This window comes from Medicago truncatula, chromosome 1, assembly GCF_003473485.1.
Source record: "Medicago truncatula cultivar Jemalong A17 chromosome 1, MtrunA17r5.0-ANR, whole genome shotgun sequence".
Taxonomy (NCBI): domain Eukaryota; kingdom Viridiplantae; phylum Streptophyta; class Magnoliopsida; order Fabales; family Fabaceae; genus Medicago; species Medicago truncatula.
In genome coordinates this window covers 13,971,751-14,115,929 of record NC_053042.1, presented here as the reverse complement: position 1 = coordinate 14,115,929, position 144,179 = coordinate 13,971,751, and the positions used below count along the sequence as shown (strand labels likewise).

Sequence of the window (144,179 nt, the reverse complement as noted above, 5' to 3'; positions counted from 1 at the left end):
CAAATGGATGAGCTACAATTATCCTGATCATGCAAACAAGATGTACTGGATGATTTCTTCACACCAGATGAACAATCAGTTTGAACATCATCCCCCATACTCATTGGCACAGGAACCAACCCACTTGATTCAGAATCAATTGGCAATGGAGTTCGGCTAGCTGCTTTCTGTCTCAAAGCTAAACCCTTTCCTGTTCTTGAAGGAAGACCACCACTGCTGCTATTATCCTCCCTCAGAATCAACTCTGGTATTCTGCTAAAGTCGGCTACAGATTTCTGACGCCTCTGGACAAGTTTGTCATTCCGTTTAACAGAGCTAAGTTCCCAGGGTTGTGCACCTGGTGCAGTATCATCCTTTTCCATAATCTCTTCCAAAATAACATTGACCAAACTTTTGGATTTTCGGTGACGACTCAAGGGACGGTAAGAATTAGGCGAGTTCTTGGATGATGAACCATTTTCTGATGGATTAGAGGGAAGTCCATAATAACCCTGTAGTGAGATCATGGCTGGAGAGACCTTCCGATCAGAAGACTTCAATTTTGTGGACTGAAATGATTCAAGCAGTTCACGGTGCGCATTGTCAGGTGGACTGTGAGTAGAGTTACCATTTCTGATGGAATGATGGTCATGGTCATCAGTGATTTAAAATGCTAATGGTAAATAAACACACATCAATGGTGTTATTAAAAAGATATTATGTGTTGTAACAAACATAAACAGGGAATACTATGAATCTATTTTCTTGTATTATATTTCTTCTGAAATTTCCATGTATAGCTATTTATATTATATGTATGATATTTAAGACAAATTACAGATTGCAACATATTTACAAAAAAAAAAAACTAAGGATGCCTATTGCAGCATAGTTACTTCAGTAGGATTTGTTAAGTGTGATTTTGAATGAAAGCAACATTTAAAAGCATCATTCAAGAAACAGAGGAAAATAACCAAGACAACTAGAAGATTGTTGTCCAAAAAACGGTGTCTACTGTTCCCTAAAACCACCTAACTATGATACAATCTAGAAACAGAGCACGGAATTGATGGATATAAGCTGTTTTTTCAAGAAAAAATTGCACCAATAATCACAGAAGAAAGTAGCAAGTTATGACGGAATTAGTTGATATGACTCGAGAACAAGCATAAAGGAAAAACTGTAACATATATACATGTATATGGAAAGTTAAAGAGTTTGGCCTAATGATATAACAAAAGTAAGGCTTCAGTTTGATCTAATGACAGATTATTAAAACATTTTACACTATTAGTGAACAACATATGTCGTCAGCTACTTAAAAAACTGTCAAAAAGCCTTCATTACAAGCCAAAAAAAATCCCGATCATGGTTGAACCTTAGACTTGGATGTATATAATTTAAAAACCTTAGACTTAAATATATTTATTTGGAAAAATTGTAGCCTAGAATTTCATTCTAGTTCTAGATACATTCTCGGTTTCGGCCTTCAACTTTACAATTTTGTCGGTAACGTCTACAAGCATGACCAATACAAACACTTAACTAGTTAACTAAAGCAACACTTACCTAGTTAACTAAAGCACAATACAGAACTTATCTAGTTATTGTAGCATGAATCATCCTCAAGACTCACAAAAAGTATCAAAATATCTACGAAAAACGAAATTTCCTAACCCCCTCCCCTCAACCCTTTTATTTCGTCCAATATACATTTACCAAAATAAAAAGGATAAGATCTAGCTTTCAAATTCAGTGTTATTCATTAATAGCTTAAACAAATAGAGATAAACATACCCTGGAGTAATGGAACCATTTGATAAACAAGGAGACGGAGGGTGTCTTCCAGGTAATGGAATTTGAACAGTTTTAAGTGCAAACATCTGATGATCAGTAACAAGGCTATTCATCCTTTTGATGTCTGTAACCTACAATTTCCCAAAACATAAAGAGTTGAAGAAATCATACTTCGAGATACAACTCAATTTGAAAAATAAGCATTAGAACAATGATAAGTAGCACTAACACTACTGATGGATGGAAGGCGTGTCCGGTGTCTGACACCGACACATGTGATTACGTTCAATAAATTCATTTTTCAATTTTTTACAGGCGTCGATGTGTCCAGTGTCTGTGCTTCATAGGTACAATGTCTTCCTCATTTCAGAAGGGTGGAGGATACATGTAACCAACCAACCAACCAACAAACAAACAATAATATCGTATACGTGTAAACACTTCAACAAAACCCAGAAACAAAACAAAAACCACAACTTAGGAATAAAAATTAATATAACAAAACCATTCCACAAAAAAACAAGATTTAACTCTTGACAGCGAGTTTGACAAAATACACAATTAGCTGACATGATTTAGGCAAAAACTACACTTTGAAGCTTCAACAAAATCACGACGTCACCTAATTTTGCCAAACTCATCGTCAATCCAAATATACACTTAAGACCTGTATGGATTGGCTTATTTGTGCTTATCTACTGACGTAAGTTTTGTGAGACTCTTTTAGAGAACTTATGAATACAGTTTATGACAATTTTCAAAAGTTTTTCTTAGCTTATTTTCACAAGTTCTCTAATATAGTTTATAAAAACAATATATAGCATATACAAAAACAATTTAACTTTATTTTATCTTTTGCTAAAGAAATAACTTATGTATGTTTATCCAATAGCACTTGTGCCATAAGCTACAAATAAGCTGTTTACCCAAATAGGTCATATATTCCCCTTAGTTTTTCCCTTTATTTCCTTTCAATTATCTTTGTCTCTACATGCATGAATCATAATAATTGCAACAACAAAATATCAAAAACCCATCATCATTTCAGAAAAAGCCTGCACCCACATGCACCCTCAGCACCACAATAACAAAAATTGCAAGAAATTGACTCATAAACCATCATCTAATACTTTCATCATCAAATTCCCAAAAAATAAAAATAAAAAGGGTTAACCAAAAACTAAAAATAAAATTAAAAACCCATAACAAAAATTATAACATAAAAACCAAAAAACAAAATATGTTGAAAGCAACCAAAAAACAAATATGTTCTAAGCAACCAAAAAATAATCAAACTTTATATATATAACATAAGAAAACCAAAAAAACAAAATTTGTTGAAAAGTACCTCAACACCATATTTGATTGCAATACCAACCAATGTATCAAATTTAGATACATGATGTTCAATGTAACCAAGTCTGGGTGGAGATGAAGATGAAGACATCGTAACTGATTCTCGATCATAATCACACAAAACTTGATTTTCAAAATACCCATTTGAATTATTCTCATTCCATTTTTCCCTTTCCATCTCAATTTCTTCCAAATCAACACAAACCCATTTCAATTCACATATTTTGGGGGTAATTCCAATTGGTCAATGATGATAATTTCGTTAACTGGGATTAAAGAATTGGAATTGATGCGAATTTTGGATCTGATTGAGTTGATTTTTGGTTTGTGATTTTTCAATTTTGATCAGCGTTTGGTTCTAGTTTCTCGGGAAAATTGAGAAGGAAAATGAAAATAGAGAACTTTTTCTTCATTCTGTTTCTCTTTTCTTGATTCTTCTGTTTTTTTATAGTAAAGTAATTCGTAGTCAAAAATGAAAGTGAAAAAGTGCATGGCCTTTTCGAAATTTTAATTACCATTATTATAAATAAAAGTAATTAATTAGATAGTGCAATTGAAAAAAAAAGTAATAATTAATATTAAATTGAAAAGTGAAATAGGTCAATAATTTTAAAACAATTGTTTATGTAAATGAATCACTCATTGTGGGACGAAATAGTAATAAATTAAGAAAAGTTCAATGGATATGGTCGAATTACGCAAACTCAATTTTATATTGACATCCAATAAAATTGCATCCTTTGTCCATGTCATTGTGAAGGTGTTAGAAAATACAAATGAATTCGAATCTCTCAGTTGAGTTGTTGACGGAAAATCGGAAGTTGGCTCAAAGAGTTTGAAGCCTTTGTTGAAAAACCTTTTGGCAATGTTGTGGAGGAGGTGGAACACTTTTATCCCTCCTTCAAGATTCGACTGAGAAAAGGAAAACCCGTCCCAATTGAGAAGGATTCTGATGAACGGGTCTATGTATAATTGGTTACAGTAAAAATAAAATTTCCTAATAAATGGTAACAGTTGATTATGGAATACGTGAGCACTACTTTTGTTTGAGGTAATTTAATTTGGAGATGTTGGAAAAATGATGTTGGAGGTTGCATGTTTATCAGGGTGAGTTGTGGTTTAAAATGTTAGCTACTAAGTATGGGTTGAAGAGGGTCGTATTAGGAGAGGGGAAGAAAGGCCTCAATGTGGTGGAAAGATATTTGTGTCATTGTTTAAGGATAACGTGGCTGAAAAATGGGTTTTGTCTCCTAATCCTGCTAATGGTTATTCGGAAAAAGATGCTTATCAGATTCTTACTCAAATAGAGCACCAGAGCAACTATATTCATTCTTACGTAATCTGGAAGAAAGAAATCCCTCTGAATCATGATTTTCTTGGAGACTTTTTAATAAGGATCCCATCAAAGGATAATTTAGTTCATCAGGGTGTAATGACTTATGTTTCATTGCTTTTCTCAAAAGGATAATTTATTTCATGGTTTTGATTGTTTATGCAGTGTTTGGAATCTTATTTTAAGTGGTTGGTGATGATGAAACATCATACGATATTTTAGGCTATGTTTTTAGATATTTCATTTACATTTGAAGACAAATAAGAGGTCATGTAAATGAGATATCGCTGGTTTGATGAACATTTTGTATTGTTTTCATTCAAGTCGTTGTAATTCACGTTCATCCCTAATCATGCAACTTCATAGTTGTTTTGAGTCTTTTAGTTGTTAAGTGATGTAATTCAGCAAAGCAAGACACACATGAAGGATCAAGGTATTTGAAGAATGAAGATTAGTGGTTCTTAGAAGTGATTTGAAGAATGAAGATTGATGCTTCTTAGAAGATTTTTGAAGAAAATACAAGTTGGGAAAAATCATCCTAAGTTTCAAGGCATTTTAAGACAAGAGAACGCTCGAAAAAGGACGAAAAACTGCGGAGTTCGCCCTTGTGGGGTTTTGTAATGCGTTATGAGATTTTGTTGCGCACCCTTGCGCTTTGGGGCTGTGTAATGTGCCCCTGCATATATATAGAGACCCTTGCACACACTTTTATTCATAAAAAAGTTGGCAGTACAAGGCATGGGTTAGGCATCCAGAGCTTTGAGGAAGGGCTTTCTCATCCTCTTGTTGTCTAGGGTATGTTCTCTTCTTTTGTAATGATGTTGATTACTATGTGTAACTAAACATCTCTTGATTAGAGTTTCATGATGAACCTGTACTTATTTATTGGATTCAATTAATAAAGTTTCTATTTAGTTTATGATTCAATTCCCATGATTTAATTTGTATATGATATGTTCTTAATGCTTTTCAACCAACGGTTGACCTGATCTATAGGTTAAGGTATATGACTGACTATTCCGCCTTCATCCGAACAAGAACAGTAGTAAATTTCTTATTTTCTAATAAATTCTTGTAATTAATTACAAGTATGATTGTTAGCTTTATGATCCAACTTTAGGGAAAGTCAAAAGTATAGCCCTTGTCTAGGCACACATATTATAACTTCCCACCGTTAACACATGGTCATATCAAAACTTTTGTTTATAAAGGCTAAGCCATAACTAATAGTAAACCTAGTTCATTCCAACAAAGAAGGTAAACGGAATTCAAGGAAACCTTAATCGCCGTTAATCATATTAATCAAACAAACCTAATTTCACATTGTGCAAGACAATTCAGAACTTGCAACCCATAAACTCTTTTAATTTCTTTTATAATCAAATCAATTCTATTAATTACTAAATTGAATGACAATCCTCAAATTTTAAATCTTGGCCATTGAATATTTTTTTTCGTGACGTGTCACACATCCATAGATCTAAATATTATAAATGGATCAGACCTTAAGTGGAGCATATCCAAACTCCCCAATCTACCACCACTGCCGATTAGATGGCGTTCATGGAACACCTCGTTATTGAACTCTGCGATTCTGATCTCAGAGAAGATACTCTTCTTGTGCACTCCAAGGTTTTACTAATCTATCCTTTATTCTTTTGTCAATTTTTAATGTCTTCCATTTGATTCACAATTAATCAAAATATTTTTTTGTTTATGAAGCCAAGCAATTAATCAAAATCTTAAGGGAGTTGTGATATCTTTTACCATGATTTAAATGGTTTGTGTGCTCCTCTGTCAACATAGATTCATATACCTACACAATGATTGTCATACCCTAAATTTTGACCAAGGATCCCACGGACGTGCGTCGTCTGACTCTGGTCGATCTCGTGATTCAGTGAAATTTTCGGCAGGGAAGTATTTTAAAATACCTCATTTTTGTTCCGATTGTAGACACTTTTCTCTCCTTTTATTTCATTATCTAACTTCCGTCTTTTAATTTTAATTTTAATTTTAAAGTTAGTTGCTTTTTAATATTTAATAAATGTTTATTTTCCGTTTTTTTGTCTAATGAAGTCAATAAGTCCGAAAAGTTCAGCAAGGGTCCTTTTTTTTCTTTTTTTTCATTTCTTCTTCGTACGCCTCTTTTTTAGGCGAATTCATAGGGTCAAACGTTGGTTGCCAAATCCAGTAACGCGGTAGATATTTCCTTATTACTTTCAACCCTAATGATATAAAAGCAAGCCTGCAAAAAAAATAGGGAGGAGAAGAAAAAACCCTAGCCGCAAAAGAAAGAAAAAGATCGGAGACTGACAGTCGTTCAATCACAATCACCGAACCCTAAAACCTGTTCTTTCTCTCGTTTCTAATTTCAGATCAAATCACAAAAAACTCCGCAAGAAATTCATGAATATCTCATGAATATTCACCTTTTTCCGGTAACGCCAGAATCATCATAAACCTCGTACGACACCACTTTCTTTCCTTCCATTCAGTTTCAAATCACCAGAATCTAAATCGTAACAAATCCGGCACTAACAAAGCTGGAATTGTGACAACTCAACTCGGACTCACCATCATCAACAACAGAAACAGTGACGGATCTCAGCAGGGGTTTAGATCGGTTCAATTCGTGACAGATCAAAGAAGATTCTCGGATTCGTGAAGGACTTGAAGTTTTCCGAAGAACACTACCTCCAGATCTTAACAGATCCAACAGAGGTAATGATTTCACGGATTTTTCTTTCTTTCTCTCACGTTTAAAAGCTGCATGTGTTGTTATATGATTTTCGAAAATGTTTGAAAAAAGGCTTGAATCCGAATCTTAAAAGTGTAGATCTAGGGAGTTTTACTTCGATTTTAAAAAATATAAGTTCGGATTCGTGTTTAAAACAAAAAAAAGGATATCTGAAAATGTAAACAGACTTGAAAACGGAGAAGTTTCGCTTTTCCGGTGCGACGGTGCCGCCCTGTTGGGCCGGCAAACCACCGCGCCGGAGCGGCGAAGCTCGCCGGAGAAGATGAAGATCATCTTCTGTTTTCCAGGAACTTTTTAAAGAAGAAAAGAGAGAGAACGGAGAGGAAAAGAGTGAAAAGAGTGAAGAGAGAGAAGTGATTGGAGAAAATGGAAGAAAATAGGTCTTACACCCTATTTATATCAACTCGAACCGGGCGGATCTAATCGGCCCGCCCACGACCCGTTTTTTGCTTAAGCCCAGTTGTTCCTTTTAATTTCACTACAGTTTTGTTAATTACACCTCTGTTTTTACTTTCTGCACCCCTTTGCTAAAAGAAAATTATCTAAAAAAACTTACAAAAATATTGTGTTTGTTTTAATTTTTATTTACTGTTTTTATCTTATTAGTGCCATTTTTTTATTTAGAATCATCTCATGCATATTTTAACTTCTTGTCATTTTATTGTCATTTTTTTTTAGTGTGTATAATTAGGAAATTGATGTAATTTATTTTGCGCATTTTTTTTATTTCTCGTTATTATATTTCTCTTGAGACCATAGAATGTATCTAGGAATTGATGTAATAATGTAGGTAACACAAGCACCGACACTTGCACCGACACTTCACGTTTATTTCTTGTGACGTTGCGCCGTTATGTTAGTTTTTACCGTTAGTTTAGAAAAATCATTTTCCTAAAAAATCAAATATGCAAAACTTCAAAAAATATTTTCTTAATAAACCTTGGTTTGTAACCCAAGGGTTTTTCCTTTTATTTTCTTAATCAAATGCTTAATTGAATTAATATTCATAATAGACTTGATTTTCTTGTAATTAAAATTTGACCAACCTCATCTTATTTTATCTCATGCCTTGAGGCCTCTTTCCCTTCTTAAAACCATTTTCTAAAACCTAAAATCAACCAACCCACCAAAAAGAAACTTTTTAGGTGAACTACATTGGTTTTGATCCCTTTTCTTTAAGGGTATGTAAGCATAGGATTTTTATCCTTCCAAATCAAATAAAAATAACAAAAAACATATTTCTTCTCCCCCCATTCTTTCACTTAGATTTTTAGGTAGTAATTTTCAAATAAGCAAATCAATTTAGCACAAGATAATTTAGGTAAGAGGTTCCTACGGAATACCGTAGATGCTTAGGGTGCTAGCACCTTCCCTTCGCATAACCAACCCCCGGATCCAAAGTCTCGATGAGGGTTTTTTTACTCATTTTTTCCCTTCCCACGAATAAAAATCGAGAGTTCAAAGATTGACGATTCAAATCAATTAATGGTTTGATATCCGAAAATCACGAGCACAATGATACTAACCCTTTTGCTGGATTTCATAGCTATTTATGTTTTATTTTTCGACAAAGTAGAAATTGTTTCTTTATTTTTCTTCTATTAAACAAATGCTGATTTTCAAATTTTAAATATTGGTCGTTGATTTTTTTTTTTTTACGTGTTGCACATCCATGCACCTAAATGGGATAAATGGAGCACAATTTAAGTGGAGCATAACCATTAACCAAACTCTAGGTTGGGTAGATGAACCGAGAGAATGTACAAATGATGAATCGTTCTTTTATGAGAAAGAGATTGAGGAGGAAAGTTTGTCATCTATCAGGCAAGGTGGTATGGTTGGATACACACTCAATTTTATCACTTTAGTTTGGGTTTTATCTATCTATCTATCTGATGTGCGGTGTGTATATCCTCACATAGATAGGAGAAACCCCAATTAAAATGATAAGATTCATTATGTATTTTATAATACCACCTTACCCGATAGATGATAAATTTTTCTCCACTATCTCTCTAAAAAAAAGAATGTTGCGACGTTTGTAGATTCTCTCGTTTCATCTACCCAATCTAGCACCACTACTCTCAGATGGCGTACACTGAACGCCTTGTTATTGAACTCAGTGATCCTGGTCTTAGAGAAGATGTTCTTCATGTGCTCTCCAGGGTTTTACCTATCTATCTTATACTCTTTTGTCCAATTTTAATGTCTCTCATTGGATTCATAAATAATCAAAATTTTAAGGAAGTTATGATATCTTTTACGATGGTTTAAATTGTTTGTGTGCTCCTCTGTCAACATAGATTCATGTAACTACACAATGATACTAGCCCTTTTGCTGGATTTCATAGCTTTTTATGTTTTATTTTTCGACAAAGTAGAAATTGTTTCTCTATTTATATTATTAAACAAATGCTGATTTTCAAATTTTAAATCTTGGCCGTTGAATTTTTTTTTGTGACGTGTCGCACATCCATGCAGCTAAATGGGATAAATGGAGCACACCTTAAATGAAGCATAACAAAACTCTAGGTTGGGTAGATGAACTAAGAGAATGTACAAATGACGGATCGTTCTTTTTTGAGAGAGATCGGGGAGGAAAGTTTGTCATCTATTAGGTAAGGTGGTATTGTTGGATAAACACACAATTTTATCACTTTAGTTTGGGTTTTATCTATCTATCTGATGTTCGGTGTGTATATCATTACATAGATAGAAGAAACCCAAACTAAAATGATAAGATTCATTATGTATCTTATAACACCACCTTACCCGATAGATGACAAATTTTTCTCCTCTATCTCTCTAAAAAGAAGAACGTTGCGACGTCTGTAGATTCTCTCAGTTCATCTACCCAATCTAGCACCACTACCCTTCAGATGGCGTACACGGAACGCCTCATTATTGAACTCAGCGATCCTGGTCTTAGAAAAGATGCTCTTCATGTGCTCTCCAAGGTTTTACCTATCTATCTTATATTCTTTTTTCCATTTTTAATGTCTTTCATTGGATTCACAATTAATCAAAATTTTAAGGAAGTTCTGATATCTTTTACGATGGTTTGAATTGTTTGTGTGCTCCTCTGTCAACATAGATTCATATAACTTCACTATGATACTAGCCCTTTTGCTGGATATCATAGTTTTTTTTTTTTTATTATACAAATGCTGATTTTCAAATTTTAAATCTTGGCCATTGATTTTTTTTGTGACGTGTCAGACATCCATGCACCTAAATGGGATTAATGGAGCACACCTTAAGTGGAGCATATCCAAAGCCCCCAATCTACCACCACTGTCGATTAGATGGAGTACACGGAACACCTCGTTATTGAACTCAGCGATCCTGATCTCAGAAAAGATGCTCTTCTTGTGCTCTTCAAGGTTTTACTAATCTATCCTTTATTCTTTTTTCAATTTTTAATGTCTTCCATTGAATTCACAATTAATCAAAATCTTAAGGGAGTTGTGATATCTTTTACCATGATTTAAATGGTTAGTGTTCTCCTCTGTCAACATAGATTCATATAACTACACAATGATACCAGCCCTTTTGCTGGATTTCATAGCTTTTTATGTTCTATATTTCGACAAAGTAGAAATTGTATATCTATTTTTCTTTTATAAAATAAATTCTGATTTTTATATTTTAAATCTTGGCCGTTGATTTTTTTTTGTGACGTGTCGCACATCCATGCATTTAAATGGGATAAATGAAGCACACCTTAAATGGAGCATAACCAAACTAGTAGAAACATGCAACATTTTCCATGTGTTGCATAATTATTGTTACTAAAGCTCCTATGTGTAGTAGTGACTAGTGACACAAGAGTGTGCTATAAATATGAAAGTGGCATCCCACTTACCAGCCTCTACTGTAACTATCTTAAACTATGACATTCCCTTGTGTAATGAGGATACCCTTGCTTATCATACCTGCCCCTTATTCCATCAACAACACTCATTTAATGTATAGACATTGAAGTTCATGTATTAGCTTTGGATTCTTTGGATATATATTTGGCATGTTACATTAACTCTTTGCAAAGAGTGATATGCATATGAATACTTCTTGAAGATTATAGCCATTGAGAGATGAGATAAGATTTGTACAAAGAATTGTTGAAAGGATTGTATGATTCTGCTTCTGCAGACACTTGCATGCACAGTTGTGCAAATGGAGAAGTGTCTTGAATTCAAATTTCTAATATAAAACCAATGGACAAGTTCATTTTTCTTCGTACAATAGCCTCCCAAAGAATATTTGATGAAGACTACTATAAGAGGATAAGTTATTTGGATAAGTTCTTTGATTAGAAGGTTATCTTTTAGATAATCATATGCTTTTAATCAATGATATCTTTGACGATATTGAAGTATCCTATTAGAAGCAGAGGTTGATGGATAGCTGACTCATGTTTCTTTGACAAAAGGATGAGCTTGATAGCAAGGGTAAAACATTTCTATTTTATTTTAAATTATAATGGGTAAAATTGGATTTTAGATTAAATAGTAAGAGTAAAAATGGAAGAAAAAATGATAATTTATAAACAATAAATTCAAGCGCTGTTTGAAATAGCATCTGAAAAATATACTGTAAACTCATGAAATACACTATAAACTCGTGACAAGATAACACTTTTTTAGAAAAACTAACTTATAAATTATAAACTATAGTTATAGGCTCCGTCTAAGGTGCATGATGTGAATAGGTCATGTACCCGTGAGAGATGTAATGTTAGTTTTTTTTTTGTTTGAAACATCTAATGCTAGTTGTTGGATATATTATAAAGTAATGAACGGTTATGATTGAATTTAAGAGTTACCTGTTAAAGTGGTATTGATGAGTTATTCTCCTTGTTTATTTATATACATATGTACCTTAATTTCTAATAATATTATAAACGGTGTTTCTGGAAATGATTAAAAATTTATGAAGAACCCTTGTGCAATTGGATGGAATATCCCAGAAAATAATTCAGCGTATTAAATTTCACCTCAATTATTTGATTTACTGGTTGATAGAAAATAGCCATGCATTCTTATACTTAAAATGTTACTAAATTAGGGGTAATATATTTTTTGTTCAAGTAACTGCAATAGTAATATGATAATACAAAAAATCTTTTTATAAAGCACATATTGTGTATTATTAGGTGGTATTAAGAAGTAAGAGGAATTGATAAATTGATATTCTTAAGTGAGATGATAGTAGACCAAGGGTTTATATGTAGGGAATCACTGTGATTGTGAGTAAGAGGAATTGAGTAGGAAATTTCATATCTAGCACTAGGAGAGTCGTAGGTAGAAATTACACCGTTAGTGATTAAGTGAGAAGATAGTAGACTAAGGGTTTCTATGTATGCTTTGAATTGATACTACTATAGTGAATTTCCTTCCTGACTTGTGATGAGTCAATAATTAGTGTTTTAAATATATTATTCGAGTCTATTTTATTTAAATTTTATTTGTTTTTATTTTCTTTCTAGAACTATTTTACTTCAACTGCAAGTTATTTAATTTCAGGAACAAATATTATAAAGATTGAGTCTTGGAGCAAAAGAAAGGGATTTGGAGCTGATTCGGGTTGAAAATACAAAGATTCAATACAAAAATATGACTCCCCCAAGTCAGAAGCTTGGCACGGCCCGTGCCACCAGCCACACGGTCGTGCCAACTCTCAGGATGCCTTTTGCTGCTTTCTGCTTCATGGACAAGCTACCTATTAGTTTATTCCTGACCTAAAAGCCCATGGTTTCTTGTGGAACATTCTAGTGATATATTTCTTAGGTCTTAAGTCATTGTAAACTATAAATAGAGTAGCTAGCAGTCACAACAAATCATCTTTTGTTCTCTGAAATAATAAGTGACAATTGTTTATTTGAATAAAAGTTCATCTTTATTTCTTTATTTTATTTTATGTTCTTCTTCTTCTTCTTCTTCTTCTTCTCTATGTCTACAATGAACGTTAGTGAGTAGACTTCTTTGTCTTGGGATTGTTGGATGAGTCTAATGACCTAATCCTGATCAAACCAAGCCTCGAACCCTAATTTTATGTAAATCTAATTTCTAATCTAATTTCACCGTTTTTATAATGAATTAAGAAGTATCAAACTCATAAAGCGACAACGGAGGGTTAATACTTGTTGATTCATCATCACAAATATCAAAGCGAAGCATCGAAAGAAGAAGTTTTGATATTGAACAAGTGAAATTAGACAAGGTCTACAAAACATGAGAATAGTCTATCAAACCTTGAGACAATAAATAAGTTTCGTTCTTAAAGGATTCTAATAGCAATCAACCATGAGAATAGGTGTGGTTGCTAGAGGAACACACTCACTGAAACCGAAAGGAGATGTGATAGGCTTAAGAGAAACTTGTCTTTAGAAAGTAGGTCCAACATAAAGTTCTAGGTTTAGGATTTGGTTTGTGAAGGGTTTGTCACCAGATGAACCAATAAATCCCAATGCGCTTTTATTATTATTATTATTATTATTATTATTATTATTATTATTATTATTATTATTATTATCATTCAATTAAAAATCCAAAATTTTTAATCTCAAACTCTCAATCTAATCATTATTTAAAGTTAATTGAATTCATAACTCACTGTCGAAACGATACTCTTTTTACTATTTCGGTAAACCGTGCACTTGCGGATTTACTACATCAGCTTGGTAGCCCCAAGATGTAGGTGATGTTGCACTGAACTGGGTTAACAAACAACTGGTGCCATATTACTTTATGCATCATTTACTTTCATTTGTTGATTGTTATTTGTGTTATCACGATGTCTTGACATCTTTCTTGACATCACACTTGTCTTGACATCGTGTATAACATCTCTACTACGTACGTGCCAAAATTTCAAAGTTAATCTTAGTAAGATTATCATAGATAAGAATCTTAGTTCTTTGGAAGATTATCATATAACATAAGTTATAGGCGTGGCAACAAAATCCATATATGCGGGCATCCGTCTGAACCAAACCCAATTTAACGGGTTTTCCCCGGTATGACTGGGTTTGGGTATGAGTTTGGGTTTTTCCCGATTTCAAAACACGGGTATGAGATGGGTAACGAGGATATATTTATCCACCCCAAATTCATACCTAAACCCATCCTAAATGTAGAAAATCAATTTATTACCCCTTTTATATAAGAGTTGTGTAGCCATGAACAACTATTTCTATGAGTAAGGTAAAAGGTAAGTATATGAGAGTAGGGCATGGAGACGGTGAAGGTAAAACTCGTCCCTGCTCAACCCCATTGCCGCACTTATTAAGTTAGTCTTAGTAAGATTCTCATAAATAAGAATCTTAGTTCTTATGAAATTCGTGTAGAACGAAATTTAGTCTAAGTAAGTAGCGTAGTTGTGTTTGGATAAAATTCAATAAATAAGGGTATATAAATACAAAAAAAAAAAAAAATGATACATTGATATTCTTAAGTGACAATTATTTCATTTGATGTTGATATTCGTAAGTGTCAATTATTTTGAGACAAAAAAAATTCTTAAAGTGACAATTAAAAAGAGACGAAATAAATAATAAAAATTAAATTAATATATTAAAGATAATTTTGTTGATAAAAGGATAAATGTAGAATAAAATGAAATATTAGTATGATGAAACAATTTTTTATCAAGAACGAAACAATTTGTTTGTTTATTTCTTAATATCACCTAATAATACATAATCTGTGCTTTATAATTTTTTTTTGTATTATCATATTATTATCACCTTAGTAACAAGATGAATTACCAAACAATACCACTTTAACAGGTAATTCTTAAATTCAATCATAACCGTTCATTACTTTATAATATATCCAACTGCTACCGTTAGATGCTTAAAACAAAAAAAAATTAGCATTACATCTCTCACGGGTGCATGACCTATTCACATCATGCACCGTAGACGGAGCCGTCGGTAGAACCCTTTCTCCACTTGTTAAAACAAAAATGTTTTTGATATGTGGACAAAGAAATCAGAACAGTCAAAATTATTGTACTTTTTTTGAAGGAAAAATTATTGTACTTTTATTTTTAGTTTAATCACCCGAGTTTCACACATGAGTTAGAAAATGAATAAAATATATACTATTACTATGATACGTTAGACCCCATCCATTATTGGATACAGGCACGGATCTATTTACTTATTGGGGCAGCTGCTACCCCTAAGGATGATAATGGGTATCTAATCGGTAGGGTATTACAGTGCTCATCCCCATACCCACATCTTTAGTTATGAAAAGGGAATAAAAACATCACAATTGAAATAAAATTATGGTCCAATTTTTTTAAAATTAACTCATAAAATAGTATGAATTGTAGTATTTAGTCAAATAAAAAACATCCAAAATATCCCTAAAAAATTGTACGCCGGCAAGATGGAGTTGTTATTGTATTAAATAGTTTTTTTATTTAGGTTTGGGTTTAGGCTTAAATAGCTAAATTAATTAATTAATTATACACCAAAAATAAATAATTATTTAAAATATTATATAAATATGTATATGCGGGGTTGCGGGGCTTTGTAGTATAGTACCTTACCCGTGCCCATACCCATAACAGTTTGTGGGTATTACCCGGACCCGTGTCCAAACTCCTGAAAGCGGGGTTTACCCTACCCATTATAGGTATTTTTTTGCGGTTATCCATTAGGTCTGGGTTCAATTGTCATCCATAGCTGCCCCGCTATTTATTTGAAGATTTTAAGTAATTTTATTTTTGTTTCCACTAAAACATAAGTAATGCCTTCAAAAGAAAAAGAAATACTCTTATTTATCAATAATTAAAGATACAATAATACGAAAGATTCTCTCTTAAAAAAAAATGAAAGATGAATTGTTATAAGATTATTTGATCACATAAAAAAAATGAAAGATGAATTGTTTCACGATAGGTTCACGACATGCATATAACTACTTTGACACCAAACTAATACCCTCTTTTTAATCGCATGATGCAACAAAATGGTCTAACTACTTTATCACAATGGGATAAACGTCTGGTACAGTAAAAATTGGTTTTAAATATCAAGAATTGTGTTCGTCCAAGTCAGGGTAGGTGGAGGAAAGCTTTGGGATAGGTAACCACGTGTGCTGGAACAATGGATCAAGAACAAAAATGGATACATCTCATAGTGTGTGGTAGACTTACTTTAATTCATTTGGCAATTGATTTTAGTAGTTTTTTTAGAATTGAAAGTTGTAGCATATTGATTTGTGATTTGTTCGTGACAAATTCTGTTGCGACAAATAGCACTGCTGTTTAAAATATGGTAAGACGTAGATAAATTAAATCTTTTTTCTTTAGGGAATCTAGAGATGTTTAAGTGTCTTTAATTTTTAGTTGTAAGTAAGTAAATTTTTTACACAATCTTTAATTTTTTGCTCAACAATAACTACGAAATTATTTTATCACAAATGCATTGGCATATTTTTTATATAAAAATATTATAGCTTAAATGAATTACATGCTAAAATGAGCTGAAAGTTATCAAAAGTGTTAAAAGATCTTATGACTATGAAATGGGCAAGTTTTGCACAATTTTAGGAACACTTTAGAAGCTTGAGTTGTTGGAATTTCATGCCATAGTGGACCTGAATCGTGGCACGTCTGTAGGAGCATCAAAATTAGAGTTTTGCAATTTTGTGACCGTCATGGCACATTGGACCTGTATCGTGCCACGATGGGAGTTTGTTTGCCTTCCACGTAGGATTAATGAGGTAATCGTGCCACGATGACCCCGAAACGTGGCACGATCAGGTTGTTAAAGAAATTTGTCTATAAAAGCGATATGTGAATTTAGAATAAGGGTTTGATTTTTAGAAGACTTGAGAGCATAGGAGGCATCCAGAGATTTAGAAACACGCAGTAGATCTCACACCAACTCATAGTTGGTTTTGATATATGTATGTTTCATTATTCCTTTGTTATTGATTGTCTTAGTTGTGAGTAACTAAGATTTTTGTTGATTAAGCCATGCAATGAATCTATTGTAAGATGTAATCATGTAATTTGTTATGCCTTTTATATGATTATGCACGACCACTAGCCCTAGCTTCTTAATTATATGAATCGATTTTAGAATTTAATTGACTACTAACCATATCTGTTAAATATGACCTAATAAATATGTTTAACTTAACATATTAAGCTAGAAAATTGTTGAGTTATGACATAAGAATTAACAGCCTAGTAATACTTCCGATAGTTATGAATCAACATAAGAGATTAAGGGAATATAATTTAGGAATTGGTTTTGACTCAAGAGATTGATCAAAACTATTGTTAGAGATATTAAAAAAAATTCGAGCTATATAACTTCCTAAGGTAAACTGTCAAACCAAAAGTGTGCAGAAGAATTCTTCAAGAAGCGGTCAGTTAACCTTAACATCAAACATTCAAACGAAAGAAAAGACTTACAAGAGAAGTTAAAAGACGCATGACATTCATACATAAATAGTATAATAAAACTTCATGCAAAAGTGTTCATTTCTTCTTCTTTTTTAACTTGCCTACTAGAAAAACTTTGGGGGTTAGATATTGATTTTAAAGGAATACGTTTTAAGTTGATGCCTTTTGATGAAGAATTTGTCTTAGTTTACCATTGGTTTTAAGGGTGTTGTTTTTTTATGTTGGCTTTGTTTATTAATTGTTTTGATTGAGAACTTTTTTGGTGGAATCAAACCTAAAGATATGAATATGGATGATAAATTTGAACTTACTTTGGAGAATGCTCAACCTGTTCTAGTTGTTCCAATTAAAGTAACAAATCATCGTGAGCTTAGCTCAGTTGATAAGGATAATGCATAATATATGCAAGGTCTAGGATTTAAATCCCAGTCACCACAAAAAAAGTAAGCAATCGTTGAATATATAAATATTGTATTTAGTTTTGTTTATCATCTCTTGAAATGTGTGTTAGTTTGTCAATGTGATGTGCTCAAGATGTCAAATGTCTATGCCATCATGTGCAGGGCAATCTGAAATTTGTCGGTTTATTTAATTTATATTTAAATATGGAGTTTTATTAACATGTGTCTACGGGTTACTCTCTTTAAGGATTTTAAATAAAAAATTATTTTATAAGAAAAATAAATAGTTTAATTTTTAATGTATTTATTATACAAATTTTTATAAAGATTATCATTTAAAGATTATAAAAAATGTTTCAAAGAGACTCGTTAACATCTCATCAAATACAAATATTATTATAGATTTAAGCCACATTAACCATCAAAATTGTTGTCAAAATTTATTGCCAAATTTTGTCTCAAATTCTCATCTCTTTATAAGAAAATGAAATATCAAAATTAAACATTTTTCTGGTTGTTAATAAAAAATGTTTTTCTCTTAAAAAAAAAAAATTTGATGTACGGTCGGAAGAACTTTTTTTTTTTTTGAGAGACGGTCGAAAGAACTTAGCATCCCACCATAATTATTTGAGTCCAGTCTCTCGTGCTTCTCATGAGTTAGAATATGAATTATTTGAAGTCCACTTTAATTTTTTAATTAACATTATCTTAGTATATGCTTAATCAACGGAGACAAGCAAAAGCATAAAACAACCAAAGTTTTGTTTCCTCTCAAAAAAAAGAAAAACCGAAGTTTAGTTTGTAAAATGGACAATAAAGTGGTTAAAGAACTTGAAGAAAATGTTTCTGAGCTGGGTTTTTTAAGAGAAAACAATTAAAAATAGGTTTAATTGCATCCATTAACTGTGATTAAATTATTATATTATCATTTATAATTAGTCTTCTAAATACAAATTTAGTCTTCTAAAGTTTTCTTCTCCAAAACCCTCTAAAACTCAACTAACAAACAAAATCTAAAGATTAACCGTTATAAATAACTCAAATTCAAATCATATCTATAATAATAACTTTTAATCAAATTTTATTTCTTCTCACGTTTATCTTGAGATTGCTAACTCACGAATCAGAGAGATAGTAAAAAAAAAAAATAGCAACACTAAATAAAATAACACTATAAAATCTTAAAGAACATGTGCCCTTAGCAACAAAGAAAAACCTCCAATCTCTTCTTCTCCTTCTTCAACTTTCTCTGCCACAACAACAACAACAAATGGACACACTCAACACTACACTCCTCATTCTCTTCATCTTCATCTTCCTCCAAATCCTCTATTCCTTTCTCATAAAACACAAACCTCGACTTCCACCGGGTCCACGTGGCCTCCCCATCATAGGCAATCTCCATCAACTGGGTCAAAAGCCCCACCAAACCCTCGCAAAACTCTCCAAAATCCACGGCCCAATAATGTCCTTAAAATTGGGCCGAATAACTACCATAGTTATGTCCTCCACAGAAACTGTCAAATCAGTCCTTCAAATCAACGACCATTCTCTCTCTAATAGAACAATCCCCGATGCAATGAAAGGTGCTAACCACCATAATTACAGTTTACCATTTATACCTATCTCTCAACGCTGGAAAGACCTTAGAAAAATATGTAACAACCTTTTATTCTCGACCAAAAACCTTGACATGAATCACACGCTAAGAAAGAAGAAGATTCTCGAACTTTCAAACGATATAAACAATAGCGCGGAGAAGTTTGAAGTAGTTAATATTGGAAGACTTGCTTTTAAAACAACGATTAATATGTTGTCGAATACGGTTTATTCAGTTGATTTGGTTCGTTCGAGCGATATAGCTGGAGAGTTTAAGGAATTAGTTACAAATATTATGAAGGAAGTTGGAAGAGCTAATATTGCAGATTGTTTTCCTGTTTTGAAAGTTTTGGATCCAATTGGTATTAGAAGAAGGACTGGTGAATATTTTGGGAAGTTGTTAGGTATTTTTCAAGGGTTGGTTGATCAACGGTTGAAGATGAGGGAGTTGAATGGTTATTGTGGTAAAAGTGATATGTTGGATGCTATGCTTGATGATGAGAAGAATGCTGGGGAGATGTATAAAGATAAAATTGAACGTTTATCTGTGGTATGTGAATTTTATGAATTTACTTTCCTTTTTCATTCAATTCGTACAGCACCTACACATAGTTTCATTTTCTACATGTCCACGTCAGGTGTTATGTGTTTGCAAATCAATGTTTGATAGTAGCACTTTTCTTTTTAAAGAAATAATACTAGAGTAATTTTTAAATAATTAAATGATATAAATTTTAATGTTTGCCCAAATTTCAAAATTTTGTGTCTGCTCAAGTTTTTTTTCTTTTAAATTTAAAGGGTCTTGCTAACGAGTGTCCTTAAGACACTCTTTAAGGTTTTTTAATTAAAAAATTATTTTTTTAAAAAGTTTAACACTTCAATTATTGATGCATTTAATGCACAATTTCTTATAAAAATTTACTATTTAACTTAGGACACTCGTTAACATTTCTCAAATTTAAAACTAAAATTCAATTTAGTCCCTCGTAATTTTTTTGGGTGGTATTGTTTTGTTTCTCTTGTCTGACCGGCTGTTTGTTTTTTGGCTTAATTGCACTTTTGGACCCCTATCTTTTCAAAAGTTGCGGTTATGGACCCCTAACTAATTTAAATACAAAACAGCCACCTATGTTTTGATTCTTTGGCAGTTTTGGACCCCCAAGGCAAAAAAAAAAAAAAAATTGACACGTGGCACCTCACTTAAGGTGTCACGTCAGCGTTGACCGAGTCAACAATGGACTGGGGGTCCAAAACTGCCAAAGAATCAAAACATAGGGGGCTGTTTTGTATTTAAATTAGTTAGGGGTCCATAACCGCAACTTTTGGAAAGATAGGAGTCCAAAAGTACAATTAAACCTTGTTTTTTTTGTTATGTTTTGTCCCTTTCGCATTTGTGTTTCCCAACGTAGTGGTGGATTTTTGTTTAGGCTGCTGATTTTTTATCCTGTCCTTCTCAGTTTGAGAGAGAGGAGTCGGGTTGTTTGTTAATAAAATTGGCTGTTAAAAAAAAAAATTAAAAAATGGAATGGCAGAGAAAAATATAGTGATAATGACAAAAAGTTATTACTAATTTTGAAGCCGTCATGTACAATTTGGAGGTTCCGTTGTAATCTTGATAATTTTCACTTAAAAAGTATTGAAAAAAATTCAGCATCCCTTAAAGTGACAAACATCTATGTTTCAGTTAAATATACAAGTAATGATTTAAATATGACTTTTACCCACAGAAAAATAAACATTTAACAATGTATAATTGACAAATGACAACAAAATAGTTAAATTCTAAACTTTTACATACGGAATTAAGACGTTTAGTGACGAATTGCATCCGTAGGTATAAGTTTTTTCTGTTTTTTAAATTTTAAGGTCCTTTAAATTTGAGGGACCCACTGCCACCAAGAGCCTTGATGGTATACACTTGCATGGAGGGTGAGAGAAAAATTAATATACTACAAATTATGAAAACCATAGAAAACTATAATAATGACATCTTGTATGAAAATAATTATCATTTTAGAATATTAATTAAATATTATTACTCTTTGGAAAATACTTACGTACATTAATTATTCAATGTGTTTAAAAAATAAAATTATGCTTATAATAGTGACCGAAGAGACATGTTAAATATAAAAGATAGAAATTATATCGTATTAAAAATTGTGTCAAATTATTCGAACTCTTGTTACATTGAAGTTCACATCACTTAATTTTATATTGAAAATCATGTCAATTATACGAACTCTTATTATATTGAAGTTCACATCATTTGTTTTAATAACTTAGATTAATTTCAACATTGAAATTAATCTCATTGATCATTTTCTTAAAAACTACTCACAACTCTAAACAAACAATTTTTACTTTAAATAATAGGGTTAATAGTGTTTTACCTCTCTCTAATATAGGTCATTTTTGGGTTTTCGTCCTTATGAAATTATTTTTTTCCAGAATACCCCCTAATAGGCCATTTTAAGAAAAAAAATTCCAAAAATTTTGGTTTTTGCATAGGCTATTAGGGGAGTATTCTGGAAAAAAAAAAAATTACAAGGACGAAAACCAAAACAAATTTTTTACTGGGGACAAACCTGAAAATGACCTATATTACAGGGGATAAAACATTATTAACCCTAAATAATATCATAAGATTCATGATTTAAATTTGAATAATCATGATCAGGATATGTCTTATCTATTGGATTACATGACTGTAACAATGCATCATTTCCATTGTATTATGATTGCACCTAGCCAATTACAAAATACGTCACATTAATAGTGTGTTTTTCTTTTCTTTTTTCCATTGTTGCTAGGACTTGTTTGTGGCAGGAACTGACACAGTTACTTCAACACTAGAATGGGCAATGGCTGAATTACTCCACAATCCAAATATTATGTCAAAAGCAAAATCAGAGTTAAACCAAATTATTGGCAAAGGAAATTCAGTTGAAGAATCAGACATAGGAAAACTCCCTTATTTACAAGCAATAATAAAAGAAACTTTCAGATTACACCCAGCAGTTCCACTTTTACTTCCAAGAAAAGCTGAAATTGATTTAGAAATAAATGGCTATAAAGTCCCAAAAGGTGCACAAGTTTTGATTAATGTTTGGGCTATTGGAAGGGATTCAAATTTATGGGAAAATCCTAATGAATTTTTACCAGAGAGATTTTTAGGGTCAGATATTGATTTTAAAGGTAGAAATTTTGAGTTGACACCTTTTGGTGGTGGGAGAAGAATTTGTCCTGGTTTACCATTGGCTATTAGGGTTTTGTTTTTGATGTTGGGTTTGTTTATTAATTGTTTTGATTGGGAACTTGTCGGTGGAATTAAACCTGAGGATATGAATATGGATGATAAATTTGAACTTACTTTGGAGAAGGCTCAACCTTTGCTAGTTGTTCCAATTAAAGTAAGCAACTAGGTATATAACCCGTGCGTTGCACGGGTTTGATCAAAATATAATTTGCCCATGAACCATACCCAAACAATATTTTTAACTGGATCCACCAATTTTCCCACATTATCCATCCCACCTTGAAATATAATATTGTTTCTAATATTTTAAATGCACCATATTGTTGCCAATCAAACCAATTGCTTAAATTTCTTTATATGACTTTGTTATAACAAAGCTCTAAAATGTTCTCTCGTATTGTTATGTATAGAACCTAAAAACAAAATTAAAAGAAAAACAACGTCAATCTTGTTAAAAATAATAATGTGCTCTCTCTAAAAATAAAACACAGCAACAATCTTGTTAAGAAAATAATGTGCTCTTTCAATATATAATGATACAAAATTGAAGAATATCATCCAAAAGTTAGTTGAAGAAAGTGATAATGGTGATCCAAAACCAAAACAATACCATCGAAATTTATACACAAAAGGATATGACCATAGCCCCTAATTAAAATTATAACCAACCAATTTTCAACAAAAGTGTAAAGAAGTTTGTTGTGAAATTGATATTAATAGAAGGCATGGTGGAAACATCCCGGGATTGACTGAAAATGAATGTGGCATAAGTTGTAGTTATAAACGGTGAGTGGGAATTATAAAAAAATACACTTTAAATTTTTCCATTTTGTAGGTTATAATTGAAGGAATGTTAAGATACATCCAATGATGATGGTGTAAGAAATTACAGAACATTTGAATAGTTTGTAGGTGCATAAACCGTTACTATTAGATTCTTAAAATATGGCTATAGAAAAACAATGATGTTTATGCTCATTAACCCATTGTATTCTAATGCATTGTATAATTGAGTTAGCATTATTGTGAAGAAAAAAAATGTGAGAGGTTACGTATTAGATTAGTTTATTAAATAGAATGATTAGAGAATAGAAATTAAACCCTTTGTCACATAGGCACAATCCTAGCATTCGAGATAGTCAAGTTTAGTTTACAAAGAGAATAAGATATAGATAGATAGATAGATAGATAGGTAGATGCTCCAAAGATGCGACACTCATCTTGTTCCTTATCTCCTTAAACTTGTCATGCTTCACAAATTTTGCTGAAACGTCTGCTTCATATATAGCAGTAGGACAATGTAACGGTTGTAGTCTCCTTTTATTTACTTGATCTCGTGATTCCTTGTCTCAATGTGTTTACGGTAAAATGTCACAATATTTTTTTAGATATGTAAAGTTTCATATTGTTTAATTTAAGTTTAACAATTAGATTGGAGAAAAATATGACAACTTATAATTTTTTTCTTGATTTACATTGTATTTCAAATGGTTCAAGTAAAAAATAATAATTTATTTAAGACCTAATAGGTCTTTACCCCCTATATATGAACAATTTCTTGATTTACATTGTATTTTAAAAACGAATTTTATTTTTTTTCCAGAATTTTTTGTTTTTGTTTGGCCTATTAGGGGGTAAATCAAAAAAATAATTTTACAGGGGGTAAATCAAAAAATTTATTTTACAGGGGGAAAAAACCTATTAACCCTTTATTTAATATGGTTCCTAATCTTCACACATTCTTTCCCCATAACTTATAATATATTAAAATAGACCTCGAAATTATTTGTTTACAACTCATCAATTATACGCTACATGATTACCTCACATTCTCATTCTCCTTTTCTTTTCTTTTTTTAACTCTTTCTCGCATTTTCTACTCTCTATGACTTTTTTAATGGAGGATAAATAATAACTACAGATATATTAAGAAAGGATGATAAGTTTTGTAACTTAAACTTAGATAGAATAAGAAAGGGTGAGAAATTATTATACTATATGGGAGAATGATTTTTTAGAGGTGACGCATATGCATAATCATAGCTTAAGAATAATGAGTCATATTTAATTTATAGGAATATCTTTGAGGTACCATGTCATCACAATGCTAGATCAAGAGTAACTCAAACTTACTTTACAATATAAATATAGAACACAAATATATAATTGATATAAACACTTATACATTCAACCTTAACCTCATACTTTCAAATATATAAAATCCATATAAACTTTCTTAAATTAAATCTAAAAATATTGCTAATAAATTTATTAAACCTTAATTAAAAGAAAACAACTAAATGGCAATAATGCCATTTAATTATCCTTAAAATAAAGTAATAATAAAACTTCCCCAAAAGAATGTGAGTATAGTTAGACAATTTCATAAGATGCACCCAAATTTACTCTTAATTGTAGGAAACTCAATTGATGGAAAGTATGAAGGTCAGCCAATTCCATGATCAAAGGTTAAATTTCCATGTAAATCATCAAAACATAATTTTGACTCTCCAATTTCATGAAGATCAAGAACATTCCATTAGAATTTTGAATAGATGTGTGCTTCTACAATTAGTTACCTAGGCCTTGAATAGATGTGTGCTTCTACAATTAGTTACCTAGGATACTTGATCTTATAAGAACCTATTCAATTAAAAATATAATAAGAGTATTTTCACTTATTACAAAGACACGGATACTTGATCAAATTAAACTAACACCTATGGATAAATATTCTTACTTTCTCTTATTCGACCTTTAGGATTTTTGGTGTTGAGAGTTTTGAGTTTCTTGTAAGATCCAACCAAATCCTCCTCCATCTTATGGCAATTAGCTGAGAAGGAAAAATCTCTAATAGTTATAGCAACAACCACATGTTGGCTTGGAATAAAAATGAATAAAAAAATATTCATTTTTTATGCATTTTTAATATGTTTCCTTCCACATGTTCAGTGAACTCTTGATCTCATAACAATGTTAAATAAAAAATAATAATGAAAAAATACTTTAATTTCAATGAAAAAAATACAATCACCATTTCATATATGAAGTGTCCTTTCAACAAAACTCTCTCTTTTTCAAAACCTGTGTATTTGAAATCAAAGAAAAAATATCCATTAGAGAATACGAAAAATTATAGAAATATTAACACACACACACACACATAAAGCTTGAAGAGAAAATCAAAACTATCAAAAAATGAAATGGAAGAAGAAATGAAAAGGATAACATAAGCAACATATATATAAGCTTAGAAAAAAATGAGGAGCTTTATAGTAATAAATTTGTGTGTGTAAGAGGATTGATTAAGAATATGAATAATTTTAAAATGTAACCCCTCAATATTAATAAAATGGATTATAATGCATTCATTGTGTAACTTGCATGAAGTGAAGTAAATGGAGAGTTTTTGTAACTGATGGAAAATGAAAGATAGATAGTAAATAAAATTCATATAAGAAATAAGAATTATTGGTGAGGTGACACATAAGCAAAATGTAGCTTAGAATGAGAGAGAATGCATGTAAAGAGATAGTTAGAAAAATAGTTAGAAAAGGGATGTTGGTGAGGTGACACATAGGAAAAATGTAGGTTAGAATACATGTATATATAGATAGATAATTGAATGGTTCATGTGACAAAATAAATATTTTACGTATTGTTTTTTTGTTTGTTTTATCATCTAGTGCTGCATAGTGTTTTTTCCTTTTGTTAATTTGTTTGTAATGTAGTGACTAGTGAGAATGTAAGTGACATCATAAGAAGGCAATGTAAAAATGAATCGGAATCACTCACGTGAGTTTGCAGCCAGTTTATTCATTCATTCACATCAAAATTGACTCAAAAATTGATGGATGGAGAATATTGTCGCTAAAAATATGAAAGATTTGTTTCAAATATATTTTGTGTTTCTAGAATATTGTTGCTGAAAATATATTTATAGATAGTAAATATATTTTTGTATCGTATGAAGGAAGATTTGATGCAAATATATTTTTAAAAGGAATATTTGATGCAAATATATTTTGCGCTGAAGGAGGAAAAAAAAGTATCTTCCGCATGATATTCGTTCCAAATTTATGAGTTATATTTTTATCCTGTAGAAGTAGAGGAAAAACAAGGATTAGAAGTCAGCAACATAACTAGGGTTTGTAGAGATTTCTCTTGGCAACAAACACTAGGATTGAGAACGAATCCCTCTTGATTCACCTTAAACAAACACAATTAGGATTGAGTTTCTTGGTCACAAAAAGAGATTCGGGACTTTGGGTAGAATTAGGTTTGAAGACTGATTCTTATAACCCTTTGGAATCTTTTGTAAAGTTACTCAAAAATTACAGTGGAACGGAGAGCTGCTCTCTTTCTTGTAACCCTTTGGAATCTTTTGTAAAGTTACTCAAAAATTACAGTGGAACGGAGAGCTGCTCTCTCCCCCCCAAAGTACGTAGGTCAGTATTTGACCGAACTGGGTAAACAAATTCTCTTTTGTTCTCCTTCTTCTCCCATCTCTAACTATTTTTATTTTTATTTTTGCTTGTGTTTATAATTGTCATCCACATTGATATTATTTGCTTGGTTAATTTGCTTCACACATCAAGTTTTTATTGGTGTGATTTTTTAACAAATTCACAACAATTGGCGTCCACCGTGGGGCACAAGGATCAAGTTGATAATTAGGTATCATGAGTACGAAGTGGGATATTGAGAAGTTTACCGAAGATAATTATTTTGGGTTATGGAAGGTAAAGATGCAAGTGTTGTTGATACAACAAAAGTATGAGAAAGCGTTAAAGGGTGAAGGTGTATTTTCGATCACCATGTTACAAGCGAAGAAGACCGAGATGATGGACAGGGCTATGAGTGGCATTGTCTTGTGCCTCAGAGATAAAATTTTGAGGGATGTCGCGAAGGAACCTACCGCAACATCGATGTGGTCAAAGTTGGAGTCATTTTATGTAGGCTGGTTGAAATCCATGAGTAATCTGCCTCTTGTCGGTCCTTCTGCCAAAGTCTTTGAAGGTACGCTTGGGTGGTTGTCATGAAGTATTAGCTTTTTCCATCTCTTTTTCTTCCACGAATTTGAGTTATTTCACATCCTTCCAATTTGCACATGCAACCCTCTCAATTATAATAAAGTTACTAAAAAATGAAAAAATAATTAAAAAGATTAAAATTCAATATATATATATATATATATGGGGAGCCCTAATATGGACCCCCCTTTTTAAGGTCCACCCATGCTCCTTCCTACATGACTGGCAATAGCAGGTATATATACATACTTTTCATTCATACTACTTGGAACATTGTTCAAATGACAAAACTAACCAATTTTTTTTTTAATTTATTGTGTAATCCTTTGGTTCATTCACGATCTAGAATTAGGATAAGATTGATTGCATAAAATCTTGTTTTCATTCACCACAAAACTTCATCGTCCTTGCTATTCCAGTCTAGGAACAATTTTTCCTATTTTCCCTTCTACCTGCTTAACTGCCTTGGTGACTAACATCCATTTTCCTATTTTTTTCACATAAACATAATTGATATATTTGTGTCATAATCAGAAGTAGGTGAAGTTAATTATTTAAATTATGAAGATTACGAAACAAATTTAAAATTAAACTAGGAATTTGATTACCATCACTATGGAACCTGTGTGTCTCAATGAGACTGTTATAATGGAGAAAGTTCAGGGATATGGTTTGGGCATCCATTTGAATAGTCCATAGACATTAAAGTTTGGTTTGTGTTCAGGTTTTTCTTAAGTTAGGTAAAAGATTTAAGAACAATTTGAGAATTATCATAAGATGTAAGGTAAAGCGGCATCTACAGAAACAATGGTGGAGAGAGAGAATATGTGACCTTGAATTTCAAGTTTCAACTTTTGATTTTATGTTATTTTAAAAAATTGATGACATGTTATTATTTAATTTGTTGTGCTTAATAGAAGGGTAAACTATGCATACACCTACATACTATTACCGGTAATATAAGAAGGAGCATGGGTGCACCTTAAAAAAAGGGTCCATATTAGGGGCTACCTATATATATATATATATATATATATATATACAAAATAAAAATTAGAACTAGTATCTTAAACAACGTCACTATTGTTTTATTGAAATGAATCATCAATTCCCGTCAACGTACGATGCCAAAAACTTGATGACAAAGTACTAGCAAGTTTATTAGTGTGTCGACAAGTAATAATACTAGCAAGTTTATTAGTGTGCCAAAAGAGTTTGTCTCCACAGAGATTGTCTAGTTTCAACTTCATGATTGCAATTATGATTAGGCTCTTTAAGATAGATGGGGGGTTTTTCACTTGGCAATATGATTGGTTTTGTTTCCTTAAGAGTGAGAAAGTGACTAGGTCATGTCATACTATCTTCCTTGAATTATCTGAGTAACTACAAACTATAAATACACTGATTACTTGATTTCAACACCTTCGAACAAATTGTTGGGTCAATATCTTGGTCACTAACTATCTTCATTTGTTATTGCTCCCTAATGTCTTCGTGAGCCCTAACCAATGAAGGTTTAAGAGCGCCAAAGTAAGTAACAATTATTATTAGTTTACGTATAAATGTAATCAATAATTAACGATTAAAATATGTCAATCCATAAAGTTAGGGTTAATAATCATTATGACCTATATCAATTTATGACAATCAATGAACGCATAAAAACCATTAAGAACAATATTGCCGAGATAAAATAGCAAACTAATTGACTAAAACTCATGGAATCATTTAAAGCTACATGAACTAATAATTACAGGGAAGTTCCTCTTTCATACTCTAACCTAGGGAGGATTTAGCTACTCATAATTTCTAAACACATATAACTACATATGAATAAGAAACATGAGAAAAGTATCACTGATTGATGAATCATTGGCTTTCGAATGGCTCTTGTCGCTATTCTTCCGAAATCATGTTTCGACCTTCGTCTACTCGTCAAAAGGTGTTTTTCTACTGACCTAGGGGTTCCGTATTTATATGCGTCCATTTCTATACGTTTTATGGAAATTAGTTCGCGATGTAAGGTAGTTAAAGATTATCCTATATGTCATGTCGCTTTATCTCGTGATGCGGGGCTCACAACCCGCGATGTGAGATTAGCAGAAGTGGTCACTTTGATTTCCAATCATATTACCGTGATGCGAGTTAGGCATAAGTTGACTCCTTGATATCTTCATTCCTTGCTACATTTCTTCTCACCAGAACGTCTATAACGACTATGCCCTAATAATCATTTGCAATAAACTTGAAAAAGTGTAGCTCAATCACATATTTATCTGGTTTATGTTGATTTCCATGGCTTCTAGGTTTTTTCCATCCTTTTGTCCTTTCATGAATTTTTGAATGGTTTCTTTACAAGACTCGACTAAAACAAATATAAGCTACGTGTTTTTATTCTTAATTTCCACTAAACGATTACTCAAAACCCTATATGATTTATTGTCATCAGCAACCCCCTGTGGAGCAAGTACGCAATTTACAATCCTTGTGGAGATGAAATTTTATAAATATTTTTACTTGATGAGATATATAGTACATTTGCTAAATTTACTCATCATGATGTCAAATAGAAGACGAGGTAACACAATTATCGAAGGTGAGGTTGATGACAAGAAAATTTAAGGTGTTCATATTGTTAAAGAAGCGGTTTTCAATCACTTTGACAACCACTTACAATAAGTTCTTTTACTGAGATCATGTATGAAAATTTTTAACTTTAAGACATTGCTTGGTTCTAAAGATTGAGGGAGGACGGATATCAATATAATGGAAAGTTTTTCAAAATTGGTGCCCTCCATCGTTTGGTTTACTGTCTGTGAGGAAAGAAATGATGAGTTTATGTGGGGCTCATGGATTGAAAGCTTTCCGTCCAGTACTGCAAAGAAAGCAACGTAGAAAATTTCAATGCACTGAAATGACATAACTACCCTTCTCTCTTCCCATTTACATTTTTGCATGTCATTTTTATTTTGGCTTTTGGATAACAACATCACTTGTTTTTCGTTTTTTATGTTATTCTTTCGTAAACAATTTTATATATATATTATTGGTGCAGTGACAATTGTTTTTAAAACATTAATTAATTACAAAAACAAAATAATAATCAAATTAATGTTTATCCTATGAATAATATATACATATATAAAGGATAGTTATGTCTTTTATTAAATATATATCTTTCTTTCCTCTCATAATCTAGTCACTTTCATTCATAGCAAACAACCAAAAAAATCATTTAACTTTCCACTTACTTTCATTCCTTCAACAATCTTTCCTCTTAATATTTTCTTCTACTTTCTTTTCTCTTCCAAACAAAGCTTAACTCTCTTAGTTTTGTGGATGTAGCTTAACTTTAAGGTTCTATTTGGCGATGAAGAGGTAAAGAGGGTAATTTTAGTTTCATCAAGGATTTTTGGGTCGACCTTAATTAAAGCATATATTATTATATTTATTTATGACTTTTATATTGACAACAAGTTGGTAAAAGGTTCTAAATGTATGTTTACGCCTTTGATACCTAAACTGGATTTCACTCAGAAGCTATATGATTTACGACCAATATTACTTGTTTAATGTATGTAGAAAATGTTGGCTAAAATCTCATCCAATAGATTAAAGTTGGTCATTGGTAGTGTGATTTAAGAAGCTTAGTCCACTTTTGTTATGGGTGGGTAGGTTCTGGATGGTATTGTTATTGCTAAAGAGATGGTAGATGATGCTAAGAAAAGGGATAAGAGGCTTATATTGTTTAAAGTAGATTTTGAAAAGGACTATGACGTTGTTTAGTGAGGCTATTTAGAGGCGGTTATGGTATAGACGGGTTTTTCGCCTAAATGGTGTTGGATTACATAATTGGCCAGTATAGCAAATGCGTAGATTTTTCTCAATTGAAGCCATACATAGGAATTTATATCATGTAGGGGTCTCGACCAGGGGGATCCTTTATCACTCTTTTTATTTCTTTTAGTTGCGGAAGAATTGAATGTGATGTTAAACTCATCGAAAAATTTATTGGTTACACAAAGATTAAGTTTTCTCTACTAGGGATTACGGTGGTTCGGAGTGATGAGGTTAAGGGAAATAATTTGGTGTTGTTAGGGAGATGGTGTTGTATGTTGATTAGGAAGGATTGTGGTTCAAATTTCAAGCTGCTGAATATGTGGTGGAAGAGGGGCGTATTAGGAGAGGTGGTAGATAGGTGTCAGGGTGGTGGAAGGATTTATGTGGAATCGATGAAAGGTGGAGGAAGTCGAAGAGAGTTTGTTTAAGGAAGCGGTGGGGAAGATTGTATGTAATGGAGAGAATACTTCATTTTAAAGTGATTCGTGGTTGGACGAAGGTGTTTATGGTCTCAATTTATGGTTTGTTCGATCTTTGAGTTGATAATAGTGCAAGTGTAGCAGAGATGAAGAAGCGTGGATGGAGGGTAAATAGGCAAGGGTGGCGTTGGAGAATGCGTATTTTTGCATGGGAGGAGGATCAATTGGAACAATGTTTTTCTTTGTTAGATAACATTTTTGTACCAGAAAATATTGCTGATAAATGCATCTGGTTACATAACTCTATCGATACTTACTCAATCAAAGATGTTTATCTGTTCTTACTCGAACTGAGCAGCCCAACAGTGAGATTCATTTACATTTAGTCTGTTATAAAGTAGTGCCTCTAAAAGTGTTGTTATTTATTTGGAGAATTTTAAATAAAAGGATCCCAACCAATGATAATCTTATTCATCGTGAAGTGGTGTCTTTCGGTTCATACTATACTCCGAGATGATGCAGAAAGGAGAAAACTATTAATCATCTTTTCCTTGGTTGCAATTTTTCTAGGTCTATTTGAAATCTTATTGTTGGATGGGTAGGAGTTTCTTTTGTTGGCCCAATGATATTGGGGAGCATACTCAACAATTTGGTGGAGCACCCATGTTAAGAAAGGATATTCCTTCATATTTTCTTATAATCTTGTTGTATTGTATGTATCTGAATTATTTCTAGTAAACAATGTTGGAAGGAACATAATTTGGCGGAGCAAACTCAACAATCCTATAGTCTTTTTTTTTTTTTTTTGGCGGGGGTCGAACCCCGAATTGCATATATTATGCATTGTCTATATCAACTGAGCTAAGTTCATGAGGACAATAAATAATAGTTCCTTATAAAAAAAATAATTAACTAAAGCATATGATATATTAGAGTGTAGGTTCAACTTTATCCATCTTCGGTACCTTATATGTGCGAATTTTGCAACTAAATTAGTTATAAAAAAAATAAAAAAAAAACCATAAAAAGCTATTTGTACATAATCAATCGGATAAGATGCGGTAACATCCTCTCACTTTAAATTTTTGTAACCAAAAAATCAAGCGGGTGGAAGTGATCACATAAATTTTAGCTATGATTTCCCAGTTAATTTTTTGTATGTATGAAGCTACTACATTTTAAAATGGATAAATAGAAAGTATGAAGTTCGAACTCCGATAAAGTACGAACTTCGACCTCTGCATAATATTATCGTTTTAGCTATCAATTCAGATGTGTTTGCATGACTTATTTTTAAAGAAACTTTAATTTCTCAGTTTTTTTAAGGAAAAAAAAATTGAGAAAGTGTCATCGTGAGCTTAGTTTAGTTCATAAGAGCAATCCATAATATATACAAGGTCTGGGGTTCAAGCCCCGACCACAAAAAAAAAAACGAGAAAGTATAGCTTCTTTAAAAATAAGTCTTTTTTTTTTACGTTGAAGTTTTTTTTTCTTTAAAAATAAGTCATGCAAACAATAATAAATGTGAATTAAGGAATTCTTTTAATTGCATCAAAATAATTAATTTAGTCCTCATGAGCTTAGCTTAGTTGATATGGACGATGCATAATAATATATAAGGTCCGGGGTTCGAACTCGATCACCACAAAAAAAAAAAAGAATAATTAATTTATTTTGGGTGCAAGAATAATAATAAGAGTTTTCCGAAGAAAAAAAAACAATAATAATAATAATAAGAGTGAAGAATTAATTTGACCCTTTATTCAACATTTTTTTTTTTAAATTTGGCAATTTACAATTTTTTTTTTTTTTTTTGTGGTGGTCGAGGTTTGAACCCCGAACCTTGCATATTTTATGCATTATTCATACCAACAACTGAGCTAAGCTCATGAGGACTTGCGACCCGATACATTTCCTAACAAAAATTAAACTTAAATTAACAGGAATAGATTAGTCTTTCTTTCTTTTTTTATTTATAGGACAAATTAGTCAATTCCTTATATAAGAGTGACTGAGTTGTATCCAGTATAAAAATATCGAAGACTAAAATATGATTATAGTTTCTCAAGGATTGAAATACACTACTTAAAAATTGTGGGAGATCGAAATGTGTCTACACTTTTTTTTGAATAATAATATATTATGTTTTTTTTATACGTGAATTTATTTTGTTAATAGAATTATGTTTTTTTCAGGGAATAGAATTATGTTTAATAATGGGTGATTGATGGGTCAAATATTATATTCTGATTTTAGAAAGAGTAAGGGAAAAAGGAAAAAGAAACTTCGGTACGTATAGTATATGATATTAATTTTTTGCAAAGAAAATTTTCCTTATATACTAATAATATATATTTTTAATAGAATTATGTTTATTAATGGGTCAAATATTTTTTTAGAGGATTGATGGGTCAAATATTATATTCCGATTATTTACGGGATGAATTAATGAGGAAAATTTCCTTATATAGTTACATACTACAACATTGTTTTTGGAATATTGAAATTTTCCTATAAATTGTTTTTGATGGTCCATATTAGATTAACGCGGTTATTTAATTAGAATTAGAATACTGAAGGGAAATCTTAAACTCTCTAATTGAGAAAAAAAATAATCCGATCATGTTGCTTATAGAACTTGTAAGATTTGTACCCAAAAAAAAAAAAAAAAGAACTTGCAAGAATATCTGATTATTATTAAATAATCAATTAAAAAAAGTGTTATTTGATAACAAAATAATTTCTTTTAATCAAGTAATAGTGCTTAAGTGGTTAATAAGTCTCATCTAAAACGAATTCTTGGCTATTTTTTTTTTTAACTAGACTTTACTTACCATAGGAACCGGATGATTAGCAAAACAAATTATTTTTAACAAAAAAGAAAACAAAAACACTTAAAAAAATATACGGCACGTGTGAATTTTTATTTTATTTTTTTTAAAACTCGGTATCCGATCTAAGAATTACGGCACGTGTGAATTGATTGATATAATAAAGCATATAAAATATTACTAAAAACAGTGGAGTATACATATCAAGTAGTATACGATTCCTCAAAAAAAAAAAAAGGAATTAGTATACGTACGTATTATTCCTTTCTCCATTTAGTAATTTAATTTAATTTGGAAGATATTATAATTAATATTCGTAATTAGTATTTCGAATTATTTGGTGAATCGGAAATTGGAATATGTAACCGCTTATCGTACTATAAATTAGTCTCTATGATCTCAAGAATTTTAGTACCAAAACATATTGTCTCCTTTTGTTTTGATCATAGTTATCCCTCAAAATGTCACTAAACAATGTTTTCATTTTCATTCTCCTTTGTTGTTTTTCTCTGATTCATAATGTTGCTTGTGCTGATTATGGAACAGCACTTACAAAAAGTTTGTTGTTTTTTGAGGGACAACGTTCAGGTGTGTTGCCTTCTAACCAGAGAGTAACTTGGAGAGGAGATTCTGCACTTAAAGATGGCCAAGATGCTGGGGTAAGATATATCAATATATATACCTTTTTACACCTTTGAATTCTCCTCCATTTCATAACGAAAATGCAGAAGATTAGTGGAAGTATTTTTTTTTGAACCAGATCCATATTTCAGTTAGTCCACAATTTAGAAATAAAAAATGAACCTTTTTCATGTATCAGGTTTCTAACTTCCTAGGGCTGTATGAGATATCATGTTTTCTAAAAGAAATGTTTTATTCAAGAATTCAAACTAAAACTTAGGGCTTTGATTTTGGTGATTAGTTTTTATTTTTTATTTTGTTACTTTTGGCAGTAGGTTTGGAGGGTGTCTTTATTGGTGTTTTGATGTACGATTTTTTTTTTTTTTTATGTTCCGCTTGTATATGGTGCGCTCTTTGCATTGTCGTGCCGATCTCTATCCTCTTGGTCATTAATAAATTTCATGAATAAAAAAAAAACATAAGAAACATTTTATTCAAATACATAAATTTTAATTGTTATATAAAATTTTCATTCTTCTATTAATTAATTGCGTTGGTTTGATAGACTTATGAGTATTGCAAATCTTATACTCGTTTTTATAACCAAATCTTATACTTGTTACATCACACATTACTAGCATGGTGTGACATGAGTGAAAGATAATCAGATCTCGTGAGTATGTGATTAGGAGTTAGATCCGTGACCAAGAAATTTGTAAAAGTGTTTGTAAAAGTGTACGTAGGGAGAGATCATTGCCTTAAATGAATCTAATATATCAAGAGATACCCTAAGTCACCAAAACAAATTGAAATACAAGTTACTATACATAAATTTAGACGAATTATAAATGTTATATACATGTGCAGATTGACCTAGTTGGAGGATATTATGATGCTGGAGACAATTTGAAGCTAGGTTTTCCAATGGCATTTACAACAACAATGCTATCATGGAGCACAATAGAGTTTAAAGACCAACTTGGAAAAAAGAATGAGCTTACAAATGCATTAGCAGCCATAAAATGGGGAACAGACTACTTGATGAAAGCACATCAACAACCAAATGTTTTGTATGGAGAAATTGGTGATCCTGATTCAGATCATCAATGTTGGCAAAGACCAGAGGATATGTCAACACCTAGAAATTCTTATAAGATTGATGAACAACATCCTGGCTCTGATCTTGCTGCTGAAACTGCTGCTGCTTTGGCTGCTGCTTCCATTGCTTTTCAATCTGTGGACAATGATTATGCCTCCAAAATGCTAGTTCATGCGACACAAGTATAGTTTTATGTTTTGTTATATCACTAATAGTTGTCCTCGCGAGCATAGCTCAGTTAGTAGAGACAATGCATAATATATGCAAGGTTCTGTTAGAGTCAAACTCGATACCACGAACTTTACAACACTCACACACACCATTTGTTTATATAATGTGTCAACTATTTAAATTTTATTTTGAATAGAAAATATATATCAACTTTTTATTTCAATTTTAAGTTTTAGTTAAAAAAAAAAATTTTTATATTGTCAATAGGAAAAAAAAATTAAATAAGGTGTATATAGTATTTTTGTAATTAGAATTAAATAAAAAACTATAAATAGATTATTATATTTTTTGTTTGGTGAAAATTTATTTTTTCTTTTTCTTGCAGCTGTTTGATTTTGCAAACAATAACCAAGGCTTATACCACAATAGTATCCCACCAGCAGCAAAAACATATTCCAGTAGTGGATATAAGGTGATCTACTTAATCCTTTGAACTTCTATATTAAACAAATTATGAAAGTGCAAAAAAACGAACAATTTGTAAAAGAATTTTGATTGATGTTTAATTTGTTGTGGTTAGAATGATTGGCAACAATAAAATACTAGATGTCCTAATGATTCAAATACTAGTTTTGTAGCAGTCTCAATTGACTAAATCGTAGAGATACCCTTGAGGTGCATATTGAGGGTTAAAGTTTATAATCATTGTGAGTTAGAAGAAGAAAAAATAAATTAAATAAGGATATGATGCAACCTTAAACACCATATATAATATAATGTTTGAAAGACAACACTTCCATTTGAGCCTTATAGAATTTGGAATTTATTTTGTACAAACAGGATGAATTACTATGGGCAGCAGCATGGCTTTACCACGCTACAAACTTGAAAAAATACCTCGATTACCTTGGAGGAGCAGGCGACAATGGAGGTGCTAGAACAATGTTTAGTTGGGATGACAAGTATCTTGGTGCACAGATTCTTGCTGCAAAGGTATATATAACTCAATAGCATTCATCTTCCTAAAGCTAATTAGAAAATTTTGATATTTTTAATGTTTTTATTACTACTTAATTATTCTGTTATATTGCGTCGATCATGTAGCTTGTTTTAGATGGGACAGTGGAGTCTTCAGGTATTTGGACTCAATACAAAGCAAATGCAGAACAATTCATATGTTCATGTGCACAAAAATCAACTCAAAATTTTCAGAAAACACCAGGAGGTTTGTTATGGTTTCAGCCATGGGGTAATAATCAATATGTTTCAACTGCTACATTTGCAATGTCCACTTATTCTCAATATTTATCTACAAAACAAGCTTCCCTTCAATGTAATAGTGGTGTTGTCAGTCCTTCTGATCTCACTTCTCTTGTTCAAGCTCAGGTAATTCAATCCATCATCATCTATTAATACTTTGTGACGAACATTCATATGTTCGATGTTTAATTCACTATTTTTTTTTTTCCGTGGACACAACATTATAGGTGGACTACATATTGGGTTCTAATCCAAAACAGATGAGTTACATGGTGGGATATGGATCAAATTATCCACAACAAATTCATCATAGAGGAGCTTCAATTATATCAATCAAGCAAGATAGTTCACCATTAGGATGCAAAGATGGCTTTGAAAAATGGTTCAATAAAAATGCACCAAACCCTAATACATTAGAAGGAGCAATTGTGAGTCCAGATCAAAATGATGATTTTACGGATAATAGAAATGACTACCAATTAGGAGAACCAACTACTGTTTCTGTTGCACCTTTAGTTGGTGTTCTTGCTTATCTAGCTTAAATTTTTATTACTAGTTACTCTACTAATGCTAATTGTAGTTTAGCATGAAACATCTATTTAATTCATCTATTAATCGAAGTATTTCACTATAATGGTGGCTCATAAAAAAATTTCACACTTTTATTTTCTATTATTTTGCTTAATTATGTGTACAATTTTGTACGAGATCTTTAATATCTTTTCATCGTAAAGAAAACAATTCTTGTAACAAAACAATTACATATGGCAAAGCTTAGCCCACTTGGTTGGTCCGATGGTATTGACTCAAGAGTTTGGACCCGAGAGTGTGCTCATTTTTAAGATTTCGTTCGATTTTTTCGATGTCAGTTTGGCTGAACTAAGATTTTCTTATGATAGTAAAAATGTTTCTTGCAATTATTAATAAAACAATAACATATGGTAAACTCTGTTTCCTCAACTTAAAGATATCAATGGGTTTGGTTTACATCATATTTTCATTTCAACTAATTATTGCATGTCTGGCTTCTAGGATAGAGTTTTCTAAGCAAATAATTTCTATTTTACATAATATACTTTGACATAATAAGAACGTCAAAAATTCCACAAAGTCAATTTTTAAAGTGAAAAAAATGAATGGAGCAAGTGACATTAAAATATATTTATTTTTTTGTCAAGTAGCCTAGTGGCTAGAGCTCACACAATTTAATTGTGGAGAAGTGGAGTGTCCGGGATTCGAACCCCGGCTCCTGCATATAATATGCAATATCCCTACCAACTGAGCTAAACTCACGGGGATAGTGACATTAAAATATTTTTATTTATGAATAGTTGTTTAAAATCCGGGTGTATTTTAAGCTGTGGCATTAATGTTGGGTGGTATATGTTATGCTACATTGAGTAGTTTGCGTAATTCATCAACTTGTGAAACAATGAATATGAAACCATCAAAGTCATAAATAGGAGTTCATGTATGCTTAGTCTAGCTCATTTAGGATCATGGATGTAAGATATATGACAAAAAAAAAATCAAGGGCTAGGATTTATAATAAAAAAAAAATAAGTATTTGTCTTTTTTGAGATGAGAAATACTTTAATTAAATATATGTTTGGTTCAAAATAATTCTCTCTATATCTCTCTTTTGACAAAAAGGAAATTTTTCTCTCTCTAAAAAAAGGAAATTTTCCTTATATACCAATAATATATATTTTTAATAGAAACTATGTTTATTTTGTCAAAAGAAATAGAATTATGTTTATTAATGGGTCAAATATTTTTTTAGAGGATTGATGGGTCAAATATTATATTCCTATATAAGAAAAAACCTCCTTATATATAGTGTGATTCGAATTATTTACGGGATGAATTAATGAGGAAAATTTCCTTATATACTACGATATTGTTTTCGGAATATTGATTTTGTTGTAAAAAATATAGATTGGTAAATTGACGAGGGTTCTTTAGGGACCGTCCAATATGTATATTCAACGATAGGACCGTCTAATATATGGATCTGATTTTTTCTTAAAGAAACAAGCTTAATGTATTTCATTTATAATAGAGAGAATTCAATATAAGATGGGTGTTGGAATGAATACGGAAACTAGCTTGCAACAGAGCCGACTTAACTAAGTTATGTGCAACTTCGTTTGTTTGTCTCCTAATGAAACTCACATTAGAGTTTATAAGATCAGTACATAGTAGGTGTACACAATTACTAATTATAACACTAAAATTAGATACAACAATCTGCTTTCCGTAGATGTCATCCACGACCGTTTATGAGTCTATCTCAAAATCCATATTGAGGAATTGGTGCCGATGTTTTCCAACCTTGAGCATTCTCCCAGCTAGCTAACAACGTTGTGGCTCTATGACAAATTGCTTGACAATTTTCGAAGACATCATTGCAAATCTTATTATTCTGGTTCTTTCATATACTCCACATTAGAGTGCCAAATAGGGGAATTTTGGAAAGTTGAAGTCGCTGAAAAATGTCGAAGAAAAGATTGAAAATGTCTCCAACATTTGATGTCGCAGCTGCAATCTCGTTCCATAACCCTGAGTGTTGCCAACATTGCATGCTTTTTGAACAAAATAAAAACTGTCTCATTTAACAAAACAAAATTAAAAAAAAATGCGACGGTTCAATTTTTTGTAGAAAATAGAGGTAACATGGTAAATGATTATTAGTACAGAACTTCTTGCTAAAACATTGAAGAAATATACTATAGACAAAACATAGTTCATGTAACATATGGTAAATGCATATGTCCATTATCAATAGTACTATAGTAGTACTCATAGCCACAGGTGCTTACAAAATGTCCTAATAGTAGTATTTAGGAAAAAAATAATTGATGGGTAACAAAAATTAAAAGTTTTGACAAAAAAATGAACCGAAACATTTTTTTTTAATTTAGAAATGAGACAGTTTTTTTTTTTATGGTAGCTTAATATATTTTAGGGAAGAGTGGTGCTATTTACCACGAAACAAGATTTCACGGGATTCACGAACCTTCACAATTTAACTATAATAAACATCCTTTTGATATTAAAAAAAAAACATAAAAGACATTTTTGGCAGAAAAAACAGCGAGAGTAGTACTATTTTTGTTTTTCGTTGTGAAAGTATTCGTGGTAAAAGGCATTTTTCTTTAGGGAAATGTTAACTTGTGCCTTAAGGCACAAGTTAATGAGTTAAATGTAGAAATTTTATGTTGGAATTCGTGTATTGAGTTTAATTTTTCAACTTTTAGTTAATTAAATGCATAAACATTAAGAAAATATTTCTATTTTTAGGTTGCTTAACATATACCCTTTGAGCACATGTTACCATCGGACTATATTTTAATACTTGGTAACAGAATTAAAACATAATGAGAACATTTCTCTTTTTTCCTAATAATCATTACTTATGACAAGGAGAGAGAAAAGCTGGATAAAATTATTTTAAGAGACACCACATTTAGTTGTTTTTAAGAAAGAGAAATGGTTTTTTGGTCCATCTGAAAATGTACATGATGCTAACAAACACCAACTATATTTTAAGTGTGTGAATATTAGAAGCCATATATATATATATATATATATATATATATATATACTCCCTCCGGTTCTTATTATAAGAAACAGTTTACTTTTTTAATTTATTGTGTAAGTGATGTATCTAGTCTATATTTACAATAAGATACATTAATTATTCTATGAATCTAAATAGTCCTTGGAGGGACTATTTTCAAAAACAAAAAATTTTGCAGGGACCTTTTTAAAAAACAAAATATTTTGCAGGGACTAAAAACTACAAAATGGGTTCAGTCGTCATGTGCCACGTATGCAAATCATCACAAAAATGGGGTCAGGGACTATTTTCAAAAACAAAAAATTTTGCAAGGACCAAAAACAAATTTTTTTTTTACAGGGACTAAAACCAAAACGAGGCATATTTGCAGGGACTAAAACCATATTTTAGCCTATATATTAAAACAAAATTTTGATTTGTGGTAGTAATTTTTTTAATCAAATCTATATTTGAGTTGATTTTATTTTTTTTGAACGGCAAATATATATATATATATATATAGCACGCAAAAAGAGCACAACACCCAGACGAGCTTAACTCAGTCAATAAGGACAAAAATATATCCAAGGTCTAAGATTCGAACCTCGAACTATGTATTATCCTTATCAAATGAGCTAAGCTCACGGAAACTGAGTGTTGTGGTCTTTTTGTGTGCTATATATATCTTTGCCATTAAAAAAATCAACTCCATATATATCTTTGTCATTCAAAAAGAAAATAAACTCAAATATGGATTTGATTAAAAAAAATTACTACCACAAATCAAATTTTGTTTTAATATATATATATATTAGTTCTGAGCTTCGAACCCCAAACACTAAAAAAAAAAAAAAAAAAAGCAATATTTGAGTTGATTAGAAATAAAAAGTGAACCTGTTTTCATTTATCGGCTTTTCTAAAACAATTTAAGAATGTAAACTAATACATAGTTAGTAACATTTTATACAATTTAGGGTTAATAGTGTTTTTCACCCCTGTAATATAGGCCATTTCCGGTTTTCGCCCTTATAAAATTTTCGGTTTGATTTCTGTCCTTGTAAAAATTTTTTTTTCCGGAATACCCCCCTCCTCCCTCCAACTCAGCAAATCAGCCTATGTGGCGCTGACATGGAATTTTTTTTTTTTTCTTTTTTTTTTTTTCACTTGCCACGTGTATAATTCGTTTTTTTTTTTTTAAATTTTGAAATTTTAATTTCGTTTTTTAATTTTAATTTTAAAAAACTCAATTTTTTTTTAATTATCTACCCCTGTAATGCATGACTGTTGGCAGTTTGTAGGCACGACTTCACGGGGAAGACAATACATTAGAGTATTGGGCACGTAGTAATGATTACAAGGGTGAAAAACACTATTAACCCCATTTATTGTAATTTTGTATAAATTTTGATACTTTTTGCAAATTAAAGAACATTGCAAACATAAATCTTTTTTTTTTTTTTTAGAATTCTTAACTTATATTTGTTCCATATTGTTATACCCTGTTTTTGGACCTAAAAATACTGGGCCCAATTTCATTTCAAACTTTGTCAATTATCAAATTTCAACTGCACAGTTCAAACTGTCTCTGCCTCGCAGTATTTTCAATCACAATTTTACTTATGTTTTCCTTGCATAAAACTTTTCAAAATGTCTTTACTTGTCTTGTAAGTCATTCAAAAGTGTCTCTGGATCGTTACATTGCTTTTTCTACAGTTTATTTCAAAATTTGCAAGAAGTCATACAGAAGGGTATTTTGGTCATTTCCTGCAGTGGGACCCATTTTCATCCTTGTGACTGTCTCTGAGTCTTTTCAGATTGTTTTTTTACATTTCATCAGTAAACCTTGTTAATTTTATTTCAAACTTGCATCTGAGTCAGTGTCAAGTCAATTTGAGTCTGTTTAGGTCAATTTTAGCCCTAGGGGCATTTTGGTCATTTCACACAAAATTTTGGCACAGAGAGGTTACTTTGAAGTACCTCATTTAGGCCATTGGTTTGTTTTAGTCCGTTTTGTCAATTTTATTTGTGTTTCGCTTTACGTTTGGTCAAATTACCAATTTTATTTTTATTTTTATTGTTTTTATTATTTTTGCATTTTTGGTCCTCGAAGAGGTCCAAAATTGCATTTCAGTCCAGTTTCTTTTCCAATTTTCATTTCAGTCCTTTGTGTCAATTGCAGTTTAGTCCTCAAGTTCTTATTTTTGCAGAAAAGTCCAAAGTTCATTTTTTAAGTCCAAAGCCGTGCCTCTTTCATACAAGTTCAGATGCCACATGTCAGTTTCCTATTGGTTCCAATGCACACATGTCAGCTATAAAAGCATTAAGTCAGATTTCAGAAGCAATGATCACACGCCAACTCATAAACACAAACTCAATTTTCTCTTTCTCAATTTTTTGGATCAAAACAGAAAAGTTTTTCAGAATCTCTCAAGAACACCAAGAACACAAAACCCTAACCGTTTTCCAGAAATCAAAAATTCATCAGAATTAACAGTGTTTTGGATCAATTCTCAGAGATTCTGTGGAATCTTCATCATTGAACTGATCGTTCTCTGCAATTTCAAACGCGAGCTCGCATTGAAGCAAGCTCAAGCGTTGATCACAGAGCGTGAAAAGAAGAAGGAAAGAAGCAGAATCTGCAGAATCTGGACCGGTGAAGCAAGCAGAAGAATCAAGAATCATCAGAAAACAACAGAATCAAGTTTTCCCAAAGATTTCCTCCATTAAAGGTTTCAACCAAAACCTTAGGTAAAACTCAGAATCTTTTCTCAGAAAATAATCATAGTTTAAACCTGCAAATCACGCAAGCAAAGCATATCAAGAAATTTCCAGAACTCAAAGACGAAAACCGTAACCGTAAGCACGAAACCTAGATCCATAAGGATCTAAGTTTTGAAAGCAAGAACGAGTACCAGAAGCGTAATCAAACAACGAAACGATGTAGATCTTTAAAGATCTAAATGTTTTATTCCAAAAAGATCAAAATCAGTTTCAAAACCGTATGAAAAGTTTTAGATCTACGTCGTTTCAGGCCGTATTTGAGAAAATAATTGCTGGATTCGTGTTTAGGGTTAAAGGACGAATCAAAAGATGTAAAAATCATAAGTTTCTGAAAAATTTCACGGCGGAACCCTAGATCTTCACCAGAGAAGATGAAGTTTCCGGCGACCTATGAAGGTTCCGGCCGGTCCTTCATCCTCTCCGGCGTGCCATGCCAGAATCCGGTGAGTTGAGAGAAGAGAGAAGAGAGAGAAGCTCTGAGTGTAGAGAGAGAAAGGAGAGTGGAAAATGATTTAAACCGGTCCCCCTTCACTTTTATAGCCAGTGAACCGGACCGGTCCAGAACCGGTCCATTCCTCTTTGATTCCTGGCCGTTTGATCTAGGGTTTCAGAATCCTGGATCAATCGTGTGGCTCCTGTGCAATCTGAGTTTTGAGTGTGGGCTTTGGGTTTGGGCTTAGTTTTCTTTCACGTTTTTTGTTTTTCTTGCTATTTGCACCGTATTTCCTTGCTATCTGCACCTGTTGCTTGCTCACCTTTTTTTATGAAAATTCCTAAAAAATCCTAGTGGTTTCTTGATACATTTTTGGTTTTTCCATGGTGTTTCTTGCATAAAAAAAGGCTAAAATGGCATGAACTAATTCTATGTGTTTTTACACTTTTGGTATGCATTTTGCTATGTTTTGTTCTTGACACTTTGATATTATGACATGGATGAATGATGCCTAATATGGTGATGAATATGCCTCTGGAAATGTGCTTTTGTTTGCTGTTTTTGAATATGATTTTATGGATTTCTTGTTTTACAAGCAACAAGTGTTTGTTTTAGAGAATAAAGTGTCAAATTTCTCTATGAATTTGGTGTGATACCTTGCTTGCATGTGTTTCCGTTAATTTCATGTCATGGCTTGAAACAAAATTTCTTTCAAAATTGCCATGATGTGATGATTATGAGTTACAAGCACCTTTAGGTATCACATCAAAATTTTTAGGTTTATTGCCACTTTATTACCTTTTCTTTGCCATTTTTATGCATTTCCTTTTGATTATTTCCTACTATTTTGTGCTTTATGATTACTAACCATTTCATCTCATGTGCCATACATTTCATAGCATTCCACCACCCTCTCCACTCTCCACTTTCTTTAAGCCTAGCATTTATTTTTTGCAAGTTTTAATTCATTTGGTGATGTAATTTGTTATCATTGGTTTGTAGCTTGGCAAAGAGGCCATAGAATGTATTTAGGGAATTTTTGTAATATGGACTATGGACACTATGACGCACCGACACGCACACACTCACTTTAGATGTATGCTTAGGATTGTATGCATAGATGTATGGCTAGGATTGCATGATTAGATGAACGTTTAGTTTTGAACACTTAGAGAAAATCCAATTTTTTCCCAAAATATGCAAATAACCTCATTTGAAAACTTTTTTGCAAAAAATAAAATGGGAGTCAAAACTCCTCATTTCCCTTTATTTTTCTTAAGCAAAATTTCCAATGAATCTTAAATATACATAGACTTTATTTTGAAAAAGACTAATTCCACCTCACATTTTCCAAATCTTATGCCCTTGAGGCCTCTCATCTCTATTCTTCAAAATCTCTTTTCAAACTTAAAATCAACCAACAAAAACAAAGCTTTTTTTGAGAATGAACTACGATCGGTTTTGATCCCTTAAAAGGGTACGTAGGCAATGAGTCAAAACTCCTCCAAGCCGAAATAAAATCAAATTCTACTTCTTCTCACCCCCATTCTTCACTAATCATACATTCCTTTTTTTACAAAGTAGGCAATAAAAAATAAAGCGTAGAAATAAACTTAGGAGAGCGGCTCTTATGGAATACCATAATCGCTCCGGGTGCCTAACACCTTCCCGTAGCGAAAACGACCCCCGAATCTAGAACTCTTTAAGGGTTTTTCTCCTTTTACCCTTCCCAAGAAAAAAGAGAGATATCAACGGTCGAAAGGTTCAAGTCCAATTAATGGCTTGGCACCCAAAAACCATGATAACAGAAATGGCGACTTCACTGGGGACTCTTTTTAGCGGGTCGCGCCTAGTTTTCCTTAGTTTATATTCACGCTTTGTTTTATTACTTACATATGTGAATACTTGTTTATTTTCATTTAACGTGTGGGGTGAGAATATCAAAAGTCCTATACCCGGGCTGAGTGAACTTATGTTTAGGTAGAGATATAATCGACAATTCGATCCGGGGGTTGCCTCGTGTATTGGATTATGCGATCAATCTCACATAGCTGAGGCATTTTGAAGGTGATATTGTCGGCGTGTGTTGTCATGCTTAGGCACTTCACTTTCAATTGTTCGACGAAGCTATGAACCGTAGTTACCAAACCCATCCTAGCCTTTTTAGGACGTAGTGCGGTGGCTAAATTGAGTGTTGTCTCAAACTTTAGTCGTCACGCGATACTACACTCAAACTAGACCTTCTCACAAATAATCATGGAACGGGTGTCGTCCTGTACTACCATGATATATGTGAGAGAGGTTGCAGTTTGGGAACTGTGTTAGAACCTTGGTTACTACTATCCAAAGCCTTAGTTCACCGGACGCCGTGTCCATCCGTGGCCCTGTTACTTTGAATCTCAACCCACCTTGTTCTTTGTAACTAAACAAAACAACCATGCATACATGCATTCATGCATAAGTTTTTTTTCACGCATACATCGAAGATTTTTTTAGACAGATCGAAACATTGTAAGACACCGCAGGTGTGAACTTGTATTCATAAGTTTACCATTGTAAAACCTTATTTTGCTTGTTTAACAGTGTTTACAATGTTTCGAATTTGTTTAAAAAGTCCTTCGATGACATTAAAAAGAGTCGTTTTTGCATTTGCATCTGCATATCATGCATCATATGCATCATACATCAGCCACAAGAGGTTTCCAAGTGCTCACTGCCTCCTGGTTCTTCTGCCACAAATTGAAAGGTGGCTCGTGCTCGGAAAGTTTACGAATCAGACAGAATACACCGGACTAGACTCTACAGAAAGAAGAATTCGGCAGCCATGGAAGAGGAAAATGCTCAGCTCCGTACCGAATTAGCTTCTCTGAGGGAAGAATTGGCTAAGGCCAATGATACCATGACTGCTCTGCTAGCCGCCTAGGAACAATCATCCACCGGTTCACCAACAACGACAGCAGCAACAAGCTAGACCTACCTTTCCTCTGATACCAATGCTATATGCTGAGTTGCTCCCGACTCTACTTCTCAGAGGGCACTGCACAATCAGACAGGGGAAGCCTCCACCTGATCCGTTACCTCCCAGGTTCCGGTCTGACCTCAAATGTGATTTCCATCAAGGTGCTCTGGGTCATGATGTCGAAGGATGCTATGCTTTGAAATACATTGTGAAGAAGCTCATTAACCAAGGAAAGTTGACTTTTGAGAACAACGTCCCTCATGTCCTCGACAACCCTCTTCCGAATCACGCTGCTGTAAACATGATTGAGGTATATGAGGAAGCTCCCAGATCGGACGTTTGTAACGTTGCAACTCCTCTGGTGCCACTACACATCGAGTTATGCCAAGCCTCTCTGTTTGACCATGATCATGCCAGTTGCCCAGAATGCTTCCATAATCCTTGGGGTTGCTACGTTGTTCAGAATGACATCCAGAAACTGATGAACGACAATTATCTGACTGTCAATGACATCCAAGAAGGACAAGCTGCTGGCTGGGGCAAGTTAATACAACTCCTTGAGAATAAGCATAAAGAGGGTCTCGGATATTCCCCAACTTCAGGAGTTTCCACAGGAACCTTCTACAGTGCTGGGTTTGTCAATGCAATTACTGAAAAGACGACTGGATTTGATCCTAGGCCTATGTTTGTTATACCAGGAGGCATTGCGAGAAATTGGGATGCCATCATCATTCCTTCAATCATGCATGTTTCCGAGTAATGTGTCTTGTTGCTTAAGTGTTTTGTTTTTCAAAAATAACAATCTTCTCGCTCTGCCCGAAGCGACAGTGATATTTTCTGTAAGGGCATGTTTGTTTCGGCATCGCCGTTATTAATAAAAATCGTCGTTTCTTTCACGACTTTTATTTTTTAGTGATTTTTTTTCTTTTTTTCTTGGAAATAATGGTAATACCAGAAAAAACCAAAACATCTTTATTTTTCTTATCAATTTCAAAGAACTGCATAAAAGAAAAAAAAAACCATTTTCTAAAATCATTCAACCATTCTATGCAGTTTGAACCATAATAAACCCGTTGAACACAGTAATTCTACAGTTCCTCCAAATTTTGAATTCCCTGTGTATGAAGCCGAAGATGAAGAGGATGGTGATATACCATATGAGATCACTCGACTGCTTGAGCAAGAATCGGCCTATTGTATGGAATGATGAATGCCAAGAAGCTTTTGATAGCATCAAGAATTACCTGCTGGAACCACCTATCCTTGTCCCTCCCGTGGAAGGAAGACCTTTGATTTTGTATTTGTCAGTGTTTGATGAATCTGTGGGATGCGTGCTTGGTCAACAAGATGAGACTGGAAAGAAAGAACATGCTATCTACTACCTAAGCAAGAAGTTTACCGACTGTGAAACTCGGTATACAATGCTTGAGAAGACTTGTTGTGCTCTAGCTTGGGCTGCCAAACGCCTGCGTCATTATTTGGTGAATCATACAACTTGGCTGATATCCAGAATGGATCCGATAAAGTATATCTTCGAGAAAGCGGCCGTTACTGGAAAGATTGCACGCTGGCAGATGCTTTTGTCTGAATATGATATTGTGTTCAAAACTCAAAAGGCAATCAAAAGTAGCATTCTTGCCGATCATCTTGCCTACCAACCTCTTGATGATTATCAACCAATTGAGTTCGATTTCCCTGATGAAGAGATCATGTATTTGAAATCAAAAGACTGCGAAGAACCATTGATTGATGAAGGTCCAGATCCCAATAGCAAGTGGGGTTTAGTCTTTGATGGTGCTGTCAATGCTTATGGTAAAGGAATTGGGGCAGTCATTGTATCCCCGCAGGGGCATCACATTCCTTTTACCGCCAGAATCCTGTTCGAATGTACCAACAATATGGCTGAGTATGAGGCATGCATCTTTGGGATCGAGGAAGCAATTGACATGAGAATCAAGCACCTCGACATCTATGGAGATTCTGCGCTCGTCATCAATCAGATAAAGGGTGAATGGGAGACCCACCATGCTAAGTTGATTCCTTATCGTGATTATGCGAGACGTTTGCTGACATATTTTACAAAGGTTGAGCTGCACCATATCCCTCGTAATGAGAACCAAATGGCTGATGCTCTTGCTACTCTATCTTCCATGTTTCGAGTGAACCATTGGAATGATGTGCCATTAATCAAAGTGCAACGCCTTGAAAGACCGTCACATGTGTTTGCCATTGGAGATGTGATCGATCAGGCTGGTGAAAATATGGTTGACTATAAACCCTGGTACTACGACATCAAACAGTTCTTGCTGAGCCGTGAGTATCCGCCGGGTGCTTCCAAACAAGACAAGAAGACCTTGAGAAGATTGGCCAGTAGATTCCTGTTAGATGGAGATATCCTGTACAAGAGGAACTATGACATGGTACTGTTAAGATGTGTTGATGAACATGAAGCGGAGCAGTTAATGCATGATGTACATGACGGTACCTTCGGGACCCATGCTACAGGACATACTATGTCAAGGAAGTTGTTACGACCAGGTTACTACTGGATGGCCATGGAGCATGATTGTTACCAGTACGCCAGAAAATGCCACAAATGTCAAATCTATGCTGATAAGATTCATGTGCCTCCACACGCTCTCAATGTTATTTCATCCCCATGGCCGTTCTCAATGTAGGGCATCGACATGATTGGAAGAATTGAACCGAAGGCTTCAAATGGTCATCGTTTCATCTTAGTGGCAATTGACTACTTTACCAAATGGGTTGAAGCAGCATCTTATACCAATGTGACCAAGCAAGTGGTAGCTAAGTTCATCAAGAACAACATCATCTGTCGATATGGTGTTCCCAGCAAGATTATTACCGACAATGGTACCAACCTGAACAACAATGTGGTGCAAGCTCTTTGTGAAGAATTCAAAATTGAGCATCATAACTCTTCTCCCTATAGACCTCAGATGAATGGTGCAGTTGAGGCTGCCAACAAGAATATCAAGAGAATTGTCCAGAAGATGGTAACCACTTACAAGGACTGGCATGAGATGTTACCCTATGCTCTGCATGGCTACCGTACTACCGTGCGCAGTTCAACCGGGGCAACCCCTTTCTCTCTTGTATATGGTATGGAAGCAGTTCTTCCTTTGGAAGTAGAGATCCCATCTCTCCGTGTGATAATGGAAGCAAAGTTATCTGAGGCTGAATGGTGCCAAAGCCGGTATGATCAGTTGAATTTGATTGAGGAAAAACGTATGGATGCCATGGCTCGTGGACAATCATATCAAGCAAGAATGAAGACTGCTTTTGACAAGAAAGTCCATCCTCGAGAATTCAAGGTAGGGGAACTTGTATTGAAAAGGAGGATAAGTCAGCAACCCGACCCAAGGGGCAAGTGGACGCCTAACTATGAAGGTCCTTATGTTGTCAAGAAGGCCTTCTCCGGTGGTGCTTTAATCCTTACACACATGGACGGCGTAGAACTTCCAAATCCAGTGAATGCCGATATAGTCAAGAAATATTTTGCCTAGAAATATGAAAAGAACAGCGTGGTAGGTCGAAAACCCGAAAGGGCGGCCTAGGCAAAAATGCGCTTCCCGGTGGATCGAAAACCCGAAAGGGCGGTCCAGGCAAAAATAAGGGACAAAAAAAATATTTGAAAAAGCTCGCTGAGATTGCACGCAACTCGGGCAAGAATGAGCGTCTCGATGAGCCGAAAACCCGGAAGGGCGGTTCATGCAAAAATGAGATTGAAACAAAAGGCAAGTAACTATATCTGACCAACCACCGTCCCCCTTGGGGCATCTGCTGCTGTTAATGACTATCTTCATCAAAAGCTCCTACACTTGCGAATTCAAAGTTTCCAGGAAATGTAATGATTGCTGTGTTCAATGTACCACCAACCAATAAAATTACCATTTTCCAAGTGTTATACCCTGTTTTTGGACCTAAAAATGCTGGGCCCAATTTCATTTCAAACTTTGTCAATTATCAAATTTCAGCTGCACAGTTCAAACTGTCTCTGCCTCGCAGTATTTTCAATCACAATTTTACCTATGTTTTTCTTGCATAAAACCTTTCAAAATGTCTTTACTTGTCTTGTAAGTCATTCGAAAGTGTCTCCGAATCATTGCGTTGCTTTTTCTACAGTTTATTTCAAAATTTGCAAAAAGTCGTACAGAAGGGTATTTTGGTCATTTCCTGCAGTGGGACCCATTTTCATCCTTGTGACTATCTCTGAGTCTTTTCAGATTGATTTTTAACATTTCATCGGTAAACCTTGTTAAAATCACTTCAAACTTGCATCTGAGTCAGTGTCAAGTCAATTTGAATCTGTTTGGGTCGTTTTTAGCCCTAGGGGCATTTTGGTCATTTCACATAAAATTTTGGCATGGGGAGGTTACTTTGAAGTACCTCATTTAGGCCATTGGTTCGTTTTAGTCCGTTTTGTCAATTTTATTTTTTGTTTCACTTTACGTTTGGTCAAATTATGTTTTTTATTCAAATTTTATTTTAATTGCATTTTGGTCCCTCAATTGAGGTCCCAAAATTGCATTTTTTGTCCAAACTGTTTTTTGTTTATTTCATTTCAAGTTTTTTTAATTTTGCAGTTTAGTCCTTAAGTTTTGTTTTTTGCAAGAAGGTCCAAATTTCATTTTTTTTGTCCAAGGCCGTGTCATTCTTTTTTTTTCAGGTCCAGGTGTCACTTTCTCATTTGTTCAGAGGCACACATGTCATGCTATAAAAGGTGCACAGTGCCACTCAAGGCCATTAATCACACGCCAACTCATAAACACAAAATAAATTTTCTCTTTCTCAGCAATTAGATCAAAAACAGAAAATTCTCAGAATTTCTCAAGAACACCAAGAACACAAAACCCTAACCGTTTTCCAGAAAGCAAGAATCATCAAAATTCGTTGGATTTTCCATTGATTCTCAGAGATTCCTTAGGAATCATCATCATTGAATCATCTCCTTCGCAATTCAAGGCACGGATTCACTGCAGAAGCAGCAAATTCCAGTACCGATCACGAAGAAGGTTCAGCGAGAAGAAGAGGGAAAGAAACAAGGTTCTAAACCGGCGAAGAAGATGAAGAAACAGAACCGGTGAATCACCGATTTATTTTCGGTCCAAAGAACAAGCAGAAGCATCAAAAATCAGCAAGAACAGAATCAAGTTTTCCGAAGAACTCAACAGAATCTCCATAAAAAAAACTCAGGTAAAACTCAGAATCCTTCTTCAAAAAGTAATATCACAGTTAAACCTGCAAATAGAAAACAGAAAAGTTTCCAGAATCGCGAAACAAAGCCGTAACCGTAAACACAAAACCTAGATCCATAAGGATCTAGGTTTTGAAAGCAAGAACAAGTATCAGAAAAGCCATCAAACGACGAAACGATGTAGATCTTTAAAGATCTAAACGATTTAGTTCAAAAATCAAAAATCATTTCAAAACCGTAAAAGTTTTTTCCAAGATCTACGTCGTTTCAAGCTGTGTATGAGAAAATCATTGCTGGATTCGTGTTTAGGATTAGGGGACGAATCAAAAGACGTAAAAATCATAAGTTTCTGAAAAATTTCACGGCGGAACCCTAGATCTTCACCGGAGAAGATGAAGTTTCCGGCGACCTATGAAGGTTCCGGCCGGTCCTTCATCCTCTCCGGCGTGCCACGCCAGAATCCGGTGAGTTGAGAGAAGAGAGAAGAGAGAGAGAAGCTCTGAGTGTAGAGAGAGAAAGGGGAGTGGAAAGTGAATAAAACCGGTCCCCTTGTGTTTATATAGCCAGCGAACCGGACCGGTCCAGAACCGGTCCATTCCCCTTTGATTCCTGGCCGTTTGATCTAGGGTTTCAGGACCCTGGATCAATCGTGTGGCTCCTGTGCATCCGGACCTTGTAGGATTGGGCTTTGGTTTGGGCTTAGTTCTTTTTACGTTTTTTTGTTATTTTCTTGCTATTTGCACTGCCTCTCTTGCTATCCGAACCTGTTACTTGCCTACCTTTTTTTTATAAAATTCCTAAAAAATCCTAGTTGTTTCTTGGTATATTTTTGGCATTTTTGTGGTGTTTTCTTGCATGAAAAAAATGTTAAAATGGCATGAACTAATTCTATGTGTTTTTACACTTTTGGTGTGCATTTTGCTATGTTTTGTTCTTGATACTTTGATATTATGACATGGATGAATGATGCCTAATGTGGTGATGAATATGCCTCTGGAAATGTGCTTTTGTTTGCTGTTTTTGAATATGATTTTATGGATTTCTTGTTTTACAAGCAACAAGTGTTTGTTTTAGAAAATAAAGTGTCAAATTTCTCTATGAATTTGGTGTGATACCTTGCTTGCATGTGTTTCCATTAATTTCATGTCATGGCTTGAAACAAAATTTCTTTCAAAATTGCCATGATGTGATGATTATGGGTTACAAGCACCTTTAGATATCGCATCAAAATTTTTAGGTTTATTGCCACTTTATTACCTTTTCTTTGCCATTTCTATGCATTTCCTTTTGATTATCTCCTACTATTTTGTGCTTTATGATCACTCACCATTTCCTCTCATGTGCCATACATTTCATAGCATTCCACCACCCTCTCCACTCTCCACTCTCCACTTCCTTTAAGTCTAGCAGTTATTTTTTGCAAGTTTTAATTCATTTGGTGATGTAATTTGTTATCATTGGTTTGTAGCTTGGCAAAGGGGCCATAGAATGTATTTAGGCAATTTTTGTAATATGGACTATGGACACTATGACGCACCGGCACGCACACACTCACCTTAGATGTATGCATAGGATTGTATGGTTAGATGAATGCTTAGGCTTAAACACTTAGATAAAAATCAACTTTTTTTCCAAAACATGCAAATAACACTTGAAAACTTTTTTTAAAAAATAAAATGGAGTCAAAGCTCCTTATTTCCCTTTATTTTCTTAAGCAAAATTTTCAATAAATCTTAATCCTCCTTGGACTTTATTTTTGCAAAATGACTAATTTCACCTCACATTTTCCAAATCTTATGCCCTTGAGGCCTCCCATCTCTATTCTTCAAAATCTCTTTTCAAACTTAAAATCAACCAACAAAAACAAAAAACCTTTTTTTTTTTTTTTTGAGAATGAACTACGAACGGTTTTGATCCCTTAAAAGGGTACGTAGGCAATGAGTCAAAACTCATCCAAGCCGAAATAAAAATCAAATTCTACTTCTTCTCACCCCCATTCTTAACTAATCACACTTTCTTTTTTACAAATAAGCAATAAAATTAAAGCGTAGAAATAAACTTAGGAAAGCGGTTCTTATGGAATACCATAATCGCTCCGGGTGCCTAACACCTTCCCGTAGCGAAAACGACCCCCGAATCCGGAAACTCAAGGGTTTTTCTCCTTTTACCCTTCCCAAGAAAAAAGAGAGATATCAACGGTCAAAAGGTTCAAGTCCAATTAATGGCTTGGCACCCAAAAACCATGATAACAGAAATGGCGACTTCACTGGGGACTCTTTTTAGCGGGTCGCGCCTAGTTTTCCTTAGTTTATATTTACGCTTTGTTTTATTGCTTACATATGTGAATACTTGTTTACTTTCATTTGACGTGTGGGGTGAGAACATCAAAAGTCCTAACCCGGGCTGAGTGAACTTATGTTTAGGTAGAGATATAATCGACAATTCGATCCGGGGGTTGCCTCGTGTATTGGATTATGCGATCAATCTCACATAGCTGAGGCATTTTGAAGGTGATATTGTCGGCGTGTGTTGTCATGCTTAGGCACTTCACTTTCAATTGTTCGACGAAGCTATGAACCGTAGTTACCAAACCCATCCTAGCCTTTTTAGGACGTAGTGCGGTGGCTAAATTGAGTGTTGTCTCAAACTTTAGTCGTCACGCGATACTACACTCAAACTAGACCTTCTCACAAATAATCATGGAACGGGTGTCGTCCTGTACTACCATGATATATGTGAGAGAGGTTGCAGTTTGGGAACTGTGTTAGAACCTTGGTTACTACTATCCAAAGCCTTAGTTCACCGGACGCCGTGTCCATCCGTGGCCCCGTTACTTTGAAACTCAACCCACTTTGTTCTTTAACAACACAATCATGCATACATGCATTCATGCATAAACATTTTTCATGCATTCATCGAAGGGTTTAAACAAATGGAAATTTTTGTAAATAATCACAGGTATGAAGAAGACTAAGTGCTACAAGTTCAAGGAAGTGGATTTGGTCAGTTTGAGAGAGTTGGCACTCAAGGTCAAGAGTCAAACAGGGTTCCGACTCCGGTATGGGGGATTGCTTACTTTGCTCCGAACCGATGTGGACGAGAAGCTAGTGCACACTCTAGTGCAATTTTATGATCCAAGCTTCCGTTGTTTCACCTTCCCGGACTTCCAGTTGGTTCCTACTCTCGAGGCTTACTCCAATCTAGTGGGTTTACCTATAGCCGAGAAGACGCCTTTCACCGGTCCCGGGACTTCTCTTACTCCTCTGGTTATTGCTAAGGATCTCTACCTCAAGACTTCCGACGTCTCCAACCATCTTATTACCAAATCTCACATCCGAGGGTTCACTTCGAAGTATCTTCTTGATCAGGCTAATCTCGGTACTACTCGTCAGGATACACTCGAGGCTATTCTTGCTTTGCTTATCTACGGGCTCATTCTCTTTCCGAACCTCGACAACTTCGTGGACATGAATGCTATCGAGATCTTTCATTCCAAGAACCCGGTTCCTACTTTGCTAGCAGATACCTACCACGCCATTCATGACAGGACTCTCAAGGGCCGTGGATATATTCTTTGCTGCACATCTCTTTTGTATAGGTGGTTTATTTCGCACCTTCCGAGTTCCTTCCATGACAACTCGGAGAACTGGTCCTACTCACAGCGGATTATGGCCCTTACTCCTAATGAGGTCGTCTGGCTCACTCCTGCCGCTCAAGTGAAGGAAATCATTATGGGTTGCAGAGACTTTCTCAATGTACCTCTTCTTGGTACCCGTGGAGGAATCAACTACAACCCCGAGCTTGCTATGAGACAGTTTGGTTTCCCTATGAAGTCGAAGCCCATCAATCTTGCCACATCTCCAGAGTTCTTCTTCTACATGAATGCTCCCACCGGGCAAAGGAAAGCTTTCATAGATGCTTGGTCCAAGGTTCGAAGGAAGAGTGTGAAGCATCTAGGTGTGAGATCCGGTGTCGCTCATGAGGCCTATACTCAGTGGGTGATAGATCGAGCTGAGGAGATTGGTATGCCTTATCCAGCTATGAGATACGTGTCTTCATACACTCCGTCTATGCCTTTACCTCTACTTCCCGCAACTCAGGATATGTATCAGGAGCATCTAGCTATGGAGAGTCGTGAGAAGCAAGTGTGGAAAGCTCGGTACAATCAAGCCGAGAATCTAATCATGACTTTGGATGGTAGAGATGAGCAGAAGACTCATGAGAATCTGATGTTGAAGAAAGAACTAGCTAAGGTCCGGAAGGAATTGGAAGAGAAAGACGAGCTGCTTATGAGGGATTCCAAGAGAGCTCGAGGACGACGAGATTTCTTTGACAGATACTGTGATTCAGATTCCGAGTCCGATGATCTTCCGACTACTTCCTATGCTTGAGAGCTTTATTTGTTTACCTTGTTGAAAATGTTGTGTAATGTTGTTTATTTGCAAGATTTCTAATTTGTTTTAAAATCCTTCGATGAAAAAAAAAAAAAAAAAAAATAATAATAATAAGTCTTTTGCATTCGCATTTGCATATCATGCATCATATGCATCATGCATTGGTCACAAAGGCTTCCAAGTGCTCATTATCTCCTGGTTCCTCTGCCGCAGTGTGAAAAGTGGCTCGTGCTCAGAGAGTTTACGAACCAGATAGAATTGATCGAACCAGAGAATACAGAAGAAAGAAAAGGGCTATGGAAGAAGAGAACGCTCAGCTTCGCACCGAGTTAGCCTCTCTAAAGGAGGAATTGGCTAAAGCTAATGACGTCATGACTGCTCTACTAGCTGCTCAAGAGCAATCAGCTACAGCTATCCCTACAACCACAGCTGCACCAGTAACTACAAGCGTGCTCCCTACCACTTCTGCAGACAATCGCTTTACTATGCCAGTGGGGTTTCCGTATGGGCTTCCACCATTCTTCACTCCCGTTGCTACAGCAAGCACCTCGGGCACTGCTAACAATGTTCTGATCCCTGCAACAAATGCCGCCTCCATCATTGCTACTTTGCCACAAACAACAGCAGCTGTCACTGAGCCTCTGGTACACACTCTGCCTCAAGGTATTAACATCAACACACAGCACAGAAGCATCCCCGTAACCAAGACTATGGAAGAGATGATGGAGGAACTTGCTAAAGAACTCCGTCACGAGATCCAGGCCAATCGAGGGAATGCAGACTCTGTCAAAACTCAAGACCTTTGCTTAGTGTCAAAAGTGGATGTTCCTAAAAAGTTCAAGATTCCGGACTTCGACCGGTACAACGGGCTGACTTGTCCTCAAAATCACATCATCAAATACGTCCGGAAGATGGGCAATTACAAAGACAATGATTCCCTTATGATCCACTGTTTTCAGGATAGTCTGATGGAGGATGCCGCAGAGTGGTATACTAGTTTGAGTAAGAATGACATCCATACCTTTGATGAGTTAGCCACCGCTTTCAAGAGCCATTATGGGTTTAACACTCGACTGAGGCCAAATAGGGAGTTTCTCAGGTCCCTATCTCAGAAGAAGGAGGAAAGTTTCCGTGAATATGCGCAAAGGTGGAGAGGGGCGGCTGCCCGTATCACTCCTGCTTTAGATGAAGAAGAAATGACCCAGACGTTCTTAAAGACGTTGAAGAAAGATTATGTTGAGAGGATGATCATCGCTGCCCCGAACAACTTTTCGGAGATGGTCACTATGGGAACCCGTCTTGAGGAAGCCGTCAGGGATGGAATCATTGTGTTTGAGAAAGCTGAATCCTCTGTAAATGCGTCGAAGAGATACGGTAATGGACACCACAAGAAGAAAGAAACGGAAGTGGGGATGGTGTCAGCTGGAGCCGGTCAATCAATGGCTACCGTTGCTCCCATCAATGCAGCTCAAATGCCTCCGTCATACCCATATATGCCGTATTCTCAGCATCCGTTCTTCCCACCGTTTTATCATCAGTACCCTTTGCCGCCGGGCCAGCCTCAAGTGCCCGTCAATGCAATTGCCCAACAGATGAAACAACAGATGCCGGTTCAACAACAACAACAAAATCAGCAAGCTAGGCCTACTTTCCCTCCGATACCGATGTTATATGCTGAGTTGCTTCCAACTTTACTCCAGAGAGGGCATTGTACAACTAGACAGGGTAAGCCCCCACCTGATCCGTTGCCTCCAAGGTTCAGGTCTGATCTCAAATGTGACTTTCATCAAGGTGCCCTAGGTCATGATGTCGAGGGGTGTTATGGTTTGAAGTATATCGTGAAGAAGCTCATCGATCAAGGGAAGCTGACTTTTGAGAATAATGTTCCACATGTCCTCGACAATCCGCTTCCAAATCATGCCGCTGTGAATATGATCGAAGTGTGTGAAGAAGCTCCGAGACTTGATGTCCGCAACGTCGCAACTCCTCTGGTACCTCTACACATCAAGCTGTGCAAAGCTTCTCTGTTCAATCATGATCATGCCAAGTGTCTAGGATGCCTCCGTGATCCTTTGGGTTGTTATACTGTTCAAGAAGACATCCAAAGCCTGATGAATGATAATCTTCTGACTGTCAGCGACGTCTGTGTGATTGTGCCAGTCTTTCATGATCCGCCCGTCAAGAGCGTGCCTTCAAAAGAGAATGTTGAGCCTCTAAGTGATAAGGCTGCCCGGACCAGTACCTTATACTTCTACAAAGGCTATTCCTTACAAGTACAATGCCACATGAATCTTCTACAGTGCTGAGTTTATCAATGCAATTACTGAAGAGGCGACTGGATGTAGTCCTAGGCCTATGTTTGTTATACCAGGAGGCATTGCGAGAAATTGTGATGCCATCAACATTCATTCAATCATGCATGTTTCCGAATAATGTGTCTTGTTGCTTAAGTGTTTTGTTTTTCAAAATAACCATCCTCTCGCTCTGCCCGAAGCGAAAGTGATATTTCTGGAAGGGCGTGTTTGTTTCGGCATCGCCGTTATTAACAAAAATCGTCGTTTCTTTCACGACTTTTATTTTTTAGTGATTTTTTTTTTCTTTTTTTCTTGGAAATAATGGTAATACCAGAAAAAACCAAAACGTTTGTATTTTCTTATTAATTTCAAAAATCTGCATGAAAAAAAACTCTTTCTAAAATCATCCAATCATTATATGCAGGTTGAACCATAATAAACCCGTTGAACACAGTAATCCTGCGGTTCCTCCGAATTTTGAATTCCCTGTGTATGAAGCCGAAGATGAGGAAGGTGATGACATACCATATGAGATTACTCGGTTACTCGAGCAAGAAAAGAAAGCCATTCTGCCTCACCAGGAAGAGATTGAGCTTATCAACATAGGTACCGAGGAAAACAAGCAAGAAATCAAGATTGGTGCTACTCTAGAGGAAGGGGTTAAACAGAAGATCATCCAACTCCTCCGGGAATATCCGGATATTTTTGCATGGTCCTATGAAGATATGCCAGGTCTGGACCCTATGATCGTGGAGCATCGGATCCCTACCAAGCCTGAATGTCCTCCCGTCAGGCAGAAATTGAGAAGGACTCATCCTGATATGGCTCTCAAGATTAAGAGCGAGGTTCAAAAACAGATTGATGCGGGTTTCCTAATGACAGTTGAGTATCCCGAATGGGTTGCCAATATTGTGCCTGTGCCAAAGAAGGATGGTAAAGTCCGGATGTGTGTTGACTTCAGAGACCTGAACAAGGCCAGTCCAAAAGACAACTTTCCATTACCTCATATCGATGTGCTTGTTGATAATACTGCTCAGTCTAAGGTGTTCTCCTTCATGGACGGTTTTTCCGGTTATAATCAAATCAAAATGTCTCCTGAGGATAGAGAAAAGACATCTTTTATCACTCCATGGGGTACTTTCTGCTACAAAGTGATGCCGTTCGGCCTAATCAATGCTGGTGCTACCTACCAAAGGGGAATGACCACTCTGTTTCATGACATGATTCACAAAGAAGTTGAGGTATATGTGGATGATATGATTGTGAAGTCAGCAGATGAGGAGCAGCATGTTGAATATTTAACAAAGATGTTTGAAAGGTTGAGAAAATACAAGCTGCGATTGAATCCCAACAAATGTACATTCGGTGTCAGGTCCGGGAAGTTATTAGGCTTCATTGTCAGCCAAAAGGGCATTGAAGTCGATCCTGATAAAGTCCGGGCCATCCGAGAAATGCCAGCTCCACAGACAGAGAAGCAAGTCAGAGGTTTCTTGGGACGTTTGAATTACATCTCCCGATTCATATCTCATATGACCGCAACCTGCGGGCCGATCTTCAAGCTACTAAGGAAGAACCAGCCTGTTGTATGGAATGATGAATGCCAAGTAGCTTTTGATAGCATCAAGAATTACCTGCTGGAACCACCTATCCTTGTCCCACCCGTGGAAGGAAGGCCGTTGATCATGTATTTGGCAGTATTTGATGAATCCATGGGATGCGTGCTTGGTCAACAAGATGAAACTGGAAAGAAAGAACATGCTATCTACTATCTAAGCAAGAAGTTCACCGATTGTGAAACTCGGTATACAATGCTTGAGAAGACTTGTTGTGCTTTAGCTTGGGCTGCCAAACGCCTGCGTCATTATTTGGTGAATCATACAACTTGGTTGATATCCAGAATGGATCCGATAAAGTATATCTTTGAGAAAGCGGCCGTTACTGGGAAGATTGCACGCTGGCAGATGTTGTTGTCTGAATATGATATTGTGTTCAAAACTCAAAAGGCAATCAAAGGCAGCATTCTTGCCGATCACCTTGCTTATCAACCTCTTGATGATTACCAACCAATTGAATTCGATTTCCCTGATGAAGAGATCCTGTATTTGAAATCCAAAGACTGCGACGAACCGTTGATTAATGAAGGTCCAGATCCCAATAGCAAGTGGGGTTTAGTCTTTGATGGTGCTGTCAATGCTTATGGCAAAGGAATTGGGGCAGTCATTGTATCCCCGCAAGGGCATCACATTCCCTTTACCGCCCGAATTCTGTTCGAATGTACCAACAACATGGCTGAGTATGAAGCATGTATCTTCGGGATCGAGGAAGCAATTGACATGAGAATCAAACACCTCGACATCTATGGAGATTCTGCGCTCGTCATCAATCAGATAAAGGGTGAATGGGAGACCCACCATGCTAAGTTGATTCCTTATCGTGATTATGCGAGACGTCTTCTGACATATTTTACAAAGGTTGAGCTGCACCATATTCCTCGTGATGAGAACCAAATGGCTGATGCTCTTGCTACTCTATCTTCCATGTTTCGAGTAAACCATTGGAATGATGTGCCATTAATCAAAGTGCAACGCCTTGAAAGACCTTCGCATGTGTTTGCTATTGGGGATGTGATCGATCAGGCTGGTGAAAATGTGGTTGACTATAGACCTTGGTACTACGACATCAAGCAGTTCTTGCTAAGCCGCGAATATCCGCCGGGTGCTTCCAAACAAGATAAGAAGACCCTGAGAAGATTGGCCAGTAGATTCCTGTTAGATGAAGATATTCTGTACAAGAGAAACTATGACATGGTATTGTTAAGATGTGTTGATGAACACGAAGCAGAGCAGTTAATGCATGACGTACATGACGGTACCTTCGGGACCCATGCTACAGGGCATACTATGTCAAGAAAGTTGCTGCGGGCAGGTTACTACTGGATGGCCATGGAGCATGATTGCTACCAATACGCCAGAAAGTGCCACAAATGTCAAATCTATGCTGATAAGATTCATGTGCCTCCGCATGCTCTCAATGTTATTTCATCCCCATGGCCGTTCTCAATGTGGGGCATCGACATGATTGGAAGAATTGAACCGAAGGCTTCAAATGGTCATCGTTTCATCTTAGTGGCAATTGACTACTTCACTAAGTGGGTTGAAGCAGCATCTTATACCAATGTGACCAAGCAAGTGGTAGCTAAGTTCATCAAGAACAACATCATCTGTCGATATGGTGTTCCCAGCAAGATTATTACTGACAATGGTACCAACCTGAATAATAATGTGGTGCAAGCTCTTTGTGAAGAATTCAAAATTGAGCATCATAACTCTTCTCCCTATAGACCTCAGATGAATGGTGCAGTTGAGGCCGCCAACAAGAATATCAAAAGAATTGTCCAGAAGATGGTAACTACTTACAAGGACTGGCATGAGATGTTACCCTATGCTCTGCATGGTTACCGTACTACCGTGCGCAGTTCAACCGGGGCAACCCCTTTCTCTCTTGTATATGGTATGGAAGCAGTTCTTCCTTTGGAAGTGGAGATCCCGTCTCTCCGTGTGATCATGGAAGCAAAGTTATCTGAGGCTGAATGGTGCCAAAGCCGGTATGATCAATTGAATTTGATTGAGGAAAAACGTATGGATGCCATGGCTCGTGGACAGTCATACCAAGCAATAATGAAGACTGCTTTTGACAAGAAAGTCCATCCTCGAGAATTCAAGGTAGGGGAACTTGTATTGAAAAGGAGGATAAGCCAGCAACCCGACCCAAGGGGCAAGTGGACGCCTAACTATGAAGGTCCTTATGTTGTCAAGAAGGCCTTCTCCGGTGGTGCTTTAATCCTTACACACATGGATGGTGTAGAACTTCCAAATCCAGTGAATGCCGATATAGTCAAGAAATACTTCGCCTAGAAATATGAAAAGAACAGCGTGGTAGGTCGAAAACCCGAAAGGGCGGCCTAGGCAAAAATGCGCTTCCCGGTGGATCGAAAACCCGAAAGGGCGGTCCAGGCAAAAATAAGGGACACAAAAAAACAAATATGAAAAGCTCGCTGAGATTGTACACAACTCAGGCAAGAATGAGCGTCTCGATGAGCCGAAAACCCGGAAGGGCGGTTCATGCAAAAATGAGATTGAAACAAAAGGCAAGTAACTATATCTGGCCAACCACCGTCCCCCTAGGGGTATCTGCTGCCGTTGATGACTATCTTCATCTAAAGCTCCTACGCTTGCGAATTCAAAGTTTCCAGGAAATGTAATGATTGCTGTGTTCAATGTACCACCAACCAATAAAATTACCATTTTCCAAGCTTTGTGAATCCGTGGAGTCATGCCTTTGGCTGACCACCACTCTTATACATCAATTTGAGCCTTTGCTTTTGTTTGAAAATTCTATTTTTTTCTTCTACTTTCAAAGCTATATACAAATCATTTTCCTTCTATTTTGATAATGACAATGCTTGAAACAAACATTTTGAAAATTGAAAACCTTTTGTCTATTTTGAAAAGCAAACCTGAGCAACAGGGTACATTCAAATGAAACATGCATGAGCGAGAGTATGTTGATGTCTATTTCAATATATGTTACAAGCAGGTTCTCCTCCAAGATAATCTGTGGTCAATGGCAAGAATGAAAAAACAGAATGAAAATGCATGAAAATGAATGAGCTCGCTAAGTTGAAAACCCGAAAGGGCGACTTAGGCAAAAATGAGCACCCCGCTGGATTGACAACCCGAAAGGGCAGTTCAGGCAAAAATGGGGCATTGAAAAGAACTTATTTCCCCGGTGGATCGAAAGCCCGAAAGGGCGATCCAGGCAAAATGGGATGCAAAAAATGAATGAATGAGAATCGAGAAAATAACATGCAAAAAGCATTGACCACAGATGCGATGTTTACAACTTACCCAGTACTGAAATGCCCAGCACAACGGCGTTTTCCCCAGTGGAGTCTCTCAAGATTCTATCCCCAGCAAGTGGTTTAGCTACCTGCCCTCAGCCGTGGTTCCGATACGTCTCCCAACGACGTCATCTCCAAAGAGGATTTCCAAGAATGTGTAATATAGCACGAGCCACTACGTGCCCAATGATCTGATGTCTTGCCTTCCCCGTGAAGTCGTGCCTACAAAATGCCAACAATCATGCATTACAAGCATCCATACATGCATAATCATGCATATTACGTACCCATGCATATTAATGAATCTGTTATATCATCCATACATATTGCATTTCCAATGTCAACATCAGTCTCAATTCAATACTCATGTCAGGTTCTCTGTCAAAACCTTGTGAGCCAATAATATCGATCAATCTCTGCCTTTCAATACAAATCAACGTCGAGTCAATCTCAATCTATATTTTGTCAAACAAACCAATCCCCAGTAAATATGTTTCTGTTCGGCCAAGTTACTAGTTCGCATCCAAGAACGACTTGCACCCGTTTACTTTTCAATGTTATCGGTCGAGTGCCCAGCTCAATCCAAGAGCAGCTTGTACCTGTCAATATGTTTCCGCTTAGTCAAGTGACTAGCTCAATCCAAGAGCAGCTTGTACCTGTCTATCTGTTTCTGTCCGGTGGAGTAACCAGTTCGCATCCAAGAACAAACTCGCACCTGTCTATTTGCCTTGCTTTCAGTCGAGTAACTAGTTCGAATCCCTAAGAACAACTCGTACTTGCCAATTTCCTCTTTTTCCCAGTCGGGTCACCAGTTCGAATCCATAAGAACAACTCGCACTTTCCAATATCCCCAAGAGAGTTACCAGTTCGAATCCATAAGAACAACTCGTGTTTGTCCAGTAACCCCTATCCCCGGTGAAGTGACCAGTTCGAATCCATAAAGAACAACTCGCAGTTGTCTGTTTGTTTCATTCCCGGTCAAGTGGCTAGTTCGAATCCAAGAACAGCTTGTACCTATCCAACTTGTTTCTAGTTTCCCGTTACTCTGCTATTCACTATCTTTGTCAATGTCTACCAATCCCGCAATGGATACGACATATTTTGTTAATTCCAATCCCCATGAGGTCTTGCATTCATAATCCAAATGATGCATGGCATGCATATTATTTGAAAATGGGTAGGCGTATTTTTACGTCCAAACACAGTGCAAATGCTAATATTTAAGTATCTTCGTCCTGTCAAGCCAAAGACTCCGTCTCTTGACTCTCCAGACAAAGAAACTTAAATAGGGGCAGCTGTTATACCCTGTTTTTGGACCTAAAAATGCTGGGCCCAATTTCATTTCAAACTTTGTCAATTATCAAATTTCAGCTGCACAGTTCAAACTGTCTCTGCCTCGCAGTATTTTCAATCACAATTTTACCTATGTTTTTCTTGCATAAAACCTTTCAAAATGTCTTTACTTGTCTTGTAAGTCATTCGAAAGTGTCTCCGAATCATTGCGTTGCTTTTTCTACAGTTTATTTCAAAATTTGCAAAAAGTCGTACAGAAGGGTATTTTGGTCATTTCCTGCAGTGGGACCCATTTTCATCCTTGTGACTATCTCTGAGTCTTTTCAGATTGATTTTTAACATTTCATCGGTAAACCTTGTTAAAATCACTTCAAACTTGCATCTGAGTCAGTGTCAAGTCAATTTGAATCTGTTTGGGTCGTTTTTAGCCCTAGGGGCATTTTGGTCATTTCACATAAAATTTTGGCATGGGGAGGTTACTTTGAAGTACCTCATTTAGGCCATTGGTTCGTTTTAGTCCGTTTTGTCAATTTTATTTTTTGTTTCACTTTACGTTTGGTCAAATTATGTTTTTTATTCAAATTTTATTTTAATTGCATTTTGGTCCCTCAATTGAGGTCCCAAAATTGCATTTTTTGTCCAAACTGTTTTTTGTTTATTTCATTTCAAGTTTTTTTAATTTTGCAGTTTAGTCCTTAAGTTTTGTTTTTTGCAAGAAGGTCCAAATTTCATTTTTTTTGTCCAAGGCCGTGTCATTCTTTTTTTTTCAGGTCCAGGTGTCACTTTCTCATTTGTTCAGAGGCACACATGTCATGCTATAAAAGGTGCACAGTGCCACTCAAGGCCATTAATCACACGCCAACTCATAAACACAAAATAAATTTTCTCTTTCTCAGCAATTAGATCAAAAACAGAAAATTCTCAGAATTTCTCAAGAACACCAAGAACACAAAACCCTAACCGTTTTCCAGAAAGCAAGAATCATCAAAATTCGTTGGATTTTCCATTGATTCTCAGAGATTCCTTAGGAATCATCATCATTGAATCATCTCCTTCGCAATTCAAGGCACGGATTCACTGCAGAAGCAGCAAATTCCAGTACCGATCACGAAGAAGGTTCAGCGAGAAGAAGAGGGAAAGAAACAAGGTTCTAAACCGGCGAAGAAGATGAAGAAACAGAACCGGTGAATCACCGATTTATTTTCGGTCCAAAGAACAAGCAGAAGCATCAAAAATCAGCAAGAACAGAATCAAGTTTTCCGAAGAACTCAACAGAATCTCCATAAAAAAAACTCAGGTAAAACTCAGAATCCTTCTTCAAAAAGTAATATCACAGTTAAACCTGCAAATAGAAAACAGAAAAGTTTCCAGAATCGCGAAACAAAGCCGTAACCGTAAACACAAAACCTAGATCCATAAGGATCTAGGTTTTGAAAGCAAGAACAAGTATCAGAAAAGCCATCAAACGACGAAACGATGTAGATCTTTAAAGATCTAAACGATTTAGTTCAAAAATCAAAAATCATTTCAAAACCGTAAAAGTTTTTTCCAAGATCTACGTCGTTTCAAGCTGTGTATGAGAAAATCATTGCTGGATTCGTGTTTAGGATTAGGGGACGAATCAAAAGACGTAAAAATCATAAGTTTCTGAAAAATTTCACGGCGGAACCCTAGATCTTCACCGGAGAAGATGAAGTTTCCGGCGACCTATGAAGGTTCCGGCCGGTCCTTCATCCTCTCCGGCGTGCCACGCCAGAATCCGGTGAGTTGAGAGAAGAGAGAAGAGAGAGAGAAGCTCTGAGTGTAGAGAGAGAAAGGGGAGTGGAAAGTGAATAAAACCGGTCCCCTTGTGTTTATATAGCCAGCGAACCGGACCGGTCCAGAACCGGTCCATTCCCCTTTGATTCCTGGCCGTTTGATCTAGGGTTTCAGGACCCTGGATCAATCGTGTGGCTCCTGTGCATCCGGACCTTGTAGGATTGGGCTTTGGTTTGGGCTTAGTTCTTTTTACGTTTTTTTGTTATTTTCTTGCTATTTGCACTGCCTCTCTTGCTATCCGAACCTGTTACTTGCCTACCTTTTTTTTATAAAATTCCTAAAAAATCCTAGTTGTTTCTTGGTATATTTTTGGCATTTTTGTGGTGTTTTCTTGCATGAAAAAAATGTTAAAATGGCATGAACTAATTCTATGTGTTTTTACACTTTTGGTGTGCATTTTGCTATGTTTTGTTCTTGATACTTTGATATTATGACATGGATGAATGATGCCTAATGTGGTGATGAATATGCCTCTGGAAATGTGCTTTTGTTTGCTGTTTTTGAATATGATTTTATGGATTTCTTGTTTTACAAGCAACAAGTGTTTGTTTTAGAAAATAAAGTGTCAAATTTCTCTATGAATTTGGTGTGATACCTTGCTTGCATGTGTTTCCATTAATTTCATGTCATGGCTTGAAACAAAATTTCTTTCAAAATTGCCATGATGTGATGATTATGGGTTACAAGCACCTTTAGATATCGCATCAAAATTTTTAGGTTTATTGCCACTTTATTACCTTTTCTTTGCCATTTCTATGCATTTCCTTTTGATTATCTCCTACTATTTTGTGCTTTATGATCACTCACCATTTCCTCTCATGTGCCATACATTTCATAGCATTCCACCACCCTCTCCACTCTCCACTTCCTTTAAGTCTAGCAGTTATTTTTTGCAAGTTTTAATTCATTTGGTGATGTAATTTGTTATCATTGGTTTGTAGCTTGGCAAAGGGGCCATAGAATGTATTTAGGCAATTTTTGTAATATGGACTATGGACACTATGACGCACCGGCACGCACACACTCACCTTAGATGTATGCATAGGATTGTATGGTTAGATGAATGCTTAGGCTTAAACACTTAGATAAAAATCAACTTTTTTTCCAAAACATGCAAATAACACTTGAAAACTTTTTTTAAAAAATAAAATGGAGTCAAAGCTCCTTATTTCCCTTTATTTTCTTAAGCAAAATTTTCAATAAATCTTAATCCTCCTTGGACTTTATTTTTGCAAAATGACTAATTTCACCTCACATTTTCCAAATCTTATGCCCTTGAGGCCTCCCATCTCTATTCTTCAAAATCTCTTTTCAAACTTAAAATCAACCAACAAAAACAAAAAACCTTTTTTTTTTTTTTTTGAGAATGAACTACGAACGGTTTTGATCCCTTAAAAGGGTACGTAGGCAATGAGTCAAAACTCATCCAAGCCGAAATAAAAATCAAATTCTACTTCTTCTCACCCCCATTCTTAACTAATCACACTTTCTTTTTTACAAATAAGCAATAAAATTAAAGCGTAGAAATAAACTTAGGAAAGCGGTTCTTATGGAATACCATAATCGCTCCGGGTGCCTAACACCTTCCCGTAGCGAAAACGACCCCCGAATCCGGAAACTCAAGGGTTTTTCTCCTTTTACCCTTCCCAAGAAAAAAGAGAGATATCAACGGTCAAAAGGTTCAAGTCCAATTAATGGCTTGGCACCCAAAAACCATGATAACACCAAGCTTTGTGAATCCGTGGAGTCACGCCTTCGGCTGACCACCACTCTCATACATCAATTTGAGCCTTTGCTTTTGTTTAAAACTCTATTTTCTTCTACTTTCAAAGCTATATACAATTTACTTTCCTCCTATTTTTGATAATGACAATGCTTGAAACAAACATTTTTGAAAATTGAAAACTTTTTGTTTATTTTGAAAAGCAAACCTGAGCAACAGGGTACATTCAAATGAAGCATGCATGAGCGAGAGTATGTTGATGTCTATTTCAATATATGTTACAAGCAGGTTCTCCTCCAGGATAGTCTGTGGTCAATGGCAAGAATGAAAAAACAGAATGAGAATGCATGAAAATGAAAAGGCTCGCTAAGTTGAAAACCCGGAAGGGCGGCTTAGGCAAGAATGAGCACCCCGCTGGATTGAAAACCCGAAAGGGCAGTTCAGGCAAAAATGGGGCATTGAAAAGAATTTATTGCCCCGGTGGATCGAAAACCCGAAAGGGTGATCCAGGCAAAAATGGGATGCAATGAAAAATGAAAAAATGAAAATAAGAATATAACATAGACCACAGATGCAATGTCTACAACATACCCAGCGTTGAAATGCCCAGCACAACGGCGTTTTCCCCGGTGGAGTCTCTCAAGATTCTATCTCCAGCAAGTTGTATATCTACCTGCCCTCAGCTATGGTTCCGACACGTCTCCCAACGACGTCATCTCCAAAGAGGATTTCCAAGAATGTGTAATATAGCACGAGCCACTACGTGCCCAATACTCTAATGTATTGTCTTCCCCGTGAAGTCGTGCCTACAAACTGCCAACAGTCATGCATTACAAGCATTCATACATGCATAATCATGCATATTACGTGCCCATCCATTTAATGAAACTGTTATATCATTCATGCATATCACATTTCCAATGTCAACATCAGTCTCAATTCAATACTCATGTCAGGTTCTCTGTCAAAACCTTGTGAGCCAATAACATCAGTCTCAATTTCTACCTTTCAAATCAAATCGACGTCAAGTCAATCTCAATCTATATTTTGTCAAACAAACTAATCCCCAGTGAATATGTTTCTGTTTGGTCAAGTGGCTAGTTCAAGTCCAAGAACAGCTTGTACCTATCAATTTGCTTATGTTATCGGTCGAGTGCCCAGCTCAATCCAAGAGCAGCTTGTACCTGTCAATATGTTTCCGTTTGGTCAAGTGGCTAGCTCAATCCAAGAGCAGCTTGTACCTGTCTATCTGTTTCTGTCCGGTGGAGTAACCAGTTCGCATCCAAGAACAAGCTCACACCTGTTTATTTGCCTTTGCTTTCGGTCGAGTGACCAGTTCGAATCCAAGAACAACTCGTATCTATCTACTTTTCCATGACCTCGGTCGAGTTACCAGTTCGAATCCAAGAACAGCTCGTACCTGTCTATGTGTCTATGATTTTGGGTCAAGTGGCTAGTTCAAGTCCAAGAACAACTTGTACCCGTCTATCTGTTTCTGTTCGCTCAAGTGGCTAGCTCGATCCAAGAGCAGCTTGCGCCTGTCTATTTTGTCTTTGTCTCCGGTGGAGTAACCAGTTCGCATCCAAGAACAAGCTCGCACCTGTCTATTTGCCTTTGCTTTCAGTCGAGTGACCAGTTCGAATCAAGAACAACTCGTACCTGTCTACCTTTTCTATGTCCCCAGTTATAGTCTCGGTGCGTCTCTCAAACGACGTTATCCCCAGAGAAGATTCCCCATGAAGGAAGTCTATTTCCCCAGTGAACATGTGTTATAGCACGAGCCACCACGTGCCCAATACTCTAATGTCTTGTCTTCCCCGTGAAGTCGTGTCTACAAACTGTCAACCATCATGCATTTCAATCATTCATGCATGCATGATCATGCATATTACATGTCTATACATCTGATAAAAATTGTTATACCATCCATACATGTTGCATTTCCAATATCAATGTCAGTGTCAAATTTCAGTTCAAATGTCAATGTCACATTCAATTTCCAATACAAATGTCAAATTCAATATCAATGTCAATTTCAATTCAAATGTCAATGTCAATTTCAATTCAAATGTCAATGTCAATTTCAATTCAATGTCAATGTCAATTTCAAATTCAATGTCAATGTCAACTTCAATTCAAGTATCAATGTCAATTTCAATTCAAATAGCAATGCCAATTTCAAGTCAATAATCAACACCCCTGTTACCTTGTGAGCTAGTGCAGTTTGGCCAGTTTCCACCTTTCAAACTAAGATGACGTCAAGTCAGTTTCAAATTCTTATTTCAATCTCCAGTGATTCCCATACATGTTCGGATAAGTGGCTAGTTCAGTCCAAGAACAGCTTGTCACAGTCAACTTACTTCTACCTCTGTTATCCTGTGAGCCGGTGCAGTTTGGCCAATTGCTACCTTTCAAATCAGGACGACGTCAAGTCAATTCTAATCCCATTACAAATCCCCAGTGATTTCCATCCATGTTTGGATAAGTGGCTAGTTCAATCCAAGAACAGCTTGTCCCTGTCTATTTACCTCCGTTATCAGTCGAGTAACCAGCTCAAGCCCAAGAGCAGCTCGCACTTGTCAATTTTCCATGTTTTCGGTCGAGTCACTAGTTCGAATCCCTAAGAACAACTCGTACCTGCCAATTTTACATGTTTTCAGTCGAGTCACCAGTTCGAATCCATAAGAACAACTCGCACTTGTCAATTTTCTCTTTTTTCAGTCGAGTCACTAGTTCGAATCCCTAAGAACAACTCGTACCTGCCAATTTTACATGTTTTCAGTCGAGTCACCAGTTCGAATCCATAAGAACAACTCGTACTTGTCAATTTTCTCTTTTTCCAGTCGAGTCACCAGTTCGAATCCGTAAGAACAACTCGTACTTGCCAATTTTCTCTTTTTCCCAGTCGGGTCACCAGTTCGAATCCATAAGAACAACTCGCACTTTCCAATATCCCCAAGTGAGTTACCAGTTCGAATCCATAAGAACAACTCATGTTTGTCCAGTAACCTCTATCCCCTGTGAAGTGACCAGTTCGAATCCATAAGAACAACTCGCAGTTGTCTGTTTGTTTCATCCCCGGTCAAGTGGCTAGTTTGAATCCAAGAACAGCTTGTACCTGTCCAACTTGTTTCTAGTTTCCCGTTACTCTGCTATTCACTATCTTTGTCAATGTCTACCAATCCCGCAATGGATACGACATATTTTGTTAATTCCAATCCCCATGAGGTCTTGCATTCATAATCCAAATGATGCATGACATGCATATTATTTGAAAATGGGTAGGCGTATTTTTACGTCCAAACACAGTGCAAATGCTAATATTTAAGTATCTTCGTCCTGTCAAGCCAAAGACTCCGTCTCTTGACTCTCCAGACAAAGAAACTTAAATAGGGGCAGCTGTTATACCCTGTTTTTGGACCTAAAAATACTGGGCCCAATTTCATTTCAAACTTTGTCAATTATCAAATTTCAACTGCACAGTTCAAACTGTCTCTGCCTCGCAGTATTTTCAATCACAATTTTACTTATGTTTTCCTTGCATAAAACTTTTCAAAATGTCTTTACTTGTCTTGTAAGTCATTCAAAAGTGTCTCTGGATCGTTACATTGCTTTTTCTACAGTTTATTTCAAAATTTGCAAGAAGTCATACAGAAGGGTATTTTGGTCATTTCCTGCAGTGGGACCCATTTTCATCCTTGTGACTGTCTCTGAGTCTTTTCAGATTGTTTTTTTACATTTCATCAGTAAACCTTGTTAATTTTATTTCAAACTTGCATCTGAGTCAGTGTCAAGTCAATTTGAGTCTGTTTAGGTCAATTTTAGCCCTAGGGGCATTTTGGTCATTTCACACAAAATTTTGGCACAGAGAGGTTACTTTGAAGTACCTCATTTAGGCCATTGGTTTGTTTTAGTCCGTTTTGTCAATTTTATTTGTGTTTCGCTTTACGTTTGGTCAAATTACCAATTTTATTTTTATTTTTATTGTTTTTATTATTTTTGCATTTTTGGTCCTCGAAGAGGTCCAAAATTGCATTTCAGTCCAGTTTCTTTTCCAATTTTCATTTCAGTCCTTTGTGTCAATTGCAGTTTAGTCCTCAAGTTCTTATTTTTGCAGAAAAGTCCAAAGTTCATTTTTTAAGTCCAAAGCCGTGCCTCTTTCATACAAGTTCAGATGCCACATGTCAGTTTCCTATTGGTTCCAATGCACACATGTCAGCTATAAAAGCATTAAGTCAGATTTCAGAAGCAATGATCACACGCCAACTCATAAACACAAACTCAATTTTCTCTTTCTCAATTTTTTGGATCAAAACAGAAAAGTTTTTCAGAATCTCTCAAGAACACCAAGAACACAAAACCCTAACCGTTTTCCAGAAATCAAAAATTCATCAGAATTAACAGTGTTTTGGATCAATTCTCAGAGATTCTGTGGAATCTTCATCATTGAACTGATCGTTCTCTGCAATTTCAAACGCGAGCTCGCATTGAAGCAAGCTCAAGCGTTGATCACAGAGCGTGAAAAGAAGAAGGAAAGAAGCAGAATCTGCAGAATCTGGACCGGTGAAGCAAGCAGAAGAATCAAGAATCATCAGAAAACAACAGAATCAAGTTTTCCCAAAGATTTCCTCCATTAAAGGTTTCAACCAAAACCTTAGGTAAAACTCAGAATCTTTTCTCAGAAAATAATCATAGTTTAAACCTGCAAATCACGCAAGCAAAGCATATCAAGAAATTTCCAGAACTCAAAGACGAAAACCGTAACCGTAAGCACGAAACCTAGATCCATAAGGATCTAAGTTTTGAAAGCAAGAACGAGTACCAGAAGCGTAATCAAACAACGAAACGATGTAGATCTTTAAAGATCTAAATGTTTTATTCCAAAAAGATCAAAATCAGTTTCAAAACCGTATGAAAAGTTTTAGATCTACGTCGTTTCAGGCCGTATTTGAGAAAATAATTGCTGGATTCGTGTTTAGGGTTAAAGGACGAATCAAAAGATGTAAAAATCATAAGTTTCTGAAAAATTTCACGGCGGAACCCTAGATCTTCACCAGAGAAGATGAAGTTTCCGGCGACCTATGAAGGTTCCGGCCGGTCCTTCATCCTCTCCGGCGTGCCATGCCAGAATCCGGTGAGTTGAGAGAAGAGAGAAGAGAGAGAAGCTCTGAGTGTAGAGAGAGAAAGGAGAGTGGAAAATGATTTAAACCGGTCCCCCTTCACTTTTATAGCCAGTGAACCGGACCGGTCCAGAACCGGTCCATTCCTCTTTGATTCCTGGCCGTTTGATCTAGGGTTTCAGAATCCTGGATCAATCGTGTGGCTCCTGTGCAATCTGAGTTTTGAGTGTGGGCTTTGGGTTTGGGCTTAGTTTTCTTTCACGTTTTTTGTTTTTCTTGCTATTTGCACCGTATTTCCTTGCTATCTGCACCTGTTGCTTGCTCACCTTTTTTTATGAAAATTCCTAAAAAATCCTAGTGGTTTCTTGATACATTTTTGGTTTTTCCATGGTGTTTCTTGCATAAAAAAAGGCTAAAATGGCATGAACTAATTCTATGTGTTTTTACACTTTTGGTATGCATTTTGCTATGTTTTGTTCTTGACACTTTGATATTATGACATGGATGAATGATGCCTAATATGGTGATGAATATGCCTCTGGAAATGTGCTTTTGTTTGCTGTTTTTGAATATGATTTTATGGATTTCTTGTTTTACAAGCAACAAGTGTTTGTTTTAGAGAATAAAGTGTCAAATTTCTCTATGAATTTGGTGTGATACCTTGCTTGCATGTGTTTCCGTTAATTTCATGTCATGGCTTGAAACAAAATTTCTTTCAAAATTGCCATGATGTGATGATTATGAGTTACAAGCACCTTTAGGTATCACATCAAAATTTTTAGGTTTATTGCCACTTTATTACCTTTTCTTTGCCATTTTTATGCATTTCCTTTTGATTATTTCCTACTATTTTGTGCTTTATGATTACTAACCATTTCATCTCATGTGCCATACATTTCATAGCATTCCACCACCCTCTCCACTCTCCACTTTCTTTAAGCCTAGCATTTATTTTTTGCAAGTTTTAATTCATTTGGTGATGTAATTTGTTATCATTGGTTTGTAGCTTGGCAAAGAGGCCATAGAATGTATTTAGGGAATTTTTGTAATATGGACTATGGACACTATGACGCACCGACACGCACACACTCACTTTAGATGTATGCTTAGGATTGTATGCATAGATGTATGGCTAGGATTGCATGATTAGATGAACGTTTAGTTTTGAACACTTAGAGAAAATCCAATTTTTTCCCAAAATATGCAAATAACCTCATTTGAAAACTTTTTTGCAAAAAATAAAATGGGAGTCAAAACTCCTCATTTCCCTTTATTTTTCTTAAGCAAAATTTCCAATGAATCTTAAATATACATAGACTTTATTTTGAAAAAGACTAATTCCACCTCACATTTTCCAAATCTTATGCCCTTGAGGCCTCTCATCTCTATTCTTCAAAATCTCTTTTCAAACTTAAAATCAACCAACAAAAACAAAGCTTTTTTTGAGAATGAACTACGATCGGTTTTGATCCCTTAAAAGGGTACGTAGGCAATGAGTCAAAACTCCTCCAAGCCGAAATAAAATCAAATTCTACTTCTTCTCACCCCCATTCTTCACTAATCATACATTCCTTTTTTTACAAAGTAGGCAATAAAAAATAAAGCGTAGAAATAAACTTAGGAGAGCGGCTCTTATGGAATACCATAATCGCTCCGGGTGCCTAACACCTTCCCGTAGCGAAAACGACCCCCGAATCTAGAACTCTTTAAGGGTTTTTCTCCTTTTACCCTTCCCAAGAAAAAAGAGAGATATCAACGGTCGAAAGGTTCAAGTCCAATTAATGGCTTGGCACCCAAAAACCATGATAACACATATGATTTGAAATTATTCTGTTAATTTAATTTGTTGTCGATACACTTTATTACAAATCTTATACTTGTTACATATAGTATGTGTGTTTGTTTGTGTGTATACCAATTGAAAATTTGATTGAGTCTTAACGAGATGTTTCTAAGAATGTTATATGGTTAGGAGATTGAGTCTTAACGAGACGTTTGTAAGAATTTTTGTTGGGAAACTCAATGTAGAGTAGGGACTAATTTCATAAATGAAAAATATTAAAGGGACCAAAAACCTAAAGAATATTTTATGGGGACTAAAATCAAATGTTGGTATATTTAGGGAGATTATTTACTTATTTTAACCCTATATATTATTAGACAAATTATAACTTTCTTATATGTGTTTAGGTTGACCTAGTGGGTGGATACTATGATGCTGGAGACAATTTGAAGTTAGGATTTCCAATGGCATTTACCATAACAATGCTATCATGGAGCACAATAGAGTTCAAGGACAAACTTGAAAAAACCAATGAGTATAAAAATGCATTATCAGCCATAAAATGGGGAGCAGATTACTTGATGAAGGCACATCCACAACCAAACATTTTGTATGGAGAAGTTGGTGATCCTGATTCAGATCATCAATGTTGGCAAAGACCAGAGGATATGTCAACACCTAGAAATTCGTATAAGATTGATGAAGAACATCGCGGCACTGATCTTGCTGCTGAAACTGCTGCTGCTATGGCTGCTGCTTCTATTGCATTGCTATCGGAGGGCTCGGATTATATAATCTCATTGCACAATCATGCAAAGCAAGTATGGTTTTATTTTGTAAAAATTATTTGTTTTTTACAAATCAAAAAGTATATTATTACAAATAAAATATAGTTTATAATTTTTCTTTTTCGGTGAAAATTTCTAATTCATTTTCTCTTGCACAGCTTTTTGACTTTGCAAACAATTCTAGAGGCTTATACCATGATAGTATCCCACCAGCGGCAAAAGTATATTCCAGTAGTGGGTTTAAGGTGATATACTTGTATCTTTTGAAATTTTGTTTTAATATACTAAAAAAATTAAGGAAGTGGAAGTTAGAGAACATTTATTTGCCATGGTTATAATGATTGGCAACCACAATTACTAAAAAAATTAATTTATACATACATGAAAATTGGGAATTTATTTGTACAAACAGGATGAATTACTATGGGCAGCAGCATGGCTTTATAGGAGAAAACACCAGGGGGTTTGTTATGGTTTCAACCATGGACTAATATTCAATATGTTTCTACTGCTACATTTGCAATGGCCACTTATTCTAAATACTTGTCTAAAAAGCAAGCAACCCTAAAATGTAGTGAAGGTGATGTTAGTCCTTCTGATCTCACATCTCTTGTTCAATCTCAGGTAATCCAATTTGAATGTATAAATTAAAAGTGTGTATAGTAATATTTAATATATTATATATGTACCATTTGACAAACATTCAAAATTTTAATTAACCCTTTTTTTCATAACATTTTAGATGGACTACATTTTGGGTTCTAATCCAAGAAATATGAGTTACATGGTGGGATATGGATCAAATTATCCAAAACAAATTCATCATAGAGGATCATCAATTGTATCAATCAAAGATGATAATGCACCAGTTACATGTCAAGATGGTATTCAAAAATGGTTCAATAAAAATGCACCAAACCCTAATATATTAGAAGGAGCAGTTGTGAGTTCAGATCAAAATGATGGTTTTACTGATAGTAGGAATGATTTTCAATTAGGGGAGCCAACTACTACTTCTGTTGCACCTTTAGTTGGTGTTCTTGCTTAATCTAGCCTAATTTTGTGTTCCTAGTTACTCCTAACACCGGTTTTAGACTTTTAGTCTAGTATGAAATAAGTAACTGTCTAATTCATCAATCTATCAATCAAAGTCTTCCACTAGGCATTAAGTCACACTTTAATTTTCCATTATTTTACTTTTATCTGGGTAATCTTGCACGATAACTTTACTAGTTTCTTTTTTTTTGTCAGCTAGTTTAGTGGCTGAAGCTCACACATTTTAAATGTAGAGAAGTGGGGTATCCGGGGTTCGAACCCCAGCCCCTGCATATAAAATGCATTTGTCCCTACCAACTGAGCAAAGCTCACGAGGACTAAAGAAAACAATTCTAGTTTTAAAATCACCCTTTAGCACATGAATAAATATCATTGTGTACTAATGGTTTATCCAATAAGAATAAAAAATTACTCCTAACACTGGTTTTAGGTTTACCAGGGAAAATACTTGTATGATCACAATCATTTAGATAAATTATGGGAAAATTACACAATTCGTCTCTTAATTTATTTTTAGATATCGCTTTTGTCCTTCATTTTTTTTTTATGCCATTTTACATAAAGGATTAAATCGGAACTAAAAAAGATAAAGAACGAAAGTATTATCTGAAATTAAGTTAAAGAACGAATTTTGTAATTTTGCTGACAAATTATTTAGGCATAGTCAGACAAAAATAAAAATCATTTAATTATTTTAAAATATATATTATTTAAATTTTTTCAATTTCCACATTTTTTTTAAGTGTGTGTAATAAAATGGTGTGATCAAATAGTTTTTTTTTTTTTTTTGTGGTGGCCGGGGTTCGAACCCGGACCTTATAGTTATCATGCATTGTCCATACTAAATAGATATCATGCACTACTTCATCATTTATAATATCTAGCCGCCTCGGCCTGAAAGATAATGCTTATATTATTTTGTCTCCTTGATAATGCGTATATCATAGTCAACATTATAACTCCACATAAAATCATTCTTAAAAAAGCCTTTGTTTCGTATATTTTCAGATTCCACTATTCTTTGTTCCATCTCTCTTTGTGTGTTTGTTTTGATGCATGTGTCAACTTTGATAAAATAAACAGCTAATGCTAACAATTTTGATAGTAATTAATAATATGTGTTGCATAAACTTTTGCTATATATTTTTAGGTTAATTAAATTTTTAATCCCTACAAATATTTACAGTTTTGTTTTTAATCCCTACAAAATAAAATCATACTTTTTAGTCCCTGTGACATTTTCCTTAAGTATTTTAGGGACCAAAAATGTTGATAGAAATTTTTTACAGGAACTAAAAATACAGATGGAAAAATTTTATAGGGACTAAAATGTATGATTTTATTTTATAGGACTAAAAACAAAACTCTGAATATTTACAATGATGATTTACTTAATTAACCATATATTTTTTTAAGAAAAAAGTGGGAATGATGTAGAGAGAGCATATCATAAAATTTGGATACATTTGAACATAAAATTTTTAATGGAGGTTTCAAAGCTAGAGAGCTAAACTTTGTTTTGGGCATTAGTGGGATAAAACCCTAATGATTATGGAGATTAAGATAGAAGTTATGTTATTCACCCAAACTATTTACACCGGTTTACTTAGGAAGTTTGCTGAGATAAGAGCACTTTCTAACAATACTATATATGTAACTAAATACACGTTTATTTATATGCATATTTGTGTGTTGAGTTAATGTTTATTTATCAATATGCTATTATACTTGAGAAATGTTTTCTTTCATATAATTTAGATAAATATATGAATTTTATGTTGAACCATGATAAATATATGTGTTGCGAATTCGATGAGAAAATCACACCAATAACAACTTGATGTGTGGAGAAAGGGATAATCAAGCAACCAAAACAAAGTGTATGGAACAATTAAATACAAGCCAAAAGTAGAAAACAACGGCGAGAAGAACACAAAGAAGAGAAGAACACAAAAGAATTTGTTGACCCAGTTCAGTCCAAATTGACCTAGTCTGGGGGAGAGAGAAGCCCTCCGGTCCACTATATGATGAGTAACGTTACAAAGAGAAATCAATGGGTTACAAGAATAAGTCTCCCGCCTAATTCTACCCAAAGTCTCAGTCTCTTCCCGTAACCAAGAGACTCAATCCTAATAGTGTTTTCCAAGTTGAATCAACCCCCAAACCCTAGTGTTTGTTCCAAAGAGACAAACTCTATACAAACCCTAGTTATGTTGTTGCCTTTCTAAACCCTTGTTTCAGCCCTCTCTATCTCCAAGTTTGCTCTGATACAAGGTCTATATTTATAGTAAAAGTTTCGCTTAAAATTTGGAACAAATCTGCACCCAAAAATACGTTTCTGTTATTCGCCGCCAGCACACCATCGTGCCGCGATGCGACCCCATCGTGCCACGATTTTTCCAGTGCCTTGCCTCAAAAACTGAAACCTCCATCCTGCCACGTTGCCCAGCCATCGTGCCACGATTCTGCAGAAACCTGATTTTAAGTTAACTCTCACAATATGCTTTCATCTTATTTGGCTAAGCATATGAACTACATGCGGTCTATGACAGTCAATTAAATACATATAAAGGAAATTTATATATTTGTTGTCATGGAATTCCACTTGGATTGCATTCAACTTAATGATTTTGTCTTTATCCCTCTTTTAATCGATCATTCTCTCATTAAAATAATTTATTTTAATCCCCCTCAAGAAAGAAACTTATACACTTACTTTAATCATTTACCAATCCACTAAATACACTAATGTCACCAAAAACCCAATGTCTTCCCATTTTTTTGAATAATCATTTAGGGTTGAGGGCCATAAAATTGAAAAATATGTGAAGTTGAGGATCAAAATTCCACATTCTGAACTAAAAGGTTAAAATTGCACAATCATAAAACTTGGAGTATTGTTGTTGACACATTTGGTTTGGATGAGAAACACGAGTAAATTACTCAAATGCCCCTCGGCAGTTAACTGCCTCAATTTTAAAGAACCGGCTGCAGTTAACTGCCGAGGAAAACTTCGACAGTTAACTGCCGACGAATTTCAAACCTTAAATTAAATAAGGAAATACACCTAAATTTTCCTTAATTAAATTTAATTCTTTAATCATTTTAAGGATCTAAAATGAAGAAATATGAGAGATGAATAATATCTGCAATCGGTAGTTAATGGACCTAAAATGATTTAATTAAGGAAAAATTTATGTGTATTTTCTTATTTAATTTTAGGTTTTTAATTCCTCGGTAGTTAACTGCCAAAGTTTTCCTCGAAGTTAATGCAGACGGTTCTTTTAAAATTTCGACATAATGCCGAAAAAATTAATTGTGTTTTCAGCCAAATCAAATGTGTGAACATCAATACTCTAAAACTTATGTAAAATGTGCAATTAAGTCTTTTTAACCATCTTCCTTCAAAAAAATGAAAAAGTCTTTTTTACCATCTCTCTATTTTTCCACCCATTTGGCTGGAAAAATGAATAATAGAACAACTTGTTGAGTTTTCAGTGTCATCATAAAGTTGAAAACGTAAACACACGCAAACTCCACTTCTAACAAAGTCTCATGTGTCTACAAAATTCGATTCAATCATTTCATCAAACACCTTCTATGCACAATCAACAACAATAGAAAAACTTCAATCTCGCCGGAAAATATGGCGTCTCCGGCGCCGGAATCAATCTTCCTCGAAGATTTCGGCCAAACAGTCGACCTAACTCGTCGCATCCGCGAAGTTCTCTTAAACTATCCCGAAGGAACCACCGTTCTCAAGGAGCTTATTCAGAACGCCGATGATGCCGGTGCTACCACCGTTTCTCTCTGTCTTGACCGCCGCTCACACGGCCGTGAGTCGTTGCTGTCCGATTCGTTATCGCAGTGGCAAGGACCTGCGCTTTTGGCTTATAATGATGCTGTTTTCTCTGAAGAGGATTTTGTTAGTATTTCGAAGATCGGTGGGAGTAGTAAGCATGGACAGGCTTCCAAAACCGGTCGATTCGGGTAATTTTCTGTTATTGAGTGTTAATTTGATTCATTAGGTTGATTTTTTGATAATTGAAGTTAGGAAGTTGATGTGAAGTTGTTACTGGTTGTAATATATGAAGCATTGACACAGACACACTGACGCGTCAACACCGATAATAATTTGAGAAAATAAATTATTTGAAAGAAATCATAGTGTCGGACACTACTGGAGGCACCTTTGATCAAAGGTGTTAGTGCTATATAGGTTGTAGTTGAGGATGGCAATAGATTGCAAGTGATATATGGTTGATGTTGTGTACTTGTTTTGTATAGTTAAGTGGTTTCTATGTTGTTGACTTAGGTTGTATTGTATGAGAATCTGTGTTAGGAAGTTAATGTTGAGTTGTTAGTAGTTGTAACGAAGCTCTATTACCGACACTGACACGTCGACACTAGTGATAATTTGTGAAATCAAACTATTTGAAAGTAATCATAGTCAGACATTGGACTCACCTTGGATCAGAGGTGTCGGTGCTAGAGAGGTTGTATTGATAATGTTGATAGAATACAAGTGATATATGGTCGTTGAAAGAGATGTATTGTAGCGTTGTAGTGTCTTGAAGTGTGTATTTGGGCAAAATTGGGTTATGTAGTGCTTACGGTAGTTTGTTTTGTTGATTGTTTCTTTTTTGTTCAATATGAACTGTAAGAACAGAAGTTCGACTCTATTTCTACAGTGCAATGCTGAGGTTCTGATAGTGAGTGGTCGGGCGTGTGAGAAAATCTAGATAAAAAAAATTTAGTTATAAAATTAATGAGATATTGGTTAGTTTTAGTGTTTGTCGTTTACTTTCTGTCGCATGAATGAGTGTGACCTTTTAAGTAGCGGTTCTGGTTGTATCGTGATTCTTGATATCGTGGAGAATGATATTCAAATGCTGCCGATGTGGCACAAAAAACCATAATTTCGCGACATCCCGGTCATGAATTATTATTTAAAACCCTGATTGTGTTTACATATATATTTTCAATATTAATATTTTCTCTGAGTGTGCCACTCTTTACAAACTCTAATCGGGTTTTATCTTTATTCAATTTGGAACCTGGGTTTTTTCAAATAATATTGTTTTAAGTAATCAATACTCACTTTCCATAATTTATTTTTGTAAATATTTATCATATTTGCCCAGATATCTGGTTTATTTGTATTTCTCCAAATTTTGTATTCATTATTGTTCTGTGTTTTCCAGGGTTGGCTTCAACTCAGTGTACCATTTAACAGATCTTCCTTCATTCGTGAGTGGCAAATACTTGGTATTGTTTGACCCTCAAGGTGTTTATCTTCCAAGGGTTTCTGCAGCAAATCCTGGGAAGCGAATTGACTTCACCAGTTCATCTGCTCTCTCCTTTTACAAGGACCAGTTTTTCCCCTTTTGTGCATTTGGTTGTGACATGCAGAGTTCTTTTACTGGAACGTTGTTTCGTTTTCCTTTGAGGAATGCAGATCAGGCCGCAAGCAGTAAGCTTTCAAGGCAAGCATATTCACCAGAAGACATTTCCTCCATGTTTGTTCAGCTCTTTGAAGAAGGAATTTTGACCCTGCTCTTTCTAAAGAGTGTGCTGTGCATTGAAATGTATGTGTGGAATGATGGAGAAGCTGAGCCAAAGAAAATTCATTCATGCTCTGTTAGTTCAGTAACTGATGATACAGTTTGGCATCGGCAGGCACTCCTCAGATTGTCCAAGTGTCCGAATACCACAACTGAAATGGATGCATTCCCATTGAACTTTGTAAGCGAGACAATAAGTGGAGTTGAAACAGAGAGGCAAACGGAGAGATTTTATGTTGTACAAACAATGGCCTCAGCATCCAGTAGGATTGGTTCTTTTGCTACAACTGCGTCAAAAGAATATGACATTCACTTAATGCCATGGGCATCAGTCGCGGCATGCATTTCTGATCAATCACCAAATGTAATTAATTTGCAATATCTTATACTTATGTATTTTGTTGTTACATGGATTTCACTTTCGGTTCTGCACTCATAAGCATGTATCTGGTTATCTTTTTATCATAGTTATGAATATGAATATAGTTGAAAGTAGTGATCTTTTTGCTACATTTTTGTTCATCCAGCTTTGCATTTAATTTGACTGCAGCTTTTGATTGAAAGTTAGGCATACAACTGTTTGAAATCTAAAATCTTTTTGGCCTTTTTTTACAAATTTTGAAGAAATTTTATTGCTTTGGTTAGAGTCTTGGAGTGATCAAAAGAGTGAACAGTAAAATAATTCATGCTTTGTTGGTCTTGGTGGTGGGGGCGTGACATTAGAGTCTTAGGATCAAATTAATGCTTTCATGACTGTTACTGGCTTGAATTATTTCTTCTGGCACTTAATTGTGTTCTGATAAAGGTATTTAAGTCAAAGATGTATCTTTGTTAGGCCATTGCAAGGATTTGAGCTCTTTACTCATTTTTCTCCTCGTAGGATGTGGTATCTTTCATTGTATGTTTCTAGTTGCAAATTTTTTCTTTATTCATCCTTACAATAGAAAAGGTCTGACATATAGAAGTTTTTGAATGATTTTCACATTAAGAAACTGTTGACCCTTTTTTTTGGAAGGATAATTGCACTGTCTATTAAAATTTTCACATTCTTTTGTGAAGGTCTTCTTTGTTGCTATATCTCCATGGTTCATCCCTCATATTGCCATGTATGGTTTTTACAGAACAAAGTTCTTAGGACTGGTCAGGCGTTCTGTTTTCTTCCACTACCTGTTAGAACTGGACTTAGTGTACAAGTCAATGGTTACTTTGAGGTATCATCAAATCGTCGTGGCATTTGGTATGGGGATGACATGGACAGAAGCGGAAAAGTTCGTTCCAACTGGAACAGACTTCTTCTAGAAGATGTTGTGGTTCCTGCTTTTGTGCATATGCTGCATCGCGTAAAAGATTTGTTAGGGCCAACAGACTTATACTATTCTTTATGGCCTATTGGATCCTTTGAAGAGCCATGGAGCATTTTGGTTCAACAAATATACAAAAGCATTCGTAATGCTCCAGTCATCTATTCAGAACTTAATGGAGGAAGATGGGTGTCACCGAGTGAAGCCTTTCTTCATGATGAAAAATTCACCAAAAGCAAGGACCTTGGTTCAGCTCTCATGCTAATTGGAATGCCTGTTGTGCATTTGCCTGATTCATTGTTTGACATGCTTTTAAAAAATAATTCCAGCAAGGTGGTTACTCCTTGTACAGTACGTCAATTTCTTAGGGAATGTGTAACATCTACTTGTTTGAGCAGATCATACAAGCTTCTATTATTGGAATATTGCCTTGAGGACCTGGTGGATGATGATGTTGGTAAAGAGGCATACAATCTGCCCTTGCTTCCTTTAGCAAATGGAAATTTTGCATCCTTTTTGGAAGCATCAAAAGGAGTTTCTTATTTCATCTGTGATGAATTAGAGTACAAGTTGCTGCAGCCAGTTTCGGACAGAGTGATTGATCAGAGCATTCCTCCCCATATATTGAGCAGACTGTCTAGCATTGCAATGTCCTCAAGTACCAATCTTGCTCTTTTCAATATTCAATATTTTGTTCAGTTATTCCCTGCATTTATGCCAGCTGACTGGAAATTTAAAAGTAAAGTGTTCTGGGATCCAGAATCATGTCAAAAGCCAACATTATCATGGTTTTTGCTATTCTGGCAATATCTAGGAAAGCAGACTGAAATATTGCAACTATTTAATGATTGGCCAATTTTACCATCCACATCCGGATTTCTATTAAGACCTTCCAGACAATTGAAAATAATAAATGGAAGCAATCTCTCTGATGCAGTACAGGATGTCCTTGTGAAAATTGGATGTAATATATTGAAGTCAAGTTATGTAGTTGAACATCCGGATTTATTCAATTATGTATGTGATGGAAGTGCATCAGGTGTTCTGCAATCAATTTTTAACATATTCTCAAGTGCTGACATTATGCAAGTTTCTCTTGACAGTCTGGTAGCTGAAGAACGGAATGAACTCCGCAAATTTCTTCTTGACCCTAAATGGTATGTTGGGCACTCTATGGATGAACTCAGCTTAAGGTTTTGCAAGAAATTACCTATATATCAAATCTACGGCAGAGAATCTGCTCAAGGTTCCCAATTCTCTGACTTAGAAAATCCCCGGAAGTACTTACCACCATTGGATGTGCCAGAGTTTATTCTGGTGGACATTGAGTTCATTATCAGATCCTCAAATACTGAAGAGGAGGATATTCTGTCAAGGTATTATGGAGTTGAAAGAATGGGGAAAGCAGAGTTTTACAAGGAACATGTTTTTCATAGAGTTGGGGAGTTGCAAGCTGAGGTTCGTGATAGCATAATGTTGTCTGTTCTACAAAATTTGCCACTTTTGTCTCTTGAGGATGCATCTATCAAGGACTTGTTGAGAAATTTGAAATTTATCCCAACACTCACTGGTGCTCTTAAGTGTCCTTCAGTTTTATACGATCCTACCAATGAGGAACTATATGCGTTACTAGAAGACTCAGATAGTTTCCCTTCTGGCGCTTTCCGAGAATATGATATCCTTAATACTCTGCGAGGCCTGGGCCTTAGAACCTCCGTGTCTCCAGAAACTGTTCTAGAAAGTGCTCGATGTATCGAGCATCTGATGCACGAGGATCAACAAAAGGCATATTCAAAAGGGAAAGTACTTTTCTCTTACCTAGAAGTTAATGCATTGAAATGGCTTCCTGATCAAGTTGATGATAACAAAGGAGGCGTTAACTGGATGTTATCACGGGCAGCAACTGCTTTTAGGTCTCGCAACACAAAATCTGATCTTGAAAAATTCTGGAATGACCTCCGACTGATTTCCTGGTGCCCAGTTTTAGCTTCCCCTCCATTTCACTCATTACCATGGCCGGTTGTTTCATCTATGGTTGCTCCTCCAAAACTTGTAAGGCCACCAAATGATTTATGGTTAGTCTCAGCTAGCATGCGGATACTGGATGGTGAATGCTCTTCCACAGCTTTATTATATAGCCTGGGATGGATGTCTGCGCCAGGAGGAGGTGTAATTGCTGCCCAATTACTAGAGCTTGGAAAAAATAATGAGATTGTGACTGATCAAGTTCTTAGGCAGGAATTAGCCATGGCAATGCCAAGGATATACTCAATACTGACAGGAATGATGGCTTCAGATGAGATCGAGATTGTAAAGGCTGTTCTTGAAGGCTGTAGGTGGATTTGGGTAGGAGATGGATTTACAACCTCTGATGAGGTCGTCCTTGATGGTCCTCTTCATTTGGCTCCATATATACGAGTTATACCAGTCGACCTGGCAGTTTTCAAAAACTTGTTTCTAGAACTTGGGATTCGTGAATTCTTGCAACCTTCTGACTATGCTAATATTCTTCATAGGATGGCAAATAGAAAAGGCTCAGCTCCTCTTGACACACAGGAGATTAGGGCTGTCACACTAATAGTCCATCATCTAGCTGAAGTTTACCATCATGAACAAAAAGTTCAGCTCTATCTTCCAGACGTGTCAGGTAGGCTATTTCCTGCTGGCGACTTGGTTTATAACGACGCCCCATGGTTGCTTGGCTCTGAAGATCTTGATGGCTCATTTGGAAATGCATCAACTGTGCCTTGGAATGCAAAGAGTTCAGTTCAAAAATTTGTGCATGGAAACATTTCTAATGATGTAGCAGAGAAGTTGGGCGTCTGTTCTCTTCGCAGGATGTTGCTGGCTGAGAGTGCAGATTCAATGAATTTTGGCCTGTCTGGAGCGGCTGAAGCTTTTGGACAGCATGAGGCATTGACAACAAGGCTTAAACATATTCTTGAAATGTATGCTGATGGACCTGGGACTCTGTTTGAGATGGTACAAAATGCAGAAGATGCTGGGGCTTCTGAAGTAATATTTCTTTTGGATAAATCTCAATATGGGACTTCTTCCATTCTTTCTCCTGAAATGGCTGATTGGCAAGGTCCTGCTTTATACTGCTTTAATGACTCAGTTTTTAGTCCACAAGATCTTTATGCAATTTCTCGTATTGGTCAAGAAAGTAAACTTGAGAAGGCTTTTGCAATAGGAAGATTTGGACTGGGATTTAATTGTGTCTATCACTTCACAGACATCCCCATGTTTGTTTCTGGTGAAAATATAGTAATGTTTGACCCTCATGCCAGTAATTTGCCTGGAATATCTCCTTCCCACCCTGGTTTACGAATTAAGTTTGTGGGACGGCAGATTTTGGAGCAATTTCCTGATCAATTTTCTTCAATGCTGCATTTTGGCTGTGACTTGCAAGAGCCCTTTCCTGGCACACTATTCCGATTCCCTCTTAGAACTGCAGGTGTTGCCTCCCGGAGTCAAATTAAAAAGGAAGTTTATACACCTGAAGATGTCAGATCTCTCTTTGCTGCTTTTTCTGAGGTTGTTTCTGAAACATTACTTTACTTGCATAATGTGAAATCTATCTCAATTTTTACGAAGGAAGGAGCAGGAGAGGAAATGCACCTACTGCACCGTGTACGCAGAACCTGTATTGGTGAGCCTGAAATTGGATCTACTGAAGCCCAGGATGTGTTCAATTTTTTCAAGGAAAATAGACATGTTGGAATGAATAGAGTTCAGTTTCTGAAGAAACTAAGCCAATCCATTGGCCGAGATTTGCCTTATAAATGTCAAAAAATCCTGATCACGGAGCAAAGCATAACTGGTCATCATTTGCACTATTGGATGACCACAGAATGTTTAGGCGGTGGGAATGTTCGAAAAGGCACATCCGAGGCATCCAATAGTAACCGTTACAATTTTGTTCCTTGGGCATGTGTTGCTGCATATTTGAATTCTGTTAAGCTTGCTGGGGACCTGCTTGATAGTTCAGTGGTGAGGGATGATTGTGCAGTTTCTCCTGATCTTTTTCAAATTTCTAGTTTGTCTACACATCCACTGGAAAATTTTGAAGGTCGTGCATTCTGTTTTTTACCTTTACCGATCAGTACCGGTCTTCCTGCTCATGTAAATGCATACTTTGAATTATCATCAAATCGCAGGGATATCTGGTTTGGTTCTGATATGGCAGGGGATGGAAGAAAGCGCTCAGACTGGAATATGTACCTCCTTGAAAATGTTGTTGCTCCTGCCTATGGTCGTTTGCTTGAGAAGGTAGCAGTGGAAATTGGCCCTTGCAATTTATTCTTCTCATTATGGCCAACAACATTGGGCTTAGAACCTTGGGCATCAGTAGTACGGAAATTATACCAATTTGTTGCTGAATTTGATCTCCGTTTATTATATACTGAAGCTAGAGGGGGTCAGTGGATTTCAACCAAACATGCTATATTTCCCGATTTTACTTTCCCCAAAGCAGATGAACTTATAAAAGCGTTGTCTGGTGCTTCTCTACCTGTCATTACACTTCCACAGTCACTTTCAGAAAAGTTTATGGAAATATGTCCATCATTGCATTTTCTGAAACCTAAGCTATTAAGGACTTTGTTAATCAAAAGGAAGCGTGAATTTAGGGACAGGGATGCAATGATGTTGACGCTTGAATATTGCTTACATGACTTACAAGAATCCATGCAATTTGATACTCTCTTTGGCTTGCCCCTGTTACCACTTGCAGATGGTTCCTTTACCTCAGTTGATATGAAGGGGGTCGGAGAAAGAGTTTACATTGCACGTGGTGATGAATATGGCCTTCTCAAAGATTCCATTCCTCATCAACTTGTGATTAATGTTATTCCCGAAGAAGTTCATAGAAAACTTTGTTACATTGCACAAGCAGATAGCACAAATATTTCTTTCTTGTCATGCCAATTGCTTGAGAAACTTCTAGTGAAATTACTTCCTGTAGAGTGGCAACATGCTTCACAAGTAAGTTGGACTCCTGGTATTCATGGCCAACCAAGTTTAGAATGGCTGCAACTACTATGGAATTATCTGAAAGAATATTGTGAGGATCTTTTTATTTTTTCTAAGTGGCCTATATTGCCTGTTGGCGATGATTGCTTGATGCAGTTAACACCAAATTCAACTGTGATAAAAAATGATGGTTGGAGTGAGAAAATGTCTTCTTTGTTGTTGAAGGTTGGATGTTTATTCTTGAGGCAAGACCTGCAACTAGACCACCCTGAATTGGAATGCTTTGTCCAATCACCTACAGCAAGAGGTGTATTAAATGCGTTTCTGGCTATTGCTGGGGAGCCACAGAAGATTGAAGGGATTTTTACACATGTATCTGAAGGAGAGCTTCACGAACTTCGGAGTTATATTCTCCAGTCAAAATGGTTTTCTGAAGAGCAAATCGATAGCACACATATTGAAATCATCAAACGCCTTCCTATATTTGTGTCATACCAAAGCAGAAAACTGGTAAATTTGATTAATCCTATCAAATGGCTTGGTCCTACTGGTGTTCGTGAAGTTCTTTTAAGTGATAGCTTCATAAGAACTGAATCAGAAATGGAAGGGGTCATTATGAGAAGGTATTTAGGGATAAAAGAACCAACAAAAATGGAATTCTTCAAAGATCACATATTCAATCATATGTCAGAATTCCTGTTGAACCAGGAAGTTGTTTCATCCATCCTGAATGACGTTCAGGATTTGATCAAAGAGGATATCTCTCTCAAGTCTTCACTTTCTGCTTTACCATTTGTTCTGGCAGCCAATGGATCTTGGCAACAACCATCTAGGTAACGGATCTTCTTTTTCTAACATAGTCTCTTTAATAAGATGCCTTTCTTTAATATATAAAAACATATTTTCTGTGATATTGCTGCGAAATACTATCAGTCCCAGCAAGAAAGCAAACTGTTTGCAATGGTGTACTAGAAACAACGTCATTAATTACTGTGGGAACAAAGTGAGCAATATTAAAACTAGAGTTTTTAATATTTGAGCAGGGCCTTCAATTTAATTGGGACGGGCCTGTGAGCACAACACTTATCATGCTAGTAGTACTGAGAACAACATCATTAAATGCAAGTTTGCAGTAAAACATGCTATAATTTCTTAAATTTGGAGTTTAAATGGTTTCAACGAAGAAAGCAAACATCATATTTGTGTGCGCGCGCGCGCGTGTGTATATGTATAATGTTGAAGTCATCTTGCATATCTGCTGGGTTTGTTTCCTGATTCTCTATTCGAAGGCTGTTTGTTATGGTTGAGTTTCATTAACTACTTCAGGAATATTTTCTGCTGTCATTCATCTGGTTCAGACACAAATTTCAGTACAGATTTATGTGATATATATTTCTATGACGCACCAGTTTCTTTTTCCTAGCAGATGTTTGTGTTGGAAACAGAACCACATTAATGTTCTACCTTCCCAGTAGTTTTCGGTATATAGTGTTGGAATTAATATTAGTGTTAAAAGTTGTAGCTATTATATTAGGGTTTATGTACATAGCTAGCCTTGAATATAGAGTATCATACACGTGGTTAGGAAGTAGCTATGCTATTAATCTCCTTGTAAATTTAAATTGTATTTATTACCTAAGTGTGTATAAATAGAAGATCTGCTGAGTGCAACCTACTCTAGCACATTCAAAAAAATTCTCATCCTATTTTTCACATGGTATTAGAGCTCCTGATCTAGGGGATTCTGCATCCCCATACAACTTTATCAAATAACTTGACTGGATACCAGCTTTATCAAATAACTTGACCAGATACCTTGTGCTGTAACTGCTGTTAGAGATAGGTTAAACTTGACTGAGCATTCTTTGTTGTCAAGACCACCATTGGTCAACACTCGCCAAAGTCGTCAACTCTGGTAAACACTGGTAGAAGTTGTCAGTGGCCTATGTTCAAAGAATCTGCTCTAATAGTTATTCAAAGAACATATTTATAGGTATACAGAGACTCAATTCTAAATAAATAGGAAATAAAAAACAAATCTTAATAATAACTGTAAATTCTAATCCTAAGAAATAATATAAGATACTCTAAGATTATGAATTGATCCTAGTAAATAACCTAAGTTACTCTAATATAACATGAAATATACTATAAGAATTTTTCTTATACAAACAGTGTTTACCCTGCAACCTGAATTTGATTGGAAATTGTCATGCTTTAACAACAATATATGTTTGCACTCATATTGAAGTTTGACCAAACCAAAACAGACTGTGCATCAATTTATGTGATAAAAAATATGCTGCAGTTAGATATATGTTATCTGTAATTTATTCAAAGGAATCTTTGTAAATGTAAACATTGAATTTCTGGTTCGTGATATCATCTATTGATATTTATCCTTAAAGGATTAAGTTTCTTGATTACGTAATTAAATTGCTTAAAAACTGACGTTTGGTTTGCTGACTTAGAATGTTATTGCAGGCTTTATGATCCTCGGGTTCCTCTGCTTAAAAAGATGCTGCATGGGGATGCTTTTTTCCCCTCTGACAAATTTTTAGATCCAGAAATTTTGGATACTTTAGTTAACCTTGGACTTAGGACAACTATGGGATTTTCTGGTTTACTTGATTGTGCTAGATCAGTCAGCTTGTTGCACGATTCTGGGGACACTGAAGCCTCCAAGCATGGTAGAGAGTTATTGGGTATTTTAGGTACATTATCGCTTAAGCTCTCAAATAAAGGAGAAAGTATGAATGGTGATGAGTGGAGCAGCATGGCTGTGGGAAGCAGCAACATGATCGATGATGCTGTTCAATGTGATGGCTTTTGTGAAGATGAAACAAATGATACTGATTCATTTGTCAGCAGCTCTATTCTTGACATGCCAGAAGAAGAATTTTGGTCTGAATTGAAGCTAATCTCTTGGTGTCCAGTTATTTCTGATTCACCTGTTAGGGGACTTCCTTGGTCACAATCCTGTAACCAAGTAGCATCCCCCGCAATTGTGAGGCCTAAATCACAGATGTGGATGGTATCTTCTTCAATGCTCATATTAGATGGTGAATGTGACAAGACATATCTACAAACAAAACTTGGGTGGACGGATTGCCCAAGTGTAAGTGTTTTATCAACACAATTAATTGAGCTATCTAAGTCCTATAAGCAGATGAAGACACATTCATTACTGGATCCTGATTTTGATGCTCAGTTGCAAAAGGAAATACCTTGCCTTTATTCCCAATTGCAAGAGTATATTAATACTGATGACTTCATTGAACTGAAAGCAAGGTTAGATGGTGTTTCATGGGTCTGGATTGGTGATGATTTTGTATCACCAAATGCACTTGCATTTGATTCACCAGTAAAATTTACTCCCTATTTATATGTGGTTCCATCTGAGCTGTCAGAGTATAAGGATTTGATGATAAAGTTAGGAGTCAGATTGAGTTTTGGTATTTTGGATTATCTTCATGTACTACAGAAGTTGCAGAATGATGTGCATGGAGTTCCACTTTCAGTAGATCAGTTAAATTTTGTATGCTGTGTTCTTGAAGCTATACAAGAATGTTTCCTGGAGAATCCACATTTTGATGCTTTTGACAGTCCTTTGTTGATTCCTGATGCTTTTGGAGTTCTGATGTCTGCAGGAGATCTTGTATACAACGATGCACCTTGGATGGAAAACAGTTCTCTTGTTGGGAGACATTTTGTGCATCCAAGTATCAGCAATGATTTGGCAGAAAGGCTGGGAGTACAGTCGGTTCGCTGCCTCTCTTTAGTCAGTGAAGATATGACTAAAGATCTGCCGTGCATGGACTACAAAAAAATAAAGGAACTTTTGGCTTTGTATGGAAACAGTGAATTTTTGTTATTTGACCTTCTTGAGTTGGCAGATTGCTGCAATGCCAAGAAATTACACCTAATTTATGATAAGAGGGAACATCCTCGACAGTCTTTGCTTCAGCACAATTTAGGTGAGATATTTTTTTTCTAAAATTTATTTCTTTTTGCTATTTTTAATGAACTTGCCAAATTTCTTTTAAGAGTAAATTCATTCAACAGACGATGTGGTAAATAAGAAGCTCAAGTTAAGCATTACCCCACTAAGAAATGGAAGATTTTGTAGAGTCGTGACAGTGTAATGTGGGGCTTTTGGTTTGTTGCTGATGCCTTCAAACACCAAACTATGTTGCTTCATACTTGATGGTTAAATTGTTGCAGTGCACTGCCTCTCTCTCCCTCTGAATGAGGACAGGGAAGGAGTTCTAAATAAATGTTGTTATTCGGTTTTTTGCGTGTAGGTGGGATTGAGGTTCTTTTTTATTTTATTTTATTCTATATGCTTTTAGAGTATATCGCATTGTTCTAAGTGTCAAGGGTTGTCCTAGGTTTTTTAACCCAAGTGGTGCCATAAGGCTATGGAAAATGGCTGTATCTGTGCTGGATTGGATTGGTAAATCCACCATACTAGCCAGCCCACTCCAAGTTGGAACTTGTGAGTTTGGCTCTATGATCTGAGAAAAGGCACAGGCCTTATAGAAAAACACAAAGGCAGAATTCGACCAATGTAATGAACGGCCTAAATAGAAAGAACACCATTGTTGAGGAGACAGTAAATTTGATATTATTTCTATTCAAAAAGAAATTACACGTGTAATATTAAAGCATATAAAAAAATTCTTGATTGAGAAGGGGGAATCTCCCTGCAAGGTCAATCAAATTACTTGCCTGGTGAGCTTATCTGCTTGAACAATAAGCACTTATGTGGCCATAAAAGACTTGACCTCTCTGGTGGGGTATGCCTTCATCAAGGGTTCTAAGTGTATTCCTTACATTTTTCATTGGTTATCTTGTTGCCTTTCGACTTGGTGGCCACAGGTTCTAGTTATCGAAACAGCTTTCTCTTGTACCTTTCTCACTCATGCACACAGCTGCCCTTTTTCTTGCATAATTGTTCCAAACATCATTGTATGCCAAAGTGGTGGCACGGAATTATTTTGCAGGAAGGGTGCTTCAAAGCTTAAGCTCGTGTGCTGTTTACTTGTTGTGAAATGACCATGCTTTGTTTAACTGTTTCTGATAACTGTTCTTAATTGCTCTTAACATGGCATTATTTATTCGTACAGGCGAATTCCAAGGACCTTCTCTGGTAGCAATTTTTGAAGGTGCTTGCTTGAGTCGAGAGGAATTCAGTAATTTCCAGCTCCTTCCTCCGTGGAGGTTACGTGGCAACACAATTAATTATGGTTTGGGATTGGTTTCTTGCTATTCAATATGTGACCTTCTCTCAGTCGTATCTGGTGGCTACTTCTATATGTTTGATCCTCGTGGTTTGGTACTCGCAGCACTTTCAACTAATGCCCCATCGGCAAAGATGTTTTCTTTGATAGGTATAGTGTGATCGTCTATAGTAATGTAAAATAGTTTTTATATTTTTCCTTCTCTGTCGCATTGATGATTGTTTACTGCACAATTAACTTATTTTACTGTACAGTAAGTACTTTAGGTCGACACATATTTTACAGTGTCAGATGGTTGGTAGGGGCTGTTGGCTCTGAGAATAATAGGCATTGGTCTTTTCAGCATTTGTACTGAATTTTAAACAAGTGCAGTTGTAAAGCAACTGGTACAATATGTGCCCTATAATGCTCATAACAAAGAGAGGGAAATACTCTTGACTGTAATTATTCACTGAAATATTTTTCTTTCGCATATCTTTTTCTTCAAATTTATCAAACTACACAAAATTGTACTTTGTTATTTTCTTTGAAACTTAAAGAAGACAAATACTTGGTAATTTCTTCTTGTTTTTTTCAAGTTATTTTCATAGAATAATTAATCACTCAATTGATTAATTATTCTCATATATAAAGAGTGGTTAGTGAGCAACCACATACTAACATATTAGCCGTTTAAGTTGTTTATTATTCTTAAGCACGAAAATTCAGTTTTGGAGTAACTAATCACTCAATTGGTTAACGATATATAAAGAGTGGTTAATGAGCAACCAGTTATTGACAATGACATGATAAATTTTCAGGAAATTCATTCATATATACATATATTTTGTAATTTTATTCTTTGACGTCTTTTATGCTAATCAGTTAATGATTGTTTCAAAGGTATGGCCTTAGGCATGCTACAAAGTTATAAGGCCTGCAGGTGTTTTCTCTTTACTTTCATGTATATTTGTTGTGTGTCACTGATTCTTGCTCGTCATCTTATACTTCTATGTTTTGTTCTCATATTGATATTTTTGTTTTAATGAAATAAGAGAATGTTGTTGTTCATTTATTTTCTTTTAAAATCTGAAAACATATATTTCATCAATTTTGATATTCAATTTTAAAATCTGAGTTGTTTATTTTTGAGGTTTTCAGGTACTGATCTGAAACAACGATTTCACGACCAGTTTAGTCCAATGTTCATTGATCGGAATGACCTATGGTCATTATCTGATTCTACCATTATTCGGATGCCTCTATCCTCTGATTGCTTGAAGGTTGGATCTGACTTAGGGACGAACCGAATAAAGAATATTACTGACATATTTATGGAACATGGATCTAGAGCACTCTTATTTCTGAAGTCAGTATTGGAGGTAATTTGTAACTGTTCTGTTGTAGGAATTAAAGTTATTGGAGAAAGATACGTTTCAAAGTAATAGCCTGATCCTTTGAGGGTTACAGGGTCATGAGCAGTGCATTCTAGCTTTAGATTTTGTGTCTAATTTTTGCAAGAAATGTCTAGGGATTTAATTTGTTGTATGCCTGATGCTTTATTCTTGGTAGATGATATTGGGTTGTTGATGATACTAGGAAAATTGTGGTCAAAGATGGTATATTACTGAAAATTGGGAAGATATTGGGAGACTTAGACATGGAAAGGCTCAAAATCATATTCTCGATATCATTAATAATGGTGAGCTGACGAGAAAGTAAAAGGAAATAAGGGACAGCAGTTGGGAATTTTAGAGAGAATGATAACAAAGAGAGTTTCTGGAAATCTGAATATGATTGCCATCACTGAAACCTAGTCTCGGATTAATTGTCATTACTGAATCTGAACAGTTTACATTTTCATAGTGTCAGCTAGGATTCAGATTAATTAGAAATCTGTTTTGGCAGATGCAACTTATATGAGCTATTATAATAGCCTCTTGTAAGTGAATGCAAGAGAATTTAGATGCAGTTGTTACTATTGATATTAATGGATTATATTAATCTCTTACACAGAAAGTAAAACATCACACACACCTGCCAGCTAGGGTTTTCCACATAAATTTCTTTGTTTAATGCCTATCCTTTTGTAGTGGGTTACGTAGCATAAGAAAACACTTGAACACATACTTTGTCTTGTTTGGTATTGGACTACTTGCTGCTTCATAAGAAAATTCGTGTTGGAATGCTTTCATTAATCTATGTTGAACTAGAGTAAAATTGTCGTTCCATACAGGTATCAATATCAACATGGGAGGAAGGACAGTCACATCCATGCAAGAACTTTTCAATTAGCATTGATCCATCGTCTTCTATTATGAGGAATCCATTTTCAGAAAAGAAATGGAGAAAGTTCCAGTTATCAAGATTATTTAGCAGCTCTAATGCTGCAATAAAGATGCATGTAATAGATGTGAATCTATGTTCAGAAGGAACTAAATTCATTGATCGATGGCTTCTTGTACTCACCCTGGGTTCAGGGCAAACAAGAAATATGGCACTGGATAGGTATGTTCTTTCATATAAAATGTAGTGGATAATGTGTCTAATACTTTGGACAAATTGCATGGATATCAATAATCCATGTTGATATCTTGCAACTAATTGATGGCTGTTCGCCATATGTTAACCTGAAAACCTTTTCACTTATTGATGGATCATTTTTGGGAAGCATAAAGCTCTTTCTTAAACTAAAAGTTAAAATTGTCATGAATAAGAAAACTAGAAACTGAGAAGTTTATGGATGTGTGTTGTATTTTCCATAGTTTGGCTTATTTCTTTGGAAAATATTATTTTCAATTGGGCATTCTTCCTTTTTCTTGATCTTAGCAAGAGTACACATTTCTCTCCACAGACGTCTGTGTTTCTTACACGAGAAGCTCATGTAGCTGCAAATGATTCAGCTCATTGGTTTTTCCAAGATAATTTTTGTAGGATGTATGTTGGGTATTTTAATGTTCTTTATTGTGGTGAAGAATTTTAGATCTAAATTATAATCAATGAACAATTTTTTTTTTTGGGGGGAGGTTTCCTTGATTGCAGCAGTTTATCAGTATTGAAAGTTGTTATTCACTTCTTGCCTCGGTTTTGGTATTTAATTTAGACTTTCTTTTTCCTTTATTCCTCTTAAAAAGATATGCCATCTTCTGTATTATATGCTTTGTTAAACAAGTTCTTTTTTCTTGTTTTAAATTTTGAAATTGCTTTTAGTTAACATAATTAAAGTTTCATATTTCATATTTACTTCTCAGACGGTATCTTGCCTACAACTTGACTCCTATTGCCGGAATAGCAGCACTTATATCAAGAAATGGCAATCATATGAATATATACTCAACAAGCTCAATTATGACTCCTCTTCCTTTGTCTGGTCATATAAAATTACCTGTTACTGTCTTTGGTTGTTTCCTTGTGTGTCACAACAGAGGCCGCTATCTCTTTAAATACCAAGACAAAGGGGCTTCAGCCGAGGGAAACTTTGATGCTGGAAATCAGTTAATTGAATCATGGAACAGAGAGCTTATGTCTTGCATATGTGATTCCTATGTTGAAATGGTTTTGGAAATTCAAAAGTTGAGAAGGGACGCTTCGAGTTCTGTAATTGATTCTAGTACTCGTACCGCAATCAATCTTTCTCTGAAGGCTTCTGGAGATCAAATATACTCCTTCTGGCCACGTTCTTCTGAGAGGGAAGTTCTAAATGATCAAATTGGTGATCATAATAACACCCCTTCAAGTTCAACAGCAGTTCTTAAAGCTGACTGGGATTGCTTTAAAGAACGGGTAATACATCCATTCTATTCTCGTACTGTTGATCTTCCAGTATGGCAGCTGTACTCAGGAAATTTAGTCAAGGCTGAAGAAGGCATGTTTCTTTCACAGCCTGGGAATGGGATAGTTGATAATTTACTTCCAGCAACAGTTTGCAGCTTTGTAAAAGAGCATTATCCTGTATTTTCAGTACCATGGGAATTGGTAACTGAAATTCAAGCTGTGGGTTTTCGAGTGCGTGAGATTAGACCTAAAATGGTCCGGGATCTGCTAAAAGTTTCTTCAAAATCAATCAATCTTCGATCAGTTGACATGTATATAGATGTTCTTGAGTACTGCTTATCAGATTTTCGGCATACAGGGTCATCCAGTTTGCCCAGAGATAATGTACCAGTTGATCTTGCTAGTACCAATGTTTTGGTCCCAGAAACTTCTGTCAGAACCACTTCTTCTCAGCTAGAGTCTAACACCCACAGCTCCACTGGTATAGCCACTCAGGGTGCAGCCAGTTCTGGAGATGCATTGGAAATGGTGACAAGTTTAGGGAAGGCTTTATTCGATTTTGGACGGGGCGTTGTTGATGATATTGGTAGAGGAGCACCCTCCGCTTATAGGAACTCTTTGACAGGTATAGGTCAAACTAGGGACCCCCACCTAATGTCAATTGCTGCGGAACTCAAAGGTTTACCATGTCCAACTGCAACTGGCCATTTAAAGAAATTGGGCGTTTCTGAACTTTGGATTGGGAATAAGGAGCAACAATCATTAATGATTCCCCTGGGAGAAAAATTTGTTCATCCTAAAGTGTTAGACCGACAGCTCTTGGGTGAAATTTTTTCTAACCCATCACTTCAAGCACTATTGAAACTGCAGAACTTCTCTCTTAATCTGCTGGCCCATCATATGAAGTTAATTTTCCATGAAGATTGGGTGAATCATGTAATGGGGCCAAATATGGCTCCGTGGCTTTCATGGGAGAAACTGCCTGGTTCTGGCAGTCAAGGGGGTCCTTCCTCTGAATGGGTTAGAATATTCTGGAAAAATTTTAAGGGCTCTCAGGAAGAATTGTCTCTTTTCTCTGATTGGCCCCTAATTCCGGCTTTTCTTGGCAGGCCAGTCTTATGCCGTGTAAGAGAACGGCATTTGGTCTTCATTCCTCCTCCTTTGGAACATCCGACATCCACTTCCCAGATTTTAGAAACAGAATCCACTGAAAGTTATGCGGATGGGGTTAGGATATCTAGTGATAATAGTTCAGAAGCCGAGTTAGCTGAGTCCTACAGTTCAGCTTTTGAAAGACTCAAAATTAGTTACCCTTGGTTGTTGCCAATGTTAAACCAGTGTAACATACCCATATTTGATGAGGCATTTATAGATTGTGCTGCTTCGAGCAATTGCTTTTCTACTCCTGAGCGATCACTAGGACAGGTTATTGCATCCAAACTTGTTGCAGTAAAGCAAGCTGGATATTTCACTGAACCTACTGATTTCTCAACTTCAAACTGTGATGCACTTTTTTCACTTTTTTCTGGTGAATTCTATTCCAATAGTGTTCGTTATGCACAGGAAGAAATTGAAGTTTTGCGCTCTCTCCCCATATATAAAACAGTTATTGGTTCTTATACTAAGTTACAAGGTCAAGATCAGTGTATGATCCCTTCAAATTCATTTTTTAAACCATATGATGAGCATTGTCTTTCTTATGCCACTGATTCAAATGAAAGTTCATTTGTCCGAGCCCTTGGGATACTGGAGTTGCATGATCAACAGATCTTGGTACGGTTTGGCTTGCCTGGCTTTGAAAGGAAGACTCAGAATGTGCAGGAGGAAATATTAGTATATATTTTTAAAAACTGGCATGATCTTCAATCAGATCAATCTGTGGTTGATGCTTTGAAAGAGACAAAATTTGTTAGAAATTCTGATGAATTTTCAACAGATCTGTTGAAGCCCATGGAACTATTTGATCCCGGTGATGCTTTATTGATATCTATTTTCTTTGGTGAAAGGAAAAAGTTTCCTGGGGAAAGGTTTAGCACTGAAGGTTGGATTCGAATATTAAGGAAACTTGGCCTTAGAACTGCTACTGAAGTAGATGTAATAATTGAATGTGCCAAAAGAGTTGAGTTTCTTGGAATTGAGTGCATGAAATCAAGTGATTTGGATGATTTTGAGGCAGACACAATCAATTCTCGTCCTGAAGTTTCACCCGAAGTGTGGGCATTAGGAGGATCTGTAGTTGAATTTGTTTTCTCCAACTTCGCCCTTTTTTTTAGTAACAACTTCTGTGATCTTCTTGGAAAGATTGCATGTGTACCTGCTGAACTGGGGTTTCCAAGTATTGGTTGCAAGAGGGTGCTTGCTTCATATAGTGAAGTTATTTTATCTAAAGATTGGCCTCTGGCTTGGAGCTGTGCTCCCATTCTATGCAAACAACATACTATGCCTCCAGAGTATTCTTGGGGAGCTCTCCATCTGCGTAGCCCTCCAGCTTTTCCCACAGTTTTGAAGCACTTGCAAGTAAAATTGATACTTCTGATTTTTATTCTATCTGTGTGACTTGCTTATATCAGTTTCATTCTAACCTTGTTTTATCCTAGGTGATTGGGAAAAATGGAGGTGAAGATACTCTTGCTCATTGGCCCATTGTTTCAGGATTGGACATTGAGAAATGTACCTGTGAGATTTTAAAATATTTGGAAAAAATATGGGGTTCCCTTTCTCCTTCAGGTGCTTCACTACTCTCACCTTATTGCATTTGGGCCTATAGCGACCTGACATGTATAGAAGCGTAGCAATGATATATACAGAATGTCATTGATTTTCTAATTGCTTTTTCTTTGACAGATGTGGCAGAGCTAAAGGGGGTGGCTTTTCTTCCTGCTGCAAATGGAACACGCTTAGTGACCGCCGATGCTCTTTTTGCTCGTCTGATGATTAATTTGTCTCCGTTTGCTTTTGAACTTCCTGCAGTATATCTCCCCTTTGCAAAGATTCTTAAAGATTTGGGACTTCAGGATGTTCTAACTCTGTCTGCTGCAAAAGATCTTCTCTTAAATCTTCAGAAAGCTTGTGGGTATCAGCATTTAAATCCCAATGAGCTCCGTGCTGTGATGGAAATTTTGAATTTCATTTGTGATCAAATTGGCGAGGGAAACACGTTCGGTCGTTATGATTGGAAATCAGAAGTCATAGTTCCTGACGATGGCTGCAGACTTGTTCATTCCACATCTTGTGTCTATGTTGATTCTGATGGCTCTCGATATGTCAAATGTATCGATACTTCCAGAATTAGATTTGTCCATGCAGATCTTCCTGAGCGAGTATGTATTGTTCTGGGTATAAAAAAATTGTCTGATGTCGTGATTGAGGTAATAAGATTTCAGATATATTTCCTATGTAATGTTTTCTTATTTTTCCATTGGCAACGCTTTTACTCACTGAAAGGTTTCTATGTATTTTTAGGAACTAGATGAGAATCATAATTTAGAGACTTTGGGATCTGTGGGGTCTGTTTCACTAGTGACCATCAAGCAGAAGTTATCAAGCAAATCTCTTCAAAGTGCTGTATGGACTGTTGTTAATAGCATGGGCAGTTACATTCCTGCATTGAAAAGCTTTTCATTGGAAGCAATAGAAAGCTTATTGAACTCTACTGCAAAAAAGCTGCAATTTGTTAAGTACCTTAAAACAAGGTTTTTGCTCTTGCCGAATTTAGTTGATGTTACACGTGCAGCCAAAGACTTCATCATCCCTGAGTGGGAGAATGAATCTTCGCGTCAAACTCTCTATTATATGAATCAATCAAGATCCTGCATTCTAATTGCTGAACCACCAACATATATTTCCCTTTTCGATCTCATTTCTATAATTGTCAGCCAGGTATTAGGCTCTCCTATCATATTGCCTATTGGATCCTTATTTGATTGTCCAGAAGGATATGAGATTGCAGTTGTTAATGTTTTAAAACTTTGCTCGGACAAGAAAGAAGTTGAACCTATGAATGGAGTTAGCAATATAGTTGGCAAAGAACTTTTGCCACAAGATGCCCGTCTTGTGCAGTTCCATCCGTTGAGGCCTTTTTATTCCGGGGAAATAGTTGCATGGCGATCTCAAAATGGAGAAAAACTGAAATATGGCAGGGTGTCAGAGGATGTCAGACCACCAGCAGGTCAAGCAGCTCTGTATAGATTTAATATTGAAGTTGCACCAGGGGTTACACAAGCTTTCCTTTCATCACAAGTATTTTCATTTAAAAGTGTATCAGCAAGTAGCCCCCTGAAAGAAACATTGGTGCATGATAGCCCCATAAGTAACAGATCCCGTGTTGAGTTCCCAGAAAGTTCAGGAAGGGGAGAAACCAACTCTCAGGTTCAGCACTTTGACTTTTTCTAATTAGAGAAGTATTTAATTGATGTGCTATATGCTTTAAACTTTTCCCACCTTTTCTTATCATGTATGTAGGAAAGAGGATTTTTCTTACCTTAAATATCAAGTCATTACAGGCATTGCAATTCATGACCCATCCCATGCTTTCCAATAAAAGACATGAATAATATTTAGGGTTAAAGGTGCTTTACCCCCCTGTAATATAGGTCATTTTCGGTTTTCCCCCCATAAAATATTTTTTTTTTGGAATACCCCACTAATAGGTCATAAAAAAACAAAAAAAAAAATTTTGCTGAAATTTTTCGTTTTTTATGACCTATTAGGGGGGTATTCCAAAAAAAAAAAAATTACAGGGGGAAAAACTGGAAATGACCTATATTACAGGGGGTAAACCACCATAAACCCTAATATTTATCTGCACATATGAGAGTGGAGATACTTTTTTAGTTGTGTTGGTTCTGATGAAACATTAATTATTTTCGGGAAGATGTGAGAGAAACAATAAGCATATTAAATATTTTCAACTGCTAATTATATTGTTGAAAGCGGTATCTTCCTATAACTACTGTTGCCCTTAATCTTTCCTGTAAAACGTATTATTCTTTCTGTGTCATCGTTTGTATTGCTTATAGGTATTTTTTTTTATGTGCTTAAACTGAACGAGAATTTTCTGTGTGAGCAGGTGCCATCTTTGAGAGAACAGTCTGGCAAAGTTTCAGCTGCAGAACTGGTGCATGCTGTAAATGAAATACTCTCTGCTGCTGGTATCAATATGGATGCGGAAAAGCAAGCTCTACTTCAGAAAACAATAGATTTACAAGAAAATCTAAAAGAATCTCAGGCATCACTACTGTTGGAGCAGGTTGGTAATTTCTAATTTAGGACTATAATAACTACTGAGTGACCTTTATGTTACTGGCTTATTGGCTTATACTTTATCTTGTAATCTTTTATCTGTATGGATATTTCAATACCATATGCTAAATCCATGGATATTCCTTGAACTAAAATTTTACTATGGTTCATCCTTTTATTTTCCATTTTGTAAACCAAAAAGGTCTTGCTATATTTTCTCTATGGTGAGGAGTTTGGTATATGGGGTTTCTAATTTTCCGATAGTTTGAATTGTAATTTGTTTGAGTTAGGCCAATTCTAATATGGGCTTTTGTCTGCATTTCATGTTCAAATATCTTATTTATATGTTTCTGATTGGGACATTTGGATTTCGACTTACCATATACCGTCTGATGTTTTTATGGAAACAATTTTGATATTTAGAAGAGTTTTTTTTAGGGGTGTAAGCATGCAGCTTCCATTTATCAATTGGAAAAAATTGCATCTATATTTTAAGTTATTTATTATTATTCAAGGCTTTGTAAGCGGTTTTATAGTGTAGAGATAAATAATATGATTGAACAACAAAGTAGTTTCCTAGATTCTTTATGATGCATTAATGTGGTAGTGTGAAATTTTGTGTTAAGTTTAAAATGACATTCAACATTGTATTTAATTGTCCAGGAAAAGGTTGAACGATCAACAAGAGAGGCTGATACAGCAAAAGCTGCATGGACTTGTCGGGTTTGCCTGAGTTCCGAGGTTGATATAACAATAGTCCCCTGTGGTCATGTGTTGTGTCGGAAATGTTCTTCTGCAGTATCAAAGTGTCCCTTTTGCCGGCTTCAAGTTACAAAAGCTATAAGAATTTTTCGTCCATAGTATCTCCACTGATTTGATAAGCATTCTGACAATGTCTCTAAGTTCCATTTGGCAATGGTGGCTAACTTCTTATGTGTAAATATCTGCAATAGTTTGATCAGATAGAAATTAGCCAGCCGCATGTAGATTCTTGTGTATTATCATATCATATGTGATTAAAGCCCAAATATATGGAGGCTTTTGTAATTTACATCTGATTAAACTGTAAGATGGTCCATAATAGCCCCAGCTCTTATTATTAAATATGATTAATGTTTTTATTTCAGAAATCCATGATTTATTATGATGGGTCTCACAACATAAATCCATGATTTGTTTTAATGTTTCTAAAAAAACCCATGATTTGTTTCTAAATCAATTAAGCTCAATCAATGATATTTTTTATTTTTTTTATCTTAAACTATTTTTCCCAAATATTTAAATCAATTTGTCACCACTTTCTCAGATTTTAAAAATGTAGTCTCAAATATTAGTTAATATGATATATTAACAAAATTACACCCACCGTTCCATATTCTGAAATGATTCAAAAATGAGCTATTGATTCTTCATCTGGTTAGTCAAACGAAAAACTATCAATTGCAAAATATGAAAGTGTATGTGTTGGACAGTAGCCAATAGAATGCATCACCACTACCTTACTACTTCCTTAAGTTCTATTCTATAATAATGTATCATCATTACTAATATTTGAGTTATCCTGCGATTTACTCTCCATGACTATAATCTCCAGAACGGTGGTGGCAACCCTTTCTAGCGGTGGTTAGCATGTTTGTGGGAAGTTGTGGTTGAAGTAGCGGCAACCTCTATCTGGGTTGTGGAAGCAATTGAAACGTCCTTCCCTCCTTCTCTATTGTCCTTCTTCCTTCCTTCTCCCACTCTCTGTTTTAATTTTTTTTATCTCTTCTTCATTTTGCTTCCCTTTTCCTAATCTGATTAGTTTGATTTCAAAATTGTTTGTATACATTTAAAAAATCAAGGCTTGTGCAAATTGACAAATAAATTGAAATTGAGTCTGATAAATGGTTTCTTGATAAATCAATTTTCAAGGAAAGATACTACAAGCACTATAACAATACAGTATAGTACATAAACAGATTCAAGTACACAAAAGTTTTTAAAATTAGCCACTTGAGATAACAGATCCGGATAGACACGACGTCAACCACAACTGCGGGAAACAGACAATGACGACGAAAAACAGATCATACGATGACGACATCGTCAATTAAAGAGCACACAATAGCAACTTCAACGGGAAGGACGCGACGACAACATCAACAGGTAGCATGTCAACATAGATAGTGTTCCCTGTGTTGTTGTTGTTATTGAAGAAGGTGAAGGGTTTCAATATTTTTCCTGGAAGATGAGACGAGACGTCAAAATGGACGGAAATGAAAATGAAAAAAGGGGTATTAGTCACTTTAGTCATAAATGGGAAAGGAGTAGTCATTTAGTCTCTGAATGCAAAGAAATTGCAAAACAGTCCCTGAATGTAGACTCTGTTTGATCAATTTCAGGGACTAAAGTGACTAACGGAGTCTACATTTATTGACTAAATTGACTAACGGAGTCTGCATTCAGAGACTAAATTGACTAACAGAGTCTACATTGTGGGACTATTTTGTAATTTATCTGCATTCAGGGACTAAAGTGACGACTTCTTTCCTATTAAAGTGACTGCTCCTTTCCTATTAAGGGACTAAAGTGACTAATCTCCCTTGGGAAAAACCATGTGATTTAATTGTTTTTATTGCTGGCCGTTGATCTATCACGGGAGACAATCTCCTCCCCCAGGTATGATCTTAGTGGCAACAACAGACAACCTATCAATCAGCCAAGATTTTAAACTATAAGTTTTCCAAAGCTATAGGTGTGTGTGTCACTGTCAGCATTAGAGCATATGGGAAGTGACAAAAAAAAATTAGAATACGGAGTTCAATGGAAATGACTTAAATAACCATGATGAGGAGTGTTAACAACATGATCATCTTCAATAGACTAAGGAGTGTTAAAATACTGATCAATGTGCCTCAACATGTGAATTACTTTGTAGCTAGCTTTGATTCTAGCTATTCTGTGAAAGTAGGAGATGTTCCTATCACCATCTTTGAATTTCTGAACCCTTGACTTTTCCATCCAAAACTGATCTTGAATGGTAAGAGCATGCTGTAATTGAAATTGAGCTTGAACTATCGTAGCTTACAGGTCATCAGAATAGTTGGAGTCCAGAAGTTGTTGTATTCATTCAACCTCAGTGTTCGCAATGTGAGCATTGGTGACAATATCTCCAAAGACTTCTTTATTCCATTTTATCAACACTTTTTTAAGGTTTTTCAACTTAATTTGCAAGATGTACATTGGTGAACCAATAACTGGGATCTTCCAGCGATCAGAAACAAGAATCATGGGCAGTCCACATTTTAAAAAATTTAAAAGGTGAAGTATAAGAATTATCACTAATAAGAAGAAGTGGATGATGATCAGAAAAAACGTTGCCATCCAATCAGATTTACAGATAGCCATATCAAGTCTAAGAGCAGTCTGGGCAGCACCAAGAAAATAAAATTTGGAAGCTTGAAGTTCCTGAGTTGGTGTGATACTTTGTGAGGATAATTTGACACGAAAGGCTTTTGACTTATCATAACAAGAATTAGATGGGACATGGATTTGCAATGTGCTCTTATTGTGGTAGTTTGGTTGTAACAATTTTACATGCTACAAGGGGTTGCTCTGTAGTGATGCTTCTTTGGTAGAATCAATGTGGTCCATGGTAGTGCTAACGATGAATTTTTCACTGGTGACTTGCAGCATTGGATTAACATTTATTTGAGTAATGGAGCGGGTTGGAATATGGATTTTGCTTTGAAAGATTTATTGGCCTATGACATGCCATTATTTGTGGTTGTGGAGAAATAAATAAATGCATGATGATAATTTTAGTCAGCATGTTTATCCGGCACAACATGCGTTGAATTTTGCTAAGGATTATTGAAATGCGGAGAAGGCTAACTGAATTGTATGGGATGCTACTCATGAAACGATGCTTGTTTGCTTGGAAACCGCCAACTGGTTGGGTAAGGACGAACACAGATGGCTCATGCAATCATGGAATGTTTGATGGTTGTGGGATCGTTTGAATTGGTTGTTTTGCCATGGGTCTAAGGAAGTGTAGTGCTTATATGCCAAAGTTGTGGGGTGTGTTTGAAGGTTAAGGCTATGCTAGACGCTTGGGGTTTCACAGCACTGGAGACGCTATGCTCTCTAACGGAATTTTTGGTAGTCAAGTTGGTAGAGCTCTATTGTTGAAGGTTCATAAATAAAAATGATTCATGTCTCATATCATGGAACATACCAATGACACTTTTGCAAATTTCAGTTGTCCTTTAACTTCAAACATATTATTTTTGAGTCATGTTCGTCTTAATTTTGCCATTTGTTAGTAATTGATATGTTGGAGCCAATTACCCCTCACTTAATTTCTGTCTAGATCTCTTTAAGCCCTCATTATATTATAATAGAATAAATTACAATAATATAATAAATGATTTTGCATACCAAAAAAGCTTAACATAAATTTATTAAATAAAATATAGTACTATTAAACTTACTAAAAAAAATTGTATGCCTTATCTTAGAATTTGTCTCATGTCTCGATGTGTTGAGCTTCAAAATGCAAGGCAATCGGTAATTAGAAATTATATTTATATTTAGTATGCCAGTGAAACTGCAAACAGCCACCATATAATTATGTATTTTCTTGAAATTTTAATTCTCAGCAATGCTATTTAGAAGAATATAATTTGAAGTTGCGCTATTTTATCTTTTCTTCAGTTACATCTCCAATTCCACCAAGTATATAACACCATGTGAGAGGAGAGGATATAGAAGTCAATTAGTTGAACTATTAACCGATGTATGTAACCCTTCCAAGCATTTATCAGTGTGTTTTGGGGTGGGGGTTAATATAAAAATAAGTACTAGCCTGTATTAGTTCTGCTTCAGCAGAAGACAGAGGTCAGTGCCTGTAACAGGTTGAAAGAAATGAGGAAAACAAACTGTATATATCCTTTCAGAGAAAGATATATACAATTTGGTTAGTAATTGAGAAACTGTATTTAAATACATTTGACTTATAACCTAGAGTAACTATTTTTTAAAATGTCTTTATCCAGCAAGCTGCTATAATTTACAGAACTTTGCAAGATTGCTGATCCAATCCTTTCACTAGTCAGAAGTTACTGCATGGAGCGGCATAATCACATGATATTTAGCAATTGAAGCTGGGAACACTGCATGATATTTATACTTTCCGTCTTGTTCTTTTAACCTGGATATAAGCATGTAAATTTCAATTAGAGCCAAATACAACTTTCGCTAAAGAAGGCAACAACATATACCGGGTGGAACTTACAGGGTATCTGCACGTATTGACACCTTCTGAGGTTATTGTCTCGGTACACTTTTCGCTTCCATCCACACTTGCTGCACCAAGCTCTGCAATATCATTGAAAGAAATTTCTTAAGGATATTCATGACCTCAAGCAGTGTAATCTTTGCATGAAGTATAAACAAGTAGCAAAAAACTAAGTGTTATCTTTGCATCAGCGATCGTTTTGAGATTTCTCATTTTGCTGCCTACATCATCTTTCAAATTACGGATTAAGGTGCCTACATTATATTATTATGCTATTTTTTCTTGTGTATTTATTTGTACCAAAAAGAGTCTGTATTCTGGAATGCTTCACAAGGCTATTCATGGGACGAACTAACCTTGTCCATCACCAGACCCTAGACACATAAAAACCCAATGATATACAAGTCTAAATATGATCGTATCTAGATAGGGTTGTACCTAGCGAACATGAAACATAAGCTAAATTACATTATAAGATGATTACAGATGTATGTTCAAAAGATAAATAGTTCACGCAATAAGCACATATATCATATTATGTATTGATACAGATATAACAAGAGTTTTAATTTTGATCCACAGTCAATGTAAAAAAAAAATAAATAAATAAATAAATTGATCCAAGTATGCGTTGACTCTACACATGAGCACATTGTCAACATATTTCTTAAAGGCAAATTCATAGTCAAACACTCTTAATGATCCATATAAAGCTTTGTGCAGCTTGCAGACAAGAGTTTTATCCGAGGACTCAAATCCTGGTGGCTGGCTCATGTATACTTCTTCAGTAAGAAATCCATTTAGGAAGGTATTATTAATGTCCAATTGCTGTATAACCCACTGCTTGGTAACAGCAGCGAGGACAGTTCTGACAGTAACTGGTTTTACAACAGGTGAGAATGTCTCTGTAATCAAAACCATGCTGCTGATGGAACCCCTTGGCAACAAGGCATGCTTTGTACTTGTTGATGCTGCCATCAGGGTTCTCCTTGACCCTGAAAACCCATTTACAGCCTATGGCTTGCCTGTTAGAAGGTAATGGGACCAGAGACCAAGTGTTGTTGTGTAACAAGGCATTGAACTCAGTTTTCATAGCAAGATGCCAATTAGGATTCAATAAAGCTTGTTTGTGACTGGTGGGTTCAAGATGAGTAAGAAGAAGTGTAGGTTGTTTTCTAGGCTGAACAACCCCAAGTTTCCCTCTAGTGGCCATGGAATGAGTGTTAAGAGGATGAATTCTGTGAGGTTTAGGTGGAGGAGTGATGGGTGTGGGAGATTCAGATGATGTGGTGGAAGGTGATGGTGAAGGGGACAATATGGTAATAGGTGTAGGATTGAAAATATGAGCAGGGTTGTAAGAAGGAATAGAAGGAGTTGGAGATGCAGGTGTCAAAATAGGAGACTGCTGGGAAGAAGTAGGAGAGGGTGAGTTCTGACCAGCAGAAGGTATAGGTGAATGAAAATTGGAAGAGGAATTTGTAGTGGAATTTGGAGAGGTAGTAGAGTTTGTGGGGGATGATGATGATGTAGTGAAAGTTGGGAGATGTGTGGGAAGAAAGGCTGATAAAGTGGGCTCATCAGGAGCAATAGTATAGTTGGAAGATGAAGAGAACAGTTCAGGGTAAGGGAACCTGACCTCATTAAACACCACATCCTTTGAAATAAAAAAATTTCTTGAAGTGTCAAGACACTTGTAACCCTTATGGGAAGGAGAGTATCCCAGAAAAATGCACTCTTTTGAGTGAAAATCAACCTTTTGACTGTTATAAGGTCTCAAGAAAGGGAAGCAGGCACAACCAAAGCATTTGAGGAATTTATAATCAGGAAATTGGAACTTTAAGAGAAAAAATGGTGACTTATTGTTTAGACTAGGAGAAGGTAGTATGTTAATGAGATAAGTAGCAGTCAGGAAAGCATGGTCCCAAAATTTGAGAGGCATTTTGGCTTGTGCTAAGAGGGTTAACCCTGTTTCAACAATGTGCCTATGTTTTCTCTCTACAGACCCATTTTGATGATGAGTGTGAGGGCATGTGAATCTGTGTGTAATACCTAACTCAGTGAGATATTTGGTGAAAGGGCGAAACTCTCCTCCCCCATCAGTTTGAACAGCCTTTATCTTGAATTTAAATTGTAACTCTACCATAGATTTGAAGTTTTGAAAAGTAGTGAGAGTATGAGACTTCAATTTTAAGGGGTATATCCAGGTATATCTAGAATATGCATCAACACATGTGAGAAAGTAAGTGTACCCACTGAATGACTCAACAGGGGAAGGACCCCGATCACAAAATATGAGCTCAAGGGGTGTTGTGTAGGATGCAGTGGAAGCAAAGGAAGGGAGTCTATGCACTTTACCAAGACAGCAAGCAGAACAAAAGTCTGACACATTTTTATTAGGTAAATTGACATTACAAAGTTTGGTTACAGATTTGACAACCTCATGATGAGGGTGACCAAGTCTGCAGTGCCAAATACTATATAGAGATGGAAAAGACTTAGCAACAGTATTTACATTGTTACACTGAAAAGGTAAATTGAAATTGGGAACATATGAACTATTATGATGAGTGCTATTAAGCTTATTACATGAAGAATTGCCTATGTATAAGCTAGAACTTGACTCTAAAGAGGGACTAGCTTGAACAGCTTTATTGCAGAGAACTTGGACACTTGAGTTGGTAGTGGTGGGCTTGGACAAAGATGCTTTATCAAACTGGTACAAGCCATCCTTTCCAAGAGAGCCTTGTAAGAGAATTTTAGAAGAAACCTAAGATTTTACAAAACACATATCAGGATGAAACTCAAAGAAAACTTTGTTGTCTTTAGCAAACTGACTGACACTAACAAGGTTTTAGTTATTGAAGGCACAAGAAGATTTTTAAGCTTAAGAGTGGTGTGTGGTTCAAAGGGAGAGGTAAAGTGCATAGAGCCAATAGAAGTAATAGGCAGACCTTGACCATTTCCCACATGAACTTGATCAGTTCCAAAGAAAGATGCTGAATCCATTAGGTTAGAGGCATCAGGAGTGACATGATTGGTTGCTCCAGAGTCTGGATACCACACACATTAGGGAAAGTAGTGTTGGTATCAATACCAGTTAGGTAAGCTTGAGGAACCTGTGGCCTCTGATTTCCAGAAGGATATTGAGCTCTGTAAGGATTGTTGACCATAGAAGCACGCTGCATTCCTTGCATCCACACATTGGGAGGTGGAACAGAGAGGCGATGGTAACAAATAGAAGCATCATGTCCAGTTTTGTGACATATCTGACACTGAATGTAGGCACGAGGTCCACCACCACGGCCTCTAAGACGACCACCACGAGGTCCTCTGCCTCTGAAATAGCCACCTCTACCTCCAGAGTTACCATACTGTTCATTACCATAAGGAGTAGTATACTGAGTATTACCATAAGGGTTACCATTAGAATTCCCATCAGAGAAGTGTTGCTGAGTAGGAGAAGGCTGAGTTTGGCTTGCAGCACTGAGATTTTGAGTGAGATTAACTGAAGCAGAGTCAGCAATTAGTGCTTTCTTGAACTTTTCGTTGCGCGCTTCTTGAGTGAGAAGCTGTGATTCAAGTTCATCCAGAGATATCACTTCAGATCTGCTATTGACACTTGCAACAATAGGATTGAACTCTTCTGGAAGTGATTCAAGGATAATCTCTATGAGATCACGCTGAGACATAGGATCTCCTATTGACATCAAGGATTCAGAAAGTGACCTAATTTGAACAATACACTCGGCAATTGTGCGCGTTCCTTTGGTAATGGTGCGTAACTCAGAACGCAATTGACGCGAACGAGTTTTCATTTGTGTGAAGCAATAAGTGTGAATTTCGTCCCAAACCTGCCACGAGTGACGGAGAAGCACGAAACGCGAAAGCAGAGAAGACGAAATAGTTGATAAAATCCATGTGCAAAGGAGAGAATCTTGTTCTTCCCATTCGGTGTAAGCCGGATTCTCTTTCCCTGCTGTGCGATCCGCGTCAGAGAGAAAAACTGGAGGAATTTGCGGCGAAACAACTATCTTCACCATTTTTGTACCGCGAAGAACTCCTTCCACTTGCTGTTTCCATTGCAAGTAGTTCGTGTCGTCGAGTTTCACCGAAACGACTTGCTTGAAAGTTTTCGCCGCCGCCGCCGTAACGCGCTGAGATTCGGCGGAGGTACGGTTGTTGTCGGAATCGGAAGAGTCTTCAAGTGTAGGCGCCATGGATCAAGTTACGCTCTGATACCATGAAAGAAACTCAGATTCATCAATGGAGTTTGTTACGGTTAGAAGAGAGAGAAAGGTAAAGAGAGAGAAAGATAAAGGAGAGAGAAAGAGAAGATAAAATGAGATTGTTATTATTGAATGAACTCTAAGGATTACAGATATTTATAGAAGCATATAGAATATACTTAATGAGTGACAGGTGTCACAATCTAATAGGCTAAACTAATATGCTTAATCTATTCTCTTAACAATGTGTATCAACATTAAATCCTTATCATAATTATTCAGACTCATTACTGTCATTTTCCATTAAACCGCTGTTATTTCTAGCACAAATGTTTGACGCTGCCAAGTCAAATAGAGTGTCAGTTAACCATTTGATAGCATTTTCAGATAGCATGCAATCAAATTCCAGCAAAAGATATATTTTCTGGTTGTTTTGTTACTTACTATTTTTGGACAATGATGTTCCCTCTTTGGCTGCTAGGCATCCTGTTGTAACAGTAGTTTGCTTTATACTACTGAGAGAAGAAAGCTCACTAGGATCACTGCAACACACAACACTTACACTTATATTTTTGTTTTTTTGAAAGGAAAAAAAAAGGCATTTTAAAAGTGAAGTCATATAGGGTAAACAATGATAAAAGTGTTCAACATTTATAGCCCGTTCAAGCCAAGGAAATAAAATACAAATGCTATACACAAAAAATGGGATATTAAGTACAGAGTTGGCATTAAGCTGAAGATACAAAAAATTGTTAGATTTTAAAAAGCAACTGTAGGATGTTATTTAGCAGAAAATGTGGTGTATTAGGCAGGATATCAACTGTCAAGTATACAGTGTGTTGGAAAAAATTGCACATGACATCGAAGATGGGAACCACATACAAAACAAAACACACAAAAAGTAGTACAACACAAGAATTTATGTGGGTAAGCAATTCTTGTCCACAACCATAAACTCTAGTCTACAAATATCAAATTTGTCCAGTTCTAGTACGTTCTGTATTTGTTTACAGATACAATATTCAATACTCAATAGTTATTTGTTGGTCAAGTTGGTGGACAATTGACTGGTAGATGTCAGAAGTCATACATATCAAGAAATCATGTCAAGACTTTTCTTTCATAAAGATATAGGTGTATGCAGTGTCAGCCATCACAGCTGAATGCCAGTAATCACTTTATTTCATTAGTTTTGCACTGCACCATAGATTCACTCGATAAACAAAGTACTGGTAGGATTCACTAGTTATGATCTCATTTGGAAACTTTTCAATGGAATTTGAATTTAAAATAAGAGTAAGACTTATCATCAAATAAAACTCACCAGTGGGAGATAATATTTTTATTTGAAACATCTGCCATTGGAAATCGTGCCTACACAAAAGTCAAATGATATTTATAAGGATTGTTTCCACAAGAAACATATGCAGGCAACTTTACATAACTAAAGATAAAACATGACTGAAGTCAAAATGAAATTCAAAACAAGGGATAGGCTTCAATGTTGCGATATAACATCAATTATAACCAAGAAAGCATTCAAATAAAAGGTAAAGAATCTTGATGACCCTAAATATAACCTAGCCGCAAAATTTGTTCGCTATTCCACTTGCATGTAGTTTACTTGTAACCGAAGTTTCAAGCAACGCTAAAGCTTCAACTATTGATATTTGACTAATAAATGGTTTATACTTTTGATACAATAATCTACTGTTCGAAAAAAATTTCAGTGCTTTGAACCTTCAAAACAGAAGCATACTCAAACGGTCTACCAAAATATATAATTTCTTTAGTGATTTAGGTTGCAAGGGTCAAACTCATAAACAAGTGTTCAGGTCAAGCACACACCCCTCACACCCACAAATGGACATCTGGAGCTTGATCTGAGTAGCTAGATAGTAAGTGGCCCAACAGATCTTGGATAGGCTTTGATACCATCTTAGGTTTTATAGTGGGCCTAAATTATTGGGTTGGGGCTAACTCAACCTACTACAAAGCTGGTTTTGTACAAAGAGCTAGACTCGATAAAAAAAACCTTGTACAGTATCAGAGCCTATCCATTGGGCCACCCACCATTTATATCCATGCACCAAATAGTGTTGGGCGCGAGAGGGTGTATTGAAAAAAAATTTAAAAAAAAAAAAACGTCTTAGATAGAATAAAAAGACAAGGCATAAAATGAGTACACCCCTCACATTACAAGTGGTTTTTGTAGGGGTTGAGTTTGACCCAACCCAAAACATGTCAATAAGACAACTCATCACAAATGTCGAATAATACTAAAAGAAAACTGACAATGTAAGAATAAAAATCTGCAAGTAAGAGGCCTCCCTAAGAATGATTAAAATCTGTAAGAATCAAAACCCTTAAGGCTATAGACAAAAACAAGAAGAAAACTGACAAAGTTTCTATTTCTCCCACGTTATATGTTTCTTCATATCTTTCACAAAATTAAACATGCAAGTAAGAAATAGTATTCATTTTTTTATCATTCAATGAATTTTCCACAAACCTTAGAGCCACATGTATCTTTGAAGTTGTTTCTAGGGCATTTGAAAAGTTGAACAGTATGTTTACTACTTGTCACAGCATTCTCCAATAAACAAGTGGCATCTCTTTTGGACTTATGGGTCAGCACACGTGATTCAACCAGAGAACCCTTACAGCTCACAGAATCACTAGATGAAAGCCGGTTTCTTTCAGAGGTGTTTTCAACTTGTTTTGATGGCAATTTTTGCTGCTTCACAATTGTAGAGCATTCATGCAAACCAACTGATCCAGAATCAGACGGAGGCACTTGTTTTCTCCTTTTCTCTGAAGATATATTTTGCTTCACAGTTTTAGTATTTGTTATTTCTCTACTTGGGAAACTGTCTGGTTTGCTAGAAACCAAGTCGAGCTTACTGCAAATATTCATTTTGGATCTTGGGAGATCCTGTTGACCCTTGAGAGCAGGTTTATGAAGTGTTTTTGCAGGCTACTCGCAAAAAAAGAGGAACGTAAATAAAAAAAATTGCATCACCAAACTGAACTAGGAAACAGTCACAGCCTACTGTTCTTACACCAAATATACCTTAGGTGCATAGGTCCGAGAGGCACAGGAGTTTTTAAGCATGTCAAAGACTCTACTTAGAAAACCTTCATCAAAAAAGCACTTTGGAATTTTTGAATTAGCCTGCAATTAACAGATTCACCAAAAAAAATAGAATTGCATGAATAACACAACAAACTAAATTGTGTAGTAAAAAAAAAGGACATGCTCTGATTAAATCTGTGTTAAGCAAAGAAATTCATACAGAAAACTCACATCATCCTTGGTGAGACTCGCTCTATACAACGACAAAGGAATCAAAATTTGTCGTGGGGCTTGTGATACAGAAATTTCTCCGGGACTTAATGCATTTAAAGTAAATAGACCAATTTCAACCAGCTTGTGCAGCTTCTGCATTACATGAAGCTTAAATTAAACTAGTACACAAAAAAAAAATGTAGTTAATGAGTATGTGAAAAATGTTTTACACTGGTCATCTGTGCATCAACAGAATCCTCGGCTTTTCTGATTGCTTGAAAAATGCTAAATATATACGAGACAGCATCATTAACAAGCTCCCGGTGACAATCAGCATTACTGATATCAACCAATGCCTGCAGGAGAAAGAAGAGTGGACTACAAAAGCAATCCAGATTTGTAACCACCATTGGCACTAAAATTCTAGTCATAATTAGTATAACTAAAATAAGATTGGATAATAACAATATATTACCTACAAATGTCAGCATACACTTCTTCATTTTGATAGGCTTCAGGAAAGTCGTTAATCTGAGCAAGCACATGAATCAAGTACACCAAAACATATTCAGGGTAATCAACGATTGCTCCTTCAACAGAAGAAGGTTGTCGTTTGCAAGCTGCTATACTGTAATCCTTAATAAACTCTGCCATATGTTTATAGTTCTAGAATGAGCAGAATCAGTAACTATTAATTATCACAAACATTAATCAGCCAAATAATAAAACAGGCTTTAAAACATAACAATAAGAACCAAAAAATATAAAAAAAATTATGACAAAATATGTGGCATGTTATGGGTGGGGCTGCTGAAATATAATATAACATTACATTATCCTCTTCAAGCATTGCAAATGATACAATTTAGCATTTTACTCTAATTTTATTTTTCTCCACTAGACCCTACAGATTTTATTTTCTTATTTGAGTAAAAGTAGAGATCTTATGTATATTACATTACCCTCCTTTTACCCTAGTTTAATATGAATAACAAACAATAAAAAATAATAAGAATGACACGCATAAAAGACATAAACATACTTGAAACCGCAGATCATCAATGCTCTCAGTCACCGCCAGTGCAAAAGCACAAGCAAACCTGATAGGTAGTTTATGCTCCTTCAACAATTTCTGAGTTTTACTGAGAAATTTTCTCCTAACAAAAGAAGAAGGATCCTGGAATACAAAAAGAGGTGCATTAAACAATTGAAATGAATAATATGATTGTGAAACAAAAGAGAATCAGTAAACAATTTATAGATCACATAAAACCCATAAGAAATAATAACTCTGTCTTAACGTAGAACATCATACACCCAAGTCTTTCTGATAAATATTTTTTCGATTATTCTAGACAACTAAATATTTTCAAGGAAGCACCACACTTCAAAACATTGTTTTGTGTCGCATTGTACCAGTAACAAACATGTATTCATGAATTAGATGCTTAGTATTTTATGACTTTTTACTTTTATTTGTCGGACTTTTATTCGAATAGATTTGAATACGACAAAATTAAGTAACTCCCTCCATCTCTTTATGTAAGCACCCTTTGCATTTTTCACATTTCTTAAGAAAAGTTGTTAGTGCAATTAATGTGTCTATTTTGTGTATTAATATTACCAAATTATCCTTTGTTTGTATGTGTATTAAATTTGACTTTTCATATTTCAAGATAAGTTAGTACTAGTAGTAATAATTAGGGGCATGTTTAGGAAAAAAATAATAATAAATGCATCTAGTAATTTGAAAAGGGGTTTATATTTAGAGAAAAATTATTAGTCAAAAGGGTGTTTATATATAGGGATGGAGGGAGTACATGTTAACTTTTTAATAAGTCTAGAATGACCCGTACCAACTTCAACAAATTGTTTTCTCTTCTCATTTAAGACTTGTATTTTCTTATTATTTATGTTTTGCATTTGTAATGCCTTGTCTTATAAATTTTTAAATGTACCGTATCCACATGGTGTATGAACCTTACTAAGAATGGTTTAAGTGTAACAGGCTCGACTACAAAAAGAAGTTAAACATTTCACAACTTGGTTATCTTAACAAACTTCTGGATATATACTAACTAGGCAACTGTAATAGCCGCCACCATTTGAACTAACTTATCAAGATCCAATTATAGTAAATTGAATGCGGAAATTTTACACTAATACTCCCCCTCAAGCTCAAGGAGGGATCAAGCTAGTTTTATCATAGACATTGAGCTTGACCTTTAACTTCTGAATGTGAGTGGGTGAACAAGCCTTATTTAAGATGTCAATTATCTGAATATAAGCGGAAATTTTCAACTAGTGGAGAACGCTATTCCGAACAATCAATAAAGTCTATTGATGAAAATGCCTTCGTGCATGAAAATCAGTTCAGAAACAATATTAAGATAGCTTTTTCTTAGCTTTCAAGTTTAACAATTGTTATTGGACTTCTCCAATATTCTACCTCTATAACATGGGAAACTGATAAAATGCCGAGTCAGTCTACTTTCCCACATACCTTTGCAATCAACATGGTGAAGCGGAAAATTTCTGGATCTATATATAAATCCCACTTCTTAGCAAGACGAAGAATTGCTGTTGCAGCAGCTAATCTGATATGAGCCTTATCGTTTTCACTGCACACAGTAAACACAACAATGTTCATAAGCAAGTTTAATAGTTCAATAAACATCAACCCACGTGGAGTGATAGAAAATCAACCAGAAAGGTTTTAACAAACCAGTTAGAAGTTACTCTTGAAATCTTGAAATGTAAATATTTCTCATTAATAATGAAAAGGGGTTAACAAATATTTATATACATGGATGAAACCTAGATAGGAATGTTATCCTATTATTAATCTTCAAGGATACTAACAGGTCTTATATAATAATATATAATAATTATTAATATCTCAACAAGTGCATAAATAAGATAATCACTTATATTAGTCCCTCTGCCAGGACATACCAAGATCTTTACAAAACAACAGTCATAATAGGAGCACAAGGTCCATTAACAACCATAACATGGTGCTTTTCACACAACGTAGAGTAGGATGATAAATAAGAGGAAAGTAAAGTCATGTGATTAGTGGCACTTGAGTCAAGTATCCAGATATCTTCAAGCATAATACAAGTGACATTTAGAGAACTCCAGGCTGAAATAGCTGCAGATTTATTGTCGGAGAACGGCCACATCAGTGCCACACTCAATAAAATAGAAAATACTTGGAACAAAGTAACAACAACAACAACAAAAAACCAAACAACCACAAAGAAGCCTCTGGAACCCCTCAAAAGTAGGACCCGCACACAGGAAGTGGTCCCAATCCAAGCAAACCAGAAAAGGAAAACAAGTCAACCAGCCCAGGCGGCGCAAGAATGAAAGTTTAGAGAACGCTGTATGTGGACAGTGCATTGTGAAGGCAACAAACAATGAAGGTTTACAAACAGTGAAGTCTAACTAGAAAAAGGCAATGTTGTGTGTCCAAGTCAATGAAAAATAAAGGGACATGACGAAGGTGCCAAGTGCTGCAATGAAGGCAGCAAAAAGGGCCGCAGTGAAAGCTGCAAAGAGAACCACAATAAAGGAAGCTAGGGTTTTATGTGAAGCAAGATCTCCAAGATCTGGAGCTCATGATGCCATGTAGCAATATATATATATATATATATATATATATATGGACAAGCTCTAACTATTGGGCCTTATTAATGGGCCTAATACAAAAATTCTAGTAAATACTCCCTCCGGTCTCATATTTAAGAAGAAGAAAAAATATTCTCATGGTCTCAATATAAGCAAAAGTCTACTTTAATTATTATATTTAATGACTTTATTCCAAATTTACCCTTAAATTAAATCAACTATCACTATTCATATTAAATGTTTTCAACACTTACCAAAGCACTTCCAAGGGTAAAAATGGAAAGGGTGTGCTTTTTTATGATGACTTGAATGCAGTTACTCCATTTTCTTAAAGGGTGTGCATTTTTTTTTTCTTGCATACATATGAGACCGGAGGGAGTACATACATATTTACATCACAAGGTTTGAAGTGAATAAATATAAAGGTAACTATAAAAGTCATACCACAAGCCTGTATACCTATCAACAGAACCACCATTTTCCCGTAGCATTCTTGACAAAATATCCAAGAGTCCATTAATGTTCTGCTTCGTGTGATTCCCTTGGTAAGGCAAAAAACTCTTCACTAGTGTTTTCAGCGCATAAATCTGCAAAGTAAGGATGTCAGAGAAATTACATAGTCATTATGGAAGAAATTCAATGCACATCACATAAAATATTCCCCACTTTCCTATTTTTCATAAGTTGAAAACTCTTGTAGATTTTTTTTAATAATTAGCACAAATATTAAATAGTATCCATCCCTTATAGTACTTGTCTGTAACCCAACAAAGAAGAATGAACAGAAAACTGTGTAACTAAACAAAATAGCAACAGTTTACTGACTACACATTCTTTAAGAATATACCATTCTTTGCATAATAACTGAATCAGATGGTACTACCCATTCCTCAGTTTATCTTTTACCCCTACACTACACCCATTGCTCCGAAGTAACAGGATACCCCCCACTACGTCCATTTGGTCGCACATAAGCATCAGTATCCTGAATTTTGAGAGAATACTTCGCTGTTTATCCTTGTTATACTACCGCTATTTCTTCTTTAACTTCTATTCTTTGATATGTTGTCAAAGTTCCCATGATTGAATACCTAAAGTTTATGGATTTCAAATCTGATGTCTTTCTATATATATTTGAAAAATACTCTTTTAATGATGGAAGAAAAATATTGAGATGCAAATAGGGTGAACTAACTTCTATAATCCTGCAGTTGGACAACACATTCGATGAAGCTCAAGAGAGCAGGCAACATCTCAATCCAAGTCAGGCAACTTAGGGTCCATACCCTAGTACCAAGAATATTGTCAAATATGCATATATCACACTATTTTTCATGATAATGATTTTCAATTTCATAAATGTGTATTTATATTGCTTTTTTATTTATGTATCTGCTGCCCCTTTTTCTGCTGCATTCAGTTCCGTTTTTCATGTCAAAACATACTAAAAAGACATCAGCAGTAAACATTAATCCCATGGTCAAAGGTAAAGTGAATACCAAGTAAACTATAATATTGCTTCTACAAGCATAAGTGTTTATGGGGAGTTCGGATCTGCTCCATTTAGGAAGCCATCCATTTAGTCCATTTAGATGCATGGATGTGCAACACGTGGAAAAAAAACGTTTGAGGGCTGAAATTAAAACTTGAAAATTAAGAATTTTTCAATTAGAAAAGAAAATGAAACACACTTGGAGCCCATCTGCAGACACAATTCAACCATTTACAACGCCTGCATTAGTTCTCTATGTGTTGGTATGGATCTCATCTAACTTTGATTAATTTGACTCGTTTACTTCACCTACTACTCCAAGCTCATTCTGATTTCTTTTAATGATGCACTTAAAAATTGTTTGATGAGGTTTTCAACTTGAATTCCTTTTAATAAAAGCAATTACAATTACAAGATTTATTTTCTGCATAAAAAATTGCACAAACTTCAGCCTTACCAAAGGAGGAAGATGAGAATTGATTACAACCTTACAATTAAACACAATCCTAAAATTACAACCTAATATTGCAGAAGCTTCTCATCTCTAAAATTAAAACTTAAAGTTACAACCAAACGATCACCAAGTGATTTAGGAGAAGAGGTTTACTCATGGAGATTTGGGAGAAGAGAAGAGAGAAACAGCATTTGCAGGGTAGTGGCAATGTAGAGGAAGAATGGGTGGTGAAGAGGAAGAGGAAAGGAGGAGAGATCATGAATAGTGAATCACTGGGTGCATTTCATTTTCTTTCTTTTTTTTAATTAAAAAAGTTTTTATTTTCATTTTAATCTCATCCCTGAAAGAAAAAAAAATCCCATGTGCCATACATCCATCACCTAAATGGACTAAATGGAGCAGATCTGAACTTATTTATGGGGGGCTGTCATTTAAAATCGAGCATGGAAAACTAGTTGCAATTTTAACCCTGAAAAAAATCAATAAAATGTAGACATGGAATGAACAAAAGCACAAGATGACATAAATACAACAGCAAAGTAATTTTAATCCTTTTTGAAGTCCAGATCTAAGGTCATATGAAAAAATTTCAAATGCTTTGTCAGATTCCTCCTACTAACCTTCAATTGGCAAGATTTGCTGCACTGAGATGTATCATGCAATGAGGTCAGATCATTGTCATCCAAATACTCCATCTGATCAAACAAGAAACTTATTCCATTAACAACACAAGCAACACAAAAATTTCTATAGAACATCAACGCTGTTCTGGCTTAAATAAATTTAACAGGCAAGACTATTCATGGTTAAATTCAAGTACTTGAATAATCTTCTGGCATATATATGATGTGATCTCTTCAATTTGAGATCCAAGATCTGAAACAGAGCATTGTGCGATGCATCCCAGAGATTGTAAAATTGTTGGGACATTCCACTGGCAATTGAAACAGTAAATTTGTCACTGACACGGGACACCCATAGGAACAAAAAGAGATAAACTCAAATGTCACAACTGAGAAGCAGATCACATCCTATTAATAGAAATTATGAAATTAGCTATAAACTGAATCCAAATACTACATCAGATTGATCATACTAACCTTCAATTGACCAAGTTTTCTGCGCTGAGGGGTTCCATACAAGGATGACAGATCGTCATCATCCAAAGACTCCATCTGATAAACATGTAACTTATTCCATGAACAATACAAGCAGATGAAAAACTTATACAAAACAGCAACATTATTCTGGAAAGATAAATTTTAAGAGCAGAGTATTGATTGGTTAAATTCAATTACTTGAATAATCTTTTGGCTTATATATGATGTGATCTCTTCTACTTGAGTTTCAAAAGCTGAAACAGAGCATTGTACGGTGTAACCCATATTTCGCATAATGGTTGGGACATTCCATTGGCTATTGAAAGAATAAATTAGTCTCTGGGCACACAGAAAACAACAGAGAGATAGTCAGCCGGCATTATTAACAAGCAAATCATACTTACATAAATAGAATGCCAAGAATTAGCTATAAAAAACTTAGAATTAAAGCTAGCACAAAGGGTGAGAACCACCCAAGCCTATTAAGGACTACTTCAACCATATATGTAATTGATGGGCGACCTCAGCACATCCCTTCACACCCATCAGATCTAAGGCTGCAATGAAGGCAGCTCAAGATGGCCGCAATAAAAACGACTAGGGTTTCCAATACACCCTCTCACACCAAAGATTACACTTGACGCGTGGAAAAATGCAAGTGAACCACTAATAGATCTAGAATAGCCTCTAATATCTTCTTAGAATTTGATCGCAACCAATCGCTTCACACCCATCAGATCTAAGGCTGCAAAGAAGACAGCTCAAGGTGGGCCCAATAAAAAGAAATTTTATAATGCTACAAATAGTATCCACCCAAAAATGTGTACCTCAAATAATTTTGAGACAACTGAATGTTCAGAACTCGAGGAGACAATAGCAGATACTGCAAATTTGGCTTGTTTGCGAGTTCCATGTAAGCACATTCTCTCTAGAAATGTATACATACCACTGAAAAGTAAAAAAACAAAGAGTAAATTAAAAAGGTAAGTGAAGATTACTTTACTACAATGAAAGGGTTTATTCAAAGCCAAAATTTCTCCATTGAAAAGCCCTAAACTCAGCATTACCTAAAAAAGAAAAAAAGAACTATTTTCAATGGGATGTGTTATGTTTGTAATATGTGTGTCTAAAGTATAGTACATGTTACTGTATTTATAATGTATATAATAAATGAATGTATATAATAAATGCAATAAATGCTCAAAGATGTGATTGAGCAATCTCCCTAATTAGTAGCTAATTTTGGATTTCTATATACATACAATTATGAGTGTTAGATTTTTATGTTGGACCTAACTCATCCTTATAAAACCGGCTTGTAAAGTGAGAGTTGCTGGTTCTTATAAACTCATTTCAAACCTCGTCTTTATTCTAAGTGGGACTTGAGTTTTTCCCAATGCACCATCCCCTCAGACCCAACACTGTTGGACTTGGTGCACGGATATAAATGGTGGGTGGCCGGATTGATAGGCTATGATACCAAATTAGGTTTGTGTATGAGCCCAACTCATTCTTACAAAACCAGCCTGTAAGGTGAGGGGGCCACTTCTTATAAAACTCATTTCACTCCTCTTAATTGAATGTGGAACTCCGGTTTTTTCCAATAAAGATAGATACTAACATGTCATAATCGCTACACTTGTTACAAATAGACTAAACTTGAGGTCTCTAAGGGGCTTAACAACAAATCAGTCATTGAGTCGATAGTATATATCACTTCAAATATGATTCATGTAGCATTATGGCATCGCTTGATGCATACACCAAGTGGAAAAAGGCTTGTTACTGTTGATATTGCTATTTACAAAAGTTTATCAAATTAAAACCAGGAAAAATACATTCTTAGTTTCTACAAAATCAAGACATTTCAACTTTTGTCCCTATAAAAAAATTAGTTATTGAGTCCCTGTAAAATACAAAAAACTGCATGTTGGCGGTATGATTCAATTACTTAAATCATCTATTATCAAATATGATTCATGTAGAGCATTAAGGCATCGCTTGATGCATAAACCAAGTGGAAAAAGTCTTGTTACTGTTGATATTGCTATTTGCAAAAGTTTATCAAATTCAAAGCAGGAAAAATACATTCTTAGATTCTACAAAATCAAAACGTTTCAACTTTTGTCCCTATAAAAAAATTATTTATTGAGTCCCTGTAAAATACAAAAAATTGCGTGCTTTTAGTCCTGACTCCTGAGAGACTAAAAACTGATTACTTTTGTATTTATTGGGCTAAATGAATATAAAAATTATAAGGACTAAAGTTAAACGTATGTGAAATTAAAGAGACTTGAAACATATTTGACCTTGTTAGCATTCTGTACAAATATTCGTTGAAACCGTAAGGATCAGAATAAAAAAAATTAAGCAGACTTCATGATGCATGGTTCTGTTAGAAACACAGTTTAGAGTATTTCAACATAATAGAAAACATGTGGAAAGCACCATAAGTTACCTCAGATTGAAAGAAACGCTATGACCTGCCATCGCTATAATCTCAATCAGCTTGTCATTTACAGGACTTGTATGCTCCAACACCATTTGAACCAGCTTCTCCGAGCCTTTCAGCATTGAGGGGAAAATTCTAACAATAGTCTGGTTTGAGTAAATGGAATAAGAATTGATCAAAATATCTAAGTTCTAAGTAGTTAAATTGATCAAAATTTACATTTAAAAAACTATTCCCTGATTCCCATAACCAGATAGCCTTCCTTTAATTTAGCTACAATGGCCAAAATAATCTAAATATCTAAGTAGTTATTGAATCATTTCACATTTGAAACTCTACTTTTTGAATTGATTATTTCACGTATCATGAAGAAAATGCTACAGAATACACATACAAACATGATAACTGTTGTAATATATGTCAATAATAGTGTATGAAGGACATTGTATTTATTAGGCAGAATGATATGTCAATAATAGTGTAAAAAAAGTACATTGTATTGATTAGGCAAAATGGTGACAACTGTCAACATTGCTGTTAGGGGATATTTGGGTATTATTGCCTTGTTAAAAATGATGGCAAGATTGCTTGACCCTGATCTAACACACACCCATCTAATTTGCTTTGTCTAGAGCCTAATTTCATTTTCATGCAGCAGCATCAAATGATGCATCCACCACCACCACCCCTCCCTCCACACACACACACACACAAAAAACAAGAAAACACTAATTAACGTAATAGCTTGTTCAAAAAACTAATTAACGTAATAGAATGTATGTTAAGATGCACTCAGCAGCAACTTTTATTACCAGCAGAAGATTTACAGAAGAATCCTTAAATCCACCGTCATCATTGGAAAGATAATCTAAAACACAATGGACGTGCTCTGAGCTGAAAATGTTAGATGAACATTTAGAGAAGAGTGAACGTAAAAACTCATAATTTGGATTTTTGTCTCCAATCTTTACAAGAAGTCCATCCTGCCAAAACAAAAACAAAAGATATGAAATTAAAAGGGATAAAAGAACATGGCTCAAACAAATACAAATAACCACTTAGGGATAAATAAGTATGAAAATAATGTGTGAAATCATGGAACCAAAATAATATTACAGTTCAAGACACTTCACACAAGAAAAGTGATTCCATGTCCTAAAAATTGGGATTCAACTTATAAATGCAGTCACAAATCATGCCATGCGACAAGCGCCTGGATCGTAACCAATAAGACCAACTTTCATCACACAGAAAGCCAACCCTAACTAACAAAAGTTTTTGCTTCCAATCACCAATGTAAAAATTTAATAGGTGCAGCTAATTAAATACCAAAACAACAATTAGCAGTTCCCTATAAACACACATATACAAAAGAAAACTATGCATGACATGATCAAAAGAAAATTATGCATGATGTTCCTGTAATTGAGTACTACACAAAAGTCATAATTCTCAACTTGTACAAGGTAAATATAAACCAGTTAAATCATCTTTTGTATCACCCATTTCATGATAAGCATGTGAACAGCGGTATGAGGTACATACATACAAAACATAGAGTGGACCAAATGTTCTATATATATATATATATATATATATATATATATATATATATATATATATATATATATATATATATATATATATATATATTAAAATTATTAAGCTTCTTGATGCAACCAAAATCACACATTAGTAAATAACAGAAAAATATATCAATAATGGAAATCAGTTTATTACTTCTGAAATTAAAAGAAATTATAGGATGGATATCCTAAGCAGCAGATGTGCTAATTTCCTATTGGGACCCATATTCTCTTTTGGTGTCCTGTCACTTCTCAACAGAAAATCCCATTCTCAGGGTAGTTTTAGGGTTTATACTTTTCATACAAGTTACAACTTTATGTTTTGTGTATCCTTATCAAATGTATTAACCACCATCACCCATCAAATTTCAAACTTATTATAAGTTTTCTAGCCACATGCATACCTAGATTTTTAACAATTCTAGACAAAAGGCTAATAAGTTAAACTTTTATACTTTAAGCATAAAGCCAACATAGATGAGTAATATAATTGGATTTACAAACTACATACTTTGATGGTTTGTCCAATTGTGAAAGTTGGTTCTTCCAATAATTTTTCAAGAGATTTAAACAAGTTATTATCTTTGATTTGGTTTAACTTGTGAAGGCACTCTTTTGGTTTGTCGGAATCTGAGAAAGATGCAACCATTTTTGTGAACACGCTTTCAATTTTCTTCTGTGTTTCTTCAGCATGAGTTTCCTGAAAAAGCAAGGCTCTATTACTTCCAAACTATCAAATCAGTCAGAGCATAAAACTGACCATATGCAACATGTTGACAAGAGATAAGTATTAACTCCCAATCTGAGAAAGAAATACAAAATCCAAAAAAAATAGTAACAAATAAAATGTTTAATATTCAATGAAGGAAGATTTTTACACCATAAGAATAGCAACCTGTACTTATTAAATTAAATCATAAGAAGCATGTAAGCAGACCAAACCATTACTCTCCAAACCCTTATTATTCTTCTGCTACCAAGAGAACCAACATTCTAGTTCCACGTTATTAAAACACCAACACTCACATAACAGCAGCTTAACACTTGAAATACTTATGTAATTAAAACGTTAAATCGACGCATAAGTCTCAAACAAAACAACAACTAAAGTTGCCTTCTGTAGTTCCACCACCATGACCATAATCGTAGAATCATTTCAAAGAAAAGTAGATTATACAGGATTCCACCAAAATAAGATTTTGCATATACTCATAATTGTTGAAGGCAAGTATATTTGCAAAATCATAAGGTTTTAAGATTAAAATTAAGATTTTAACTACCATGGACGTGGATATGTGAATACATGAAATTTTTTAAATTCAAGATACTGTACGAATTAGAAACAGTAGAAAAATTTTATAAATAATAAAAAACTTTTAACAAATGAAAAATGCATTGACTATTTCTCATTAATGTATAGTGACAAGAGATATTGATCATTACTCATTAATGTATACTATAATGATACCTGTGATTACAGTTTACTAAAAGATACTTGTGATCATAAAAGTTGTGGAGTTTCGCTTTGTTTATGAGGGAGAGTTTCTTTTCTTTCAACAAAGACATATACAATCATGCCATGATGTATCTCAAACGTATACAATAATCACTTTTTAAAAATAATTAAAAAATTAGACACTTTTGAAATATGTATCCGATAGTATCCTACGAGCATTAGCATCCAATACACATCCGACACAAATACTTATCAATTTTTTAGTATCCAGACTTCATAACTTGAGGTTCACAACTATCCTATTGACTTTACTCACAATAGCATGCATCTACTAAATACTCAATAAATTTAGTTTGGGTGCAATAAACTTATTATTATTTCCATCAACTCTAAATAGAAAAGGGCCCAATGGTCTGCCATTTGTTATAAGAAAAACTCAATCCTTGCATTTTACCTTTAATTTCTTCCGTATTGCCAAATAGTTTATCATCTCATTCTGCAACCTGAAAGATAAAAGAATTTGTAAATATTTCTAAAATTTCACCTTCAAACATAGCACATTGGTATTGGTACCTTCTCTTTTGTACCAAAATAGTATTCAGTGCCTTTTCATGAAGAGGACTGAAAAGAGAAAACATGTGTATCCAGTGCTTTGTCCTTTCCGCAACAGAAAGATGCTCGGGAAATAGATTATCAGCAAGAACCAATTCCATGCTCTGGGATCTGAAATTCAATAAAATTAAACAAAGAACTCAAATTTAAATTCAACTAGCAATCTGGAGTGCATAAGCTGACCTGAACTCCTTGCAATCCTTATCATAGCAAAGCATCAAAACTTTACATGGAATCGCTTCAAAGTGATCATTAATGGCCATGCTTCCTTCACAACATTTCTTACAGTAATCTCGATATATTTCCATCAACTTCTGTGAGGCCTTCTTCCTAACAGATTCCTGAAAAAGCATTTTGGTTGTTAAGAATTATGTATTGTGTCCTTGATCAGGCAAACAAACTCATCAGCACGTGCCTTTTTATCCCAAAGTCTTTCAGAGACTTCAGCCATTAGTTTCAAGGGAACAAACATCAGGTTTGAACTGCAAATATCACAGGCAACAACAACCGCCTGCATCCTCACTCGTTCATTAAAGTCAGATAATCGGCCTTCAACAGAAGCTGCTCAGGTGAAAGGTTATCAGTAGTTACTAGGATGAAATTATGAGGGCATTGAAAATTAAAAACAGAACTGCCCAGTTGAAAATGAAATTATGAGGGCGTTGAAAAATGAATACAGAACCAAATGATATAACATAAACAGGCATTTAAAAAAACTATCTGTTAAGCAGCTTACAGATGATTTCAAGTGATTCTCTCCCAAAAGGATTCGCCACATAGACAGCTTTGGCACATTGTAAAGCACTAATTCTTACATCCACAGACGTATCAGAAAATCTATTCAAAAACTCCACAAAAAGATCATGAAACTTCTGTGCAACATGGTGTTCAGAAAGTGTAAAAAGTTTCCCCACCAAACTAACAGCTTTTAACCGAATATCAACCTGATCAGCCTACAAATTGGATTGTAGATATAATAAAAATGGCAAGTACGAAATTGAAGAAAAGAAACTGAATGAGCATGTCAAAAAATGATTTCGACCAATTGAACCTAGCTTGTATACAATTTTAAAACTAGACTAAAAGGGAGGATATACCGATATTTCTTCAATTAAGCTGGGAATGACTGCAAGAAGCATATGAGGCGCACACTTAAAAACTTGAAAGATAATTTCATGGTAAAATTCTTTAAGCCCGCAGCCCACGGCGTCTCTGTCATAAATACAAGAAGATAAAAACCTGCAAACTAGGGTGTTCAGCTCATCCTCATGCGCACAAGTACTAATTACTGATGCAGCAAGTTGATAAGAAGCACAAGTTGGATCCTGTTGGCAAAAAAGAAAGTCAAAGTATAAATATACATATATAACTGCTATTACATAATCATGAGCAACGGTGTTCTTATTAATTAATTTGAACTTTAAATTGCTATATTAATAAACTTGAGAATGAGAGGATAGAAATAGTCTGTCAAGCATTCCAGGATAACAGTCACATTCTTGAGAGAAAAATGGTCAAATAGACAGAATGCATTACACACAAAATATTTGATATCACAACCAACTTCTCGTACAAAGCTTGTTTATCATGAAAGAAGTATTAGAAAACTAAAGATGTATACTAAGCTTACAATGAAAGTGAAAACGGGCTCTTACTTTTTTTCGCTTTATAAGATTTCGTAAAATCACTTCTAATAGTTTCTGAGAAGCTTCCTCGCTCTCATTCAAAATGGTTATCATAATAGAAGACATGGCATTAATCAAACTCTTATCGTGATGATCCCTGCAAAAAAAGGCAAAGTAGATTAGGTTCCATTAACTCTTGCATTAAAATTAAGATCATTACTGGACTAATTTTCTGTAGTTGCTAAGGTCAAACTACAGCCTCCCACCAACTGCCGCACCCCATCACTTATGATATTGTTTAGGGAAAACAGATAATGTATGACCAATTCACTAGTGTAAAAAATTAATACTTTAGTCTCGCAAATCAACACTTTCAGTGCCAAACATAAAGACTTTCTACGAATCAAACAAAAGCAAAGAGAGAGGTTGATTTCCCAATTAAATAACAAGCTCAGAAATGGAGTTAAACAACTAAGCACGAGGAGGGGATGAGAGAGTGCAAGAGAATGTAGAGATAAATCTCAACCTCACAGCTGAGAAGAAAACGTTGAACATCTCGAGAACAAGGTCTATGCAGTCAATCTCCAGCATTAATAAGCAACACTTCAATTGAGCCACAGTATCCAATACTTTAACCCTCTTTGAAAATAATGAATTTTTAGTGTCGGCCAGATCCGCAAACAAACCAATAATGAGTTTAAATACATCCTGAAATCATAGAACAAATATGTTTATACGGAAAAAAGGTGAGAAAAAAAATGGAAAGAAAAGAAACCTTCACAATCACAAACTCGAGTTTCAATTAATGTTAGATATGCATAATTAACAAGTACCCTCAAATGCTTGTCTTCAAAAGGAGGTTCAGGAGCCTTGATTCGAAATAATTCAGTGACGCAAAGGGCAACAAGAAGCTTGACATCCTTATCCCCATGCTGAAGAAGACCGCCACAAACCACAGCATCTATCAATGGCTTCAGAGCATCTTCTCGTTTCTTCATAGCTTTTACTTCTTTGGCTGTTCGTGGCTGAGGAGACTGGTCTAACGTAGACAAAGCATTTGCAGCTTCCTGCACAAGAGCATAAAATTAACAGTGAATAAAAGTTTAATGGAGATGCATATCGCTAGTCTAAAGCTATTTTACAACGGCATCCAATGAAAACATTTGTTGCACTGGTATCGACACATATCCTTGTCCAACAGCGACACAACACCAACGCATCTGAGTACATTCAGTTATATCATTTTCTCAAATTACTTCTGAATTTTGATGTTGACGTGTCAGTGACGTGCCTTGCGTATGTGTTTGTGCTTCATAGATGAAAACTCATGATATTGCCAAGTAAGTCTATTGTGTAACCACAATTTAAAAATAACTGCAAAATGGTGGATTCTCATTGGACATCACTATAAAATTAGTGTACAATGATCATGCATGCTCCCTTTTCTCTAATACTATTAATAATCTCTATTGCACTGACACTTTAGATCGAAGGCTATCCAGTATATGACACATGTTTAACACTGACACATCTGATTACATTCAATTTTGTCATTTTCTTAAATCACTATCAGTGTCAATGTGTTAGTGTCCAACACATAAACATTTTATTTCATTCAATTTTATCATTTTCTTAAATTACTACCAGTGTGGACGTGACAGTGTCCGTGTCAATGCTTCATAGTTAATAATTCCTCACGCATCATCTTGATGACTACATTTGCAATGAAGAACATGATAAAATTGAGAAAATAAACAAAAATCAATTTCAATGAAACCACAAATTAAGTTAAACACTCGTCAAGAATTAACTAATTATTCAACTAAATATCAAACCAACCAAATCCAACCACGTAAAATCAAAACAAGAAATGCATTACAAGTTTATACACTGCATAATTAGAGTTACAAATTCAACCACAAAGAATCAACACAATCAATCACACGAATTCAGAAACAAATAACCGAATTAGGTTTTCAAAAACTGAAAACAAGAACAAATTCGAAATTCATAAATTCAGAAACAAATCATCGAAATCAAAAACGAGTGCAAGAAACGAAGCTTACGCGAAGAGATTTGACGATGAAGTCCTTGTTCGGACGAGTTCGTTGAGCGAGTTGAGTTCCGATATCGGAGATGAGTTCGAGCGAGGTGAGATCCATGGCGGAAACGTGAGAAGCGATTGAGAGAGTTCACGCAGTTTGTGTTGAGTGTGTGTGTATGTGTGTGTGCGGGTTTGTTTTAGTTTGTTTTATAGGGGGGAAGAGAATCCACCTCTTTGCGCGCGTGATGAGTAATTGCCAAAGGGGAATGGAAATTCAAAACGCGAAAATTACCCGGGTCAGCTTATTTCCAAACAAATTCAACAAAATGGAAAATCCACTAAAAATTAGTTAAATTAAATATATCCAATTTAATCACCCACTAAAAATAAAGCACAATCTAATTCATCCATTATCATATTTTAAAAGAATGGATATTCTTGTAAAAAAAATGAATGGATATTCAATCAATCCGAGTAATAATTCTTTTAGCATTCTAATAATATTTTCTATTAATTCTAAAAGTAATTTTATTTATTTTAAAAAAAAAAAAAAGTATCTACTAACAATATTAGAACTTGGGCAAAAAAATATATATGTGAAAGTTGAAGTACAACAAAAAAATATATAATCGTCCTCTTTAAAATCCATGATGGCATGATCTACTTAATTTAATGTGCATAATGGTCATTTTGCAATATTTAATTAATTATGGATAATTGACATCACAACTGTAACTAATTTCCACAGATAACTATGAAATTAATTAATTTGTTAAAAAATTATGGATAATGATCCTCGCAAATCTAACAAACTTTTATGGATAACTATAGATTCAATTTATTTGTTTTATAAATAATGACTTAAAAACAAATTACTCAAACACCATTAAAACTCTCAATATTATTCATATACCACTATTCTATTGATTACACCAAGTTACTACTACTATTTTCATTAAATAACTTTTCATGCCCAAAATACTAAAATACCTTTAATATCTCTAAAACCCAATTAACCAACAAAAGACTCGAACCATATATGGTACTCACTACTCCGGTTTGGGTGAGGTAAAATAACCACCCATGATATTATTGGGCTGGTTTGGGTTGGGTTGGGTAGTGGGTTGCCGAAATTATTTTTTGAAAATTGCTTTTCTCACATTGAAAATTTCATATTGACACAAGTAAATTATGTAATAGCCCCCAGCGCCAGTTAACATCCGCTGGTACCAACTGCAGTTAGCTGCCGTTCACACCAGTAATCATAATTAGTGCAGTATATGGCGGTATCGACGGAACACGACGACGTCATCGCTGTGTCTGAGGCTCAGGCTCACCCTCAGGAATAACATTCTCTGCCTCAAGATAATCCGCCACAGCATCCTCTGGCACCTCCTCGTCACCTGCCACCTTCTCATCCTCTGCCTCGTCCTACGGCTGATAAAACATTCTATCATCCTCCATCCGATCATATCCAACAAAACCTCCTCATACACATCATCATCATGCGCTGGTGTCGAATCAACCACCTGGGAGGAGTAATCCATCTGTGAATCTGAACCCGACCTATCTCCTCCACCTATCCTCAAGTCCCTACGTCTCCGGGTCTTTGGAACATACAGGTGTTCAACCTTCATCTCCTTTCGAGCGCTATTTGTCATAGCAGGTTTACCTTTGCGCACCCTACCCTCTCTAATACGCCGCTACCGCACATCCTCCTCCCTAGCCATATCTGTACAAAAACAAATTAAAAGAAGGCATAAAAATCCAAACATTATGTAACATGTAACATTATATCATAAAAATTATTCAAACATTATATCATAAAAATCCAAGCAATTGAACCTAAGATATTGAACCTAAGACAAGTAACATGTAACATATCACAAATTTTACTTAGACATTCATAAAAATTCAAACTTAGAATCATTCAACTTGGGTATTTCATCAAAAAAATTATGTATCGTATAATATTATCTCATTCTTAAACTTGCCAAAAAATGTCAAAATCCATCCTTATAATAATTATAACATATATACATTATAAGATTTAACATATTTGAAAGAAAAAAATCACAAAAAACGCAAGATTATTTCGCTTAGGCATTTCACCAAACACCTTAAGTGCATTTTAAAATACTAGTACAATTAGTGTTAATTCAACATCAAATTCAACTACATTGTACCTAAACCTACTCTAAACAACAATGTCAGCAAAAACCCAACATTATAACATCAAATTCTAACATAATTTGCAATTTTTAAACCTAACCTAAACACTAACATTTTGCTAAAATTATGAAAATAACACCCTAAACAAACTACATTGCATGTAAATAGAAACAAAATAACTTACTTATGATTTACTTGAAGCAAATTAGATGATTTTCGTGCAAATGAAGGTTTGGATGATTTTGGATTAAATTTGGATGTTTTTGCATGTGTTTCTGTAAACGAGAAATTGCAGTTCTTGCGTTCTTAAGATACACATATCAACGACAGTTAACAACTGCTGGGTCCAGCAGCAGTTAACTGTCGGCGGTTTTCCCAACGGTAGTTAACTACCGTTGGGGGCTTTTTAGTAAATTACTTGTGTCAATAGGAAATATTCATTGCCAATTTTCTTATTTTTTTCATACAAACTAGTCAATTTTTTTTTTATTTTCTTAAAAAAAGTGTACCTTATTTTCATTATATTAATAACAAAAAAAATTAGAAAGTGTACAACAAACTAAAATTAACAAATGATAATATCAAAAAAATAAATTTTATCATAAAATATTTACAACAAACTAAAATTGCATTAACATTAATGTAACCAAAAACGGAAACATCCGAATTTGTAACTCTGACATGTTTTGATTTTCAATATAGAAAGTATCATGTGTTGATTTTAGAAATTAGACTTGATTAATAACCAAAATATTTTTATATTTTCCTTCTAATGAAATAAAATTAAAAATGTTGCCAATATTTGGTAATAGGGTTTACTGGATGTGAGTTTGGTTTTACCCGAAACCCGTTATTTTTTATGGGTTTTTCATTTTTAAAATCGTACTCACCCAATTATCTAACCCATTTTATTTTTTTTTTGAGTTTTTTAGGTGGGTTTGACAGGGGTTTTCGGGTTGATCCAACCCATGTACTGGTGTACACCCCTACATGTTGCCCTCATATATCAATAGGAGGAACGAACAAGACAACAATGGGAACGACCAATATAAAATTTGAGGAGTTGATGAATAGCAATCAACACGGCGTCACCTCCATAAATGTTGTAGGAGGACCACCTTTATCTTTCTACGACTGTGAGATTACTAGGGGTGTCAAATTTGAAATTTTATCGCATGTTTAATCTTACATGGAAAACTTTGACATTCAGATGATCATGGTCGACAGATGAGCATCATGTGATATCATGTACATGGATTTGTTCTCAACATTGCAGCTAACAGAGAAGAACCACATCCCTTACATTAAGTGTGACCTACAAGGATTCAATGGCTTTAACAATCGACCATAGGGATATGTAGAGCTTCTCGTGACTTTAAGAGAAGACGAAGCGAGAAGAACTGTCAAGATCCAATTCTTAGTGGCGGACTTCACGTCTCTCTACAAGTGTGTCATCGGAAGACCCACTCGGGCAGATTTGGGAGTCGTGTCTTCAATGATCCACCCAAAAGTGAAATATAACTCCAAATATTTAATGGCTACCCCACATGGTGATATCTAAGCTACGAGGAGATGATTCCTTGCATAAAACAAGAATCAAAGTTTTATCTCTCTACCCCCAATACTCCAACAAAGGATAACGAGAAGGGAAAGCAGTGGAAGTAAAGTTTGAAGCCAATATGATGGAGCTCGTCTTAAGGTCTAGTGAGATGGAACTCAAAGAGCATAAAAAGAAAGAACCACTAATAAGGAAATCTTTTGACTCGTCCTATATTTTAACTTTGAAATGATTCTACGTGGTGAAGATCTCGCGAGGAACACATGATAAAGAGAGGACTCTGGAGCTAGTGCCAGCTTAGTTGGTCACATGCCTCATAGAAAATGCTGATACGCTCACTCGGAGCGCAACTGACATGCCTCTAATAGATCATGGGTCATGTTACCAACGACGATCAACATAAATGTTAAGGCAATGGTTCGATGTTGCAGGAAGAAGTCTCTTGAGAAAGTGGAGGTTGAAAAAAAAAGTTGCAAAAGACCTCATAGAGACAAATTCTATTTTTCAGACCAATTATACCACTTGGATCTCTATTGTTGTAATAACCATTAAGAGATCTATTGGAAAATGATGTATGTGTGTTTACTATACTAATCTTAATAAGGCTTGCCCTAAAGATGTATACCATATTCCTAACATAGATAAATCGGTAGATAATACATTAGGTTTTAAACTAAAATAGTCTACAAATGCATACTCTAGTTACAACTAAATCCTAATGGATTAGATCAACAGAGAAAAAACAACTTTTATAACCAAATCATGAAACTATTACTACAACATAATGCCCTTTGCTCGTAAAAATATTGGTGCAACATATTAAAGGATGATGAACATGGTATTCAAAAACCAAATGCAAGACATGCTCGGGGTTTACATGGATGATATGATCGTTAAATCCGAACAAAAGGTTGATCATCAAATCCACCTTAAATAATTCTTTGAGCATGCACAAAAATACATCACATAGTTGATATTTATAATTTTCTACTTGGAAATTTTGACGAATGATTTTCTCATTGAATAATTTTTGACATTCTAACGTTTTGGTACTTTTAGTGATACTCTTAAAAATGATAATCACCATAAACAATGCCAATGTCATAAAAAAAGGAGCTGTAAACTACTTGCTTACTCTAATCAAATTTAAAATAAATATTTGTGCCACCTTTTTTTTAAGGGCTGTGCCACCTTTTATTTATAAATTTGTGGCAACTTTTTTTTGACAATATTATTTTAGTCACAAAAAATTTTAGTCCTAGATCTGCCTTTGCAGACAAGGTATCAAGCTTCGCGAGTTTTCAACAACTTCTAGCTTTTACGACAAATGAAGAAACAATGCATTTTTGTGTCCATCAAATTTTCACAAACCACACATGTATCATCAATTTGTCATTTCTTCAAAAACAAAAATCATCCATTTATCATAAACAATTATCAAAGAGCAACTACTGGGTAGACATAACGATTTTCCCTAAATAAAAGGTGTGGTCATAATGATTTAGACACATTATTCGGTCACACTCTTATAAAAATGCATGTTACATAATTATTTAAAAAATACTTATTTATTTATTTTTAAGTGTGTTGAAAGACTTGGACCAAATTTTAATGTACATCTAAGAATTATTCGTTATTAAGGAATAAATTCATCGGTCGAAATTTAAAAATATGTGTTTGGTTTGGAAGAGAAGTTGTGAAGAGAGAAATAGACGAGAGAGTGTGTGAAGAGCGAAAAATGTGATAAATAGAATATATATTTGATATATTGTTTGGAAGAAGAGAAAAATTTGAGAAATAAAAGGGAGAGAAATGCATTTATTTTTGAAAGAACTTTGGTCTATTTCTTCGCTGTTGTGTGAAGACTAAAAAAAACATGGCCCTACATTTTTTCATCTCTCTCCCCTAATTTTCTTCACAACCAAATTAGAGTCATTTGCATTTTCTCTTCTATCTCTCTCTCCTTTTTCTCTTATACCAAACACAGTGTAAGACTGCAGGGGCTTATTGACTCAAGTACACTCAACCAAGCTCTTGCAGACGCCACCGCAACCAGGCACATACTTGTCGAGAGAGAGAGAGACACAGAAAATGAGTTTGAGTTCGAAACACTTGAAGCTGTTAAGCAGAATCACTTTCTACCACAAACTCCACTCACACTCACATACAACAACCTTCAACAACTCCTCAAACAACAATAACATAATCACTTCAATATCCAATTCATTCAGAACAAAACAAAACTGGGACACTATCACACACAAATTCACTTCCATCAAATTAACCCCTTCATTAGCTGAACAAATCTTACTAAACCTAAACAACCCAACCGATGCAAAAAATGCATTAAGTTTCTTCCACTGGTCCACCAAAACGCACCGTTTTCAACACACTCTTCATTCTTATTCCATTACCATCAATCTCTTACTCCATTCCAATCTATTAACTGACGCTAAAGCATTACTCGAATCAATCGCTCTTAAAAACACCCAAACCCATACGGTTCGTGCAGTTGTTGATTCTCTCTTAAATGACTCTGTTGTCTCCGGTTCGAACCCTCCGGTTCTTGATCTGTTAATTAAAACCTATGCGAAAGCGAGGTTAATTGACGCTGCTTTCGATGTTATTCGTTATATTGATGAATTAGAATTTTGTATCGGTTTATCGAGTTTTAATGCTCTGCTTCATGTTGCTCAGAGGTGTAATCGATTTGAAACTGTTTGGGAGGTTTATGGTTACATGATTTTGAAGAGAGTTTATCCTAATGTTGTTACTTTCAGGATAATGATTGATGCTCTTTGTAAAGAAGGACTGTTACAGAGGAATGTTGATAATGTGGATCGGATTGTTGAAAAGCGAAATTCACATTCGCCTTCGGTTATTGTTAATTTGAGTTTGATATTGAGAATGTTGGAAAAGGAGGGAGAAGAAGAAGGTAAGTTAGTTAAGTTTGTTACATTGTTGAAGAGATTGTTGCAGAAGAATTTGATTGGTGATTCTGTTGCGTATTCGTTGATTGTTCATGTTAAAGTTAGGTTAGGGAATTTGGATTTTGCTTTGGAGATGTATAATGAGATGGTGAGAAGAGGTTTTAGTGAGAATTCGTTTGTTTACACCTCGTTTATACGTGCGTTTTGTGAGAAGGGACGGATTGAAGAAGCGATTGGATTAATGAGGGAAATGGAAGGGAAAGGGTTAAGGGCTTACGGTGAGACTTATGAATGTGTTATCTTTGGATGTGCGGATTCGGGACGGTTGAAAGAGTGTTGGAGTGTTTTTGAAGAAATGCTGAGTGCTGGGTTTGTTCCTGGTTGTTTGTTGTTTGATAAGGTAGCTAAGAAGCTTTGTGAGAATGGGGAAGTCGGGAAGGTGAATGATATGTTGACTCTGTTGTTAGATAAAGGGCTTTTGCCGAGTGATGTTATTTATTCTCATTTGATAGATGGTTATGCGAGAAAGGACGAAGTTCAGGGAGTTCTTAAGATATATTATGAAATGGAGTATAAGTCAATGTGTCCTGGATTGTCTGTTTTTTCCTCGATGATTCAGTGTTTGTGCCGTTGTGGAAAGGTTGATGATGCGGAGAAGTATTTGAGGATTATGAAAGGTCGATTGCTGGCTCCAAATTTGAGTATATATGAGACGTTGATTGCTGGTCACATGCTGAAGGGAAACGTCGAAAGGGCTCTTCAGCTTCGCAATGAAATGGCCTCATTGGAGTTGCAGTGTAGTTAGCATTCCCAAAAGAGGTGAAGTGATGATAATATGCCTTTCATAAGATAGTGCTAGTTATTATTTATGTGAAATTGTTGTTTCTTGCAACGTAAGATGCCAAATAAGTGAGATATGATATGTTACTGAGTTTTTTGTTTTTATTTTCTGTACTGTATGAATCAGAGGCAATATATGTTTGAAAGTTGAAACTTGGCATACAATTTTGAGTGACCTGATATTTATATACATCTTGTGCAGGTGCTTGCCAGTTATTTTTAAGGAATTTTTTTTGAAGTTTTTTGAGAAATTGTTAACATAGTTGTTTTCATTCAGATCAAGAAGGGAGGTTCAGAGGCTATAGACATGTTGAGTTTACAATAACCAACTGACTGCAAGCATCTCCAAGACTGTCATATCAGCGGAAGCAATAATGCCATATATGTACTTCTCGGATACACTTGAGGTAAGAATTTTTGACAATTAAAGTTTAGTTATCGTTTTTAGTGGAATTCACATTGTCTCCATTTGGTATTTGAACTTTTTTTTTTAACAAGTCATTTGGCATTTGAACTTGAAGTGAATTGCTATGTTATGTTTGGCCGTGGTTAGCTCAAATAGATATGTAAACTAGTTAAGAGCACCAAATTTTTTAGCCAAGGGATGCCAATAACCCAGGGTTTAGGCTTCATTTGAAAGATTTAGTACCTCGTCAAATAAAATAGAATATAATTATGGCAAACCTCTATTTGTCCTGTTGTTCAGTCCTTCAATCCTTAATCATTGTTATTTTTATTTTACTTAATTTTGACAACTTTTGGTAGGAAGTTATCATTAGATGACTTAAATTATCAAGCCTCCAAGAAACATAGGTAAATTAGTAAGTTGTGCACAAGTACAACAGATGTTAGACAATTTTGTATGATCAAAATCATTTGACATGTTTTGATGAAAACAAAGATTGGCTTTATTATGATTTATTTAGTCATAAAAGGAACTAATCAGTTTATTTTTGTTCTTGAGAAGATCCATGATATGGAGATCTGCATCCCTTAAGAGCGACATGATGAGCACGAGACACACTGAATATGCACAGATGATTAAGAGAATTGAACAAAGTACAAGAAATCATTTGAATGAAGTGCTTATGCTTGAGGGGTTCTATTGAAATGCACTGAATATGGCATTTATGTGTAATGTATTATGAGAAGAGAATAAAAGTCTCAAAATGTCTCAGTTACACAGGTTCATGAGAAGAGAATGAAGAAGGCAATTTTGAGACCAGAAATATTAAATTCAGACCTTTGGCCACTCATATTAAAAAGGGTAGAATTCAGTGAAGACAAAGGACCAAAAGAAACCATATAATGGGATTTATGTGTTACATGTGTTTGATAAAGAAGTGGTGTCGCTGCACAAAAGTCAAGAGGTTAAAAAAAAAAATGCAGATTTAACTTTTATTTTATAGTTCAATTGAGCTTGAATCTGGACCGTTTCATTCTTGATTGAAATACCATTGGTATCTGAAATGCGTAAATATGGATAATCTTGATGGCTTTGAAGCTGAATCCGTTTCATTATGAGAAATTATATAAAATGTTGTCGAATTTAGGTGTTTCTATTTGTCTAAATAACATCCACTTTTATATGTTGTACATAGACGAAGTGGTAAACACCGCTGCTAAAGTTCACACATATGAGGTCCCATGTTTAAATCTAAATGAGACGTTCTATCTATCAATATCGACATTATAGGTGAACTAGATCTTACTAACTTAAAGTCAAAATAGTCAAAAAAATATTTAATAAGTTATGGAAGTGCCATACGAGTGATAGTCAAAAAATACTATCTCCGTTCCTTTTTAATTGCCATATTTTGACATTTTACATAAACCAAGATAGTCAATGATTGTTACTACTTTTGATGCAATAAGTTATACTTTTACTATAATGACCTTATTCATTTAATATCTCATTTCATATATTTCTCTCTCCGTAATAAATAACTAAGGATAGTATTCGTAAAACAACATTTAATGTTGCATTGAACTTTGAAAGTAACAGTTAAATAGAAATAAAAAATTTATTCAAAAGCGACACTTAAAAAGGAACGGATGGAGTAATATTCAAACATAGAATTCATCAATGATTATGTTAGTGATTATATATATAACAATCACCATAATCGGACAAAGTGCAAAACTCATTCCCCATATATGTAAACACTCATTTGATTAAAAATTTGTCCTTGAATAAAAGTCTCTTTTCAAATTACTAGTTGCATTTATTATTTTTTCCCTAAACATACCTATAATTAATACTACTAACTTATCTTAAAATATGAAAAATCAAATTTAATAGGGCACATACTACCTCCGTCCCTGTATATAAGACCCTTTTGCTAAAATCACGAGAATTAAGAAAGTGGATATTTGTATTAAAGTTGTTTGTAATCACTATTGTTTTTACAATTTTATTCTTAAGAGAGAGAGTTGGTTTATGTTTTCCTTATACTTTTTATTGCTGATTGAAAAAAAAGAGGTCTTATAAAAAGAGACAAAAAAATTTCTCAAAATAGTCTTATAATTAAGAACGAAGAAGGTAGTACAAACAAATGACAATTTTTAGTAATATTAACACGCAAAATAAACATATTAATTACACTAACAACTTTTCTTAAGAAAACAAAATGAGGTTACTTAGGGACCAAGGGAGTAAAATGAGTTCCAGCCCCAAACAATCCCATACCTCTATGCGTAGTTTTTGTGTTTTAGTCGAATTTTTCCTGCAATTCTAAATGCTACTATTGATCTCAATTTGTTTGATATCAAAGCTAAAGCAAAAAATCGAGTAAATATGCAATTATCCCTCCTGAAATTGTAAGTTTCGTTAATTATTCCATAAAATTAACAAAACTTCAATTACCTTCTGAAATTGCACAATGTTAATCAATTTACCTCATCCGTCAAATTTTTCTGTTAGTGAACATGACAATTTGCAAATACCCCCCCTGAAGTTTTCCACTTATGTGCAAAATGCCCCATGAACTTGAAAATTTATATTTTTTTTATAGTGATTTCATGATTGATTTATTAAAATGAAA

General features: G+C 35.2%; 6 protein-coding genes and 1 pseudogene across 12 annotated transcripts in view; 5 read left to right on the top strand and 2 right to left on the bottom strand.

The window, feature by feature from the left end:
* LOC25482819 (uncharacterized) overlaps window positions 1-3,574 on the bottom strand; it is a 4,340-nt gene extending 766 nt beyond the window's left edge. The window contains exons 1-3 of the mRNA XM_013611417.3: window positions 3,125-3,574; window positions 1,777-1,907; window positions 1-612 (exon numbers count right to left, since the gene is read on the bottom strand). The exon at window positions 1-612 is cut by the window's left edge and continues 766 nt beyond it. Coding sequence (XP_013466871.1) covers window positions 1-612; window positions 1,777-1,907; window positions 3,125-3,310 — 929 coding nt within the window. The 5' untranslated portion in view covers window positions 3,311-3,574. The remainder of the gene's footprint in view (window positions 613-1,776; window positions 1,908-3,124) is intronic.
* A 15,619-nt stretch (window positions 3,575-19,193) lies between these two features.
* LOC25482815 (geraniol 8-hydroxylase) lies at window positions 19,194-26,710 on the top strand. The gene is made up of 3 exons (XM_013611413.3): window positions 19,194-20,207; window positions 22,471-23,077; window positions 26,534-26,710. The coding sequence occupies exons 1-3, from the start codon at window positions 19,329-19,331 to the stop codon at window positions 26,539-26,541; spliced, it is 1,494 nt and encodes a 497-aa protein (XP_013466867.2). The 5' UTR covers window positions 19,194-19,328; the 3' UTR covers window positions 26,542-26,710.
* Window positions 26,711-35,500: 8,790 nt separating this feature from the next.
* On the top strand, window positions 35,501-38,732 carry LOC25482814 (endoglucanase 15). The gene is made up of 6 exons (XM_013611412.1): window positions 35,501-35,698; window positions 36,528-36,941; window positions 37,316-37,402; window positions 37,771-37,923; window positions 38,035-38,316; window positions 38,418-38,732. Exons 1-6 carry the CDS (start codon window positions 35,501-35,503, stop codon window positions 38,730-38,732), a joined length of 1,449 nt encoding a protein of 482 aa, XP_013466866.1.
* A 35,895-nt stretch (window positions 38,733-74,627) lies between these two features.
* LOC25482812 (endoglucanase 15-like) lies at window positions 74,628-78,304 on the top strand (annotated as a pseudogene).
* A 3,474-nt stretch (window positions 78,305-81,778) lies between these two features.
* LOC25482811 (sacsin) lies at window positions 81,779-105,518 on the top strand. Of its 2 annotated transcripts, XM_013611410.3 has the most exons (13): window positions 81,779-82,302; window positions 83,517-84,240; window positions 84,998-90,984; window positions 92,636-94,128; window positions 95,281-95,544; window positions 96,535-96,755; window positions 97,610-97,881; window positions 98,625-101,664; window positions 101,745-101,874; window positions 101,992-102,515; window positions 102,610-103,515; window positions 104,216-104,395; window positions 105,052-105,518. In XM_013611410.3, exons 1-13 carry the CDS (start codon window positions 81,959-81,961, stop codon window positions 105,247-105,249), a joined length of 14,283 nt encoding a protein of 4,760 aa, XP_013466864.1. In that variant the 5' UTR covers window positions 81,779-81,958; the 3' UTR covers window positions 105,250-105,518. The 2 variants fall into 2 exon arrangements, with proteins under 2 accessions (XP_013466864.1, XP_024638083.1); XM_024782315.2 differs by lacking the exon at window positions 81,779-82,302 and having other exon boundaries at window positions 84,104-84,240; window positions 84,936-90,984.
* A 3,614-nt stretch (window positions 105,519-109,132) lies between these two features.
* On the bottom strand, window positions 109,133-133,830 carry LOC25482809 (sister chromatid cohesion protein PDS5 homolog A). 6 transcript variants are annotated; one of them, XM_013611408.3, is made up of 30 exons: window positions 133,658-133,830; window positions 132,425-132,658; window positions 132,118-132,299; window positions 131,622-131,748; window positions 131,064-131,291; window positions 130,703-130,919; window positions 130,382-130,527; window positions 130,150-130,307; window positions 129,928-130,077; window positions 129,809-129,857; window positions 128,410-128,598; window positions 127,125-127,295; window positions 126,319-126,458; window positions 124,688-124,808; window positions 124,059-124,199; window positions 123,861-123,935; window positions 123,581-123,694; window positions 123,381-123,455; window positions 121,259-121,401; window positions 119,685-119,802; window positions 118,224-118,358; window positions 117,657-117,847; window positions 117,412-117,559; window positions 117,200-117,334; window positions 116,966-117,067; window positions 116,405-116,869; window positions 115,217-115,266; window positions 114,337-114,434; window positions 109,664-109,746; window positions 109,133-109,579 (listed from the first exon to the last, which is right to left on the bottom strand). In XM_013611408.3, exons 1-30 carry the CDS (start codon window positions 133,751-133,753, stop codon window positions 109,553-109,555), a joined length of 4,308 nt encoding a protein of 1,435 aa, XP_013466862.2. In that variant the 5' UTR covers window positions 133,754-133,830; the 3' UTR covers window positions 109,133-109,552. The 6 variants fall into 6 exon arrangements, with proteins under 6 accessions (XP_013466862.2, XP_024637971.2, XP_039690173.1 ...); XM_024782203.2 differs by having other exon boundaries at window positions 117,200-117,331; XM_039834239.1 differs by having other exon boundaries at window positions 117,657-117,712.
* A 5,483-nt stretch (window positions 133,831-139,313) lies between these two features.
* On the top strand, window positions 139,314-142,695 carry LOC25482808 (pentatricopeptide repeat-containing protein At1g66345, mitochondrial). Its single transcript, XM_013611405.3, has 3 exons — window positions 139,314-141,114; window positions 141,413-141,542; window positions 142,103-142,695. Exon 1 carries the CDS (start codon window positions 139,457-139,459, stop codon window positions 141,098-141,100), a length of 1,644 nt encoding a protein of 547 aa, XP_013466859.1. The 5' UTR covers window positions 139,314-139,456; the 3' UTR covers window positions 141,101-141,114; window positions 141,413-141,542; window positions 142,103-142,695.
* The last annotated feature ends 1,484 nt before the right edge of the window (window positions 142,696-144,179 follow it).

What these genes read in the sequence shown, in the direction of transcription:
- LOC25482815 (XM_013611413.3), top strand. Translation starts at nt 19,329, where the DNA reads ATGGACACACTCAACACTACACTCCTCATTCTCTTCATCTTCATCTTC. An exon ending in AAATTGAACGTTTATCTGTG is followed by an intron (nt 20,208 to 22,470) that starts GTATGTGAATTT and finishes CATTGTTGCTAG; the next exon opens with GACTTGTTTGTGGCAGGAAC.
- LOC25482814 (XM_013611412.1), top strand. Translation starts at nt 35,501, where the DNA reads ATGTCACTAAACAATGTTTTCATTTTCATTCTCCTTTGTTGTTTTTCT. An exon ending in ATTCCAGTAGTGGATATAAG is followed by an intron (nt 37,403 to 37,770) that starts GTGATCTACTTA and finishes TTGTACAAACAG; the next exon opens with GATGAATTACTATGGGCAGC. An exon ending in CACAGATTCTTGCTGCAAAG is followed by an intron (nt 37,924 to 38,034) that starts GTATATATAACT and finishes TCGATCATGTAG; the next exon opens with CTTGTTTTAGATGGGACAGT.
- LOC25482811 (XM_013611410.3), top strand. Translation starts at nt 81,959, where the DNA reads ATGGCGTCTCCGGCGCCGGAATCAATCTTCCTCGAAGATTTCGGCCAA. An exon ending in TCCAAAACCGGTCGATTCGG is followed by an intron (nt 82,303 to 83,516) that starts GTAATTTTCTGT and finishes TGTGTTTTCCAG; the next exon opens with GGTTGGCTTCAACTCAGTGT. An exon ending in TTTCTGATCAATCACCAAAT is followed by an intron (nt 84,241 to 84,997) that starts GTAATTAATTTG and finishes TGGTTTTTACAG; the next exon opens with AACAAAGTTCTTAGGACTGG.
- LOC25482809 (XM_013611408.3), bottom strand. Translation starts at nt 133,753, where the DNA reads ATGGATCTCACCTCGCTCGAACTCATCTCCGATATCGGAACTCAACTC. An exon ending in AGCGTTTCTTTCAATCTGAG is followed by an intron (nt 124,809 to 126,318) that starts GTAACTTATGGT and finishes TTTACTTTTCAG; the next exon opens with TGGTATGTATACATTTCTAG. An exon ending in TTGATGCACAGATGACCAGT is followed by an intron (nt 117,335 to 117,411) that starts GTAAAACATTTT and finishes CATGTAATGCAG; the next exon opens with AAGCTGCACAAGCTGGTTGA.
- LOC25482808 (XM_013611405.3), top strand. Translation starts at nt 139,457, where the DNA reads ATGAGTTTGAGTTCGAAACACTTGAAGCTGTTAAGCAGAATCACTTTC.